The following is a 139,896-nucleotide window of genomic DNA, read 5'->3' as shown; positions in this document are numbered from 1 at the left end:
TGCCAGGGTGGAAAGGTGTCGCCCTGATTTTTTAAGATTTTCTAAGCCTTCTGATGTTGACATTCTTGTAATGAACTTTCTCACACACTTTCTGTAAATAACTCATTGGTTTGCATTCCTTTGTGGAGGAGAAGAAATTTGATGGACTGTTGGTTTGTCCAGTGTCATTGGAGAGGTGGCACTGTCACCCTCCAACCCGCTGTCACTCTTGGAAATCTATAAATGCTGCAGTCAGAAAATAAACTTCCCTTTTTTCTTCACCTTGAGAACAGCAGTGTGTGCTTGTGTTCTTTCATGTCCTAGAGCAACAGAAAGGTTATTTTAGCATCACCTCAAGTGCCCCACTCCCAGGGGGCTGCTCAGGGTGCCCCTGTGCCCTGGGAGCCCTCAGCTGCCCTTGTGGGAGCTCCCTGGGCAGCCAGGGCAGCGTGGGCAGAGAGGGTCGGGCTGGCACCTCTGTGGGTCGTTCTGCTGGGATCTGGGACAGACAGGAGGGCAGAGGCAGTGCCCAGGCTGGCACCCACCCAGGGAGGGCAGAGAGGGGCAGCTCTGCCTCCCTGTGTGCAGCTCTGGCCACCAGAGCTCTCCTCTGACACCTTTGTGGCCTCTGGGCCCTTTCCCAGCCCCAGGTGGCCCCAGCAGGCCCTGGCACAGCCCTGCCAAGCAGGAGGATGGCAGGGACAGAGCCCAGCAGGTGGGGATGGATGGGCTCTGTCCCCCTGCCAGCATCACCTGCTCAGCACGTCCAGGGAGCACTGGTGGAACGGGAGATCCAGGCCTGGACATTCTGGGTGCAGAGCCCAGCAGTGAGGGCCTGAGCTGCTGCAGGTGTTGGGACAGGAGCAGTGGCCAGGATGGGGACAGTGACAGAGGCCTGGGGGAAAACACGAGCACAGGGAGCTGTGAGCCTGCAGCCTGGGAACCCCAGAAGCCCAGAATGGCTTCTATTGAAAGAGACCTTAAAGCTCCTCCTGTTCCAGCCCTGCCCTGGGCAGGGACACCTTCCACCAGCCCAGGGTGCTCCAAATCCTCTCCAGCCTGGCCTGGGACACTCCAGGGACAGGGCAGGCACAGCTGCTCTGGCAGGAGATCTGCTGGCTCTCCCGGAGGCACCGGAGCAGCCAGGAGTGAGTTAATGCCTCAGCACTGGCCCAGCTGCCTCCCGCTCCTCAGAACGGCCCTCGTGTGACAGGAGGGACACCGAGGGACACGCGGCTCCCTCCTGCTCCCAGCAGCTCCAGGATGGCACCAGGGGCTCCCTGGTGGAGCTGGGCCTGGGCTCTGGAGCCAGAGGGGTTGGCACAGGCTGGGCATGGCTCCCTTGGATGCTGTTTCCCAGAACAGCAGCACGGTCCGTGGGGAATCCCAGCGTTCCCGAGCTGCTCTGGCTGCAGGAGCCACCCCCGGGCTGGGACAGGAGGCCGGGATGTGGAGCAGCCCCTGCGAGAGAAGGGAGGAGGGACCCCCACTGCAGGGGGGAGGGGGAACAGCTGGGCACAGCTCGGACATGGGTGTTACACACATTTTGTAAAAAATCCTTTCCTTAGGACTTTTCCTCCTGGGAAGCTGAGAGGCCTCAGGAACAAAATGTAAACAATGATTATCTGCTGCTGTGGAATGCAACAGGTGCATCTGTGATTGGTCTCATGTGGTTGTTTCTAATTAATGGCCAATCACAGTCAGCTAGCTCGGACTCTCTGTCCAAGCCACAAGCCTTTGTTATCATTCCTTCTTTTTCTATTCTTAGCTAGCCTTCTAATGAAATCCTTTCTTCTATTCTTTTAGTATAGTTTTAATATAATATATATCATAAAATAATAAATCAAGTCTTCTGAAACATGGAGTCAGATCCTCATCTCTCCCCTCATCCTCAGACCCCTGTGAGCACCGGTCACACACGGGGTTGGGAATTAGAGGGTAATAATTAGAAATAGATACTTAGATGAAATATTGTTTAATATTTGCTGCATTTTACTGTGCTAACTGCCTGTAAAGGAAGACGAGGATATGGGGGACAGGGTATACCTGCGAGAGCAACATGAACGAATGTGGGGATGTGTGATAAGGGAAGGATGATATTCATCAAACAGGACAAAATTACAAGGCTACCAAGATAACAATGCTCCTCTGGACCCCCAACTAGATCAAACCATCCTCATGGATTGGACTGTGACCAAAGAATCGGTAAGCATGTGCAAGAAGATGAGGTGAAAAGGTCAGCTCTGATGTAGAGTACTTACTTCATGCCCCTGTGACCCCCAAGGACCCCCAGATGACCACCACAGACAAGTATGCAGGCACAGGGGACTGATAAGATAATTAATTGATAAGATATTTAACATATGAAGCGGGACAAGGTGGAGCCAGGAAATGCATATGCATGGCTGTATTGCAAAACCTAATGTATATGTAACATTTTAGGAGATAAAAAAGAACACTGAGAACGGGTAGATGTGCATGTCTTTGGGGAGGTATCCCCATGAGCCCAGCCCAAAATACATTCCTACTTTATAACTCACTTTGAGTTTTAGAGTCTCTGTGTGTGTCACGGTCACGGGCTGTGCCCAGGGTGGTGCCACAGCAGAGCTGGCAGGAGGGGACAGCCCCAGCTCCCCTGGCCACCAGCCCACGGGGACAGCAATGCCCAGCCAAGGGGTGGCACCCAGCTGCACCTGGCAGGGGCTGAGCCTTGGAAACTGCATCTCATAAAAACCTGTCACCACCTGAAACCTGCAGCAATCCCAGCCGAGGGGGAAACTCTTCAATAAGAGAGCATGTCCAAAATGGATATAACTGGGAAAGCAAAAGTGCAGATTGCATTTTAAAATAAAATGCACAAATTTAGAATAAAATGCTGACTCCATCCCTTTCCCAGGAATGCAAGTGGTATTTCTTTCCATTTCTCTCACCCAGCAGTGCTGTGTAACATGGACCAGGTACATGGTGGGGCAGAGGATTCCTGCTCTTCCATTAATTTATTCCCATCGCTGTATTTGTTTTACAACATTCAGAACAGCTTTTACTCAGTGTTGATTGAAACATCTTATTTTCCAGATCAAAGTGCTGCTTTGTGCTTTAATGAAATACTTTGACACAATAGCTCTGCGTTTGTTGGAAATCATTATTGAATATATTGAGAGCTGCTGGTCCTCTCATTAACTTGCTGTGTGCTTGTCTTCCCATCTTGTTCAAAGTGTCAAAACATTTCACTACAGAACAATTCCATCAGGATTTACCAGCAGTGCTTGTACACACCGGGATGAGGCTTTGGATGGGATCTGTGTGCTGGTCCAGTATCAAAATAATAACAACAGTGAAAATTAGAGGTTTGAAATTAAAATTCATTTTGAGTGTAATTGCTGTTTCCCCAGCTAAAATTTTTTACACTTTGCCTAAATTCTGCCCTATTTCTCCCCTTTTCTGTCCCTCACCTGTCCCTTTTTCCTTTATGTTCATTTCTCTGCTTGCCTTTACACCTGTAAAAGTCCCTTTTTTCCACTTGGAGTGCCCAGTGTGCAGTGGAACAGGGAGATGCTCTTTGCCAGGCTCTTCATCCCCTGTTAGGAGCACAACAATCCAGTTTCCACAACATATTTGCAAAATCCTACAAATATTCTCACTAAAAATTGCCAATTTCTCTAATCCCTGGGAAAAGTATAGGACAGAAATGGAGAATTTAAAGCGTGAGTTAAATTGTCCTCAGCCTGAAAATATCCATTTTGTGAGAAAGGCTCAACTTTAAGAGCAGGAATCTCAGAGGTGGAGGAGCAGGGCAGAAATTGGGGCAGTGCAGAGCTGAGCTGCTGCCCCCGCTGCCCACCTGGCTCAGGGTTGGTGCTGCTGCTCTGGGGCACAAAGTGTGGCTGGGTTAATGTGGGATGTGCATCCCTGAGCTCCTGCAGACAGACACGTGCCCTCTGTCAGGCACAGGCTCGGGTTTTGCACTCCAGCTTGTTATAGATACACATGATAATATTGGCTTTTCACAAATATTAACATGGATTTTATAGGTGTGGTGTTAAAGTAACTTTGGTATAAAGATACAGTTTTTATTTCTACTGTTAATTAAGCTTAAGACATAGCAGTGCAATAGCTGATATCAGTGTGCTTGTGTTAAACTGCCTGCTTGGATGGGATAACACCCAATGCACACAGGATGAGCACACCTGGACAGATGTGCCAACCATCAGCACTCTCTGTCTGAAGGCAGTGAGGGCCAGGGCCCAAAAACTGGAAATGATAAAGAGAAGGAGCCAAAACCACAGCCAAGAAACACACATGCTCTGAAAAGGCAGAACTGAGGAGGGGCCATGTAAAATAGCTCCTGAATATGCAAACTATTTATGGATATGCATAAGTGACTATGAATATGCAGCAAGCTGATGTAATTCAAGGTATTTCAGGGGTATCCCCGAAGAGAACAGTGATGCACCCGGCTGTGACAACCTTTGCTCTGTGCTCCTGGTCTCCCATTGTCCTTTATTGAACTTCCTACATTTTCACAGGAGAGTGAATGTGTTTTCCACGGGACAGTGAATGTGTTTTGCACAAGCTGAACCATGAGAGGCTTGGAGGGTTCATCTTGTCTGCGCTCAGCCCCTGCCCCATGTTCATCCTGTCTGTGCTCCAGGTGATTCACCTTGCTGGGCACCGGGATCCTGGGCAGGACAGGGCACTGCCCTCAGCGTGAGGGTGTGCCTGGCACCATCCCTGTGCTCATTGAGACACCCAGCTCCATCCCTGTGCTCCCTGAGACACCCAGCTCCATCCCTGTGCCCACCCAGACACCCAGCTCCATCCCTGTGCCCACCCAGACACCCAGCTCCATCCCTGTGCTCACTGAGACACCCAGCTCCATCCCTGTGCTCATTGAGACACCCAGCTCCATCCCTGTGCTCACTGAGACACCCAGCTCCATCCCTGTGCTCACTGACACCCAGCTCCATCCCTGTGCTCACCCAGACACCCAGCTCCATCCCTGTGCCCACTGAGACACCCAGCTCCATCCCTGTGCCCACTGAGACACCCAGCTCCATCCCTGTGCTCACTGAGACACCCAGCTCCATCCCTGTGCTCACTGACACCCAGCTCCATCCCCGTGCCCACTGAGACACCCAGCTCCATCCCTGTGCTCACTGAGACACCCAGCTCCATCCCTGTGCCCACTGAGACACCCAGCTCCATCCCCGTGCTCCCCTGAGACACCCAGCTCCATGCCTGTGCCCACCCAGACACCCAGCTCCATCCCTGTGCCCACCCAGACACCCAGCTCCATCCCCGTGCTCACTGAGACACCCAGCTCCATCCCTGTGCTCACTGAGACACCCAGCTCCATCCATGTGCTCACTGAGACACCCAGCTCCATCCTGTGCTCACTGAGACACCCAGCTCCATCCTGTGCTCACTGAGACACCCAGCTCCATCCCTGTGCCCACCCAGACACCCAGCTCCATCCCTGTGCTCACTGAGACACCCAGCTCCATCCCTGTGCCCACTGAGACACCCAGCTCCATCCCCGTGCTCACTGAGACACCCAGCTCCATCCCTGTGCCCACCCAGACACCCAGCTCCATCCCTGTGCCCACTGAGACACCCAGCTCCATCCCTGTGCCCACCCAGACACCCAGCTCCATCCCTGTGCTCACCCAGACACCCAGCTCCATCCCTGTGCCCACCCAGACACCCAGCTCCATGCCTGTGCCCACCCAGACACCCAGCTCCATCCCTGTGCTCCCCCAGACACCCAGCTCCATCCCTGTGCTCACTGACACCCAGCTCCATCCCCGTGCTCACTGAGACACCCAGCTCCATCCCTGTGCTCACTGACACCCAGCTCCATCCCTGTGCTCCCCCAGACACCCAGCTCCATCCCTGTGCTCACTGAGACACCCAGCTCCATCCCTGTGCCCACTGAGACACCCAGCTCCATCCCTGTGCCCCCCCAGACACCCAGCTCCATCCCTGTGCTCACTGAGACACCCAGCTCCATCCCTGTGCCCACTGAGACACCCAGCTCCATGCCTGTGCTCACTGAGACACCCAGCTCCATCCCTGTGCTCACTGAGACACCCAGCTCCATCCCTGTGCCCACTGAGACACCCAGCTCCATCCCTGTGCCCACTGAGACACCCAGCTCCATCCCTGTGCCCACCCAGACACCCAGCTCCATCCATGTGCTCACTGAGACACCCAGCTCCATCCCTGTGCTCACTGAGACACCCAGCTCCATGCCTGTGCTCCCCCAGACACCCAGCTCCATCCCTGTGCTCACTGAGACACCCAGCTCCATCCCTGTGCTCACTGAGACACCCAGCTCCATGCCTGTGCTCCCCCAGACACCCAGCTCCATCCCTGTGCTCACTGAGACACCCAGCTCCATCCCTGTGCTCACCCAGACACCCAGCTCCATCCCTGTGCCCACTGAGACACCCAGCTCCATCCCTGTGCTCACTGAGACACCCAGCTCCATCCCTGTGCCCACTGAGACACCCAGCTCCATCCCTGTGCCCACTGAGACACCCAGCTCCATCCCTGTGCCCACCCAGACACCCAGCTCCATCCCTGTGCCCACTGAGACACCCAGCTCCATCCCTGTGCTCCCCCAGACACCCAGCTCCATGCCTGTGCTCCCCCAGACACCCAGCTCCATCCCTGTGCCCACCCAGACACCCAGCTCCATCCATGTGCTCACCCAGACACCCAGCTCCATCCCTGTGCCCACTGAGACACCCAGCTCCATCCCTGTGCCCACTGAGACACCCAGCTCCATCCCTGTGCCCACTGAGACACCCAGCTCCATCCCTGTGCCCACCCAGACACCCAGCTCCATCCATGTGCTCACTGAGACACCCAGCTCCATCCCTGTGCTCACTGAGACACCCAGCTCCATGCCTGTGCTCCCCCAGACACCCAGCTCCATCCCTGTGCTCACTGAGACACCCAGCTCCATCCCTGTGCTCACCCAGACACCCAGCTCCATCCCTGTGCCCACTGAGACACCCAGCTCCATCCCTGTGCTCACTGAGACACCCAGCTCCATCCCTGTGCTCCCCCAGACACCCAGCTCCATCCCTGTGCCCACTGAGACACCCAGCTCCATCCCTGTGCTCACCCAGACACCCAGCTCCATCCCTGTGCTCCCCCAGACACCCAGCTCCATCCCTGTGCCCACCCAGACACCCAGCTCCATCCCTGTGCCCACCCAGACACCCAGCTCCATCCCTGTGCCCACCCAGACACCCAGCTCCATCCCTGTGCTCACCCAGACACCCAGCTCCATTTCATCCTGGGTTTGGCCACTCTGCTGCTTCAGGTGATGGCTGGAAGCTGCTCCTCATCCCGGCCCCTGCTTCCCCACTCCCTCCAGCCCTTTCCACAGGGTTTGCCCACTCAGCTGTGGGATAATCCAGGCCCAGACCGGGGAGAAGGGGCTGGGGCATGGGGAGGAGGCCAGGGAAGGGCTGGCATGACCCTGGCACCTCCTGGGGGAGGGCATGAACCAGGCCATGGGCCCTGCTCCTGGGCATCCTCACAGAGCCAGCAATGCAAAGGCTTTGTGCTGGTGGGATAACCAATAATTGCAGGGAATTGTCCCATCAGGAAAGCCCCAGGCTGTGGTGGCTCCTGCAGGGTCCTCGGGGCACGAAGGGGAGGTGAGGGGACAGGACACAGGGCAGCACTGGCTGCTCACTGTCTCAGCACAGGAGTTAATGCAGCACAGGTGCTGCCACACACAGGGTTTGAAATGTGCAAAAAGCAGGATCTGCCCATAAACACGGGAGGGAGTTATGGAGAATGAGGGAATTTGGGATGGGGAAGTCAAACACCCAAGGTGATGGTGTGCACACAGTCCCAGCAGTCTCTGGCCCAGCAGTGGCACCTCAAGGAGGCAGCTGCAGGAGTTTGGGCTTCTCATGGTCCCAGCCCTTCTCCCTCAGCATCCTCCATGGGCCACAGACTCTCATGGCAGCAAAGCCTGGAGGTTCCTTTCCTCAGTACCTCGAACACCCTGGCATTGCCACCTCCACCCTCTGGAGCAGCTCCTTTCACAGCAAATCTGTCACAGAATCCCAGAACGGTTTGGATTGGAAAGGACCTTAAAGCTCATCTCATCCCCCCTCTGCCATGGGCAGGGCACCTCCCACTAGAGCAGGCTGCCCCATCCAAGCTGCCCTGGAGCACCTCCAGGGATGGGAAGTGGGCTCAGGGTGTGGAGCCCAGCCCACAGCCTGGGACTGCCTTGGATTTTGTGCAGGGTGTCCCCGCGCCCCTCTCTGTCTCTGATCTCTGACAGAGAGGTGCAAGGCATGGCCACGCTTGCCCAAGCGTGCCTGCCCTGGCTGCTGATCCTGAGAGCAGGAATTGTCAGCCAGGAGCACAAAGCCATGTTTCATTCACCTCAGGTACATAAAGCAGGGTTTGGCCTCACTGCTCTGCCCATTCTGCAGCACAGATCAAAGGAGAAGAGCCCTTTCAGCGTGGCACTGCCTGCTGGGGCACTGCCAGGGCAGGGGACATGGCCAGCGGGGCAAGGGCCTTGTTTGTCACCAGGGTCTGTCGCAGGGTACCCGGGCAGGGGAGCAGGGCAGGTTCAGCCCAGGGCCACCATCACCACAGCAAGAGGAAATGGCCTCAGGCTGTGCCAGGGGAGCTCTGCAGGGGACACCAGGGAGAATTTGTGCAGGGAAAGGGTGCCCAGGGCAGCGGGGGAGTCACCAGCCCTGGAGGTGTTCAAAGCATGTGTGGATGTGGCACCTGGGGACAGGGGTTAGCGCTGGCCAGGGGTTAGAGCTGACCAGGGGTTAGAGCTGACCAGGGGTTAGTGCTGAGCAGGGGTTAGTGCTGAGCACGGGTTAGTGCTGAGCAGGGGTTAGAGCTGACCATGGGTTAGAGCTGAGCACAGGTCAGTGCTGAGCACAGGTCAGTGCTGAGCAGGGGTCAGAGCTGACCATGGGTTAGTGCTGACCAGGGGTTAGAGCTGACCAGGGGTTAGAGCTGACCATGGGTTAGTGCTGAACAGGGGTCAGTGCTGACCATGGGTTAGAGCTGAGCACAGGTCAGTGCTGAGCACAGGTCAGTGCTGAGCAGGGGTCAGAGCTGACCATGGGTTAGTGCTGACCAGGGGTTAGAGCTGACCAGGGGTTAGAGCTGACCATGGGTTAGTGCTGAACAGGGGTCAGTGCTGACCATGGGTTAGAGCTGAGCACAGGTCAGTGCTGAGCACAGGTCAGTGCTGAGCAGGGGTTAGTGCTGAGCACGGGTCAGTGTTGACCATGGGTCAGTGCTGAGCATGGTGCTGCTCTGGGGTCCTGGCTGCACTCACTGATCCCAGAGGTTGTTCTGTCCCTAATGATTCCATGGGTGACTGTCCTAGGGTGATGTCATGATGCTTGTATCCCCATTTCTGTGCTCTGTTTATGCTGGATATCATGTTCTGTGCCTTCAAGTCTGGCTCTGAAGAGCGAATGGTTTGTTTTGGTTTTGCTCTCAGCCGCTCCCCCACGGCTGGCAGGACACACAGACAGGGCAGTACATGGTGCTGCTTTTGCTTTTTGCTTGGCTTTTTGCTTTGCCCTTGCTTCTGCTGTGCTCTTGCTTTTGCTTCTGCTCATTAGTTAGTTGAGCTAAGCAGTCCAAATTTTCCCTGGACTGTTTCTCCTTTCCCTTTTTTGGACCAACTCGAACCTGCTCGGACTGGGGCCTGGGAACACCGAGAGTTTGCACCTTGTGGCTGCAGCAGCTGCCCCAGCACCAGAGGGACTGATAACAGAGCAACCACCCCCAGAGAGACTTTCTGAATTTGTCATCCTTTTCAGAGCGGTGTCATCTGGTATTGTTCATTCTGTGTGCTGGGGGTGCTGTGCCTGTTAAATAAACAGGTTCTTTCCACTTCTCTCCAAGGAATCCTTCCTGACCCAGTTGTGAGGAGGGGCCGTGTGGGTTTGCTTTCTGGAGGGGCTCCCTTTTGGAAGTTTTCTCCCAAATTTGCCCTAAACCAGGACAGTGATCAGACAAGGCCCTGGTGCTGGCACAGCTCCAGGGCCAAGGTGAGCCTGGGAGCAGGGCCAGGCTGGGCTCAGCCCAGTGCCCAGAGCCAACCCAGGCAGGGCAGGGGCTCAGGAGCCAGCCAGGCCCTGGGTGCAGGGCAGGGCACGGTGCCACAGAGGGGATCAGCCCTCAGCAAAGCCCTGCAGAGCCCTGGGATTGGGACAGGGACACCCGGGAGCCTCACCAGGGGAGCCCCTGTGGGGATGCTCTGGGACCACCCTGTGGCTGCTGGGTGCCAGAACAGACTCAGCCTGGCAGGGACAGTGGCACAGGCACTGCCAGCACCCAGGGGCAAAGTCCTGCAGCTCTGGGCTCACACAGCCCCTGGCAGCCTTGGTGGGCTGGGGTGAGGCTGCCCATCAGCACAGGCACACAAACACAGCCGTGCACCTGGCTGACCCCATGAAAGGGCCTGGAAATGTCCCTGTGCTGCTGCCAGGAAACCTCCAGGGCCCAGCAGGGAACAGGAGTGTGCCAGGGGAGCTGGGGAGTGCTGATGGCAGGGGGTGCAGAGCCCCTGCCCAGCCCACCCTGCCTGTCCCAGGCCTGGGACCCTGCTGGTGTAAGTGCCCCAGAGATAAACCCTGCCCAGGGGCTGGCTGTTCACTGTGATTGTGTTTTGCAGTAGCTGCAGCCCAGGGGATGTGCTGGGGTAAAAGCAGCACTGAGGAACACCTGCAGGAGCCACCTGGGAGGCAGCTGGGGCAGGCTGGCTGCAGGGCCAGTCGTGGCCCATCCCCAAATCACAGAGCTGGGCTGGGCTTGGATGGGAACCTGAGTCCTCAAAGTGCATCCAGCACTCCCCCTTGGGTAGGGGACCCTGCTGTCACTTCCCCCCAGCTCCAAGGACTGGTATCACCCGTCTGTGGTACAGGAATGGCACTAATGAGCCTGGGGACTCCTCCAGGACAGGACTCTCAGTTTTCCTGAAAGCACAAGAAAACACAAAAATGGTGGGTTTGTCTTCCTTGGGACCTTCCAGGAAACTCCTACCAAACCCTGTTGGTTGTATTTGTGCCCCTGGGATACCAAAGTTTGGGTATAAGAGACAAAAAGCCCGGAATGTAATGAACTGCTGACCACAAACCTCCCCTGAGACATCTGAGCACTGGAGCGGTGGAGGAGGCACAGATGGGGCAGCAGGGACCTGCTGAGGGCAGCAGGGGCAGGGCTGGGGCAGGATCACAGGGCTGGGGCAGGATCCACAGGGCTGGGGCAGGATCCACAGGGATGGGGCAGGATCACAGGGCTGGGGCAGGATCCACAGGGATGGGGCAGGATCACAGTGATGGGGCAGGATCACAGGGATGGGGCAGGATCACAGGGATGGGGCAGGATCCACAGGGATGGGGCAGGATCCATCTCGGGGCCGGCTGTTTGTTCTCTGCCGTGAGGTGAGTCAGATGGTCCAGGGAATGGCCCCAGGCTCTGAAGAATGAGACTGGACTCTCTGGAGTTCGATCTTCGGATTGTTTATTGTATCTTATCTATAAAATTTTCTCCCTGCCGGACAGAGGTCTGACCAGCAAGGCAGCCACGACGCTCTCCCACCGCTCCCGAGGCTGCGTCGTCTTTTATACCACAAATTACGTATATCGTATTTACCTTTATTTTCCAATACCTATCACCGATGTTAAACAGTGCTTTTCTACTTTACACCAATCCCCAAGTGCCAACATCACAGCAGAAGATGGAGAACAAGAAGAAGAAAGAAGAAGGACGAGACACGCCCTGTTCCCTCCATCTTGTCCCCATTACCCTTATACCAAAAATCTTAAAACTTATATTTTCACCCTGTGTACACCTTGTAAAAACACCCTTTAAACCTGTGTGACCTTCCAGCCCTCATACCAAGCCGGCAATTCATTTACAGGATCGAAGTCCAGCCACCAAGTGTTCCGGGCATCATGCCAAGATCTCCGAGCCCCCCGATGGGGTCTCGGCTCTCGACGTGGCCTTGGGAGGCTCCTCACATCTGAAGTGATGTGCTGAGTTCCCACAGATCCACAGGGCTGGGGCAGGATCCAAGGGCTGAGCTGGGGCAGAGCAGGACCCTGCCCATGCCGGGAGGGGGGATTGGGGCTCCCCCAGCACGGAGCCCAGGCAGCAGCCGTGCAGTGCAGCTGGCACAGGAGGGTGTGGCACAGGCTCCTGCAGGAACCTGCACTGCCCAGGTCACCCCCAGCCCCTTCCCCTGGCCAGAGCACTTCCAGGGCACTGACATCCCCTGTGCTCACCTCTCTGGCAGCAGCAGCTCCTGGGAGCAGCAGAACCTTGGTGTGAAGCCACCCTGGTGAAGTGCCAGGGTAAGGGCAGGGGCTGCCCCCAGTGCTGGCACCCCAGAGGTGGCTCTGGGGGTGCTGCTGGCACAGGGCAGCACATTTGGAAATGCACAGAGCTCAGGGTTGGTGCCCTGGCTCTGTCCTGCCCTCTCTGACTCCACTGTTGATCCAGCTCCCAGCGAGCACCAGCCAGGAGAGGTGCAGGACACGAGGGGACAGCCCCCAGGTCCCCATCCTCACAGCCTAGGGTGAACCTGCCCGTTCTGCCAGGGCCAGATCTCCCTGTGCTGGTGTCACTGGTGTCACTGGTGTGTGTCAGTGACTGCTCAGAGCCAGGCCTGGCACCTCACTGTGCCCAGCATCCCCTCAGAGCTGTTATTCACTGGCTCCATCCTTTTCATGGCTTCACCTCCTGATGGTCCCCAAAGCTCTGTGGTGTCTCTGCTGGGTGCCTTTGGATTAAAAGGCCCCAGTGGAGCCCCTGGGCTCTGCCCTGCTCTCCTGAATGCTCCACTTCACGTGAAGCCCCTCAGGGCTCTGCCCCCTCCCAGCCAGCTCCCATCCATCACTGTGTCTGCAGCCCCACGTGCTGCTCTTTGCAAACCTCGTGTCCTTTCCTGGAACAAACAGAGCCTCTGCCAGGTCAAGAGCACCAGGGCAGCTCATGCTCCATGAGCCAGTCTTTGTGTTTACCTTTGGGGACTGAATCCTGATCGGTTTGGGTTCATTCTGTGTCCTTCAGGTGGCTGCTTGAGCTTTTCCTCATCTCTGAGCTGCTGAAAGGCCTCACTCCTCTGAGGAATCCATCAGCCCTGGCAGCGTTTCCTCTTCAGACTCACAAGAGCCACAAATTCTCTGTGCTGATTTCTGCACTCAGGCCAAGGTGCTGCTCAGCTCCTCGGGTTTTCTGAGGGGCACAGAGCTCCCCAGTTTCCCACCATTCCCCGTGATCATCATCTTCCTCTGCCTCCATTGATGGAGAGCACCACAAACATCCTGGGCTCCATGTGGGAGGCCGGGAGCTCTTCCCTCAGCCTTCCCTCACCTCCCTCACCTCCCCTCACCTTCCCTCACCTTCCCTCACCTCCTCACCTTCTCTCACCTTCCCTCACCTTCCCTCACCTTCCCTCAGCCTTCCCTCACCTCCCCTCACCTTCCCTCACCTTCCCTCACCTTTTCTCACCTTCCTCACCTTCCCTCACCTTCCCTTCCCTGACCCTTCTCACCTTCCCTCACCTCCCCTTCCCTCACCTTCCCTCACCTTCTCCAGCCTGGCCCATACCCACAGCCTCCCTCCCCAGAGCACCTTCTCTCTCCTTCGCTCACCTCCGCCCTGGGGGCACCTTCCCTCACCTTCCCTACCTGGCATCCTGCCCCTGGCACCCCTGCAGCCCTGGGGGAGCCAGCCCTGGCAGGGACTGTGCACCCCTGGGGCAGCCCGGCGGGCCTGCCGGGCACGCCCTGCCCCAGCCTGGCCCCCCTGGCGCTGGGCCGGCCCTGCGCTTGGCTCAGTCCTGGGGGACACCCCTTCGCTTAGGGGTCAGCTCCTGATCTGGGGTCAGCCCTGCTTTGGGGACAGCCCCCGATTTGGGGCTCAGCCCCCCCATTTGGGGTCCCTGCAGTGCCCTGCAGCAGCACAGCAGGGTTGGGGTGGCTGAGGGGAGGCCCCTGGGCCCTGCTGCACTGGGGGTGCCTTTGCAGAGCCCTGGAGCCCCAGAGCAGGCAGTGGATGCCCCGTGGGCAGCCAGGGTGGGGACAGGGGCCAGCCAAGCCTTTGGCACGGGGTCCCTCCCTGCAGCCTCAGCCAGGGCTGCTCTGAGCTGCTCCATCCCCATGGCCCCAGAACAGCCCCTGAGCACCAGCACAGCCCCCCTGAGCAGAGCAAGGGCACAAATGGCCCATCCCACAGGACTCACTGGGGGCTCAGGTGGCCACTTGTCTTGGTTTGGAAAGACAGGAGTCTGCTAAGGAAGGCAGGAGCCTCCCCTGAAATGGAGAATGTAAACCCTCCCCACCCCTCCCAAATTGCTATAATTTTAAATTAAGGGGCTCTCAGGCAAAGGTATGGGAGCAGGAAATAACAGTTCTTTAATAGGGAAAGAAAAAAAAAACAATAAAATAAACAATGCAGTCCACTAGAACAACACTGACAGAGTCAGAACCCAACCTGACACCCTGTGGGTCAGGGTGTTGGTGGCAGTTCCATTGAAAATGTGGCTGCAGTCCTCCTGAAGTATCAGGTGTGGTTCTGTTGGAGCAAGGGGAATCTGTAGAGAAGGATGTAGTCTTCTTCTGAAGATCCAGTGGGGAAAGAGGCAGCTGCTGTTCCTCTGGGGAATCCCGTGGAGAAAAGCCGGGCTGGTGTTCCAGAATCTCAGAGTATAACTGGGTAGCAATGCTTGGCTCCTCCCTCTGGGCGGAGCATCTCCCAATGGGATGTTACAGTTCTTATCAGTCATGCACTGATATTCAATAGTCTGTTATCAGCAGAGGTCCCCTCCCGAGGGAGGTGTGAATGTGGTCACTCAAAGAGAGAGATCAGGCAAACTGCTCACTTGACAAGGTAATCTGCCATACAGATGGTAATGGAAAACATCTTGCATGCAATCTTCAACACCACTTCCCCCCTGGGATCGATGGGGCCTGTTCCAAACCTCCCTGTCCTTCACCAGCTGGCACTGCCTGATGCCCGTGCCCCAGAGCCAGCACGGGCACAGAGTGCCCAGCAGGGTGGGGTGGGGCTGATCTGGGTGCTCTGAGGACACAGGTCACTGTCCCTGCCGTGCTGAGGGGCAGCTGATGCCAGGCTGGCCGGGGCACGTGGCAGCCATTGTGCAGGGACAGGGGAGGAGCTCTCAGAGCCATCACAGCCCCACAGTCCTGCCCAGCACTGGCTCCCCAGGGGACACAGCACCAGCTCCAGGCTGAGCCCGGGGACCCTCCTGGGTCCTCCTTCTGCAAGGTCACCCAAACCGCTGGAAATCAGCAGCTATTGGGAGGTGCTGTGATGAGTTGTCCTATCACCCTGACTTTTAAAGATTTTCTAAGCCTTATGATGTTTACATTCTTGGAACAAACTTTCTCACACACTTTCTGTAAATAACTTGTTGGTTTGCATTCTTTTATGGAGGAGGAGAAATTTGATGGCCTGTTGGTTTGTCCAGTGTCATTGGAGAGGTGGCACTGTCACCCTCCAATCTGCTGTCACTTTTGGAAATCTATAAATGTTGGAGTCAGAAATTTAAAAACTCTTTTCCCTTGAAAAGAGCAGCATGTGCACATTGTGTTATTTCGTGTCCTATAGTGACACTGTCCCACAATGCATCAAACCCCTGTCACCACCAGTGTGCCGTGAGCTCCCTTCCCTCTTGCTTCCCCCAGAACAGCCAGGGAGGGTGCCCAGCCTGGAGCAGGCCTCCTGCTGAACCCCCTGTGCCTCTTCCTGCACCCTCTGTGCCTCCTCCTGCACCTCCTGAACCTTCTGTGCCTCCTCCTGTGCCTCCTCCTCCTCGCAGCACTGCTGAGGAAGGCAGGTGAGGTCCTGCCCAGCGCAGCTCTTGCCTCATTCTGCCAGGGAGCATCACGTCAGGGCAGCGGTGCCCTGCTGCTGGCACAGGCAGCACCGAGCACACGGGCACGAGGGCGCCTCAGCCCCTGCCAGAGCTGCAAAGGTCCCAGGTGGCCCCAGGAGCCGGAGCTGAGCTCTGCCCCAGCCCTGGCTGCCTGCAGAAGAGGCTGCTGGGGCCCAGAGGTGTCAGCCGCGCTTTCAGGCTCGGCTGGACAGCAACGGGAGCAGCGCCGGCAGCAGGGACAGCAATGGTGGCTGCAGGGACAGTGGTGGCAGCAGGAGCAGCAGTGGTGGCAGCAGGGACAGCAGCAGTGCTGCAGGGGACACCAGGGGTCTCAGGGGGGAGCTGTGTCAGCTCTGAACGTCCAGAGTTGGGGAAGATGAAACAGGAAAGCCTTATAAATATGATTGCTTGACAAAAGATTTTGAGAATATAGAAACTATCAGTGAGACTGAAATGAAAGCAAGCTTTGAGATACCTCAGTTACTGAACAACTGGAAAACAATGGTGTGGCTGGCTGAAGGTGATCCCCTTTTGATCAAACAATATCCTCTGCTTGCAGACAGGCCCAAGGGTCAGAGCAGACCTTACAGCTTGGCAGAAGGGGCCCAAAGAGGAGTTTTTAGGGTGTAAAATGTAACACAGGATGGTAATGTAATGATTCTTATAGGCTGTGTGTAAATGCTATAGGATCTGTATTTTGTACTAGATTGGTTAGTGAGAATTAGAATATTCAACACAGAAGAAGATTTATTGTATTGTAACAAGAACTTTGCTCTCTTTCCCTCTTGCTTTTATTCTTCTCTCTCTCTCTCTCTTTGGGGCTCCTCTCTCAGCCTGCTCTGAGCTGTGGCTGGCAGCTCCCAGCAGGGCCCTGCCCCCAGGCCCTTTGCAATAAACCCCAAATTCCTGACCTGGCTGCAGAGATCTCTGCTCTCTGTCCATCCTGACCGTCCTACCCCCATCGCTCCCACAGCCCAGCTCAGAGCAGCAGCCCCCAGAGCAGGGCTCTGGACAGGCTCTGGTGCTGCTGGGAGAAAAGCAGAGCTGAGGTCCCTCTGCTGCAGCCCCCTGTGCTCAGCGCACCTGATGGGAACTGAGGGAGCTGGCCAGAAATGATTCCCTCCTGACCTTTCCCTTCAGAGCAAGAAAGTCTTGATCTCAATTGCAGCCTTGAGTCTCAGAGTTTGGTTGTTCATTGCTGCCCCGAGATGTGCAGGATGTCTCTGCTTCAGCCCGTGTGTCCAAAGAACGGGTCAGAGCTCTTCACTTTTCAGTCTTGAGGTTGTTTATTAATTCTTATCTATAAAATTTTCTTTCTGCCCAGCCGAGATCTGCTCAGCAGGGCAGCCACAGGCACTCTGACTGCCCTTGGGGTGGTGTTGTCCTTTTACACTACAAACTACATATAACATATTTACACTTAATTCCCAATACCTATCACCTGTGTTAGACAGTGAACTTCTACTTTAAACCAATCCCAAAGTGCCAACATCACTGCAGAAAATAGAGAACAAGAAGAAGAAGAAAGGCTGGACACGCCCAAGTTCCTCCACCGTGTCCCCACAACCCCCATACCAAAAATCCTAAAATCTACATTTTCACCCTGTGATAATTTTATTATTATACTATTTAAACTTCTGTGACTTTCAGGTCCTCATACAAAGCTGGTAACTTGCTCCAGGGGTCAAAATCAAATCCCCAGGTGCTCTGGGCTGAGTGCCAGGGTCTCTGAGCGCCCGGCGGGGTCCTCGGCAACTCAGGACACCCAGAGGGATGCACTGAGTTCTCACACTTGAGGAGCTGAGCAATCTTTAACCTGTTTCTGCAATCTTTTTCTTTTAAGACACCCAAGAAAGGGTCTGTTCCAGCAGGAACAAACCCAACTCACTTGATTCCAGTGAGCTGTGTGCTCCTGCCCAGCAAACAGCCTGGGAAATCAAGAAGCCAGCAGGGATTGCTGAGGAATGAGCCCAGGGATCAGAAGGGCCTGCAGGGGTCCCAGTGTGTCCCTGACCACGGGCACACAGCAGGGAGAACATCCCTGCCCCTGCCAGAACAGGGATGGGGTGGGATGGGACTCTGGGGCCCTCCTTCCCCATTGCCCCTGGGAAAGAGAATGCTCTGAGCTGCAGGCACTTTTCTTCCACCAGTCCTGGCTTTCTATGCAGGATGTTTTGTGTCAGTCTGGCTCTGTGACAGTGCTGCTGCTGGGCCGTGCCTGCAGCCCTGGTGGCAGGTGGCTCCGTGTCACCGTGTCCTTGCAGGGCCCTGCAGGGCCGTGGGGACAGCGCTGTGCCTCAGCTGTGCCTCTGCAGGGCCCAGCCTGGCCTCTCTGGCCCAAATGGAGCCCTTGGTCCCTGTCCTCCATCCCAGCAACCTGGGGCTGCCAGGGCAAAGGGAGGCTGGGGCAGGGCTGGGAGCATCCATGGCTGTGCTCCCTGCCAGCCCTGCCCCTCAAAGGGTGGGAGAGGCTGGAGCTTCCCACCAGGACAGGGACATCCCACCGGGACAGGGACATCCCACCAGGACATCCCACCGGGACATCCCACCGGGACAGGGACATCCCAAGGACAGATTTGTGTATTCTGCTACCCAGAGCAGTGTCCTCAGCCACCTTGCAGTGGCCCTGCTGACCCCTCCCTCTCCCCCCATCCCTCAGAGTGCCAGGGCAGAGCCCAGCTGCTCCTGCAGCATTCCCAGGCTCTGAAGGCTTGTGAGCCTGGACAGGGCTGCAGAGACAGGAATGAACCATGCAGGGGCTCGTCCTGCTGCTGCCATGGCTGTGCCAGCCCAGGGAGAAAGGGGGGAGGTGCTGTGGCTCTGCAGGGATGGGCACACACAACCATGGCCCCGTGCCCAGCAGCCCAGGACTGGCACCCACGGTGCTCCCAAAGGCCTGGCACTGGTGGTGGCATCAGGGGGCTGCAGCCAGAGGGCTCAGGGAGGGCACTGAGCCTCCAAGGCAGCAGCTGGGCAGATCTCCTGGATAAATCCAGGCCAGACTTGTAGACCAGGCAAACCCAGCCAGATCCAATTGGCAGATTGGGTTAGTGAGGAGAGATAAGCCAATCCACTTAGGGGCTTTGCTGGGCTGGATTGGCTAAACCAGATTAGGTACAGCTGCTGGGGGGTGGAGGTGGCCCAGGGCTGGGGGGGGACAGGGACACAGCACCAGGGACACAGCACCAGGGCTGAGGGGGAACCAGGACAGTACCAGGGCTTCCCTGCCAGTAATCTCTGCAGTCTCCAGGGGAAGAGCTGCCAAGTGACATTAATACAGAGGGATGGATTACATGGCAGGCTTGGAGGTAGCATTAGGCACAAATTTCTGCTTTGGCTCACTCCAGATACCTCACCCCAGCCCTTCTGCAGGGGCAGGGGATGCAGCAGTGCTCGGCTCCTCTGCCAGGAGCTGCCCCTGGCACTGCTGGGTCCCCTTGGCCAGGCTGCTCCAAGCCCTTCCAGCCTGGCCTTGGGCACTGCCAGGGATCCAGGGGCAGCCACAGCTGCTCTGGGCACCCTGTGCCAGGGCCTGCCCACCCTCACAGGGAACAATTCCCTCCCAATATCCCATCCATCCCTGCCCTCTGGCAGTGTCCCTTGTCCTGTCCCTCCATGCCTTGTCCCCAGTCCCTCTCCAGCTCTCCTGGAGCCCCTTGAGGTCCTGGGGCACCTCTCCCAACCTTGCCTCCAAGGCTCAGAGAGCTGGGCCTGGAGAGGGGAAGGCTCCAGGGATACCTCAGAGTGCTCTTGGAACCAGGGGAGCTTTAAGATCCCTTCCAACCCAAACCACTCCACAATCCATCCTCCCTCCTGTGTGTCCCTGTGTGTCCCTGCTCCTTCAGGGCCACCTCCAGCGGTGGCAGTGGCAGCTCAGCTCTCGGGTTTGGTGTTGCTGAAATGGCTCCCGAGGTACTAAAGAGTTTTTCTTCCCAGCCCCACGACCAAAGAAGTCAGGATTCCTTGGCTCTGCTTCTCAAGGTTGTTTATTTTCTGTTGTCTCTAACATTCTTTCTCTGAGCTGCTGAGGTCTGTCTGGCAGGTCGGGTTCAGGCACACTGACCGTCCTTTATACTAAAAGCTAGGTGTACTTTATTGACAATAATTTTCCAATACCTATCACCTTTGTTAGACACTCTGTCTCTACTCTAAACCAATTCAAAGTGTCACCATCACAGCAGAAGATAAGAGGACAAGAAGAAGAAGGACAGAACATGCCCAGATTCCTCCATCTTGCCTCTTGAGCCCCCATTCTAAATCCCCAAAATTCTACTTTTTCACCCTGTGACAAATTCACTATCATTCTACACAAACTCTTGTGGCTTGTACATCTTCACACAAAGTTGGGAATTGTTTCCAAGGGTTAAAATGGAAGGCCCAGGTGTTTTTGACTCCGTGCCAAGGTCTCTGAGCCCCTGGCAGGGTCTCTCATCACCCAGGGCAGCCAGAGCAATGTCCTGGGTCCGGCGCTGGGGCAGCACCTGGGGCAGCTCTGCCCGCCGTGCTGGATGAATGAGGCAGCTGATGAATATTCAGCATTGGCAAAGCAGATCGCTTTCAGCTAAATTTGATCACAATACAGGATAAATTAAGCCCCGGGATGAATGCATCTGAAATGAAGATTAAAAGAACTCACTGTACAAAGTCAGGAAAGTAGGTTTAGCCAAAATCTGACAATGTACACAAACAGATAAAAATAAAGTTCCTTTCACTGAGCAAATAATGAGGTCGGGATCAGCCTCTCTCCAAGTTCCTATGGAAACATGGCTTTTTTTCTTTTTAATTTAAAAATAAAAGGGGTGGGGGTAGAATGCCTGGGAAGCAAATGATGCTCAGAATGTCCACGGATAGAGGGAGGTGCTCAGCCCAAGAGAGATGTGGTGAGAAAACAGGCTCCCCTCAGGGGAGGGCCGGCAGGGCCCTGGCCCGCACAGCCAGGAGCTGCAGGAGCAGCACAGCAGCAGCCCCAGCACGGACGGGGCCCAGCTCAGCTCCAGCTTGCTGAGGGCCGGGATCAGGGCACTGTGCTCTTCTGGCAGCTGGGAGAAGAGTGAAGAGGAGGAGGAGGAGGAAGCTTTTGGGTTTGCCACGGGAGCACAGAACTGGAGAGCTGGCAGGAGGCTGAGGAGAGGAATGGGGGCTCGCATCACATCTGCTCCCAGGTTTGGAACATTCACATTATTGTGGGACCCTAAAGCAAAGCCAGGGATGGCACAACTGGGGAAACTGAGGCAGGGAGGCTGCCAGGGAGCTGGCAGGGTTTCCATCACCTCTCACTGGTGGTATTGGCATCGCTGTCATCTCCAAGGCACCAATTCCCTCACCTCACGTGTCCCCGGCTGTGTGTTGGGCAGGCAGGACAGGTGGCAGCCCCACTCCTGGGCGAGGAGCATCCCTTTGGGGTGGGATCCCCCTGTGCCAGGCCGGGAGCAGGAGGGCAGAGCTGCTGCAGGGGTACAGGACCTTTCTGAGCCCGCTGTCACCTGGCCCTGGTGTCCCTGCCAGCAGCGGGGACAGCCCTGCCCGTGGCTGGGCACAGCGCACAGGGCACAGGGGCTGAGTGTCCTGAATGCCTGCAGCCCAGGCACTGCCTGCTCCTGGCACAGTGCCCCCCTGGCGTGCCCCCCTGGCACAGTCAGTGTCCCCCCTGGCAGTGCCCCCCTGGCACAGTGCACCCCTGGTACAGTGCCCCCCTGGCAGGTGAGGGGAGCAGCAGCCCCCCAAGGCAGGGGAGGCAGCAGCGTCTCTGTGTCTGTGTCTGGGGCCATTGTGGCTGAGCAGGCAGGTGGAGCCGGGGGGTTCTGAACGCCCCCCCAGCCCAGCCGTGCTTCTGGGGGGGCTCCAGGGGGTGCCGGGTCCCAGGGAGGGGGACAGGGGCAGGAGGTCCCCAAGGAACGCCCTGTGCCCACCCCCACAGCGCTGGGCTGAGCCCTGTCCATCCCACTGGGGTCACTGATGGCTCCCCTGCCACCCTCCAGCCCTGGGCTCAGGACCCTGATGGATCCCCAGGGCACTGTGAGTCCCCCCTGTGTCCCTCTGAGGGGCAGTTCCTGAACCAGCTCTGCTGAGGATGTGAAAAGCCACCGGGGCTGGAGCCAGGGCACGAGGGACCCCTGGGGACAAGGGGGAGGCAGGTGGCAGCAGGAACAGGCCAGGGCCAGGATTTCCAAATGCCTGGAATGGAGGGCATTCCAGCCAGGGAAGTACAGGAGGGATGGGCCCTGGCATGGCAGCCCCCAGGAGGGCACAGGGACAGGCAGGTGCCACCCCTCCCCAGGGAGCTCTGGAGTGTCCTGGGCTGGGAGCCAACTCCAGTGGAAGTTGTGCTGAGTGCCAGAGATGGGGGCTGAGCTGTCACCTGTCAGTAATTAATGCAGCACTTCCTCTCATGAGTGCCCCTAATTGCAGAAGCTCAGCCCCCATGTGTCACTGCAGCCCTGCAGTGACCCGGGCTCCCCAGGTGGCACTGGTGACACTGCCCTGTCACACAGGGTCACACACAGGGTCCCGCACTGCTGGAGCAGCTGGTGCAGCTGGTGCAGCTGGTGCTGATCTCTGCAAGCACATTTGGCCTCTCCACGCCAGCAGCTGCCCCTTGGCAGCCCCTCTCTGAGCACAGAAACACAGCTTCCCCAGGCACCGTTCTGGGGAAGGCTGGGAGAAAATCAGAGAAAAGAATGAGACACAATTCTTATCTTCACTTGTTGCACCTGGTGTTGAGCACGTGTGGAATGTGTTATGGAGATTTGTTTACCAAAGGGTGGTTTCTTAATTAGCCAGTCGTGATGGTGCTTTAATTAAAGGAGCAATCAAGTCCACCTGTAGCAAAGCAGGCTATGAAAGCATGGGTTTCTTAATAAAGATTATTATTAGCCTTCTGAAATATATGGAGTCTGTGTTACTTGTTACTCAGCCCTGGCCCTGAGTCCTTTCTGGGGCTCTCTGGGGTCCTCCCTGTCCTGGGCCACCGGGCCAGAATCCCTGGGTGTGGCACAAATGCCCCCACAGGGGGACAGAGCGGGTTTTGGCATGTCAGGGACAGAAACAAGTTCCCCTTTAGGGCACAGGAAATAGGGGTGAGACCCTCTGAGCACAGTGGGATCACTAAAGGACCCAGAGGAACAGGGAGAAGCCTGGGAAGCAAGGGGAGAGCCTCTTGCAGATGTGCCTTCCTTTCACTCCCTCTGACCCCTATCTCCTTGCCTGTGGAAAGCTCTCCAGAAGGTAAAAATCACCAGTATTTGGTTTTTCCAGCTTGAGCTCTAAAAAATTAGTTAGATAACTATTCCTAGTGCAGCACCTGTTTCCAACAAAGGCAGCACACGGCTCCTGAGGCCCTGCCATGGGGTGGGGATGTGTGGAGGGCAGGATCCTGCACTGCCTGCAGTGTCCTTGCCCCTCTGGCTGAGCTCAGATCCCTGTTTCTTCAGGCCAAAGCTGGACATGGCTGTTAACAGCCCTTGGCCTGAGCAGGACCCTGCTGTGCCCCCCAGCCCAGGCTGCAGTGCTGCCCCAGCCCTCTGCTCCTCCCAGGCTGGCACTGAGGTGGGCAGAGCTCTGGGGCTGGGGGAGACAGGGAGGAGGAAAGCTCCAAGGAGGGGCTGAGGGCTGTGGCCCCCCAGCTCTCTGCACCCCTTGCTGTGGCCATGAGCTTCCCCCAGCCTGTCCCAGAGCAGAGGGGCTCCAGCCCTGGGAGCATGTCTTGGACTCACTCCAAGGCAAAGAGACCTGCAACAAGGAGATCTGCAACAGGAGATCAGCTGCTGCCCCCAACCCCTGCCCCAAAGTCAGGCAGATGCTGAGAGAGGAGATGGCTTTGGTTGGGCCATGGGCAGTGCACTGCAGGTCCCCTCCCACGCTGAGCTCCTCCTGCTGCATTCCAGGGGGGTCCTTCCCCAGAGCCCAGCCTGGCACAGATTTCTTCCTCGTTGTTCCCCAGATGTCGATGTTTAAAGAGCTCCACCCAGCCTTACTTAAAAGCCACATGAAATTTTCATGTTGTCAGTCTGCAGGGACAACTTTAATGCTGTTTAATAAAGGCTGATGGTGCCTGAACTTCACAGCAGAGTTCCTTGGCAGACTCCCTGGTGGAGGCAGCTCTGGTCCCCACTGCCTCTTCCATTTGATCTGTCAGCATGAGGAACAAGGCCTGGTGAGCCACGTGGCAGCTGTGCTCCTGAGACAGCAGAGGAAACCCTGGGCACTCGTGGGTATTTTGTGCAAATGAGTCAGCATGGTGAAAAGCTGTGCTCTGGGTTTTACAGTCGGGTTTTGCTCTGAACCGAGCTGCTCTGGGTTAGAGAGCCAGGGAAATGCTGTCCCTACACCCCAGGAGGAGTCTGGTGGGGAGAGCCAACAGAGCTGGACAGGAGCCCGGTGTGGTCCTGCCCAGGTGTGCCAGTGCTCCCCTGGGAGCCCAACCTGCTGCACCCAGGGCAGGGGTCAGCACCTGGCACTGCCCCAAGCACAGGGGACCCTGCCCTGAGCTGGCTCCAGGCTCAGCTGCAGACCTGCCCAGCCAGCCTGGAGCTGCAAACCTGCCCATCCAGCCTGGAGCTGCAGACCTGCCCAGCCTGGAGCCTCTGAGGGCCTCAGGAGCCCCCTCCCAGCAGCCGTGGCTCAGGCTCCAGGCCATCCATGGGCACACACCCCTGGGCTGCTCCCAGCACACCCAGAGTGGGGCTGGAGCCTGTCCCACCACGCCAGCCAGGCTGGGCTGGGGCTCTCACTGGGGCATGGCAGACTCCCAGCTGACGGGACCTGAGGAGAAGCAGCTCCCTGGGCACCTCATGGCTGAGATCTGAGAGCCCCCGGGAAGGTCTGGGAGCCAGAGGGGTCTTGGTCTGGGGTGACAAACCCCACCCAGGGCTCAGATATGGCACCAGCCTGGTCCCTTCCAAGCTGAGATGGATCCAGCCAGGTGGCAGGAGGGAGGGCAAAGGCAAGGCAATGGTTTCCCTTCCCCAGCTGGGATCCCAGCCTGAGCTGGGGGACACACCAGGAGCTTTACTGTGCAGTGCCAGGGCACAGAACTGACCCACAGTTACTCAGGGACACATTTCCCCATGGATTCATCTCCTGAGAGGAAAGGAGGAAGGCTGCAAACAGAGCATCCCACTGGAGTTACAGGTCTGGAATTCAGAGCTCTTGGCTTTGAAAGGTGTCCATGGCAAATGCCTCTGGGCTGCAGGACCAAAGGCATCCTGACAATGGCACGAGGCAAAGAACCAGGGAGACACCTCTTAAACATGGGCAGTGACCCAGGACTGTGCCAGCATCTCCCAGATGGACTGGGAGCATCTCCCAGTGCCAGCCAGAGCCAGAGGCAGGGGGTCCTTGCTAAGCAATGATCAGCCAGAGCCTCACTGGCTGCCCTGGAGGGTGCAGTCTGTGACAGGGACACCCACACAGGTGTCCCAGCACAGCTGGCACGGGCAGGAGGGAGCTGCCCACAGCTCTGCAGTGCCACCAGCACTCACAGCCTGTGGTGCCCACCTCCCCTCTCTCCCCAGGCTCTGGGATGTGAGGCCATGGATGCAGCTCCATCCCTCAGAAATCAGAGTGGAAATGATCCCAGCCCAGAGAGCAAAGCCATCCCTGCTGTGCTCTGTGCAGGAACAGCTCCTTGGTGCTGGCTGAGCTCAGCCCTGGGGCTGCACCAGTGTCCCCAGCGTGACTGTGGGTCCCTGTGCTCCCCTGGACCCTCTCTGGAGCACCAGGCCAGCTCCTGCACTTCTGTTCAGATCTCTGAGCCCTTCAGACACTGCCCAAGAGCAGAGGGAGCCACAGGTGCCCCTGTCCTACATTCAGAGGCCCAGCACCATCTGGTTATTTTGAGTTGAGCACCTGCCTCCTCTCTCCAGTGACAGCAGTGCTCTGCCAGGAGCTTGGCATGGAAGGGCTGCAGGTAGGAGGGAGCTGCCAGCCCCCTGGCAAGGGCTGCCCTTGGCCTCCTGCCCCCTCACCTCTGGCTCAGCCCCCCCTGCTCACTGGGGCACCCCTGAGAACAGGATGGTCCCCAGGCCTGGGGTGGCACTTTGTCCTCTCCTGGGGCACCAGGGGCTGCAGCCAGAGAGCAGATCCTGGCAGGACACAGCAGCCAAAGGAACAGAACAGTCATCAGCAGCTTGGACAGCCCTGGGCACTGCACAGACACAGTGCTGGCCAGGACATCAGGATTATCTTTCTCCATTAGCAAAAAGCACTATGGGAGTGCTGGCATCCACCTGGAAAGCCATCAGGGACGGTCAGGAGGACGTTTCTCATCAAGAAGGGCTGCTGCTGCTCGGCATTTGCTCCTGGGAGGCTTTGCCTTAGACCTCTGGGTCCCCTTGAAACAATAAACCTTTATATTCCATATCCTGATGCTTGGAAGGAGGGCACAGGACTCTGGAGCTTCCCCAGGAAATTCATTTGCACACTTGGCCTTGGCTGGCTCCTGGACCAGGAGGGTTTAGGTGGTCAGACCACAGCGTCTGTGGCAGGGCAAGGAGCAGGGGGGTGCAATAAAATGGACTCAGGCCACCCTGATGCAGGTGACAGCCCCCTCAAGTGCCCCTCTGGCACTGCACTGGCTCCACCAACCCCTGGTGTGTCACAGCTCACACCATAGAAGGAAAGCCTGGCAGCAGCAGGAGGAGCAGGAGGAACATCTCCTGCTCATGTGAGAACAAACTGCTCTGCAGCAGCTCAGGCTGGGCCAGGGGTGGCTGCAGAGCCACCCGCCCCAGTGCCACGGCTCTGGGGACATCCTGGGGGGAGCAGGCACCTCTGAGAGCCCCTCCCAGGGCCTAAGGGGCTTATTAAAGAGAGACACAGGGATTTTACAAGGCTAATGGCTTCAGATGGAGAGAGAGTAGGTTTAGATAAGATACTGGGAAAGATGTGAGGGTGGGCAGGCCCTGGCACAGGGTGCTCAGATCAGCTGGGGCTGCCCCTGGATCCCTGGCAGTGCCCAAGGCCAGGCTGGGTGACCTGGGATGGTCTCCGGGTCCTCTGCAGCCCAGGCCCACCTGGGCTCTGGTGCTGTGTCCGTGTGTCCGTGTGTCCGTGTGTCTGTGTGTCCGTGCCCAGCCCGGCGCCCCCGGCAGCGGCTGCAGCGCCGCCGGCTCCAGGCTCTGCGCAGGGGCTGCCGCCCGCCCGGGGAGGGGAGGATGACCTTGGCCTATATTTTAAAGGCCACTTTTCATCTCCAACAAGCAGCCAAACGAGGGCAGCAGCAGGGAGGAGAGCATGAGCGATGCAGCAGGCACGGGCGGTGCCTGCAGGGCCCCCGGGCCCTCCCCGGCACGGCAGGGCCTGGCCAGGCCTGCCCAGCCCCGCTCCCCTCGGCCCCGAGCAGAGCCCTGCGGGCAGGGGCTGCCCGGGGGGGACAGCCCTGGGTGGGTGTGACCGTGTTCACAGGGGTCCCAGGATGAGGGGAGAGATGAGGATCTGACTCCATGGTTCAGAAGGCTTGATTTATTATTTTATTATATATATTACATTAAAACTATACTAAAAGAATAGCAGAAAGGATTTCATCAGAAGGCTGGCTAAGAATAGAAAAAGAAAGAATGATAACAAAGGCTTGTGGCTTGGACAGAGAGTCCGAGCCAGCTGACTGTGATTGGCCATTAATTAGAAACAACCACATGAGACCAATCACAGATCCACCTGTTGCATTCCACAGCAGCAGATAATCATTGTTTACATTTTGTTCCTGAGGCCTCTCAGCTTCTCAAGAGGAAAAATCCTAAGGAAAGGATTTTTCAGAAAATCTCATGGCTACAGGTGGGGGTCCCTGAGCAGCTCCCACCAGGGTTGGTGCAGCCCCCCCAGCACAGCAGCCACAGCCCCTGGCCCGGCCCTGCCCTGGCTCTCAGCCCCTCAGGGAGCTCCAAACCCTGCCAGCAATGTGAGGCAGGACCCCAGCGCATCCCACAGACATCCTGCACAGTGACCATCCTTATTTCCTCAGGGAAAGGTAAGAATTCTCTGCAAGGGACCCCAGCAGCACCATCGCACTCCAGACGTGACCCCCAGCCTGGTTCAGAACCTCAGGACACCCATGGAGAAGGCTGAGTCGGCTTTGGCAGGGCAGAAGTGATGGTGGCACGCAGACACTTCCCCAGGCAGTGCCAAGGGCCCTCCAGGGACTGTCCTGTCCCTGTGAGCAGCCCTGGCCCAGGGGAAGCAGGCATTGTCCTTGTCCCTGCCTGTCCCATCTGCTGGGGACGTGAGCTCCTCCAGGCATCTTGTGCTGCAGCTGTGAGCTCTCACTCCCCCTCTGGAAAGCACCTCAGAGATATTCTTCAGCATTTTGCTGCTTCAGGGCTTCAATGACAAGTGCAGGGCTTGGCTGGCAGGAGCTGGAGCTCCCCTCCTCCCCGGGAAGCATTAGCAGGAGAAAGGAAAGCTGCATTAGGGGCTGATGGCGTCCATCCAGTCTCCCATGTCCTGGGAGGAAGGATTGCTCAAGTGCAGCCACTGGGGAGCAAAGCGGGCCCTGCCTCCCAGCCCTAAAATGGGAAGGTTTGCTCTGGTTAAAACAATTCAAGAATTCCCAGGAAAACAAGCTGAGGTGTCTGCAGAGGAAAGGACAGGGAAGGTCAGAGCAGGGGTGCCAAGGGGACACAACTGGGCACCTTGAATCCAGAGGCAAAGCCTTGCTCTGCACACAGGGCCCTGCTAAAGCCCAGCCTGGGGCTCTGCAGGGCCCTGCCTGCCCCATGTGCAGCTCTAACAAAACCTGGCAGTGCCAGCCTGGGATGGCTCCTGCCCTCCTCCCCCAGTCCCTCCCTGCCAGCCCCTCCCAGAGCCCAGGGTGCCACAATGGGTGCCACGGTGGGTGCCACCTGTCCCTGCTGGGAGCCCCTAGCCCTGGGGATGAGGACGTGTCAATCACTTGTTTTTAAAATTTTAAAAGTTTAATGATAATAAAATGGTTAAATAAATAGCAACATAAATACAGTAATAATAGTTTGGATTAGGACAATATGAGACAAAAAAAAAAAAGAGTTATGGACAGTCTGAGTACCTCTTCCTGGGCAAAATAAGCCCAAAAAAGGACCCACAGTAACAGAGGATTAACCCTTAAAAGCAACAGCCTGTTGCATATTCATACACCTCATAGATGATGCATAAATTCCACTCAAACAAAGGATTCTGTCTGGTCAGTGTCAACTTCTTCCTCTTAATCCTAGCGGCATCTTCAGGGCTGAGCGAGGCAGGAAGAAATTCATTTCTTCTGATAATGCAGCAATAAATTCTCTTTCTCTGAAAGATTCAGGTGTCCTGTGGCTGCTGTCTGGTATGAGTCCTTTCTTTAAAAAAGTATCTTACATAGCATGGTTTCTATTTTAACATTTTGTTATAACCTAAAACTATATTTAACATACTACTTAAGAAAATTAATCCAGCATAACTTTCTAACACAACACATATAATATTCATTTTAATATTTGCAAAAAGCCAATCATAAAATACCCATTTTTCACAAGGGGGATGTTTGGGAATGTTTCCCACACTCCTGGCTGCTGCTCTCAGGTGCAGCAGGGGCTCAGCCCCTGAGGCTGTGGCTGCTCAGGGTTCCAGGCTCTCTGGAGATGCTCTCAGATGCTTTCGCCTCCAACAGTGGGCACAATTTGAAGTAAAAAAGGGAAATTTTAGACAGATGGGGCTCGGGGTTCTCCCAGTAATGAGTGAGAGGACAAGAGAAACAGCCTCAAGCTGCACCAGGGGAAATCTAGGCTGGAAATTAGGGACAAGCTCTTCCCAGAAAGGGTGGTCAGGCACTGGCACAGCTGCCCAGGGCACAGTGGAGTCACCATCCCTGGGGGGGGCTGTGGCACCTGGGGACAGGGGGCAGGGGTGCCCTTGGCAGTGCTGGGGGAACAGCTGAACTCCAGTGTGGGGATGTACAAAATTAGAGGGCTTTAGGAAAGCTCCAAGATGCAGGTTTCAGAGACAGCAGAACTGTGAATAGAGCTATGCAGCAGTCATGACTTAGGGCAGCAGAAAAATTATTTAAACTGTAGAAAAAGCAAGGGTAAATAGAACAATGGTTTGTGTATTAATGCTTGTCTGGAATAACTCTCTAAGCTACAGAAAAGTTTATCATTTAAGACATTAGGAAGGTTAAAGCTTAATAATGGAGGTCTGTGCGTTGTGTTTTAAGGCTTACAAGCAGGTATTGTATTTGAAATAAGCAAGCACTGTTTAACCAAAGGTACCAGTGCTTATGGTGATTGGATAGAACTACTGTCAATGTGCTTTTGCTTTGTGTGATTGGTCAAGAAGCTTATAAAGTAAGTTGTAACATTAAGTTTTTTAGCCTGCTGCCTGGAATGTGAGCTGCTAGCATCTTCCCATTGTCATAATCATGTAATGAGACTGATGCTAAAAAATAAAACAGCTCTAGACACATTCTACAGCAACCCGTCTTGTTCGTGTCTGTAACTAGCCCCCCTTGCCGGCGTCACTGCAGGATCTAAAGGCTTTTCCAGCCAAAAGGAGGGGCACTGTGCCCTTGGTGGCACAGCTCTGGGGTCAGACCCGGGCTCCATGCCCAGGGTTCAGCTCCTCTGGGGTGAGCTCGGGGCTGCAGCCCATGGATGGTGCCAAACATGGGCACGGAGCTTCCTGCAGGAGCCACCCAGCCCCGCTGGTGCTGCTGTGCCAGCCCAGCCTGCGCAGGGACTGGGCAGGAACCACAGGGGTGCCCACACCGTGGGGAAAGGGGCACCAGGAGCAGCTGGGACCAAGAGAGAAAAGAGAAAATACAGTCCCAAAGGCAGTGCTGTGAAAATCACCCCCAGTGCCAGGAGGAGAGGCAGGGCAGGGAGTCCGGGGCCTGTGCTGAGCTCCTTCCTGCAGCCCTGGGGAGCAGCCAGGGGCGGAACAGAGGTGCCTGCATCCCTCACACAGCATGGGACCACTAATGGGGTTTTTTTTGTTTCTTTTGTTTGGTTTTTTTTTGTTGTTGTTTTTGGTTTTGGTTTTTTTTTGTTTGGTTTTTTGTTTGTTTGTTTGGGTTTTTTGTTAAGGTTGGGATTAAATTGTGAGATGGTATTTTTTGTTTGGATTTAGATGTTTATTAGTTTTTATTTATATTATATTTACAGTACAAATATTTTGTGTTGTATATAATATAATATAATATAATATAATATAATATAATATAATATAATATAATATAATATAATATAATATAATATAATATATAATGTAATTCTATTACTAATGTAGTTATATGTTATATATTATATATTACTAATGTAGTTATATGTTATATATTATATATTATTGCATTATACTATTATATTATATATTATATATTATATATTATATATTAGATATTATATATTATATATTATATGTTATATATTATATATTATATTTATATATTATATATTATATATTATTTTTATTATATAATATATATGATTCATTATATTATAATATTATATAGAGTGATATATATAATATTATACTATATTATAGTTTTATAAGTTGCAAGTTTCATGGTATTTTATTCTAATAAGGTAAAAATGGAGACATATCTTTTTTAAAAGGTTTTTTAAGGGTAAATTGTTTAATTAAGAAATGATATTTAAATTATTTTTATTTTTAACTTAATAGCTATTTGTGTTCTGCAATGTGGATTTTTTTATTTAATTATATAATACTACCTAAACTTATGAAGAAGAAGGTGAAGAAGAAGGTTAAGAAGAAGGATTAGTTTTTGTCTTAAAACTTCTATTTTATTTTATATATATTACTATATTTTAAAACTTTAAGTTTTCTATTATGTGATATTATACACTTTTAATTTTAAAAATTAATTTTTAAAATGCCCCAGTAGTGCCCGGAAGGAAACAAGGGGAGGAAAGGAGCCTGCAGCAGCCCCAGGGGCACTCCTGGGGCTCATGGTCTGCCTGGGTCAGTTCTGCACCCTGGGCATTTGTGTGGGCATCCCCAGCCCTGCTGCTCCTGCCAGCCAACATCCCCGGGCACCGGGGGCACCGGGGCACCGGGGGCACCAGTAACCTGCTGGCAGAGCCAGGGCTGCATGTCTAAGGGTTTCATTCTACTGAAAGCACAAAACTCAAAGCAAACATGGAAACAGTGCGGCCTGGGCAGCCAAGGCCTCCTGCAGTGGTGAGCAGAGTGTGCCAGGAGGGACAGCAGCACTGTCACCTCCCGGCAGTGGGACAGAGCAGCCAAAGGGAGGGGCCCTCTGCCGTGGAACACAGCATGCTCCGGGCTGGGAGACACCTCAAGGATCACTGGTTCCACCCCTGCCATGGCAGGGACACCTGGCACTGCCCCGGGCTGCTCCCAGCCCTGTCCGGCCTGGCCTTGGGCACTGCCAGGGATCCAGGGGCAGCCCCATGGGCACCTGTGCCAGGGCCCAGAGCTGGTGCAGAGCTCCAGGTGAGCCAGGGTGAGGCAGATGAAGGGAGGAGCCTCCTGCCCACCCCTCCTCTCCCAGTCCCTAGCCCTGACCCGCAGACACCAATCGCACCACAGCCAGATCCAGTCCTCCCTGTCTCCTCCCCACACCTCCCTCTCTATTTTCTCCTCATGAGATGCTCTGCTCCTCGAATGCTGCTGTGTCTGTCCCGGCTGCTAGGAGCCCAGACCGTGTCCTGCTGCCATTACCCATCCCTGTACTGCTGTCTGCCCCTCCCCGTGCTCCCAGTGCCCTGCCCTGCACAGGGCAAGGGCTGCACGCCCTGGGGCTCCCCTGCCCGGCCACATCGGGCACTTCCCTGGGCAGGGCTCTGGGCGCTGCTGCTCTGCTCCATGGCCGTGTCAGGGCTGTGCTGCCCAGCAGCAGGAGCAGCAAAGGGAATTCTGCCCCTTCCCCTTCCTGCCATCCCTGGGACTGTGTCCCTGAGGGGCACCTGGGAGATGCCACTGAATTGTTCAGGCTGGAAAAGCCCTGCAGGATCATGGAATCCAACAGTTCCAGCAGCACTGCCAGTGCCACCCCTAAGCTGTGTCCCCAGGTGTCACATCCACACCTTTCTTGCGCACTTCCAGGGATGATGACTCCACCACTGCCCTGGCCAGCCTGTTCCAATGCCTGACCACGTTTTCCACAGAGAAATTTTCCCTGCTCTCCAATCTAAACCTCCCCTGGTGTAACTCGAGGCTGCCAGAACCAGGACACGTCACCCATGGAGCAGAGCACCCCTGGGATGTCCCAGTGCCCCCCAGCCCCTGGAGCCCCTGCCCACCCTGCCAGGGCCAGGTGCCACAGCAGGCTCTGGAGCTCGCTGCTCTCCTGGCCTGGCTGAGATGGAGGCAGAGCCAGAAGGGACTGCAGGGCTGGGGAGCTGCAGGGGGACAGCCCTGAGCAGGGACAGGCTGTGGCAGGAGCCTGACCCCAGATCCCCAGGGCACCGCCAGGTGCCACATGGGGAGCACAAGCCCTTTAGCCAAGGACCAGTTCCCAGCCTGAATATCCAAGGAGGGAAGAGAAGAGCCTTGTGTGGGACAGAGAAGGCACCTTCCAGGCTGTCCTCCTGGTGCTGCAGCTGCCCGAGCACGGAGCAGGGGGCACAAGGACCCACCAGGGCCATCTCCAGAGCCACTGCCCCCGCAGCAGCAGAACAAGGCACATGTTGCTCTCTCCCCAACCACATCTGGGGGTTCCCTCAGCCACAGATGTTTGCCCAATGCTCTTTGATGTTTTCTCTCCCCTAGCTCAGGTCTGTACCCCACCCTGTGAGGAGCTGCTTCCCAGACAAACCTGGGGCTGCTCGAGGGGGCTCTGAGGCCATCAGGTGCTCCCAGCAGCTCCATGGAAGCTGTCCCAGCTCCCACCTCTCCTCACAGCTCTCTGGTTTCCATGATGTTTTTATGAAAAATCCCTTTGCCAGGATTTTTTCTCCTGAGAAGCTGGGAAGCTTCAGCTTCTCCATGTTTTGCTATTTTGGAATGTGATTTGGAGAATTGCTTACCCAGCATGTGAATTGTTTTAATTTAATGGCCAATCACAGCCGGCTGTGTCGAACCCTCTGAGTCTGTCACAGGTTTTTATCATTCATTCTTTTGTAGCCTTCTGATATCTCCTTTCTCTTTCTTTAGTATAGTTTTAGTATATCATTTTCATATGATGTAATATAATATAATATAATATAATATAATATAATATAATATAATATAATATAATATAATATAATATAATATAATATAATATAATATAATATAATATAAATATCAGTCTTCTGAGAACATGGAGTCAATTCTCATCTCTCACCTCATCCTAGGCACCCTCACAACACCACAAACTCTCTGGTTTCTCAGTCTCAGCAGTGCTTGAGGTGCCTGGGACACAGGCACACCCTCTGCATCCCCAAATCCCCCTGTCCCCCCCACAGCCCCACGGTCACTGCAGAGCAGCAGCAGGGACACTGGCACAGATGGGACACTGGCACAGGTGGGACACTGGCACACACGGGGTCCCCCAGGGGACACGGACAGACAGACTGACAGCGCTGAGGGCGCTGTCCAGTCCAGCTGGGTTACCTGGCCAGGTGTGGCCATGGCAGCTCCTGGAGGGACAGTCCCCCTGCAGGCCCCACGGGTCCCCTGCTGTCCCTGCAGCCCGGGGACACAGGCACACAGAGCCCTGGTGGCGGCCGTGCTGCCCCCACCCTGCCCACGGTGCCCACAGGAGGAGTGAGTCAGTGCTCCGAGGCCACTCGTGCACGGTGTGGGTGGAGCAGAGCTGCAATTTCTTCCCCAGGAGATGACACTCCTTGCAAAGCCTCTTTATTTCTCTCTCCTTTTGGAACACAGCAATTGCTGACTCGCCGACTCCCCCGCAGCCGGGGCTGCCACGCGTGGGCAGGGGCACTCACAGCCTGCCAGGCTGGCAGCACAGCACAGCCAGCCCAGGGTGGCAAGGGCACTCACAGCCGCCAGGCGGGCGCACGCACGCCAGGGCCGTGGGCAGGGGCACTCACAGCCTGCCAGGCTGGCAGCACAGCACAGCCAGGGCCACAGGGTGGGCAAGGGCACTCACAGCCTGCCAGGCTGGCAGCACAGCACAGCCAGGGCCGCAGGGTGGGCAGGGGCACTCACAGCCTGCCAGGCTGGCAGCACAGCATGGCACAGCACGGCACAGCCAGGGCCACAGGCTCCTCTGGGACCGTGTGACACTGAGGGGTCAGGAACTGAGGAGCAGCTTCACTGCAGGGCCCAGGACACCTGCAGCCCCACGGGCACCCCCAGGGTGTGGCAGCCAGCAGTCAGACACAGCCTGCCTGGGGCAGGGCTGGGAGAGAGGCAGGAGGAGCTGGGAGGATGCTGGAAGGAGCCTCAGGGCTCCTCCTGGCTCGGTGGCATTCTGTGCAAGCTGAGATGGTGTCACCCCATGTCCCCAGAGAAATGCAGGTGTAACTCAGTGCCAGCTGCAGACAAACAGAGCCTGTAGTGCTGGGGACACTCCTCCACACTTCCCAGGTGTAAGAGCTGGAATGAGGGATGTGGGACTCCAGGGGCTCTCCAAAATGCAGTTTATTGTATCCAAGATGTCACAGCAGTCCAGGGTCGTGGGTGACAGAGCTGTGCCCACAGCTGTCAGCTCCAGCTGCAGACAAGCCTGGAGACCCCTTGGTTTTGGTTACAGTGCATTATATACTTTTCTTTGCTGAGCATCTTAATACAGCAGAACCAATCTATACCCTAACTTTTACCTACAGCCTATCATAACTGCTGTAATTACCATATTCATGCTACTGTTCTTCAATCACTATAAGTTAGTGCATTACAGTTTAAGCTAGAAGTTGTTTTTCAGTTTTCTTGCAGTGGAAAATTCTGAGACCTTTTTTCTACTTGCCACATTTGCTGACTTGTTTGCCTGTGCTATCTTTCTGCTTGGTAAAAACATCTTCTTGTTTGAGGTGGGCTTATCCTTTGCTCTAAGCCATAAAAACCCCTTCTAACTAACACACCCTTTGCCTCCTTGGTTAGCCAGTAAGACTGGCTCAGCAATTCTTTTTTCTATTCCTTTAATAGTTTCATTGCTTTAATTTTCTTTATTACAGCTCTTAGATTAGTCCGTGGTTCATCTGGAACCTCCAGGTGATGATCCTGTATCCAGAATCTGATGCTTGTTCTCAGCAAAGGACTTGATTTATCCATGCTGATTCGTACTCCTGGTTCTTGAAGGAAGTTGCACACAGAGAGGTTAATTGTGTTAAGGTGAGGAGTGTTTGGGTGACAGAGGAGGAGCTCATCCATATCAGCAGAAGTTCAAACATGAAAGAGGCTGCTGCTGATTTCAGCTGCGAGGGCAGGAGAGAAGGGATGGAGGGGAAAAGGGTTGGGAGAGAATCTCATTGCAGCTTTCCTGAAATAGTAGAGGCATTCTCTGTCAGATACAGCAAGCCTGCTCCCACTAGCTGGGTTAATAGGAACATGATAAAAACCCTGAGATAAGTCCAAAGAAATCCTGGGCATCCCCGTGGACAATATCCCAAAGTGTGGTGAGATTTGGGACCCAATATTTTGGAAAGAGCGTAGAATTCTTTCCTCTGGAGAGCTGAGAGAAATCCAGCACAGGGCTGGGCACGAGCCGGGCTGTCCTTTGGGGAGGGGACAGGGCTGGGGACAGCACCCAGCACAGCTCACATTCAAATATGAGAGCTGCCTTCAGTCGGCATCACCAGAGCTCAGGGCTCCTCTGGCAGCAGCTTCAGGGACTGCTGGGAGAGACAGAAAATCCACCAGACATTGTCCAGGCAGGAGGGAAGGAAAGCAGAAGCACTCCAGGAAAGGTCACCTCAAGGAAAAGCTGCTCCTGTTGTCCTCTCCATGAGCTCTCCTTGCTGAAGGGCTGAAGTCTTCCCAGCACATGGATGGCACTGCCTCTGGCCTGTGCTGCCCACAGGAGGGCACAGGGAAGCAGCAGTGCCCCCAAGCCCTGCCAGGAGGTGCCCCAGGGCAGCCTGCACCCCCCAGACCCAGCCTGTGGCACTGCTGGGTGCCCCTGCTCTGCAGCCAATTCCTGCCCAGCACAGAGGCACTGCAGGGCAGCAGGAGGTGTCCCCTGGGGTTGGAGATTGCATGCAAGATGTTTTCCATTACCATCTGTATGGCAGATTACCTTTGTCAAGTGAGCAGTTTGCTTTATCTCTCTCTTTGAGTGACCACATTCACACCTCCCTTGGGAGGGGACATCTGCTGATAACAGACTATTGAATATCAGTGCATGACTGATAAGAACTATAACATCCCATTGGGAGATGCTCCGCCCAGAGGGAGGAGCCAAGCATTGCTACCCAGTTATACTCTGAGATTCTGGAACACCAGCACGGCTTTTCTCCACGGGATTCCCCAGAGGAACAGCAGCTGCCTCTTTCCCCACTGGATCTTCAGAGGAAGACTACATCCTTCTCTACAGATTCCCCTTGCTCCAACAGAACCACACCTGATACTTCAGAGGACTGCAGCCACATTTTCAATCGGACTGCCACCAACACCCTGACCCACAGGGTGTCAGGTTGGGTTCTGACTCTGTCAGTGTTGTTCTAGTGGACTGCATTGTTTATTTTATTTTTTTTTCCTTCCCTATTAAAGAACTGTTATTTCCTGCTCCCATATTTTTGCCTGAGAGCCCCTTAATTTAAAATTATAGCAATTCGGAGGGGTGGGGAGGGTTTACATTCTCCATTTCAGGGGAGGCTCCTGCCTTCCTTAGCAGACTCCTGTCCTTCCAAACCAAGACACCTGGGCAGGGTCACTCCTTACACACACGTGTCACCTCCAGCTCACAGCACACCCAGCTGGCACAGGGATGTCCCTGTGGCTCTGCCCCAGTCCTGGCATGGGCTCCCACCCCCCCCTCACCCTGTATGCTCTCCCCATCATCTCCCCACCAGCACATTTCTCATCCCAGTGTGGAACTGGGGCCTCCCCTGGCTACTGGCCCTGCTGCAGAGACCTTTCCTGGCTGCTCCCAGCCCTGGTGCTGAGCCCTGCCCCAGCACATCCCAGGAGGAAGAGCTCTGGGGTTGGAGGCAGAGATGCCCTTGTTCAGCCCTGTCAGGTTTTGCTGTCCTTCCTCATGCCAGACACCCCTGTCTGACCTCCCCCAGATCCCACTGCCCACACAGGTCCCCATCCCACCTCACCCCCTCACACATCCCCCAAAACTGCCTTCCTCGTGTCTTCTTGCTAAATCCAAGCATTTGCATTCCTCAAACCTCCTCCAACCCACTCCTGCCCCATGTCCTGGTGTCGCCATTCCCATCTGGGAAGGTCTCCAGAGACTGTTCTGCTCTCCTGGAGATCCCACTGGATGTTTCCTTGGGCTGCTGGGGCCACACAGGGCTGGGAGGGAGCAAAACACCTCCAGCAGCTCCTCAGGCAGCCCTGGTGCCTCTGGTGCTCAGCACTCCCCATACCGACCCCACAGTGAGCCAGGTCTGATGTGTGCCCCCATCCCCCATTGGCCTCCGTGGGTTCTCCAGGGCAAAGGGCCCTTCCAGGGATGCTGTGGCACCGTGCTGGTCACACATCTGTGTCCCATCTCACAGCACGGGCTCCTGGCACCAGGAGTGTGCTGGGGCCAGGTCTCTGCAGCCACCATGTCACTGTCATGTTTTCTGGAAAAATCTCCTGGCCCAGGATTCTTCTCCTGGGAAGCTGAGAAGCCTCAGAGAAAAATTCTGATCTCATTTGCTTCTCCTGTGTTTTGCTGCTTTGGAATGTGTTTGGAGATTGTTTACCCATAGGTGATTGTTCCATTGGATTCTGCTGTGAGTTGTTTTCACTCTTTGGCCAATCAGGGCCAAGCTGTGTCAGGACTCTGGAAAGAGTCACCAGTTTTCATTATTATCTTTTAGCCTTCTCTAAGTATCCTTTCTGTATTCTTTAGTATAGTTTAGTATTCTTTTATATAATATAATATAATATAATATAATATAATATAATATAATATAATATAATATAATATAATATAATATAATATAATATAATATAATATAATATAATATAATATAATATAATATAATATAATATAATATAATATAATATAATATAATATAATATAATATAATATAATATAATATAATATAATATCTTAAAATAATAAATTAACCTTCTGAGAACATGGAGTCAGAGTCATCATTCCACATTTTGTCTGGGAACCCCTCAAATCCAAGAGCACCACACCAGCAGGGCCAGAGGACGAGGGCAGGTACCTTGGACAGCCTCCACTCTCATTCCCGTTCCCTTGGGGAGGCAGCCAGGCTGGTGGGAGAAAAATGATCCTCACTTCCAAGAATTTAAAAGGTTTATTAAAACCTTATCAAAAATACAACAGCAGACTGAATAGAGACAATATTACAGTGCCAGGAGCAGAGGATCTTTCCCACCATGTGCTCACCCACACAATGGAGGTTTCACCTTTTAACCCTTTAGCTCCTCCCAAAGTTCTGTCCATCGACTCCACCTTCACTGTCCAGTGCTGGAGATCACTGCCTTAAATCCTGACTGGAGCTCAGGTGCTGCCATAGTGACAAACTGACCCTCCCAAATGTCCCAAACCCAGGGCACCCTTGATAACAACACAAGGGGGTAAAACACAACTATAAATCTATAAAACTTAACATGTATACATATTTGCCCTTCAATTGTGAGAGTCACCCATGGCATTGCTCACCTGTCACACCGGGGGCAGGAGGGCACGCAGAGCTCTCCAGCCCTGCATTTCCCATTGAGCACAGAGCAGGAGAGGCCGGGATGAGCAGCAGAGAGAGAATCCAGGGCCGTGGGGAGGAGGAGGAGCAGCTTTGGAAGCGGGGCAGCCCCAGGGATGGGGCACAGCAGTGCCCAGGCAGCCCCAGGGGATGTGGCACAGCAGTTCCCAGGCAGCAGCAGGAATGGGGCACAGCAGCCCCAGGGATGGGGCACAGCAGTGCCCAGGACATCCCGTCCCTGTTCCCTCACGCGCTCCCTGCAGCACATGCAGAGCCACTGCTGGCGTCCCTTGGGGCCACAGGGCTCTGTCCCCGTGGGCACAGGGCGCTGAGCAGGTCCTGCCCCTGCAGCCTGGCTGGGCACTGCCAGCCCAGCTCCGGGCCTGGGGCAGCGCTGGGCAGGGACAGCCGGGCACAGCACCCTGAGCACTGCACAGCTGCTTTCCTTTGGACAGGCATCCCCGGAGCCTTTCCCAGGGATTCCTCTCTCCGTCACCTCCCCTTCCGCCCTGCAGAGCAGAAACCACTCGAGCCCCCCTCGCCCGTGTGAAATACACCTTCACTCTCCTGTGAAATGTAAAAAGTTCATTAAAGGACAATGGGAGACCAGGAGCACAGAGCAAAGGTTGTCAGGGCTGGGTGCATCTTGGCACTGAGCCAGGAGCACCCTGTTACCTTCGGGGTACCCCTAAATACCTTGAATTACATCAGCCCGTTGCATATTCATAGACCTTATGCATAGCAAACTTTTCCCAAACTAGTTAACGTGTTTCAAGAATTGTTTAGCACGGCTCCTCCTTGGGTTCACCTTTTTAGGGCGTTCAGATTCCCTGGTGTGGTTTCAGTCCATTCTCATCCCCTCCAGTTCTGGGCCCAGGCCCTCACTGCCTTCAGAGGGTGAGTGCTGATGGTGGCACATCTGTCCAGGTGTGCTCACCCTGTGTGCATTGGCTGTTATCCCATCCCAGCAGGCACTGTAACACAGCACACTGAGATCAGCTATTGCACTGAGATCATCAACAAAAATAAAAACTTTATCTGTATACAAAGTTACTTTAACACTACACATATACAATCCATTTTAATATCTGCAAAAAGCCAATATTATAATGTGTATCTATAACACCCACCAGGCACAGGAGGCAGAGGGGAGGTTCTGAGGGCACTGGGCAGAACCAGGGGCAGAAGCTGAGCCCAAACCCCACTGCCTGCCCAGGCCCTCAGCTGGGAGATGCACACTCAGGAGCTGCCCTTCCTGATGAGAGGAATGGAATTTGTCTTTACAATCAATCTGTGGGACTGCTGGTAGATCAAACCAGCACTGAGAGATAAAAGAAACAATGGGAAGGATTCCACTGATTGATGAATGGAAAAAGATATTTGCTTTTACAAACAAACGGAAGGTTTGCTGCTAAATGAAATTAGATATTGAAAGATGAAAGAAACAATGGGGAAAACCACTAAAATCCATAAGAATTAAAAATTAAAAAGGAGGGGTGTACATTAGAGGAAAATCTTCGGTATGAGGTGTTCTGGGAAGTCTGTACCTCCCAAGCACCTCAGCCATAGGGGAAAGAGAGAAGGGAAATGTGGGAAATTGGGATAAAAAGGTAGGCTATGTTCTCCAAAAGTTGAGAAACCCCAGGGGAATGGCCCATGGCCTCTCCCTTTATTTGAATAAAGTAAAAAAGACTCCTCTGTCTCCGTTTTGGACATAAACCTCTGATGTTTGTGGATTAACTTTCCTGACACTGAGCACCTCAGCCTGCAGCTCTGAGGGACCCTCCTGGGTGCACACCTAAAGATGCTTTCACTGTTTTGGAAAATATACCAAGTTTAAATTGTTTTATTTTATAGCTTTAGTCAGTTTTCTTCATTCACCCTTGCCACAGGGGAAGGGAACTGAACTTTATTTTCAGAGGATTGGTCCAGCAAGGTCTGATGAGCTTAAAACTCAACAGACTGGGAGTGGCACAGAAGGTACACAAAAGATAATGACCATTAGCAGCCATTAATGACCATCACCACCAAACATCCCCCCTGGCTTGGTCAGAGATACCTGGTCTGGGAAAAGAGAGATAAAAATGAGAACTGAATTAACATTGAAAGTGAAGAGATTGATAAGAAATAGGAAGCCCAATACTGAGAACTGAGCAACGTGGGACCAATGAACATGGAGCCAATGGATTTCTATGGGTTGTGACAGTGTATGTAAAAATTCTGGTAAAGTTTATATGTGGTGGAATGATTTTCTCTGCACACTTGGGCAATGTGTGGATGCAATGATTTCTGTTGCACATCCTGACCAGAACGAAGTAATGCCTTGATTCTCTTACACTGAAAATGCTGGAGAGATTTTGTTTTTCCTGCAGCTTTGGTGACAACTGGGTGGTGACCACAGGGAAAAAAATGGTTTGCTGCTGGTGCACAACAAAACCTTCCATCTCCTTCCACCTCCTTCCATCTCCTTCCATCTCCTTCCGTCTCCTTCCATCTCCTTCCACGTCCTCCCACTCCTCAGGTGTGGGGAGGCTGATGATTGAGCCTCACTAGAGCTGGGTGAGGACCCCAGCCACAATCAGAGGAGTTGTCTCATCCTTTGAAGCAGCAATAAATGTTTTGCTACTGAAGAAGGAAAGGGAGAGGAAGGAAAAAGAATGTAAATCAAAGGTGGCTTTTCCCTTGGGAGTTTAAAAGAATCTTTGCAGGGAACAGTGGATAATAAGGAAGGTGGAACATCTTTTGCTAATGCAGGAGAGCTCTTGACCTCCCTGATTCTGCTGAGGAATGAAACGAGTGAGAGCCCCGGCAGGAACATTAGGTACACTGGTTATGGGGCTTGTTAAGAAATTCGGAGCATTAAATGAACACTCCTGGGCAGTGAGGAGTTTCAGCAGTGCTGAGCACGCAGAGCCCTCCCCAGCGAGCTGGTGCTAATGAAATAAAGCCATTAGAGCCCCCAAGTGACCAGCAGCACAGCTGGGTGACGTGTTTAGCTGCTCCCTGCTGCACTGACTGCCTGCCAAGGTCTCTCAGAAGTCTGTGGAGCTCAGCAGACTCTCAAGTGATGCTTTTTAAATCCTGAAGTGGCTGTCTGACAAACAAAACAAAAATACCCCCAGACAGGAGGCTGTGCTTCACACAAAGGGAAAAATGGAGCCCAAGGGGCTGCCCAGCAATTCTGCCTGACTCCTCTCCTCTCCTCTCCTCTCCTCTCCTCTCCTCTCCTCTCCTCTCCTCTCTCCTCCTCTCCTCTCCTCTCCTCTCCTCTCCTCTCCTCTCCTCTCCTCTCCTCTCCTCTCCTCTCCTCTCCTCTCCTCTCCTCTCCTCTCCTCTCCTCTCCTCTCCTCTCCTCTCCTCTCCTCTCCTCTCCTCTCCTCTCCTCTCCTCTCCTCTCCTCGGTTTCCCAGCTCATCCTGCTCCAGCCCTCCTGCCCAGGTGCCAGGAATTCACCCCAGGGACATCTGTGGCTCTCACAGAGCTGGTCAGGAGGTCCCTGTGGCATTGCCCTGCCCTGGAGCTGCTGGCCACAGTGGCAGAGCATCCCATCCCATCCCATCCCATCCCATCCCATCCCATCCCATCCCATCCCATCCCATCCCATCCCATCCCATCCCGTCCCGTCTCCCGCCCGTCCCGTCCCGTCCCGTCCCGTCCCATCCCATCCCATCCCATCCCATCCCATCCCACAGGATGTGTGAGCAGCTCACAGCACTCTGGAGGGCCTAAGAACCTTCCCAGGAAGGATTTCAGCACGGAGTGAATACATATTAATGTGGCCCCATAAAATCCTCCATCAAACCTTATTAAAGGATAATTCACTTCTGTCACTGGGAGCAGTCAGGCTCTGCCTGGAGGGAGCAGCTGACCCAAAATCAGGTTCTGCCAGGGCTGTGGTGCAAAGCCTGCCCTGCAGTTGGATTATACTCCTTTCTGACCCAGAGATGAGAGGTCCAAAAACTGAGAGGAGTCTAAAAACTTTTATTCTATTTTTAGTCTCATGAGAAGGGTGAGATTTCTTGTATTTTTATGTTGAAATTCCAATCCAGCATTTCGAGCTGCATTGATGATGCTGTCTTATGATCTCAGGTGTGATCCAGCACCCTGGTGCTCCATGGACCAGGCACTCCTGGGGGATTCCTTCCACACCAGCAGCAGTTGGGGCATGTGGGATGGCCAGGACAGCCCAGGATGTGTCGCAGCACTGCCAGGATAATCCTGGGATAACAATTCCTTGGAATGGCTGCAGTGAAACAGCAATCAGGCTGGGTAATAATTGATACAGACTCCATGTATTACAGAAGGCTGATCAATAATGATAACCTTTATTAAGAAACCCACACTTTTATACCTCAGTTTCCTACAGGTAGACCTAATTGGTCCTCCAATCCAAACACCATCACCACTGGCTAATTAAGAAACCACCCTTTGGTAAACACATCTCCATAACACATTCACACGTTCACAGCAGCAGGTGCAGCAGGTTAAGATAAGAATTGTTTCTCATTCTTGTCTCTGATCTTCTCCCAGCCCTTCCCTGGCACCGTTCTGGGGATGTTTTCTGTGTGTCTGTGCCAGGGAGCTGCTGCCACCCCGCACAGGGGCTGGGCTGTGTCCTGCCAGCTGTGCTGGGCAGCGCCAGGCTCCCTGCTGAACACAGGGACAGCCCAGGAGCACTGAGGCCTTCCTGGAGCGCAGATGCAGAAATGCCAACATCCACTGCCAAACCTGGGAGGATGGAGCCACCCAGAGGTCCCTCTCCTGCTCTGCCACAGCAGCTCTCCCTCTCTGCTGCCAAATTTTACCAGCCAAGCTGGATCTGAAGCCCCTGAGGATGCTGCTCATGGGAACCCTCCCAAAAAGGCAGCACAGGCAAACCCTCCTTCCCTCGCAGCACACACGGAAAGGGATTTTTGGGAAGGAACTCCCCCCACTGACAGCGCTGCTCCTGGGACATTCAAGCCTCTGGCCAGGCCAGGCAGGGGGTGGGCAAATGGCACAATAAGGGCAGAATCCCAGGGGAATTCCTGTCCTGGCTGGCCTGGGGCACCCAACACTGACTCCTGAGAAACAATCTCTGGCAATTCCCACTGTTTAGAATCCCAGAATGGTTTGGGTGGGAGGGACCTTAAAGATCAAACCTGCCATGGCAGGGACACCTCCCACTGTCCCAGGCTGCTCCATCCTCATCCAGCCTGGCCTTGGGCACTGCCAGGGATCCAGGGGCAGCCCCAGCTGCTCTGGGCACCCTGTGCCAGGGCCTGCCCACCCTCACAGGGGAGAATCCCTTCCCAATCTCCCACCTAACCCTGCTCCCTGGCAGTGGGAAGTCATTCCCCCTTGTCCTGTCACTTCATGCCTTTGTTTAAACAAAGATAATTTCATTTTAAAAAAAAAAAAAAAAAAAGAGAAAAAAAATCTTGACAGGATGAAGCAGGTCAGATTCTCAAGGAAATTCCTGTGCCCCAGAGATCCTTTCCCAACAGACATGGCCACCTTTTTGCTTGCTCAAGTGCAGAAAGAATCCCCAGTTCTGTCCAGTCAAAAGAATCAGCTCTTGCTTTGTGCATCATCTGAAACCTCCACAAATCCACATCTGCTGGGAAGGGATGTCTCTTCCAAACCCAGCTTTTTCAATAATATCCATCACATATTCTTTTCCAAACCTCTTCAGCCTCCTGTGTGCCCACAGCTACACCCAGGTTCAGCTTTCCTGGGTGCTCCAGGCTCTTCCTTGCACTTCCAGCTGCTCCCCAGCTGGGGGAGGAATCAGGGATTTTTGAATAAAAAACAAAGACAACTTCCTTTTATTTTATTTATTTCTTTAGAAGCTTGAAGCCTGCTTTTGTATTTACTGTAATGTATAAAAATCACAGCAATCTCTCTATGCTGCCCTCCCCCAAACCTGTGCAGGCACAGCCATCACAGCTGGGGGGAGAAGCAGCTTTTGTATTAAAAATCAACAATTGTGGCTAAACCTGCCCTTGGGGGGAGGGAAAATACTCAAAAATGCTAAAAATCCTTTAGCATAGGACAGAACTACACGTGTTCTGGGGAGCCCCACATGTGCCAGGGGCAACCAGTGCCCCCCAAGCCCAACCTCCAGCCCAGGGGTTTGAGGGGCTCCAACTTCCCACTCTTCACTAACCCTCCTTTACAAACACCAGCTGATTCCCTGAATTATTTCATGGAAGGAGGCATCACCTGTCCAGGCAGACACGTGAGCAAATGGCAGAGGGGCACTGGAGGGGCACTGGCACCTGGCAGGGCAGCCTTGCCTGGCCCTGCAGAGCTGCAGCTCCCTCACCAGGGGAACGTTCCAGGCTGTGCCCTCGGGGCTCTGGGGCTCGGAGGGTTCCCAGCAGTGTGTGACACATTCCCAGCGTGTGCAGGACACAGTGACACATTCCCAGCGTGTGCAGGACACAGGGATGTGCTCACCAATTGTTGTGGTGTTGATGTGAGAGTCCCCAGGGCGAGGGTGAGAGGTGAGAATTGACTCCAAGTTCTCAGAAGGCTGATTTATATTATATTATATTATATTATATTATATTATATTATATTATATTATATTATATTATATTATATTATATTATATTATATTATATTATATTATATTATATTATATTATATTATATTATATTATATTATATTATATTACATTACATTATATTACATTACATTACATTACATTACATTATATTACATTACATTATATTACATTACATTATATTACATTATATTACATTACATTATATTATATCGTATCATATCATATCGTATCATATCATATCATATCAATCATATCATATCATAATTATATTCTAAAACTATACTAAAGAAATATAAAGGAGGCATCAGAAGGCTTAACAAGAATGAATAATAAAAAACTTGTGACTGACCAGAGTCCCAACACAGCTGGACTAGGATTGGTCATTAATTAAAAACAATTCACATGGAACCAATCAAAGATGCACCTGTTGGTGAGCAATCTCCAGAGCACACTCCAAGCAATCAGATAATTATTGCTTACATTTCGTTTCTGAGGCTTCTCAGCTTCTCAGGAGGGAAATCCTGGCGAAGGGATTTTTCAGAAGACACGACAGTGACAGGGGGCACTGCCCGGGATGGAGCCAGGGAAGGGAGCCTCGCTCTGTCCCCTGTCCCCTCCTGCAGGGGCTGTGGCCCAGGGTTTGGTTCCCAGCCCATGGGAGCCGTGGAGCTGCAGTGCCCAGGGGCAGCTGGGGCTCAGCTGCAGGGAAGGTGCCAGCCCTGCAGGATGCGGGGTGTGAAAAGTGCATATCTTATGGCTCTGTGCAGGTATTTACTGGATGTATTTTGCTGTATTGATTAGTAGTGCTGTATTAACATTTTAATAGTATGGTGAATGTAGTTGAAAGGTAACTTTTGTAGTTAAAGTAGGAACTATGTATGTGGGATTTCTTTTTAAGAAAGGAATGAGGTACTTGCGCCAGACAGCAGCCACAGGACACCTGAATCTTTCAGAGAAAGAGAATTTATTGCTCCATTATCAGAAGAAATGAACTTCTTCCTGCCTTGCTCAGACATGAAAACACCGTTTAGGATTCAGAGGAAGAAGCTGATACTGACCAGACAGAATCCTGTGTTTGAATGGAACTTATGCACCATCTATGAGTGTATGAATATGCAACAGGCTGTTGCTTTTAAGTGTTATTCCTCTGTTAACGTGGGTCCTTTTTCGGGCTTATGCTGCCCAGAAAAAGGTACCCGGATTTTATTGTCTCATATTGTCCTAATCCCAATTGTCCAAAATATTTGTTACTCTAATTGTATTACTATTTTAATAACCGTTTTATAACTATTAAACTTTTAGAATTTTACAAACAAGTGCTTGGCGTTTCTCACGCAGGGCATTCCTGGCGCAGCTGCACTGGAGCCCCGGGCAGGGCACCCAGAGCAGCCGCAGGCTTTTCCCCGCCACCCATTGACCCCCATGGGCTCATTTGCATGGAGGCCGCCTCGCAGCTCATTAGCGCTGTCCTAACGAGGCCCCTGCAGTGCAGCATCCCCAGGCCCGATTTGCTGAAGCAAACAAACTCCACAGTTTGTGAAAGTTGTGAAGCTGGAGTGTTTATTACAGTGCTGGACACGTGTGGGAATCGTTCTCCTGAAATGACACGGGTACCTCTGGGAACTCCAGATCCTTTTTTAGCTCCCTCAAACACATATGCATGCAAGTGCACAATAGGTTCATACATATTCATTCTACTGACTTTGTGTGACATTTGCTGCTAATTCTTTATCAGAAAGAATTCCTGGGTCATTTTGCCCTGCTCTCCACAGCAGTCTCGTGTCTGCTCCCCCCTTATTTCTGTCCTTCGGCTGAAGCAGTTTCTCTGAGCCTGGGCTTTTTATAAGCACAGGCAGTCAGACTAAACAGCTGTCTGCAAGCTACAGACTTAGCTCAAAGATGTACATTTCACCTAAATCAAAACAGATTGTTACTCTGGATAATTTCTACTCCGTCTTGCCCAGCCCGGCCGTGCCCCCCTGTCCCCAGGGGCAGCTCGCAGAGCCAGCAGCTCCCTGAGGGCAGCAGGAGCGGCCGTGAAGAGCTGAGCAGGGCAGGAAGGCATGGCCAGAGCCAGCACCCCCTCCTGCAGGAGCAGGGCTGCCCAAGGAGCACTGAGAGTGCCTGCCAGATACCAGCAGCACCAGCAGTAAATGATTTCCCTCTCAGAGAGAGGAATCAAGGAGCTCCACTCCATCTTTTTCCATATTCCAGGAGCTCAGTGCCAGCCAGTCCATCTGCAGCAGCTGGGGCAGGCCCTGCCCAGCTGGCAAAGCACAGCAGATATAAACAGTGCTCCAAACAAAGGTGGTGTGTGTCTAAGAGACCCTGGAAAACCTCTCCCTCCTGGGAGCTGCTGGAGGCACAAATGGATTTCTATTGTGTTATTTCTGAAGAAAAATAAGGGTACAATAACAACAAACACCAGAAAAACCTAATAAAACCTGAAAAAGACTGGAACTGATGCACATTGGACAGAGGCAGGATTGCCACAGCAAAAACTGAACAAAGAACAGAAATTCGACTTACCCTTAAACAGGACAAGAGAAAGCCCCAAGGAAGAATTGCTGGTTCAAAAAAATATTTAACCCTGAGCTAACTTCAGATTCCAAACCACAGCACTGCCAAGCTTTCTGCACCCTCCCACCTGACACCCCACAAACCAGAGCTGCCACAGGGCTGCACAAACCCAGCCTGAGCTGCAGAACCACGGCAGAGATTCCCAGTGGAACCAAGGGCACCAACCCACCCCAAAAGAGACAGAGGTGCCCTGCCTGGCGCCCTGGCAGGGGGCAGGAGGGGGTGGCACCAACAGGGAAGCCACCATTGGAGTAACAATGGCCCTGCATACACAGCTCAAACATTGGCCACATTTCTGATGGACTGGGGTGTTTGCCACACTTTTGGAATTCCCTATTCCCTCACAAGTCAGGCAATTGTTGAAAGGACACGTAACACTCTGAAACACATTCTACATCAACAGAAGCGGGGAGTGACCCAAGCAACACCTCAGATGAGGTTGAGCAAAGCTTTGTAGGTCTTTAATTTTTTTAAGTTCTCCCCAATGAGAGAAATTGTAGGAGCGATGGGGGTAGCACGGTCGGGATGGATGGAGAGCAGAGATCTCTGCAGCCAGGGCTGGAACTTGGGGTTCATTGCAAAGGGCCTGGGTGCAGGGCCCTGCTGGGAGCTGCCAGCCACAGCTCAGAGCAGGCTGAGAGAAGAGAGGGGAGAAAGGATGAGAGGGTGAGAGAGTAAAAGTGTTAGACAGTAAAAGGGGTAAGCGAGCAAAGTTCTCATTACAATACCATAAATCTTCTTCTGTGTTGAATATTCTGATTCTCACTAACCAATCTAGTACAAGATACAAATCCTATAGAATTTCCATACAGCCTATAAGAATCACTACATTACCACACTGTGTTACATTTTAAACCCTAAAAACTCCTCTTTGGGCCCCTTCTGCCAAGCAGTAGGGTCTGCTCCGACCCTTGGGCCTGTCTGCAAGCAGAGGGTGTTGTTCCATCAAAAGGGGATTACCTTCAGCCAGCCACACCATTGTTTTCCAGTTGTTCAGTAACTGAGGGATCTCAAAGCTTGCTTTCATTTCAATCTCACTTATAGTTTCCACATTCTCAAAATCTTTTGCCAGGCAATCATATTTATAACGCTTTCCTGTTTCATCTTCCCCAACAAGAAATTATCCTCACTTTCAAAACATTCAAAAGGTTTATTAAAACCTTATCAAAAATACAACAGCAGACTGAATAGAGACAATATTACAGTGCCAGGAGCAGAGGATCTTTCCCACCATGTGCTCACCCACACAATGGAGGTTTCACCTTTTAACCCTTTAGCTCCTCCCAAAGTTCTGTCCATCGACTCCACCTTCGCTGTCCAGTGCTTGAGATCACTGCCTTAAATCCTGACTGGAGCTCAGGTGCTGCCATAGTGACAAACTGACCCTCTCAAATGTCCCAAACCCAGGGCACCCTTGATAACAACACAAGGGGGGGTAAAACACAACTATAAATCTATAAAACTTAACATGTATACAGGATATTTGCCCTTCAATTGTGAGAGTCACCCATGGCATTGCTCACCTGTCACACCAATAAAAAGGGAGTTGTGCCACTGTGACAGGAGGGCAGCACATTCCTCGTGCCTGGATTTGCAGGTGGGTGAGACAAGCAGCAGCAATCCATGGTGCAGGACAAGCCAGAGGCCCCACACCAGGAAACTGTCCCTGAGACTGAGAACTCTGGTCTGTCCAACACCAGGGAGCCTGTGGAGCAGGGAGAAGGAATGAAGAGCAGTTTGGGGGTTGGATGCTGTCTGGGATTGTAAGATAGGTGTGTGCTCTATTTGCCATCTGTCACTGCTGGGGCAGTTCTCTGCTGTTCATGGGGCAGTTTTCTTTATCTTTCCCACAGCCCATCCTCCCTCCAGGAGATCTCTTCTGTTCACGGGCCATTAATTATTAATTATCTTCTGTCCATGGCCAGTGAGTGTCCCTGCAGGGCAGATCCAATTCCAGCATCCCATGGGGAGGAGCCAAGCATTCCTACCTGGATCCAATCTGAGCCTGGAGCAGCACAGCAGCCTTTGCCCACTGCATTGCCAGAGGAGCAGCTTTCTGCTGCCCTGCATTGCCAGAGGGAGCCCAGGCCCATCTGCAGCAGCCCTGGAGCTGCAGAGGAAAACTCCCCCCTTGTGCAGGATCCCTGCTCCAGCAGCAGCACAGCTGGCACTGCAGGAGGGCTGAGCCCCCATGGGATGGGGCTGTGCCACCCCCTGACACACAGGGGCCAGGGCCTGCTCTCACTCTGTGTTTTGTTTTCTTTTTTTGTACTATTGCATTTGTATTTTTAGTTTTCCTACTAAAGGACTGTTATTCCTATTCCAATATCTTTGCCCTGTGACAATTCAGAGGAAGGGGGTTTATATTTTCCATTTCAGGGGAGGCTCCTGCCTTCCTCAGCAGACACCTGGCTGTTCAAACCAAGGCACACCCCTAAGGCAGAGCTGCTCCCCAAGCAGGGCATGAGCTCCAGCCCAGCAGGAGGGGAGCAGGGATGAGAGGACAGCTGAGTGCAGGAGAGTGTGGCAGTGTCAGGTTTAGGGTTGAACTCCATGATATCCAGAAGGTCTTTTGGAACTTTAATGATTCTGTGACTCTGTTTGTGGCTTGTGTTCTAGGAGGAGACACTGCAGGAGGGCTGGGAAAACCCCAGCGTGTCCAAAGCTGCACTCAAACTCCTCCAACACCTCTGGGCTCCTCACAAAGCTCGGCATCCTCCTGGGTTTCCCACACCTGCTTCTCCAGCAGAAAGAGGATCAGCTTCAGACACAGCCCTCAAGAAGCTGGCAGAGTTGGAGAAGAGAAGGAAGGGACATTTTAGAAGCTGTTTGCTTCTAAGGGGCCCTTTGGCTCAGTCCACCTGCACACCCTCAGGCAGCTCGACCACCACAGGGGCACAGTCATCAGGCTCTGCCTCAAAGTCCCATCTGAATTTCTTTGTCAGGTGAGCCTTGAACTTCTCAGCCTTGTTCCTCAGAGCCTCATCCACAGCAGAGCTGCATGTGCAGGAGAACAGCACCTGAAACAAAGAGCAGAGGTCAGGGAGAGCCTTGCAGGGACATCAGGGAGCACCAGGAGAGAGCCAGGCTGGGATCTACACCCTGGGACTACTGCAGCTTTGGGGGGACCCAGGCAAAGCCCACACCTCTCACCTCACAGCCCAAGCCCATCCTGCTTCACACCACTGAGCCAGCATCACACACATCTGCACTCGGGTGAGAGCCTGGTCTGAGGCAGGAGGGTGTTTGTAACTGAATCTGTACTGTGCAATTCTGAAACAGGCCCAAGGGTGAGCTCAGGAAAACATCCTGACAGAAGGCATTTTAAAAAATTCAAATATGACTAGGCAAACTTCCAGCAAGTGTTCAAAAGGCCAGCAAATACTTGCACCCCTCATTTCCATGGGTAGAGATCTCCCAAAGTATTTTTGTAACAAGGTATTACCAAGACTTCAGGACACAGAGGAAACTTAATGAAAATACCTTGAATGTCAGAAATGAATGGGAGCTCTCTGGAAAAAGCTTGGTTATCCCCAGCACAGCCATCCCCTTGTGCACAGGGTGCTGCAGTGTGGGGGAACCTCTGCCTTCCATCCCCAAACACAAATCTACTGACACGTCACAACCTCGGCCTCTGCTGCACCTCAGGGGGAAGCACCTGTGTGTGATGGACAGGGCACTGAGCCCAGAGCCCAGCCCAGCTCTGCTCCTCCTGAACTTCTGATCCAGAACTAATTGCCATGAAAAGAAATCTCCTCTGGGGAAAGCGCAGCCTCTTATTTACTGGAAGCTGGATAAAGCACTGACAATGAGCAGCAAAGTTCTCTGCTTTGTGGATGAACATTTGCCTTTTTCTTGCTCATTCTACTGGAAAACTGCCTCTTTCTAACAGAATTCTTACACTACATTCTTACATTCTACAACAGAAATGCTTCTGGTAGGGAAAAAATGATTAGAAGATTTTGCTTCCCACTTCTTCTCAATGAACTGCACATTAAATTAGTTATTTCACCAAGCTTTTTTTTGTTTAAGCACTGGTAGGGCTGCAGAGTCACTGGTGGCTGTGCTGTGCTCCTCTTGCCTTGGCTCAAACCCCAAAACTGAAGCTGCTGCTTTCCAGAGCTGATCAGGAGCTGCAGAGACAATGCCCTCCCCACAGCTCTGCCCAGGGCCAGCTGAGGCAGAGAATTCTGCAGTGTGAAGTGGGGTAAGGCAAGGCCCAGAGCTTCCCTGGCTCCACTTGAGGAAATCCCACAGGAGCAGAGCAGTGCAGAACTCAGTGAGGAGGGGCTCAGCTGCAAGGGGAGCGTGGTGACCCTGCCAGGGCTCAGGGGTGATCCTGACACCAGCACAGCTCCTCTGAGGGAGTGAAACACAGACTGAGGGAGCCCAGGGATGGACAAGACTCAGGCAGCCACAAGGGTTTCCCACATTGCCCTCGGCAGGACAGAATGACTGGTGCCATATTCTGGGTACTGCTGGGGACTGACAGCACTGCTCTGAGCATGCTGCAAACACAGCTGGGCTGTCCTGTCATGGGATGGAAAAAATCTACCAACAGAAATAAAATGTAAATTAAAACCTTCCTGAGATTTGTAAGAATCACAACTGAAAAATCTGAAAGCCACTTGATTAAAGCAATGCTTCCCAAAACATTTTACCCAGCAATTAAACCCAAACACCTCCACCTTCCCTAAAAGTACAGCAAGAACTTGGGGTCAACAAGAAGAGGAATGGAACTGCACCTGCAGCAGAGCTTCCTGCTGGGCTGGTTCCCATTGCTCAGCTTTGTCAGTGTGTCTGATTGGGGCTCTTTTTTGTAAATTAAGCCAGTTTGCTGCACTGCCAGCACAGTCACCAGCAGTGAGGTGATGGGGAAGATGAAACAGGAAAGCCTTATAAATATGATTGCCTGGCAAAAGATTTTGAGAATGTGGAAACCATAAGCGAGATTGAAATGAAAGCAAGTTTTGAGATCTCTTAGTTACTGAACAACTGGAAAACAATGGTGTGGCCAGCTGAAGCTAATCCCCTTTTGATGGAACAACACCCTCTGCTTGCAGACAGGCCCAAGGGTCAGAGCAGACCCTACAGCTTGGCAGAAGGGGCCCAAAGAGGAGTTTTTAGGGTGTAAAATGTAGCACAGTATGGTAATGTAATGATTCTGATAGGCTGCTGTGTAAATGCTATAGGATCTGTATTTTGTACTAGATTGGTTAGTGAGAATTAGGATATTCAACACAGAAGATTTGTTGCATTGTAACAGGAACTTCGCTCTCTTTCCCTCTCTCCCTCTCTGGGGCCTGCTCTGAGCTGTGGCTGGCAGCTCCCAGCAGGGCCCTGCCCCCAGGCCCTTTGCAATAAACCCCAAATTCCAGCCCTGGCTGCAGAGATCTCTGCTGTCCGTCTGTCCTGACCGTGCTACCCCCATCGCTCCTACAGTGGGGTAACTGCTTTCACTGGGGCTGAGGCACACACCTGCCCCACCTGTCCCAGCAGAGCCACACCTTTTGCATTTTGGAATAACCATAAATTCCCTCTGGACAAGAACTTGACTGCAGGAAATCCTCAGCTGTGCTAAGCAATGGAAAAGCTTCTTAAACACCATCACTGCCCTTGTCTCAATAAAGCTTTGCTGCAGGTTCCCTGCACACTGAGCAAACCATTCCAAAAATCAGCATCATCAGTCCTTCATGCCAAAGCTTTGTGTGTTGTTTTTTCTTTTGAAGAATGAATGGCACTTTGGAAAAATTAAACAAACAGAAACCACGCCGCAGGTGCCCAGCCTCTCTTGTATCTGCTGAGCTGAATTTCTTGCTGAATAACAGAGGGAAAAAGTCAAAGTAAAGCCTGTGTGCTCAGACAGGCTCCTATCTCCCACACAGCTTAATTCCTTTGGCAGCTCCTCCCCAGATTTGATGATGCCCTCCCTCCCTGCCACTCCATTTCCCAGGGAACAGCCCCACACACACCTGTAAGGTGCTGGTTAAAAAGTTGTCCTGGGAGACAATGTCCACAAAAAAATCTGCTGGGATCTCGTTGAGCTGGTGATAGAGCACGGAAATGAGGTTGATGTAAAGGTCCTGGTACTTCCCCATAGCCTCCTCTGAGCGGCACAGGATGTTCAGGAGCCTCTTCCAGTGCTCAAAGGCATCATACACGTTCCCAATCAGGAAACAGATGAAGGCAAACTGCAACTCAGCTGTGTGGGTTCAGAGAAGGGAAACAAAACAAAACAAAACACATAAGATTAAACAGATATCCTGGGAATGTGTCCTCCACAAAGCTCTGCAAATGGTTTCTAAACTCTGGCTTGGCTTTTGCAAGGGGCATTCACACTTCAAACACTGACCCCGTGCTGCTCTTCAGCTGGAGCAAAGCGAAGCAGGACAGGGCAGGTCACCTGTAACTGTGCTTATCAGGACTCCACGGTCAGCATACAACACCAAAGAACAAGGCAGACCCTGCTGTTATTCTGTGAGTGTTCAACCTGCCTGTGCTGAGTGTCCAGCACCACATGGGACTGCATACAGCACTGTCCTGGAATTCTGGGAGAGGCCAGCAGTGCCTCAGTGAGTGTGTTTGCCTTGTTGAATCAAGAGCCAGGGTTCATCACTCTGGATGCTTGGTATCAGCTGCTTTGCCACCATTCCCTAAGGTAATTTGTTCTCTCTACATCCTGCAGTTGTCTTCGGTCATTTTGAAAAAGAATAAGTTGTATAACGTTGATGTACAAAAAATGGGAGAAGGAACAAACAAAGGCTTATTCCAAACCTGGGTTCCAGCTGGGAGGGCTTCTCCCTCCATCCTGCAACAGAACAAAACCCTGCTCCAGGACCACCACAAAGCCAGCATTTATTTGTACCACAGGTTGCAGAACAGGCTGGGGAGCAGTGGAGCTCTGGGGGTGTGGTGTCCCCACAGCAGGGCTGGCACAGCCCAGGCACGGTCCCTGCAGCAGGAACCAGGCCCACAGCCCTGCCCAACCTGCCAGGAACGAGGGGCTGGGGGTGCCCATCCCCGCTCGGTGCTCCCAGCACTCTGTAAGGTCCTGGGAGGCTCCTCAAGAGTTTCCCTGAACAGGTAAGGTGTCAGACACCAGGGCCACCTCTGACAGCTGCTTTTGACTTCAGCTGGGGCAATGTGGGCTGTAGCACCATGTTGCCACACCAGAGTCACAGAACAGAATGACAGAACATCCTGAGTCAGGAGGGACCCAGCAAGGATCACCCAGCCCAGCCCCATCCCTGCCCAGACCCCCCACCAACCCCACCGTGTCCATCCCTGGCAGTGCTGTCCAAATCCTCCCGGAGCTCTGGCAGCCTCGGGGCCGTGCCCATTCCCTGGGGAGCCTGGGCAGTGCCAGCACCCTCTGGGGAAGAGCCTTTTCCTAATATCCAACCTAAATTTTCCCTGACAGCTCCAGCCATTCCCTCGGGTGCTCTCCCTGGTCACACAGAAGGCAGATCACAGCTGCCCCTGGGGAGGAGCCGCAGCTCCGGCCTCAGCCTCCTCCAGGCCATCGGAACAGCCCCTATGCCTGCTAAAAACTCCACGAACTCCTGTCCCGCACCGAAGAGGCGCCTCGGTGCAGCACAGGCTGCACCCCGAGCACAAAACGCCATTTCCCGGGCGGGGCTCACCGAGCAGGCCCAGGGGCTGGCCGGGGTAGCGCTGCTCCATCACCCGCTGCAGGGCGTAGCTCAGGTCCATGCTGTGCCGGGTGATCTCCTCGGGGGTGGCCCCGTCGGGGAAGGCCTGCCGGGGCAGCTCGGAGAAGCGGATCTGGGTGCCGGCCTGCGGCCGCATGCGGGGCAGCCGGGCCAGGCCCTCGGCGTAGCTGCGGCACTCGGCGCCCAGCGGCGGCCGGCACTGCCCGGCGCGGTCCCGCGTGTGCCGCCCCGCCGCCTCGGGCAGTACCTCGGCGAAGGCGCAGATCAGGCCGCTCTCGGGCTGCAGCTCCTCGGCCGCCGCCTCGCTGATGAAGTTGCTCAGCGACACCCACTTCTTCAGCGTCTCGTAGGGGTAGGGCCCCAGGAAGGGGTCCAGCTCCCGCAGGCTGTCCCGCAGCGCCTCGCCCTGCTCGGGCGGCTCGGGCCGCACGGCCTCGCCCGCGGGGTCCCAGCGCAGCACCCGCACCTCGCGGCGCCGCAGGCTGAGGAAGCGGCCGGAGCGCGGCCCCGCGTCCCGCCCGCCGCCGCCGGCCGCGCTGCAGTGCACGAAGTGCAGCCCCGGCGGCACCATCTTCACGCCGCGGAACCGCGGCCCCACGGCCCACGCGCTGTAGTCGATGCCGAACTCGGTGCCCTCGGGCACGTCCAGCACCACCACGGCCGCGCCCTCGAAGAAAAGCTGCCGGGCCAGCTCGGGGTCCGAGCGCAGGGCCGCCATGGCACCGAGCACCGAGCGGCCCGGATATCCGGGCCCGGCGGTTCCGGGCACCGCGGCGGCGGGAGGAGCCTCCGCCCGCCCGGCCCCGGCACCGCTCCCGGGCGGGGCTGGGCTGCGCTGCGGCGGTGCCCGGGGGACAGCGGGGAGTGCCCTCCGATCGCCCCGGCTCGGTCCCTGCTCCGCTCCCTGTCCCCTCCGCCCATCCCCGGCTCGGTCCCTGTCCCCACCACCCATCCCCGGCTCGGTCCCTGTCCCCACCGCCCATCCCCGGCCCCGGCCCGGCGCTGCTCCCCTCTGCCTCTCCGTGGCTGGCGGCTGCTCCCCGCTGACCCGCTGTCCCCAAAGCCGGTCCGCAGACCCCCCAGCTGCCTCCTGCCATTCCCCTGGGCCCCCGCGCTTCCAGCCCCCAGCGGGACAGACGGACAAGAGCCGTGCCTGGGACTGGTGGACCGAGAGGCCCCTCGGGACGGACACACGGGGACCCTCACTGTGACACACGGACCCTAAGAAGGACAGACACTGTCCCAGCACCACGTCCGCCCTCCCAGGACCGCAGACAGGCTCGGGGTCCCCAGAGAGGGGCAGTTCCCAGCCCTCCCCGCATCCCGAGCATTCTCACAAGCGCCTTTGCTGCCCCGCGCTGTGACCCACGCTCAGCACCCGCCACGAAGCCGCTCCCGGCTCCGGCAGCCGCAGTTCCCGACCTGGCAACGTCTTCATCTGCCCTTGGTGTGCTGAGAGCCCACCTGAGAACTGCACCAGCTCTGGGCTCTGCAGCTCTGGACGGGTGGGGAGATGTCGGAGTCCGGAGGTGGCCGTGGAGATGCTCCGAGGGCTGGAGCCCTCTGCTCTGGGACAGGCTGGGAGAACTGGGGGTGCTCACCTGGACAGGAGAAGGCTCCAGGGAGAGCTCAGAGCCCTGGCAGAGCCTAAAGGGGCTCCTGGAGAGCTGCAGAGGGACTGGGAACATGGGATGGAGGGACAGGACCCAGGGAATGGCTCCCACTGCCAGGGCAGGGATGGATGGGATATTGGGAATTGGGAATTGTTCCCTGGCAGGGTGGGCAGGCCCTGGCACAGGGTGCCCAGAGCAGCTGGGGCTGCCCCTACATCCCTGGCAGTGCCCAAGGCCAGGCTGGATGGGGCATCCTGGTCTAGCCAAAGGTGTCCCTGGTTATGGCAGGGGATGGAACAGGATGAGGTTTATATTCCCTTCCAGCCCAAGCCACTCTGGGGTTCTGTGATTTCTACGATCTTCTCTTTAGACAAAGCCTGGTATTTCCATGTGCAGTGCTCCCGTTGCAAGGTTCACCCTTCCCTTCTCCGTCCTATCAGTAGGAAAGAGTCCTCTGAGGCCCCTGGGTGATTTAGCATCAAACACATTTATTTCACTTTTATTGAATACAAGAACAGTGAGCACACACGCATACACCACCGAGCACTGAAAAGGAGTATGACCAAAGGGGGAGAGGGAGAACAAGGGAAGAGAAAAGGAGAGTTAGTGAAGGAACAACAGAGCGTTGCAGTTGGTTGGTAAGGTGCTTCTCAAATAAAAATAAATATTATTATTATTATTATTATTGTTACTGTTATTATTACTCATGCAATCGCAGGCCAGGTTCAGAATGAATTTGTGGGATTGGGTAAAAACAGGCACTCATGTCTCCCACCCCTTTCCACAGAAAAGGCCCCTGGAAGAAAACAAGCAGTGGCCAGCTATCTGAAACAGTGTGGTGATGGGCAGGCTGGGGCTGAGCAGCAGTAAGCCACACCTCGCCAGGAGAACAAGCAGTGAGCTTTTTTTCTTTCATTTTTTTCTTTTTTTTAAGAAAAAAAAAAAAAGATTTTGACAGTGCCACGCATGAACACGCTGCGGGAGCCAGGGGCTGCTCACTGCAAACAGAACTCACGGCAGCCCAAGCACAGGGAGCCTCACTTGGTAAAGCTGCTCAATCCCAGGGCAGCCTTTGCTTCCCAGGCTGGGCACCACGCTGAAAGCAACTCTGCAGGCTCACAGCAGCCTCGGGTGGGCTGTGGAGGTGCCCCAGCCAGGTGGGCTCCCCCAGCCCTGAACTGTGCCATGGCGAACACCCTCCACCACCCTGGCAGTGCCACTGCTGGGCACGGCTGGCTTGGGTGCATTGGGAAAACAAATGAGACAAAAGGAGCCTCTTTGCAGCTGCCCTAAGTGCTGTGAGGCTGGGGCTGTGCTCTCTGGAGGTGCGTGGCTGGCAGCTGGGCATGGGCACTGGCACTGGCAGCCCCTGTGCTCTTGCCTTCCACGCCTCTCTGCCAGGAGAACAGGCTCACTGGGGAGCAGCTGCCAGCGAGCAGCAGCTCCCTGCTGGGCAGTGCAGGGGGGAGCAGGGGCTGCCCACGGCATCCTCAAGGCTCAGGAGCTCCTGCTCGGGCATCCTGCAAGCCCTGGCAGGGCCTGGCAGAGCACACCCGCTCCTGGGCACAGCCTGTGTCAGGGGTGGGAGACTAAAGGCAAAATGGTGCAGAATCATGGGCCCTTCGGTTTCTGCAGGAGCTAGAGACAATTCCAAGAAGGAAACCCATTTCTTTCTTTTCCTTTCTGGTTTTGGTTGGGAGCCTACCTGAACTGCCTGGTTCACAGTGTACGGGGCCCTGGGCTTGGCCCACGGTCCCCTTCCAAAGGCAGCCCTGGAGGAGCCTCGGCTGAAGGCTGAGCTGGGAGCAGCTCCTCTGACACCTCTGGGGCTCTCCCATCCAGCCTGGGACGCTGGGGACACTGCAGGGATGGGCACAGCACGCTCCCTGCACTGCCCATCCCTAGGCAGACCGGGGAGCACTGCCACGGCCCTGCCAGTGCTGTCCCCAGCCCTTTGCCATCACACCCCTGGCCGTGGGGGAGGCAGGGCACAAACAGCCCCTCTGCCTTTGACCCTACCACAAAACTCAAGTACCTCCATTATTGGGATCCAGAAACAAAGCAAACCCACCCCACCCAGGGGCAGGCTCCTGCAGGGGAGCCCCGAGCCCTGCGGCTCCCACCTCGCTCCCAGCTGAGCCCGTGGCTCTGGGGCTGGGAGCCCATCCTGCCCGGGGCTGCTGGAGCTGGAGCCTTCCCTGCCCCTCCAGGTGACGCTGCCCCTCCAAACCTCACCACCACACACTGCACATCACCAGCAGGACACTCCTGTCCCTGTCCCTCTCCCCTTCCCCCCCAGCCAGCAGCAGCCAAAACCTTTCCCATTCCTTCCTGCAGGACTCAGAGTCCCACGGGTGATCTAAGAGTCTCCAAGTACACCAACCACAGTCAATCCAAGAGTTAACCTTTAAAAATGTTGGCATCGTCTGTACCAGCACTGTTGAATTATTTCAGCATTGTTCCCTCCCTCCCCCTCTGTTATATAGAATAATATACAGAACTGAAATGCACATCCATATGAAACCCCACAGGCTGCTCATTAGAGATGAGAAACCATGTACATATCATTTGCTTTGTTTGAAATGAAACCCATTCCTAAATACCTTCAGAGAACAAGAGGTTGGACAAGTGCACAGAGAAGATAAGGAAGGGAAGGGGAAGAGTTAACAGAAACCCCAAAAAAATGCAAAAAACCAGCATGGAATGAGGAGAAGGGCGAAACGACACTTGTGAATTGGAAAATAACTCTAAGGTCATAACTTGAATGTTTTTCTCTCTTCTTTCCAGAGGTGGGGAATGGTTTTGCTTCTGCTTGTGTTTTTTTACTTCAGTTTGCTTACTTGCTTTGTTGCAAAGCAGTTTTCCTTTCCATTCAGTGTGCAACAAATGAACTCATGATTGTGTGTCCTTTCATGTAACATGCAAGATGGTGGCTGATTGTATTGTTACCAAGATTATTGTTATTATTATGACTTTTAAAATCTGATTTGATCACCAATCCAGGAAATTCTTCAATTTATCTGCAGAGGGTTGGCTTTGTTTGTTGGTGGTGTTGTTTGCTATTCGTTTCCAGCATATAGCAGCAGTGCAAGGATGCATTTTGTTTCCTGTTATATATATATATATATATATATATATGTATGTATGTATATATATATATAATATATTTGCTATTCCTTTTTTAAAAATTTCTGTCTCTTGCCATGAACATTGCAGCCAGGATGTCTATGTCTTGCTGATAAATCCAGCATGAAGGCTCCTTCTCCCCTGTTCTCCAGGTTGGAATACAGATGTTGGCTTCCAGGAACATGTTGGTCAAGATTCCTGTGCAAGGCAGATGGAAAGGACCAAGTCATGGAGTGCCAGTCCATGGAGGCGCCTCTTTGGATGAGGGCACTGGATAGAAACCTTGCAAACACTCGGGGCCACAGTTTGCATTTAATTAGCAGGAGCTCTGGTAATTAGCAGGAATTCAGGCACTGGGCTGGTGTTGGTGCATGAAGGACATGAGGGGAGCTGTCACTCCCTCACTTTAAGCCATTCAACTAAAACTGGGTGGATCCTTTGGGATGCAGGAATGTTTGTACTGTGGGACAGGGCGAGGCAGCTCCACCAGCCTCTCATGGCCTCCCCAGCTGCAGTGCTGGTCACTTCTCCAGGCTTAAAAGCTGCCAATCAGAACCTTCATATGATAAAGAAATGGAAAATCCCAGTTCCAAGGAGCCTCTCCAAAGGCACCTGCAGCCTGGCTCGGCCAGAGCCCCCAGAACTGTTCCCTCTCCTCTCCAGCTCTGTCCCCACTGCTCCCACACAGGGCTCTGGTGGCTGTGCCAGCCCAGAGGAGCTGCATCTCCTGGCTGACAGGGGGAATGGGGTCAAAGAGGGGGTTCAGGGTGGGGCAGGACTCCCCAAGCCCTAGAGAAGTGTCTGGGACTGTGACAGCTTTGGGGTGCCTGCAGGGAGGTGCAAACCTTGTGTGCTGCTGCCTACACCTGTGTGTGTATAAAAACTAAACCTGGGCATCTGAGTGGGACTGAAAGCCTGTGCAGTTTTTGTAAAGAAAATATAATTTCTGCCAACATTGTTCTGATACTTTGGCTTTGCATAACCTGTAGCCAAGTGCCTCAGCCTACCCAAAAACCTGAGATCCCCTCATTCCCTTCCCACCCCAGGGGATGAGCAGGTCTCCTTTCCTTTTTACATCAAATGAGCCTCTTTACATCAAATACAGGCCTCTGAGCCCTGTGCTGAGCAGGACAGCAGGGTGGCATCCACAGCATTGCTTTCAGTGGCATGGTAGTGGCTTCCTGACCACAACCAGGTGGCTGAGCCCAGAGCCACCATGCCACCATCTGTGGGGACCAGAGACTGTGACCTGTGACACCACCATTACCAGCAGGTGTAAATCACACCTGGCAGCTTCTCCACCTACCTGAGGTTTCTTGTCCCTTTCCTCTGGAGAGGGCTCTGTTTCTCTGTACACCACAGCTTTGGTTACCAGCATGTCAGGGTGCTGGAGTTTTGCCTCTTTGATTGCTAAAGCCAGTGCCTGGAAAGCAGAAGGGTGAGAGAGAGCATTTATCCTCCCTCTCCTGCAATCAGGCGCCGTGACTGCAGCCAGAAAGCAGCTGAGCAGCATTCCAAGGAGCAGAGTGGGATTCCAGGAGGATAGGAATGCAGGGTTCAGAGCTGAACCCACAGCAGTCTGGCAGAAGAGGCTGAAGCCCAGCATGGGAATCCAGCATGATTGGGAATTCATCCATGACTCAGAGCCCCCACGAGCTGCCTTTCTCTGCTGTTTTTCTGTACAGATGTGCTACTGAAACCTGGGCAGAGGAAAACACTAGAAAAATCTACAGGAATTATCAAATTCATTATTATAATTCTAAAAATTATTTCAGAGCCTTTTAATTACTTTATCTCTTTATTTTTTTTCTTAAGTAACAAATCCCTGTGAGGGCACAGGAAAGTGACCTTGTGGACCTAAACACTTGTGTCAGTCTTTGTTATTTCATCCCAAAAGTGTGTCACTTTTTGTCCTCTGACACTGAGGCACCGTCACCTGGAGAGGCTCAATCTGTAGTGAGATTGTGCTGGAAGAGAGAGGTGACCTGGGTCACTTTGGAGTATTTCAACAGGGAAAGGACACCTAGAAATGTGTTTATGAGCACAAAAAAGTGATGCCATCACTCTGTTCTGCACTGGGATGTGGCCTTTGCCATGGCTTCATGGTGGGAGATGGCCTGAGGGTCACTGCACCCATGGGAACCCGCCCTGCTGGACAGGTCTGGGGCCTCGGTGGTCAGTTTTTGGCCAAAAGCAGTAAACAGGTTCAGCCAGAAGCAGAAACATGCAGTGCTGCATCCAGGGACAGCCAGAAGTGGGCAAAGGCAGAGCATCCTGCTCCTACCTGGTCCTGGTCCACATCTTCATCCCCCGTGATGATGATGCGCTTCTCTATCCGGGTCTCGGAGAACCCTCCTTTCACAGTCTGCGTGGGGACAAGGAGAGCTCTCACCCCTGCCCCAGCAGCCAGCTCCAGGCAGGGGAGGGAACTCTGCCACAGGAGCAGGAACAGCACCAGCATCCCCTCAGAACTGCCCTGTAATCCAGCAGAGCTCCCACTGCCCCTGGCTCAGGGAAAAGGGAGGCACACAGCAGCCCCAGGGGAAGGAGAAGGGCTGGGGCAGGTGCCAAGCACGCTCCTGCAGCTCAGCTCCCTCACAGAACTGCTGCTGTCTTTATAGAATCACTGAGGTTGGCACAGCTCTCTGAGATCACCAAGCCCAACTGCTCCCCCAGCACTGCCAAAGCCACCACAGGTTCCACAGCTACACATCTCTGAAACCCCTCCAGAGATGGGACTCCACCACTGTCAGACTGTTTTATGAAAAATCCTTTCCTTAGGATTTTTCCTCCTGAGAAGCTGAGAGGCCTCAGGAACAAAATGTAAACAATGGTTATCTGCTGCTGTGGAATGCAACAGGTGGATCTGTGATTGGTCTCATGTGGTTGTTTCTAATTAATGGCCAATCACAGTCAGCTGGCTTGGACTCTGTCCGAGACAGAAGCTTTTTCTATCATTCTTTGCTATTCTATTCTTAGCTAGCCTTCTGATGAAATCCTTTCTTCTATTCTTTTAGTATAGTTTTAATGTAATATATATCATAAAATAATAAATCAAGCCTTCTGAAACATGGAGTCAGATCCTCATCTCTTCCCCCAACCTGACCACTGTGAACATGGTCACATACCACTGCCCTGGGCAGCCTGTGCCAGTGCCTGGCCACCCTTTCTGTGAGGAAATTTTCCCTTTAATCCAATCTAAACCTCCCCTGGTACAACTTGAGGCCATTTCCTCCCACCCTGTCCCTTGTTCCCTGGAAGAAAAGCATGTATTTAATTTGGGGATGCAATGGCCATGGGTGAGACTCTGCTGCAGCCTCGTCTCCTTCACTTCCCACCCCTGGCCTGCCCCTGGCTGAATGCTCACCCCTGGCTGTGCCTGCCTGCTGTGGTCACACCTGGCTGGATGGCACAGGCAGCACCCAGGGCACAGAGCACTCTGTGGGATTGCCATTCCATGGGACAGCACACAGCTCTTGGCTTGTTGGAAGGAGAGGGGCCCTTTCTGCTGTACCTAGCACAACATAAATCCACCCATCTCCTAATTCCAGTGGCCTTCAGGAAGCCCTGGAGCTGCTCTCACCTTGGTGACGTGGGTGGTGGTGGAGGTGGAGAGTGTTTCTGCAGTGGCACTGAATATGCTGGTGAGCACCTCCTTGCCAGCGGAGCCGTCCGAGATCTGCGGGACACGAGCAGTGGGACACAGTGGTCAGGAGACATCCTGGAGTGTGGTCTGGGGACATCCCAGAGCCTTCTGCTCCTGGGGAGCCCCAGCCCAGCCCCCAGCCAGCCAGGACCTCCTTCTGGGGTGTACCCCCTCAGCCCAGCATGGGAGGGGAGAGCACAGCAGGGGAAAAAGGCAATGAGTTGTGCTTCCAACTGCACCAAGGGCTTGGGTGGGGCAGGGAGACGTTTCCACAGGTATCCAGTCCCACAGCAGCTGCAGTGGGCAGAGGGTCTCATGGCTGCTTTTGGCTCTTCCCTGCCCACCCTCAAGGCCACTGTAGCATGGAGTTCTCAGGCTGCCTCTGCCTCTGTCCATCCCACTTTGCATGCTAAGGGCTGGGAAGGAAGGCTGGGAAGGATGCACTGGTAGCCCAGCCCCAGGGCTGCTCTCCCTGCAGCACAAAGGGATGAGCCTGGTGCAGCACCCGGTGTTTGGCCAGGCTGGACTCCATCAAAACGAAGGGGTGCAGTAAGAAATCCCTTTCCAGAGGAAGGGCTGTGTTGGGCAGGATGGTTGGTGGTCACCACCTCCACTGGGAGTCAGGAGACTTTGTGGGGGCCCTTGGGTGACCCCGCAGGACACCCAGAGCTAAATGCATCTCAGCCCAATGCACCAGGGACTGGGGTATTTTTGGGAATTGTCCTCCTCAGGCAGATGCTCAAGGTATGGATCTGGCATAGGAAGAAGCCCACAGGTTGGGGCCTCCTGACTTCTTCCTCCCCAACCTTCAGGAGCATCCTTCTTCCCTTCCCAGTACCAACACATCAGCTGGGTGCCAGTGCTGGGAACACAGCAGGGGGCCCAGTGGGACCGATCCCACCCACTTCCAGCCCCACAGGGTTGCCTTCCCCAGCTTGGCCTTGCTGGTGGCACCAGGTCCCCCCTCACCGGTGACAGGGAGCGAAGGTCTGTGGTGGGAGCGGCCCCTTTGCCAGCCTTGGTGCCGTGGTCCTGAAAGAAGAGCAGATGGCACGTTGGCTCATGTTGGCATGGGGCAAATGTGGCAGGTGCCACCCTCCAAAGACACCCCCAGTGGGGCAGGGTCCCCCCAGCACAGGTGGCCCCGGTCACTCCCACAGGGGCAGAGGGACCGCAGGGGACAGTGGCTGCCCCTCCCTCGAGGGCCAGCCCCGCTTACTGAGGTCACCAGCGCTGTCTCTGTGGTGCCAGCCTGGGCAGTGCTGGTGGTGGTGATGTCCCTGCTGCCCGGGGTGCCTCCGTCCACCTGCCAGGGCAAAGGAAACCAGGTGAGCCTGGAGGTGCCACCAGGGAGCGGGTGACACTTGCAGGGACAATGTGGCCATATCCTGTTGCCAGAGGAAGCCAGGGAGGGCAATGAAGCTACAGCCAGTTGGTGGCTGTCACCCACTAGAGATGTTCCTGTGTGCCAGCACTGCCCAGCAGCATGGCAGGTGGGGCCAGGGACACTCAGACAATATCCCTGGCTGGGCTTTAGCTTGTGTTTTTTGAGGACTTCACCATGCCAAGGGTGAGCAGAGGCCCCCAACCACCCCACAAAGCCACTGCCCTCCCAGCGCTGCTGCCAGGGACAGGCTTGGGTGGGCTGAGGCTTTGGGGAGCCTCAGGGCTCAGGCTCTCTGGGGAGCCACCGTGTCACCTGGGCCATGGCTGTGGTGCTGACCCGATGGGGAGCGGAGCCTTCTGCTTCGGGCTTCTTCACAGTCACAGCGTCTGCTTTTGGCGCTGAGGGCTGCAGGAGGAACAGCAGAGAGTCAGCAGAGCCCGGGGCACCATGCCAACAGCCCTGAGTGCTCTGTCCATGGCATGGTGTGGAAAGAGATGGCCTTTAAGGTCCCTTCCAGCCCAGCCACTCTAACTCTGTGCTCCTTGTGCAGCAGCCCCTGGCAAAGCATCCCTGCCCCGCTCCTTTGCAGGTGCCACACACACGATGTTCTGTGAGTGTCACATTGAGTCCTACCTGGGCAAACAGCAGGGCTGGGCTGCTGCCCTGGGCAGACAGGCACCACCCACAGTGCCCTGTGACCCACACACCCCAAATCAGCCCTGCTGCTCTGTCCCTGGGATTTTTTTGGATAGATTTATATATACCATGGATAAGGACAAACTGCTCTTCAAAAGCCAAGTGAGAGCCACCAAGCCAGTTTCATGCCTGTGCTGCAGCCATTTTGTGATCTGTACCAGCTCCTGGTGGCTCTGGGTACACCCAAGGTGTCAGAGCCTCAGGGGAATGGACACAGGCTGGCAGCACTGCCCTGCTGCAGGAAACTGGAGCTGCCCAGGGCTCCTGCATGGGGGATGCTTCACCAGTGCTCAGTATTCTTGAGCCAACAGCCCTGGAGTGGATCCCCCACAGCCACACACCAGGGTTTCCAGGATGGCTCAGAGACAGCTCCCTCTAATTCTGCAGCTCCTTCCTGGCTTTAGGTCTGGACTAATCTCAGCAGCTCTGGCCAGCACTGGGGACTTACCTGCAGGGCTGGAGGCTGCCCTAGGTGGGTTGGTCAGAGATGGCCCTGCCCAGCACAGAGACAAGGCCACACGGAGCTGGGGCTGGTTCTGCTGTTCCATCCCCATGAATGCACTCAGCCCCACACACATGCACATGCAATTTTGTTAGCCCTGCTATGACCCCTCCCAGCACAGAGTGACCCTCCATGAGCTCCAGGGCGGTTCCACGAGGCCAATCCCTCCCAGCCCCAGCATGACCAGAGAGGTTAGTGGGCAGCACAGGGCTCTGCACTACACAGACTGGTCACTGAATTCATGCAGGACACGAGGACAGCTCCCATGGTTAGTGCCACGTGCCCTCCCTGCAGCGCACATGCTGCTGTGGGCTGTGCTGGGACAGCCACATGCAGGGACACAGGTGGCAGTGACTTCTCCTGGTTAGCAGATGCACCAAGCACGTGACAGAGCCATGCAACACAGACACAGCGTGCACTGGGCAGGAACGGGGGTGGCAGCCAGCATGCTCCCCAAAACCAGCCAGGAGCACAACGCGCCAGGCAACGCGGGCACGAGGGACACAGAGGCACGATGGCACCGGGCCGGTCTCAGTGAATGGTGTCCCTGTGTACCTCTGGCTGGGAGACATCTGGGCTGGGCTGGGAGACCTTATCCCTGCCTTTGACATCCTCTTCCAGTCCAGGAACTACTTTGTCAGTGTGCTGGAAGGAGACCAGGCCTTCGTCTTCTGTTTCGCTCTTGTCCTTGTCCAGCTCGGGCAGGCTGCGGGAGATGTCCTCGAAGGCTGTGCCGTGGAAGTCCCCGATGACGGTGAAGTCCACCTCCGCCTCCAGGCTGGAGGTTGAGCTGACGGTGATGCTGGAGCACTTGCGCTCGATGGCCAGGTGGTTGTCCTTCAGGAAGACCGAGTCCTTCTCCTGGTCGGGCTCCTCGTCGCCGGTGTCGCTCTCGGGGGCCCTGTGCCGGGGCGGTTTCACCCTCTCCTCGGGGCCCTCCCTCGCCCCCGCTCTCTGAAGGAGACACAATCGTGGAGAGACGGGGCCGTGAGCACCGCGGGGCAGCGCCAGCGCGGACACGGCAGCAGCACGAGGAGGAGGAGGAGGAGAGGAGGAGGAGGAGGAAGGCTGCAGCAAACATCACAGAGTAGAGTCAAACACAACTCAAGCATGGAGACCGAAACCTTTCTGACAGCAGTGGCTTTGCTGCGGGAGAGAAGGCGACTCCATTGGATTGTGCCAAAAGTTTGTTGGCAATGAATCATCTCAAAAAGGCTCGGTCAGACAAAAAAAAAGCTCGGCCAGCTTGGAGGCACTTCAGTGCACCGGTGGAAGCAGATGGATGCAAAACAATGGGTCTGACAGGAGACATTCAGAAAGAGCTCAGACGAAGGGCTATCGGATGTCAGTGACTCAAAAAAAAAACAACAAACAAGGGAAAGAAAGAGAGAAGAGTTTGAAAGGAAAGGGCCCATCAGCCAGGCACGGTGAGGGAGAAGCAAAGGAGGGTGCCAATTCCACTGAAGAGGAATGAGCCAATTCCACTGAGCATCCTGTGAAGCATCACCCTGGGGGGAGGTCCAGCCCAACAGCTGCCCCGGGGTGAGTCTGCCCCACTGACACCACCTGCCCCTCCAGAGGCCTCAGGTGAGTCTCAGGGTGACCTGGTCAGTGTAATTGACAGCACGGCCAGAGCCAAGGGATGACCTCCCGCCATCCACTCTTCTCCAGACACGGACATACCTCTCAACTCTGCCATCGGAGGGGACGTGTCCCATTGCCACACTTTGCCATGAAGCCATGGGAAATCTACACCCAGTTGTCTCTTCGGAACAGCTCTAAGCTCACCGATGCCATAGGAAACCCCACCTCCTGGCCTCTGCTCCAGGCGTTATGGCCAGGGCCATCCCCCACGGCCGGGCGTGCCGGCACACCCCTCCCTCGGCACTGTGGGAGGTTGAGAGGTATGGGCGAAACACAGGGTGTCCAGCAGCACCGGGGAACACGCTGCAGACACGTGTGGGGGGTGTGTCTGACCAATACATACAGAGAGCCCTGCAAGGGGAGCGGAGGGGCAGCACAGCCCTGGCCGCGGGGCGAGCGCTCACACTGCCGGGAGAAGCACTTAGCAAAACAGCACTGAGACCTGCGAGACCACTGGAACAGCAGCCTTTACATTCTCTTCTTTCAGGCTGGATTTTACTGATGGGTCACATAAATCCTTCTCTTCCCCACTTGGTTGCTGAGATTTGCTCTGGATTAGAGAAAAGGGTTAGTCGGAAGGAAATGAACTCTGCAGGAGCTGCTGTAGCGCTCACCAGAGCGAGGGAAGCTGCTCCCTCAGCCAGCCACCAGCTTGCTGAAGGCAGGGCAGGGTGGCAGCTAAGCAAGAAGGGGTAATCAACCAACGTAGGAAATGCAGGGGTGAAGCTGGAAGCGTGGGCACGCCGCACTGGGGCCGCGTGTCCGTGACAGTCCCAGCTCCTCCAGCCACCCCCCGGCGCCCTCTCCTGCTCCCGGCCACGGAGCTCGGGTGCCCCTCCTGGGTTCAGCATTCTCCGGGGAGCCAAAATGTTGGGGGGGCGCAAAACAAAAGCTGATGAACCGACTGGGCAGCGGCTGCGCATGCAGCCAGTGAAGCCTGACCACACACACAGACAGAGAGGACAGGGATGCAAAGCGCCTGCTGCCAGTCAATGGATGTGTGAGGAGCCACTGGACACGGGCAGAGCCACAGAACATGCGCACGAATGGCCCGTCCGGACGGCTCGGTGCAGTTACCACGGCCTCGGCCAGGGTGAGCTCACAGCCGGAGTCGGGCGAGGCCAGGTCGGCACTGTCTTCGTGCTGGGGCTCAGCAGAGACTCCTTCCTTCAGGGAGTGAGGCTGGGAGGTGCCTCCTGAGCCGGCCCCTTGCCCGAGGGCCAAGGAGCCCACACTGGACACAGGTCCCACTGCAGAGGGTGAGGCGAGGCTGGTGCTCAAAGGCAGATCCTGTGCCAGATTTGCCTTCCCCGTGGCTGTCACCAATGTCTCAGCTTCAGGCACGTGCTCCTGTCCCTCCTGGGCCGCCCTTCGCTCCGCTTCGCCTTGCTCAAACATCTTGATCTTGGAGGCCACGGAAGTTTCCCTGTAGCTCTTGCTGTCCTCATGGCTTCCTGGGGCCACGGCAGCATCCCCGTGCTCCTGGGCCACAGCTCCTGCCAGCCCAGCCACGCACACCGACACCCCAGGCTCTGCTGGATGTGTCTCACCACCTGATTGCCCTGTCCTGCCTTCATTCACCAGGACAGAGAGCTGGGATGCCTCGCTTCCTTGGCACAATCCTGCTGCAGGGGGCTGGAAGGGTGGGACATCAGCAGCTGCTCTTGGGGGAGAGTCATGGTGTGGTGACTGCCCCAGAGCCAGGTCATTGTCCCTGGTGCTTTCTGGGACTGTCCAGCTCCCACCCTGCAGATCTTGTCCAACACTGAACTCTGAGTCCTGCTGTGGCTCTTGGGCTTTGGGATCTGCAGTGTGGAGGGGCAAGTCCCTCAGGATTGTCTCAGTCTGGTACTCTGCTTCTTCTCCCTTGGGGGGCACCTCAGCCATGCCAAGGCTTTTGTCATGGGACAATTCTTCCATCCCAGAGCCTTCATCTCTGGTTGGCTTCCCTGAACCTGAGCCCTGGAAGAGCTCTTTGATCATGGGCTTCTCTTCCTGCACTGGCTCTTCAGTGGCAGACATGTTGCTCTGTGCTGTGCCCATGTCCTGGGCCACCTCCCTGGCAGCCAAGTCTCTAACCTGGATCGACTCTGCTGCAGTGTCTGTGTTTTGGGGTGGTTCTCCTGTAACAGGACTTTTCACCTCATGGGGTTTCCATGAGGCAAATCCCACATTTTGGGATTGCTCTTCAGCTTCAGGATTAGTGCCCATGGGTAGTGCCACCTCCATGGAGGGGCTCACATGCTCGGGCATGGCCACCTCTCTGGCAGGGCTGGTGCCCAGGGACAGGTCTGTGCCCTGAGGCTCCGTACCTGGAGATGGCTCCACAGGGACTGGGCTGGGTTTCTGGGGAAGGGGTGGAGGGACAGGAGCACTGGGTTTGTCCCCCTCCAGCCCTGTGGTGTGAGTGTGGCCCTGCCAAGACCCAGCTGATGATGGAGGTGACTTGGGCTCTATCTCTTCCATCTGAAGAACCACTCTGGTACTTTCCTCCCTGTCGCTGTCTGCTCCAACCCTTCCTGAGAGCCCCTCCAGTGCTGGGCACATGTCTGGGGACTGTGCTGGGCTCCCTCTGTGCTCCTCAGCCCTGGGGCCATCCCCTGCCAGGCCACATGGCTTCAAGCCTCCCACCAAGCTCTGCAGCTCCATCTCCTCTGGTCCCACCTCCTGGGAACACAGCAGGGCTTCACCTCCCATGGGTGCTCCTCCAGGCACCCCAGCACCAGCTGCTTTCTCTGGCTGCAGGGACAGCTCTTCCCACCCTGAGAGGGGATGTCCCTCCAGGCTGGTCCCATCACAGCTCATCCCAGGTGGCTCTGGTGCTCCAGTGGGTTTTTCAGACACTGTCCTGTGCTGGTGACTTGCTGAGGAGAGGGCTTGGAGCCCTTCTGCCACAGGTGCAACATGCTGGGATCCCTCCCCAGATGTGTTTACTGGGGCTTCTGGTCTCTCCTCCAAGCCAAGGCACCCACCAGTGTCCAAGACCAGGTGTGCTTTACTGTCCTTCTCCTCCCCCTCTGGATCTCCTAAGTAGATGATCCTCTGGGTTGCAGAAGTCTCTGAGCTGTCGTCACCAACCTTCACTTTAATTTTCAGGACCTCTGGGGCCGTGGCTGCCACTCTGGCCTCCTGCTTCCTGAAGGCTGCACGGTCCTTGGAGAGCACCTCACCTTCTCCCTGGGGAGGCTCTGGCTCCAAAATCTTGGTCCTTTGCCTCTCTTCAGGCTGCTGACAGGGCTTGGGCAGCCCTGGCTCCCTGGTGGCTGCGCCTTTGCCCAGCTCTTGGGGCTCCCCCTCTGCACTCTCGGCGGGTGGATGTGCCTCCCCTGGGCTGGACGCACCCCTGCTTTCCTTCTCATAGAGCTCATCCTCCCACACAGACTCAAAATCCTCGGGACTAGCAATCATTTTGGCTCTCTTCCTCGTCTCCAAGGCTGCAGCTGCCGGCTCTTCCTGGCCTGCCACGTCCTTGGCTTTCCCTACCGTCACCACCACTTTGGTCAGGCTCCCACTCGTGCTCCCCTCCGAGGTCCCTGCACGTGCTTCTTCCGTCTTGGCTCTCAGAGTTTTCCTCAGAGCTACAGCTTCCAGCCTAGGGGCTTCTCTCTCTATAAATACCCAGTGCTCCGAGCCCTGCATTGCAATTGGAGCAAGAAGAGTTAAACGCATCAGACACGCGGCCCCGAGTGCTGCTGGCACGACTGGCACAGCTGCTCAGCCTGGCACGGGGCTGGCTACATCATCATCATCATCATCACTGTCATTATTGTAGTTATGATTATGATTATTATTATTATTACTATTGTTCTTACCAAGGCCAGAGTTGAGGCTCTGTACAAAGAGGCCAGCCACTCATTGATGGGGAGAGGGGCTGGAAATAAGGGGCTGATGCCACACCGGGGACCGAGCCAGTGTCCTCCTCTCTGGGGACAGTGCTCTGCTCTGGGTGGTGGCTCACTGACACACCTGCAATACCTGGGGCTCTGCTGGAGGCACAGAGTGGGAGTGGAGCTCCCAGCAGACACAAGAACAGCCACCAGGGTCTCTCTGGAAGCAGGGGAACACAGCTGGCTGCCCCCTTGTTTTCAGCTGGCTCTGGCAACTCCCAGGGGTGAGATTTCATTGGAAGGAAGGCCCTGGGCTCTGGGTAGCTTCACTCTCAGCGTCATCCACGTGCCCTAAGAATTTGTCAGACTGCCAAGAGCACGAGCAGGGAAAGAAACCACTGCAAGTCATCAGCAAGGCCCTGTCCTTTTCCTACCAGATGCTGCAGATCAGATTCCCCAAAAGACCATCCCTCCTTTCCAGCTCACTAGGGACACCTCCTCAGAACCCAGCCATGCTGAAAACAAGTGTTCAGCAAGTGTCACCTGTGAAAGGCTCCCTGAGAAGTGTAAAAGACCACGGGCTCAGCAGCAGGACCAAGCAAAGGCCACAGAGCATCCTGCAGCACAGCCACAGGGGGAACGTCACCATGCTGCTGGCAGGGGACACCAGGTCACTGCTGCCAGGGACACCTTGTACATCCATGTGCTCATCCTGCACGTCAGCTGAAGGCCTCATGAGGGCCAAGAACAAAGCACTGTTAAAATCCAGCCACTTTTGGAACAGCAGGTAGGAAATAACTCATGGGAAGAGAGTTTCAGGAGAACATCTGCACCATGAGGCAGCTCAGCCACCCCTGGCAGCACATGAGGAGGGCAGTGCTGGGGCTCCCCGTGGGGCTGGCACTGCCCATGGCACAGCTGCCTGGGCACAGCCTGCAGCAGGGGCAGGGATGGCCCTCGAGGGCACCAGGATGCACTCCAGGCCCAGGGAGGGGCTGTCTGTCCATGCCCCCTCCAGCCAGGAACAGTTGGAAACGTGAGCCTCACCCCATGCAGGGCACTGGGGGAATGTCTGGAGCAGTTGCAAACCCAAAATGCAAACCTAGTGACTGATACTGGAGAAGGGGAAACAGGGGCAGGGGGGAGCAGAGCTAGAGAGAGGGAAGATAATATTAGAGGAGAGAAAGAAAGGAGGAAAACCAGCTACTAGTGGAAGAGCTCCCACAAGGAAATGAGAAGTCAGTGAAAGCCCCCAGCAGAAGAATGCCATTCCCAGCTGCTGCCTTCTCTGCCAGGTGTCAAAGGAAGCAGAGCTCCCTTGGCACAGTGCTGCAGGCCCTGCCCCTGCCCTCACTGCAGCCCCCCTGCCCCTGCCCCAGGCTCTGCCAAGATTCCCTCTGCCCCCAAAACCCCCAGGAGCCTGCAGGGAAGCACCTGGGGGCTGTGCTGTGGTACAGCCCATGGGCCCCACAAGAGAGCACCCCACCCCTGAGGGCAGGAAAGTACCAGCTCCTCTCAGTGCCAGGACACCCACAGGGATGGGCAGCAAGGGCACCCTCCTCCTCTGGTGCCAGAGGGATCCTTGGCAGGGACTCTGCCCTGGCCAGGCAGCCCCAGTGAGCAGCAGGGGCTGCAGGAGACCTGACCCCCAGCCCCCTCCAGCAGGAGCCTCTCCCATAGCCCCTTACCCTGCACCAGCTGCTCTCCAGCTCCCTTCCTCCACTCCTGCCTCCAGTGCAGCTTTTGTTCCTTCCCAGTCCATGGCACTGGGAACAGAGCCCACCAGTGCCTGCCAGGAGCAGAGGCTGCCCCGGGGCTGTGCCCAGGTGGATGTGACCCGTGGCAGCAGCATCCCCCCTGACAGGAGGCTCCCTGGGCAGCCCTGCTGCTGCGTGGCCCTCAGTCCCTCTGCACTCCCTCCTGTCCAGCAGCCACACTCAGCCAGGACACTGCTCACTTTCCTGAGGGTGCAGCAGCTGCTCTCCTGCTCCTGCCCTGCTGTCCCACTGCTGACACCATTCTCAGCCAGGACAAGGATGGACAGCTTGTGGGCACAAATCTCCTCAGCAAAGCCCTCTCATCCCTCTTCTCTGGCTGCAAACCAGAGTCCTTCAGAGGAGATCTTCCCTGGGCAAAGGGGAAGATTTTCTTCAGGCTCCTCTTCTGAGTTAAGGCCCAAGATAAATGTAGATCAAAAAGTCTGACCCCTGGAACATCTTCATCCATGACAGGACCTCTTCACCAGTCAGGAAAACCCCAAAGTTTCAGATTTATTCCCAAACCAGCTTCTTCCTTCTCCTCAGATTCTTGAGATGAGCACAGCCCAGCCCAAGGGACATCCAGCTCCTCCTTGTGTGATGTGAACTCTGCTCTGGAGGGCTCTGGCCACAGCTCACAGCTCAGGGCAGCCCTTTTGTCTCCAGAGCCTGAGGGCTCTGGGGGATGCTTGGAGCAAATCTCTGGATCCTGGGGCACATCCCCCAGGGAAGCAGGGAGCTCATGAGCTTTGGAGGTCAGTGGGCTGGAGGATGGAGCCACAGCAAAGCTGCCTCTGAAGGGATGATGCTGGGAAGGCTCTGTCCAGAGACCAGCCTTGACCCCCAAGGGATAAGTGACTTTCACACTTCCTGCCCTCCCTCCCTCCCCATGCACCTGCTCTAGGGACAGGAGCAACTGGGAAGGCCATTCCCACGGTGGCCTTCAGCACAAGAGACAGAAAGGAAAGAGGAGAGCAGGGAGCAGAGACAGCCTCTGCTCCTGCCAGCGGGGGCCACAGCCTTGGAGAGCCCCAGGCACGTGGGGGGCTTCTCCCCTGGCATCCTTCAGTGCCCCTGCTGCCCTTCTCTGCTCTGAGGGAGACCCAGCTCACCCAGCCTCAGGCAAGGATAATGAGGGAATCAGATGCTGGGACAAAACAGGGGGCTGGAGAGGCTCCTGGCACTGCCCAGTCCAGTGTTCCTGTCCTCCAGCAGGAGTGGGGCCAGAGGGCTGGAAGTGACAGACCACCCAACCCCATGGGCACCAGGGGACCTTCTGGCAGTGATGAGAGCTGCAGGCTCTGCAGATGTGCTGTCCTTGTGCCATCACCCCCTCGGGGCCATGGATCTCTCAGGGACACCCCAGGCTCTGGCCTGTGGGGATACATGGGGACATGTCAGGGCTGTCTCAGTCACAGATGCCGGGAGAGAAACCACTGGTGAGGCACCTTAGCACCTGCACCCCAGCTCAGGCTGGGCACACCGAGGGCAAGACTGACTCAGGAGATGTGTGTGCACCTCACACCTGCTGTTTCTGTCCTCCAGCACCCAAATTCTGGAATGGGGAGGGCGCCAACATGGACCAGGAGATGCTGCTGCTCTGTTGAAGGTGCCATATCCTTGCTGAAGCCCAGGCTGTGCCCAAGCCCTCCCTGACCCCCATGCTGCCTCCTGGGGATTGCTTCAGCCAGCCCAGGTTCAGGCTCCCGCCCATGCTGGTGACTTCTGCACGGTCTAAGGGACATGCACACGGAGCAAGAGTGTGCCCAGCCTGTCCCCCACCCCTCTGCCCTGCCTGGGGTGCTCAGGCAGGACAAGTGTCCCAGCACCGCATGTCCCTGGGGCCGACCATGCCAGAACCAAGGCTCAAACCCCAGCCTGCTTTTGCTCAGTGAAGGCACCACTCCTGGCTGTCCCCTCCCTTGAGCTAAACCCACACACAGGGGGTGCTGGGAGCTCACAGCCTCACACTGATGGAGCATGATGTGCACAGGCATGGCTCCAAGGATGCCCTTTGTCAGGGTGCCTGGGCCTAGGGAACTCCAGCTGCAGCCAGGACAGCCTGAGGCTGCTGGAGCAGCCACCCAGGTGTCCAGGCCATCGGGTCACCCCTGCCTTGGGATCCTCAGCACTGGGCTCCAGCACCGCCCCACACCAGCACTGGGAACTCTCCCCAGGAACACAGAGTCCAGCAGGAACAGCCAGGGGAGAGGTTTCACCAACAGCCCTGTCCTAGGAGGGGTCCTGCCTATCACCAGAAAGGGCACCCACCCATGGGCAGCTCTGCTCAGAGGGCACAAGACCCCTCGGCAGGCTGGGGACCCCCATGGTGGGAGTGAAAGGTGGGGGAGGAAGGGGATGGTGACAACCTCAGGAGAGGAGACAAGGCTTTTCTGTGTGAAAGACTCCATGCTTAGGGAAGCTCCATGCTCAGATGCAAAATCCTCTAAGGTGTCCTCTTCCATCGTCTGTGCCAGCACGGAAACCCCAGCACCCACGGGGAGAGAGAGAGGGAGACAGAGACAGAGAGACAGAGACAAAGAGAGAGAGAGAGAGAGAGAGAGAGAGAGAGAAAGGGAGAATTTGAGAAGGAATGAAGGAACAAAGGGTGAGCAGGTGGGTGAGCAGATGGATGAATGGATGGAAGGATGGATAGATAGATGGACAGAGGTCACAGCTGTGCCAGCTCTAAATGCTCCATTCACATCTCTGCACCTGATATATTCCATGGTAAAAGCAATGTGGGGGAAAGCCCCTGTTCCTCTTCCCAGCCGAGTGCTGTGAGGGGCCACAGCCCCCCTGCAGCCCCCATCTCTGGGCAGTGCTGGGGCCCACTGGGAACACGGGCACATCCCAAACTCCCCACAGAGCCCGTGCCCTCTCCATGACAGGGGGCAGCCAGGGCAGAGCAGCCCCACGTGTGGCACCCACCCTCCTGGAGCCGCTGCAGGCACTCCCCTGCTGCAGGCACAGCACTGGCTCAGAGCCCCACCGAGGGACAGCAGGCAGGGAGGGTCCCTGGCAGGGACAGGGCATCCAGGCTGGCAGGGGACACTCCTGTCACATGCTGCCTGCACTGAGCCCAGCAGGGACCCAGGCCACAGAGCCCAGCTGTGCCACATCCACCCCCCTCCAGCACAGGGGGCCCTGTCCTGGCACCCCAGCTCCAGTGCTCTCCTGTTGTGCCCGTGGTCCCAGGGCAAAGCCAGTGTGCAGAATGCCCAGAAGGGAGGATGTGGCTGTGGGATCCAGCATGGCACCACTCATCTTCCGCCTCCTCCCACCACCCAGGTTCCACTGCTGAGAGCACCAAGGGGCCTGGTCCTGCTGTGCTGGGGACACCCCCATGCAGGAGCTGCACTGGCCCTGCCCCACAGGCTGCTCCTGAGAAGAGTGAGCAAAACCCCACCCCATGGCCCACCAGAGCCACAGCCCATCTCTCTGGTAGCCCCCAAACCCCTCCAGACAAGGGCTGCTAAGTCTCCTGCAGTGCTCAGGGAGATCCCCCCCACCAGCAGTAAAAATGGTTCAAAAACACAGAAACAACACCCCTGTCCCCAGCATGTCACTCCCACTGAGCTCCCTCAGGGCAGCACAGGAGCTGAAGGACTCCTCCCCAACAGATCCTGATCCTCTCTGGAAGAGAAGCAGCAGAACAAACCTCAGTGGCCTTTTCAGGGGTTCCCTTTGGTGTTTCATCCTCGTGCTTGGGTGAGGAAGAGGCTGGTGAGGAAGGCAGCCTCCTGTCCCGGTCCCTGTGAACCAGTTTGCTGTTGGGCTCCTTCAGGGTCCGCTTCAGCTCATTGATGCTGGCCTGATGCTTCAGCAAAACATCCTCTGGCTTGTCTAAAAACTTGGGAAGGAGAGAGGAAGAGAGCGACGGTTAAAGCAGCAGCCCAGTGCAAAGGGATGAGCAGGGGCACCGGGAGGGCTGGTGTCACACTGGGCTGGAATTGAGGTGCTCAGGAGCCAAATGAGGAGCGTCATGGAGCACCAGGGTCTGCAGGTCTTACTGCAGGACAGGGAGCAGCTCTTTCACTGCAGGCAGCAGCAGAACGTGGGTAGCAGGTGAAGGGCACGGCATGGCCTGGTGGCATCTCCAGGACTCTGTGTCCTCCTGGCTGGAGACACGCTAAAGCTTCCTGGAGGGGAGAGCCGGCTCTCCCTTGGGACCAGCAGGGAATGGGGCCCTGCTGGAAACAGCAGCAGCCTCTGCTGTTGGCTGGTGCCAGGCACAAGGGAGCCCAGGCTCTGTCTCAGAAAGGCATTTCCAGCAGAGCTCCCCCAGAGCAGGCTCTGACAGAGGGGTGGAGGTCCAGGGCCGGGCAGGGATGTCCAGCATGGATCCAAGACTGGATCATTGTGGATCAGCCCAGGGTGGGGTGGGTCTGATCAGCTGTGGAGAGAGGACAGCTCAGAGTGCTCAGGGAGAGGGGTCAGTGTCAGAGCGTGGCTCGGTGAGGGCACAGTGCCGGGGTGCCCCCTCGTCCTGCCGCAGAGGTGGGCAAACCAGGAGGAACCCGGCTTCTGCCTCCAACCCAAACCCAAACCAAAAGCTCTCCTGAGCTTCAAAAGGAGGGCCCCAAACACCTCCCCAGCATCTCCTCGGCAACAGAGCAGAGACCCGTGAGAGTCCCAGGAAAAGCCCCACCAAATTTTCCAGACCAGAGGGCTCAGCAGCGCTCAGGAGTCCCGCCCTGGCCCCGCGTGCCCGAGCTGAGGGGGGCTCAGGTGTGCCCACCTCTGGGCTGGGCGCAGCACATGCACATGCAGGGGGCAAGCGATGAGGCGGGCGGGGTCGGGGCGGTGCCCACCCCCGCTGGGGCTGCACAGGGAGCCTGGGCGGGGCCGGCGTGGCCAGCCCCATCCCCTGGCAGTGCTTGCTCCCATTGGCAGCTCCAGCTGGGATCTCTGCTCATAGAGGGGATCCCCCGGGAGCACCCCTGGATTTGAGGCCAAGATTAATTGTTCCTGATGGGGCCATCACAGGCACAATTTGTGCAGGGAGAGTTCAGCCTCCCTCTCTGCTCAGCCCCCCTCAGGGTGGGCAGGCACAGGGCTGGTGTGAGTGCTGGCCCCCCCAGGCAGCTCAGAGCCTCTTGGGCCCTGTGGGGTGGGATGGCAGCCACAGTGCTTGGGGAGCCCCAGCCCAGCTCTCCGGGGGCTGCAGGAGAGCTGGGCAGGGGGGATGAGGCAGTTTGGGTCAGGCAGGAGCAGAGCGTGGGTTTGGGTGCCAGCAGGAGGATGGGACCAGCTCCACAGGAGAGGAGACACAAGGTGAGGACATGGCGGGGTCAGGAACACGAGCAGAAGCCAAGTCATCCCAATGGGCCAGGGGCTCTCCTGCCCTTGGGAGGGCTCTTGCTCACAGGCACGATCAGGACCACCTTACTTAGTGGGATAGAAGATGCCACAGCTGATCCCCAGCTGTCTGTTCCTCGGGCTCCTCCAGCACCCAACCCCCGGCCCGGTGCATCTTGTATTCCAGTAAATAGGGGGACAGACGGACTTGTTTTGGGAAGGATGGACAATATGATGCACCAATGAGGACTAAGATACTCCAGAGAGAATACCTCCTGCTTGTGCCTGGGGGTTGTTTCGTGCTCCGGCTGGCAGCAAAGAGAGGGTTAAAAGTAACCAGCAGGGTCAGTTGAGGGCACTTGTCACAAATACCACAGTTAAGTTGATAGGCTGATAGGGACCCCCCCTCCCCTCCCAGCATGGGGCTGAAATGGGCTGGGACAGCCCAGGGACCAGGACAGGAGGGGGTGGGCTGTGCCCAGGCAGTGGTGGGCACTGATGTGCTCAGCCTGTCCCCAACCCTGTCCCAGAACCTGGCTGCTCCCAGGTCCAGCCCTGCCTGGAGATGAGCCTTGAGACCACCTGGAGGGCTCTGGGGAATCCAAGTGAATCTTAACCCCTGTGACAGCTCCATTTCCACTGGTGGGGCCAAGAGCCACATCCCCAGGGCCCCACCAGCCTGGGGCACAGCTGACACCCACAGGGCTGCAGGGACCCTGCCCTAAGGTGACCCTTCCTGCCTGCAGCCCAGCCTGCTGCCTGTGCCCAGGCCCTGCCTGCCCCTCCACCCCCACCCTCTTCTGCCCACCTCGGCTGTACCTTCAGCTCCTTGATCTTCGTCGGGGTGGTCACCTCCTCATCCTCCGTCTCAGAGCGTCTCCTGCTGCCAAACTCACCGTCCTCATCCTGCTTCTCCCCCTCAGGCCCGGCGTCGTGGTTCTCGCTGACAGAGGCTGGGCGCGAGAACTCTGCCCACGGGGGACAGACGGGTCACTGCAGCCCTAGCACCCTGCTCCTGCCCCAGCCCTGCCACCCTGCCCCTGCCAGCTCTGACAGCTGGGTCACTGCAGCCCTGCCACCCTGCTCCTGCCCCAGCCCCCTGCCCTGCCAGCTCATACCTGGGGCAGGTGATTCCAGGGGGTCCCAGGGCACAGGGGAGGGAGTGATGTGTCCCTGAGCTGCCCGACCCCAGCCCTGCCATGTCCCTCTGTTCATGCACAGTCTGAGCTACCCCTAGGGGTGGGGACAGCCCCTGTGCCACGGGGATGAGGCTGGGGACAGCCTCCAGAAGGAAGCCTGATGCTGCTGCGAGCCAGCCCAGCGAGGCCGGGCAGCGTCCCCTGTTGGTGCCAGAGGAGCAGTGTCCCCGTGTCCCCTGTACCTCCGTCCAGGCTGCGGGACATGGTGTAGCGTTTGCTGGACGAGCGCTCGAAGAAGGGCGCGGGGCGGTCGATGAGGGCGCTGGCCTGGCGCGTCTGCGCCTGCGTGCGCCCGCTGTACCGAAACTTGGAGCCCATCACCAGGAAACCCTTGGGGGGAGGCTCTGGGGACACCAGCCTGGGGGTCACAGGGGTGGGACGGTGTCAGCGAGCCCCAGTCAGGCCCCCTGGCACCGCTCCCCACGTGCACCCACTGCAGCAGAAGCAGGAATGTGTCTGCCTCCGGGAAAACAGGCCTGGAGAAGGCCTAGGGAAGGTGCCTCACCTGAAGAAGGTGTGATGCTCTATGCAGACCTTCCAGAGCCTCTTGGCTGAGCGGTGGTTGGGCAGCTTGAAGCCAATGGTGCTCTCAAACTGTTCGTACTTGGGGGAGACAGAGACAGGCTGTTACAGACACATCCTGCCCCAAGAGACATGCCAGGACCTTGCCATGGTCCTCAGGCTCCTCTGGCAGGAGCTGTGACCATGCAAAAGACCCTCAAAAATCTTATTCAAATTCATGCTGCGATGATCCATGCCCAGCAGAGTGATACACCCCACAGCTCTGCCCTAAGCACCTTCCTCAGCTGTAAATGGCTTTTCAGTGCAAGAGAAATTCCTTCAAGAAACAAAAAGCTTTTACAGCTGTTTTGGTCTGAGGGCATCACTCCCAGTATGGTGTCCTTGCCCTCCAGCCTGCTGGAACACGTGGGTAGAAATGCATTTTCCCACCATAAATGAATGGAAATAAAGTCTGAAAATGAATGAAAAAACCTTGTGAAGATGTGACAAAAATGGCCCTTAACCCTCATTCCTGGACAAGCTCCCTATACCAGCAGGGTCATGATGTCTGTCAGGAATGGCATCCTGGGGTCCCTCAGCTGTTGAAGTCATGAGAGAACATGAAAGAAAATCCATGCCACAGGAAATGTGCTCTCTTGGCCAGTGTGGTCATAAATATGGGATCCTCGGAGCAGAGGCCAGAGCCAGGTGAGGAAATCCTCACCATCAGCTCCAATCCCTCAGGACAGGTCCCCAGGGGCTGCACCAGCACCTGGCACCCACCTCCCCTGGGCGGATCTTGATGTAAAAGTTACTCCTCTTGTAAGAAATCTTGAGGATCTTGGGCCAGGCAAAGCGGTTGATGCGCAGCCGATCCCTGTAGATGAGGAGGCCGTTGGCACAGACGCCCAGCATGATGTCGATGCCCTCTGAGTCCTGGAGGAGACAAGGGGACAGGGACAGGTCAGCAAGAGCCAGCCTGGCCAGCAGTGCCACATCCCTCCTGCAGAGTGCTGCGGGGGCCTGGCTAGCAGAGGGAACAGTGAACCCCAGGCTGGTGGAGTCTGATCTCTGGGGCTTCTCTGGTGCCACCCAAAGCCATGCCAGGCGCCTTCCCTGCAGGAGGAAGGTGGGCAGGAGCAGGCTGGGAAGGGGCAGCACTCTGGCAGCCCCCAGCCCCGTACCTTGGCGTGGTGCAGGTCCACCCCGTACATGGAGAGCTTCTTGGCGTTCTCCAGGAAATGGATCTCTGCTTCCCCGGGGGTCATTCCCCTGCAGGGAGACACAGAGGGGGACACGTGGCTGGGCAGCCCAGGGCCGTGGGGCAGCTGTCCTGCCCGTGCTGTCCCCTCCCGGGGCTCACCGGTAGGTCTTGTGCAGCTCCATGATGCGCTCCTCCAGCTCCCGCGTCTGGTTGGGGGCGAAGCGCAGCTCGCTGACGTAGTTGCCCACATGCTCCTCGGTGTCGTGGTCACCCAGCTCGGCCTGCACGGCGTAGGAGCCCAGCAGGGCGTGGGTGACAAAGGAGCAGGGCAGGCGGCCCGTGATGATGTCAGCACGGAGCTGCAGGCACAGGTAGTATCTGCAGGAGGGGCAGGCGGTCAGAGCGGGGCAGGGCACCCAGGAACCAATCTGGTGCACCCAGGGCAGGCTGGAGCTCTGCAGGAAGGAGACTTCGTGCACCCCACAGCAGGCTGGGGCTCCCTGGGGAGGAATCTGGTGCCCTCTGGAGCAGGCTGGGACTCCCTGGGAAGGAGGCCCATTGTCCTCACCTGGTGATGTCCTCTGTGAGCTGGGCAGGGTCTGGAGGGTAGAACTTCACAGTGAAGGCAAAGTTCCAGGGCCCACCTGGGGAGGGGAGACAGCAGTTCAGGACAGCACCCAGGGGGCTGCACACAGGGCACAGAAGCATCTGTATGTCCACTGAGGATCCTGCTGCTCCCTCCAAGTCTTGCACAGGGCAGGGACAAGGGGGCTCTAGAGGCTGCCAGGGACACAGCCCTTGGGAATCCAGCACAGCTTTTGGGGAATCCTCCCCAGAGAGCCGGGGACAGCAAAGCATCACAACTGCAGGAGCAACAAGCTCAGTGTTCCTGCAAAAGCCTCCTGTGTCCCAGAAGGTGACACCTTGGGCAACAGCTCTTCTGCTATCCCAGCAAGGCAATACCATGGCAAATGCACCCCAGGAGCTGTCCCAGCATGGATCCCTACTCTTCCCACCATCCCTGTCCCCCCTGCACAGGGCAGGTGGTGCCCAGGGCAGCACCAAGTGTCAGACAGCTCTCCATGGCACAGAGTCCTTTGTCCCCTCACGTCTCATGAGGAAGAGAAGAGGTGGGTAACAAACAGCTGAATGAGCAACAGTGTCCCTGTCCCCAGGCCAGCTGCCAAAGGTCCCCTCCAGGGCAGGAGGGGAGGTGACCTGCCACAGGACAGCCACACTGAGCCATCCAGGAGCCCCATGGGACACCCCAGGGCTCAGGAGGATGGACCCTCCCCAGGCACTTACTGCGGATCTGCTTCTTGATCTCCTTGGAGGGGTCCAGCCAGTTCTGCAATGAGGACACAGCAGGTCAGGGGGGCCCCCACCTTGGAGGGGTGGCTGCACAGGGACCCCCCATGCTCACCTTCTGGCTGTCTGAATCGCAGAAGGTGAGGCCAAAGTAGTCCTTCTCCAGGAGGTTGAGGTGCTCGCACACCATGTCAAAGAGCACCTGGCCTCGGGCGTGTTTCTGTCAGAGACATGGACAGGCTGATGTCAGCTGGTCCCTTGGGCTCCAGGACACCCTCCAGGTGACCATCAGAACATCCTCTCACCCAGCATGGGCTTCAGCACATCCCAGCCTTGCAGCCCCAGGATCACCTGTGTGTCCCTAAAGCAGTGCCAAAGCGTGTCCCAGGGCTGCAGAGATGGGGCACCACTGTGAGGACACCCAGGTCCTAGGGCAGCAGGGATGGGCTCCTGGTGGCAGTGGTGGCTGGCTCCCCAAGCACAGCATAACAAGAGCCACCAGGAGCCAGCAGCATGTGGAGTGATGGAGAGAACCCTTGGTGCAGCCACTGCCAGGTGTGTGTCCACTCTGTCCCATCCTGCAGCCACTGCCAGGTGCCCAAACTGCCAGGCAGAGCTCTATCCCCAGCCATTAAGCTTCTGATTAAGACACTGTTTTCTCTTATGAGCAGCTGCCAAATTTGGTTTCACTGGGCTGATATCCCCTGCAAGAGTCTTTCTTTCTAGACTTTTAACTAATTTTGAAATTTCAATTTAAATGGCTACTTCTCTGTGTGTTTTTCCCTAGGACAGAGGTACTACAAAGCTGTCCTAGGAAGAGTCCTGTCCTTCAGGACTCTCTGGACTGGGCAGGGTCTCAGCAGTGTCCCCTCCTTGGTGCCAGCACAGGCCCCCCAATCTGGGGCTCACCTCCACCTCGCATTCATATTCGGACGCATCGAGCAGGGTCACCCTGCACAGGGCACTCTTCACTTTCTTGGTGGTTTTCTGGGGTGACTTCTGGGTCTTGCTGGGAGTTGTTTTGTCAGAGAGCCCGTCGGTCTCGCTGTAGTCCTTGTCCTCCATGTCTGTGCCCTGGAGCAGGGATACACCGAGGGTTACCTTACCTGGCACCACTGCCGAGGGACACGGGCACAGGGGAAGGCTCTGCACAGCAGAGCAGGGCAGCTGTTGAGGGACAGTGCCCAGCCAAGGCCAGTTCCACCAACCCACACTGCCAGCACAGCCCAGCTCCCTGGTAAACGGACACTGGGGGTCAGTTCAGCACCCAAATCTCCCTGCCCGACCACCAGGGCAGCAGCTCAGCTCCCCACAGCCCCACAGCCAACAGCGGCTGCAGCCGGGGCTCCCAGCCGGGCCCGTGGAGCTCAGTGGGGACACGGCAGCACTGCCCACAGCCATGGCGGGCCAGCAGGGCCATTCCCAGCGCTGGCACACCACCAACCTCACCACCATCGGTGCCCGGGCTGCCGCGGCCCGTCCTGCCCGCAGGAGCCGCGTGGGCAGCGGGGGCAGCGGCAGAGCCCGGCCGGCCCCGCCTCAGGGGCTCCCCTGGGGCTGCCCCCGAGGGCCGGGCCCGCCTCACGGCCCCACGGCCAGCAGCGAGCGGTGCCACGGCCCCTCCCGGGCTGCTCCTGCCCGTCCCCTCCCGCGTTCCCCGGCCGACACCCACTCACCGGCTCCATGTTTCGGGTGTCCGGCTGTGCTCCGAGCTTCTCATTGGGGTCAGTGTCGCGGCCGGCGGGGCTGGGCGCGGCCGTGGGGCCCTGGGCGGCCGCCTCCAGCTGCTGCTGCGGTGCGTCCTCCTGCGCGTTCCTCACCTCAGAGCCGGGGCCTGTCTCCGTTGTCATGACCGCCGGTCACCGCGCTGTCACCGCCACCGGAGAGAGACAGCAGGTGTCACCCGGGGCTGGGGGATGCTGCCCGGGCAGCCGGCTGGAATGCTCTGGCTGCTCGGGGGAGGCTGGGACAGGCTTGGGATGTGCCCATCTCTGCCTCACACGGATCCGCTGCCAGATCCCAGATCGCTGCCCATGCACAGATTCCCTGCCAGAGCCCCATCCCTGTCCATGCACAGATCCACTGCCAGAGCCTAGATCCCTCTCCACTCCCAGATCCACTGCCAGATCCCAGATCCCTGTCCATGCACAGATCCACTGCCAGAGCCCCATCCCTGTCTGAGCCAAGAGCTGGCTTTGCAAAGGGCTGGTGGCAGCAGCACAGGGCACCAGGATTTCATACTCGGAGCTAGAGGACAAGAGCAGCAGTGGGGAGGGACACTGGTGACAGGGACCCGCCATGGACAGGGATGCACCTGATTGTGCAGAGCAGGCAGGGGAGCTGCTCTGACCCCCTGCTCCCACACCCCTGCACCAGCTAGAACCTTCCCGCGCTGTTTTCTAGGAGTGGGAGGAAGAGGCAGGCTGTGAGTCAGGGAAGGCTGCAGTGACACAGGAAATGGCAGACACGGACAGTGCACAGCTCGCATCCGGGCTGGCTGCTTTGCTCCCCTCTGGCCACCCCAGCAGCAGCAGCAGCACGCTGGGTTCCCACGGCCAGCCTGGGACCCTATGGATTCCTGCCTCCAACCCCAGCTGCCTGAAAAACAAACCCAGGGCCAGGAACAGGGAGGGGAAGGCACTTTCCACGCCAGGATGCTCAGCAGTGTGTTTTTGGAACCTTTATGGTTTTGGAACATTTTATGCCAACACAGCATGGCCTAGTAAGGTGTCCTGGGAGGGTCCACACTCCACAGGTCATGAAGCACCCTTTGGACCATCACCCACTCTCCACTCAGGCTGCTCAGGCCTGCCAGCTCCCCACGAGGCCATGTCCTGCTGTGCAGCACCTGCTGGGATCATCCCCACCTGAGTCTGAGGGCTGTGGCTGCACAAGGTGGCTCAGTTGGAGCATCTGTGACCCTGTGGTCACATCACCCACCCTGCCCACAGAGCAGCCACACCAGCAGCCCTGAGTAATGCCTTCAGATCCTGTTCCAGTTCCAAACCCTGCTGTGGCAGGGACACCTTCCACTATCCCAGGGTGCTCCAAGCCCTGCCCAACCTGGCCTTGGACACTTCCAGAGATCCAGGGGCAGTCCCAGCTTCTCTGGGCACCCTGTACCAGGGCCTCAGCAGCCTCACAGGGAAAAACTTCTCCCCAGTATCCCATCTAACCCTGCCCTCTGGCAGTGGGAAGCCATTCCCCCTTGTCCTGTCCCTCCATCCTGTGTCCCAAGTCCCTTTCCAGCTCTCCTGGAGCCCCTTTAGACACTGGAAGGAGCTCCAAGGTCTCCCTGGAGCTTCCTCTTCTCCGAGTGAATGCTCCCAGCTCTCCCAGCCTGTCCCAGAGCAGAGGGCTCCAGCCCTTGGAGCATCTCCTGGACTCACTGCAGCAGCTCCACATCCTGCTGATGTTGTGTCCCCGGGGCTGGGGCAGCTCTGCAGGTGGGGTCTCACCTGGGTGGGCAGAGGGGCAGAATCCCCCCTCACCTCTGCCCACGCTGTGGGATCAGCCCAGGGCAGGGTTGGTTTCTGGGCTGCCAGTGCCCATGGCCAGGTCACATCCAGTTTGTCACCAGCAGCACCCCCAAGTCCTTCTCCCAGGGCTGCTCCCCCCCAGCCAGCCCCAGCCTGTGCTGGTGCTGGGGCTGCCCCAGGTGCAGGACCTTGCCCTTGGCCTGGCTGAGCTCCATCAGGTTCACGTGAGCTCCTCCAGCCTGCCCAGGACCCTCTGGGTGCCCCATCCCTGGTGGATCTGGATCCACTGCACAGCTCAGGCTCAGCTCAGTGTCACTGAGACTCACAAAGAAACCCATCCCACACCACAGCTCCTGTCCCACTGCTGCCCTTCAGGTGTCCTCAGCCGTGGGAAGATGTGAAACCTTCCCAGGAAAATGACTAAAACTGGCTCTGGGGGTGGAGGGAATGGAGAGGAGGTGATGGAGAAGACAGGGAGTCAAGCCTACGCCTTCCGCCGGATTCGCAGCCAGGAGATCCCGGGAACGTTCCCCTCCCGGGCCTGCGCTGCCTGGGTGCTCACCAAGGGGCCTCAGCTCACAGCCAGAGGCCCAGGATGTCACCCCCTTGTGCCACAGCCGTGTTCTCCCTGCCATGACAGGCCAGACAACCCACCCTGAGCAGCATCAGCTCCTCCTGGCAGACCCCACTGCTCGCCCAAGGCCACCAGGAGCTTCCAGAGTCACCGCTGGTTTGTTTTTTCCACAGAGGAAACAGAGCTGCTTTTTTCCACTGCAAATTCAAGCAGTTGCTTGCTCCAAGCCCTGGTCCCTGTGTGGATCATTCCCAAGCACTTCTGCTTGGATCTCAGTGTGTGAATTTTTAATCAACGTGAAATCTCTAAAATGACAACGCATCACTTTGGGCCAAAAACATGCTGAGTTGTTCACTTGACATTTCTAAACTTTCTTCCAAACTACTTTTCCCCTGCAGTGATCCCTGAGGAAATGAGGGGTTTTTCAAGCGTAGTAGGCTGGGAATTCATCCCATCTCACTTCTGCATCTTGAGTTCCATTTCCAACCTTCTGATGGTGCGCCAGGAACCTGATCCCAGGGACTGCCTTCCAGCTGAAGCCAGTGAGAGCATGGCACAGCAGTGCCAGGGTGGCAGAGCTCTGCTAAGGGAGCCTGGCAAACCCCCAGGGACCATGTCCCTGCTCCCAGGGAATCCCTCAGTCTCTGGCCTTGCAGCCGTGCTGGGGAGGCTCTGCTCCCTACACAGGGTCATTGCTGGGGGCCAGGAGCTGTTGGAGGGAGCCAGGGCTGGCAGGGGCAGTGGCTGCAGGCACGGCCCCGCTGCAGCTGAGCCCTGCAGCTGCACAGCCCTGACGGAGGGACCACGCTGGCACTGCCACGCTCCCGGGCACAGCCACAAGGGCCGCATTCAGGAGCTGTTCCTGGCCAGCCCTGGGGCTGAGTGGGAAGGCCAGGGCTCCTCCAGCACTGCCACTCACCCCAGTGCTGCTGCAGCCCAGGGTCAGCACCAAGCCCCTGGGGACAGTGGCACCTGCTGTGGGACACTGCCACCCTCCGTGGCAGCCTGGTCACCTGCACTCACCTGCACCCGGGGCTGTGGGAGAGGGACACAAGGCCCACGTGAGCACCAGCACCCTCTGTGCCCATCTGGGGGTGCTCAGCACACTGGGGGCACCTGCAGGCTCTGCAGGGACCTGAGCACACTCATGGTGAAACCTGTCCCAGGCCCCTGTCCCTCTTTTATTCCATGGCCCCCCCATGGCCCTCGAGAGCTGCAGAAGGAGATGTTGCCCTGGGAGCAGCTCTGTGCCGTGGGGATGAGCTGTCCCTGGTGGGAGGGGGCAGCACAGCACAGACAGGGAGCAGCAGCCATGGAGCCCTGCCCATCCCACAGCACCTTCCCTGTGCAAACTCAGCTCCTGCTGTCCCAGCAGAGACCCCAGAGTGGAAGCCATGGGTTCAGAAAGGACACAGGTCCCAGAGTGGTGCCAAAGGGACAATTCCACTGAAATATGTGCTGTAACAAACCTGTAAAAGAGGTTTACACAACTGCAGTGAACTCGATGGAGTTCTAAAGTTATTTCTTTCTAAATACTTCCTACAGCAGGAGCAGGACGCCACCCCTGTGGGCGCCAGCCCTCCCAGCACCCAGCCTTGCTCATGCCTGTCCCACTGGAGCAAATCCCACGCTGAGGCTGTTGGAGGCAGTGGGCACAAAGAGCCTGCCCTGTGCAGGCAGTGGCCAAAGGGCTCCTCCTGGCACCCACAGGCCCTGGTGCCCCATGCCTGGTTTTCAGCAAGGGCGAGTTTTCAGCACAAGCCCAGTTTCCATCAAGGGCTGGCTCGATGCAGCTGCAGCTGGAGCCCAGGGCCGGGGGATGCTCCCTCCGGGGACAGGGCTGGAGCCGGATGGAGCTCCAGGCTACCGGAACAGGCACGTGGGAACGGTGACTGCAAAGGAAGCCTCAGCAGGATCACAGGCAGACCTGCTTGTCATGCCTGGAATCTCCTCCCATCATCTCCCTGCCTGCTCCTCCTCCCCTTGGTGTTTTCCTCCTCCTTCCCCTTCAAGCTGGAGTGTGGATTTCCCAGCTGCTTTGCCCCAGCACTTTTCCAGCATCTCCCAGCTCCAGCCGCTGCAGCGCTCCTCTGGCAGAGCCTTCCCTTCCCCTCCCTGCAGGCTGCTCGCCCTCCGTGCCCAGTCACTCCCAGCTGCAGGGCTGCTCTCCGAGGCTGAGCATCCCCCTTTTCTCCCGGGCTGCCCCTAACGCCCCTCGCTCCCTGCGGAGGCTCTGCCCATCCACGAGGCTTCACCTCCGGAGCCCCTCGGTCCCAGGCAGGCAGCAGCCCCTGCTGAGCACCCAAAGGGGGCTCCAGCTCGGGTGGGGAGCACAGGGGTGGGTGACAACCCAGTGACCTCCTCCCCCACCCCTGCCGAGGGGGGCTGATGGTGGCAGCAAAGCCCCATCACATTGTGGGGTCACACTGGGGACAGATGCTGCCACAGAGACACACGGACACGGGGGGCACCCTGCGGGGGTGGCAGTGGCTGCAGGGCACGGGGCAGGGGCCAGGAACCTGCCAGCCCCAGGCAGAACGGAGATGCTCCCCGGGGCTGTGGCACCCAGCACCCCGACCGGGCAGGGCTGAGCTGGGCACAGGGGCACAGGCAGTGCCTTGCAGCCATCCTGCAAACCTGAGAGAGCCTGGCAGGGAGTCCTGGGAATCCTCCATAGAAACAGCAAACAAGGAAAGCAGCCCCAAAGCCCCGACAGCACACAGCACCCTGAGCCCCAGTGCCACCCCTGGGACTCACCCCCCTGGCACGGGACATGCAAATCCCCAAACAACTCCGCAGTGCAGCCTGAGAGTTCTCCTGTGCTGCTCTGCAGCAGGGCCAGAGGATCATATGAGCTGTTTGTGGTGAAGGGGGGGGGATCAGAAACACTGGAGATCCCTGCTCCTGGAGACTGAACCCTGATCTCCTCACGGGGGACTGGCAGGGGCAGAGATTGCAGTGTCCCGAGCTGTAAAAGTGCCCTGTCATAGAATCCTAGAACCAAGTTTGGGAAAGACCTCTAAGATCAAGTCCAAGCGCCCCCATCGCCCCCGGGCTCCAGAAGCCGCATCCTCCCCATCCTCCCCATCCTCCCCAGCGCTCCCCAGGCAGCCGCCGCTGGCTGAACCGGGGCAGCAGCAGCGGCAGCGGGGCCGAGCACCGCGCAGTGCCCCGGGGGCCCTACCTGGGTGCCAGCTGCCCATGGCTCCGGCGCGGCTCAGCCCGGCTCGGCTCGGCCCGGCTCGGCTCATCCCGCCGGGCGGGCGCTGCGGCCGAGGCAGCGCCTTCTGCAGAGCCGCCTCTTCCCACGCCCCGCGCGGTGACGGATGGAAGGATGGATGGAAGGAAGGATGGATGTGCACTGCTGCCGCAGCCGGCACGGGCTGGGCCGGGAGCTGGGAGCGGGGCTGCCCTCCCGGGCGTGTCCCCCGCGTGCCGGCGCCGCCCCCATCGCCCCCGGCCCGCAAACGCCTGACTCATCCCGGGCCGGGCACTCCCGCCGGGATCCTTCCCTGCGCACGCCCGGCAGGGCAGGAGAGCTCGGCTGCTCATCTCTATGCCAAGGTAACCTGGCACGGTCCTGCCCTCCCCAGCCCTGCCGTGGGGCCCGGGGCAGCAAACCCTGCGCTGCCATCCACACCCAGGCTGGGCCGAGCCGTCCCAGCAGCTGAACAGAGGCTCTTTCACCGGCCCTGCGCACGGTGAAGGGCCGAGCGTGACACCCGGCACATCCCTGTCCCCAGGGCACACATCCCCTGCCCGTCCCTGGCAGGGACAGCCCCGCGGAGCGAACACGGCAGGGACCCTCTGCAGGGGCTTCCCGCAGCCCTGCACTGACCCCGCCGGGCACAGGGACAGCTCCTGCCGGCAGCGGGGACAGCCAGAGCACAGGCAGGGACACGGCGGGGCCGGGGCCAGGCACGGACTGGGGGCCCCTGGCCAGGTGTGGGCAGGACCTGCCAGCTCGGACACACGCTGATAGGAGTCCCGGGCATGCCGAGCCAGCAGGAACACAAGGGGACAAAGCACACGTCTGGGGGACCCCGTCAGGCTCTGGCTGTGGGGGTACAGGCACTCACTGTGGGGGTGACCACACTGGGTGCAGAAGGAGAACCCCAGAGCGCCCAGCTGCTCACCAGGATCAGCTCCCCAAGTGGTACCCGTGGGTTGGGATGCTCATGGACTGTTCTCCCAGTCAAGAACATCAGCCCTGGGGGAAGCAGACGGGCAGGGAAGGGGTCCCAGCCCCCACAGCCCTCCCTGAGGCTGGGCACCTTCACAGGGACTCCTGAGCTGGGACAGCCCAGGGGTCCCATTCTGAAACACAGCAGCCTGCAGCCAGGGAGAGCCAGGAATCCCACAGTACCCAGCAAACTCATACTCCAGAATCCTTGCCTGGTCTGCACTCTAATCCAAACCTCAGCAGTTCAATCCCCACAATTCAGGCAGGCCTGCAGTGGGGCCTGCAGCTCCCTCAGACCCTGCAGCCCCCCTGGGAGCACCCACCGTGCCAAGGCAGCCTCAGCACCCCCGATGGCACTGCCAGCCCTGAACCTGCCCTTCCCAACTCTCCAGGAGGGTGCAGCCACTGGGGCTTGGGGCTGGGGGTGACCAGTTCTTGGCTGCTCAGCACTGGTCAGGGCTGGGGTCACCCACAGCTGAACTGAGTCCCTGGTGGCTCCATCAGGTATCCTGGGGAAAACAGGGACAGGAAGGACCTTCCCTCCGTCCCTGGCAGGAAGCAGTGATGGACCCAGAGAAATGGGCTCAGGCTCTGGCCAGGCTGGAAGGGACCCACTGCTTCCACTATCCACTAACTGCAGAGGGGCCTGTGGGAACTCCTCTGGGCCCCAAAAATCTTGGAAAGGGTGGTCTGGCACTGGCACAGGCCTCCCAGGGCAGTGGTGGAGTCACCATCCCTGGGGGAATTTAAAGGACATTCAGATTTGGGGACATGCCTGAGGGGTGGCCTGGACAGTGCAGGGATGAGGGTTGGACTTGACACAGAGAATCCCTTTCCAGCCTCAGTGGTTCCATGACTGGTGAGACCCCCAGGGTGCACAAGGACTGGGGGGACCTGAACACCTACAGGTTCCAAAGGGGTCCTGCTGGCACTTGGACCTTGTGGCATCAGCACCTTCACCGTGCCCAGGGAGGAGCAATGTGCCACTGTGCCCTGCTGAACCCCTGCACACTGCCAGAGGTCCCTGCACGGTGCTCGAGAAGCGGATCTGGGGCTGGGGGAGGCTGGAGGCACCTCTGGAGGTCACCTTGCCCAGCCCCTGCTCCATCAGGGCCACCCAGAGCCGGCTGCCCAGGATGTGTCCAGGTGGCTTTTGAGTCTCTGCAGGGATGGAGACTCCCCCAGCTCCCCGGGCACCTGCGGCAGTGCTCGGCCACCCTCCCAGTGCAGAAGTGTCTCCTGAGCTCGGAGGGCCCCTCCTGTGGGTCACTTTGTGCCCGAGGCCCCGGGGCTGTCCCTGGGCACCGCTGAGCAGAGCCTGGCCCCAAGAAGGTGCTAAGAGGGCATTGCCTGCATCCCCTCTCAGCACCCCATGGACAAGCTCCCACATTTCCACTCTAAGGAGAGGCAAGTGAACCTCTTGGGCTGGCACAGGCCAACTCAGGCAGCACTTTGGAGGGGGAGACCTTCATCCATGTTTCAGCGCAGGGATGAGGCCAGCAGAAGGACATCAGCCACGGTGCCACCCCCACAAGAGCCCCCCAAACTGCCATGGTGACAACAGGCTCAGCAAGGACCCAACTAATTCCTGAGTCATCCCATGGAGATGGGCCTGGGCCTGATCCTGCACCTCCTCACCTACCAGAAACTACACCAAGGCGCCTCCTGGGGGAAGGAGCAGTTTGGGGGCCCCAGAGGGGCTCCCCCTGCCCCAGAAGTGCCCCCCAAGCAAGCACTGAGCTGAGCTCTTCCACAGGCAGTGCTGCTGGAGTCCTCCCTTGCCCCTCTGACCCCATGGCACCTTTTCCTCACATCCCTGTGATCCCACATGGCACAGCAGGGCATTGCTGCATCCCCCACTGCCACCTGGAGCACAGTTTGGTGGCTCAGGCAGAAGCAGAGCCAGCTCCCTCAGACCACAGTGGGACACAGCTCAAGCCCTGGAAGAGATCAAGGCTGAGCTGGGCTTTGCTTTCAGTTCAGAGGCACAGCAAGGCCTTAGATCCCAGCAGAGGATGCTGTGGGGGCAGAGGGCAATGGTGCCAGCCCTGCACCCTCACCCTGGCAGAGCTGCCAGCCCTGCACCCTCACCCTGGCAGAGCTGCCAGCCATCCTTTGGAGGCATTTGGGAAGCTGGGGGAAGGCAGAGAGCTGCTGATAGAGCCTCTGACTTCAAGCACCAACATGTTCCTCATTAATTTGGTAGCAATAAAGCTGGGATGGAAGAAGGGGAGGGATGGCCAAGCTGTGCTGGAAAGGCTGAAAAATCGACTGAAAAACCTGCCCTGAACCAGCCCTGGGCACATCCCTCCCTGGACACTCTCATGGGATGCCCTCAGGGAAGGAGGGAGGTGTGAGGGCGCTGTGCAAGGGGCTGCCCCACTGCCCTGCACCCAGCAGAGCAGGGCTGGCACAGCTTGGGCAGGGAAAGGGGGCCTGGAGCAGGGGGAACATGGGCTGGGCCTTGGGCTGCACCAGCCCTGCTCAGAGCTGGCCCTTGGGGGCACCGTGGCTCTCCCTGTGGGGACCAGACTGGCCAAGAGCTGCTGCACTGGCCTCGAGCAGGGGGAAAGGACTGTCCTGCCTGTGTCCCCTCCCTGAGCTCACCCAGTCCTGACAGGAAACTGAGGCACGTGGGGCTCAGTCACAGCAAGGCAACCCCTGCCCCTCACCCAGCACGGGATGGGCATTTGGGGCCAGCCTCATCCCATACCCAGCTGGGGATGGGCATTTGGGAGCAGCCTCATCCCATACCCAGCTGGGGATGGGCATTTGGGGCCAGCCTCATCCCATACCCAGTTGGGGATGGGCATTTGGGAGCAGCCTCATCCCATACCCAGCTGCCATCTCAGGCCCCATCAGCCCTTGAGGGCTTAAATCCAGGTGAGGGCTCCTCATTCCCTGTAACCTCCAGCCAGCAGAGGCACCCTCAGGCACCCCAGTCCCAGCCAGCCACAGGCAGCCACTGTCCCCACACTGTCCCCACACTGTCCCCACACGTGTCCTGCTGCCCTCCAGCAGGACAAGGAGGAGAAGGGAGGGTTAAAAGGAGAAGGGAGGTTTGGGAGGCCAGGAGCTCTGGCATGGCACAGCTGACCCACACCCACAGCAGTCTTTTCCCCAAACACCCCACTTGGACCCTTGTCCCTGTCAGTGTCTGCTCAGCTCTGTCCTCAGCACCTCCCTCAGAGCACTCACTGGAGGAGCTGCTCTTTGAATATTTGTGGGGTTCAGCCCAGTTCCCCATTGTTGGGATGCCTGACTCACACTTTCTGAGCATCTGCAGCCACCAGGGCAGGCTTCCCTCTGCTTCCTCCCCTCCTGCCCCTCTCCCAGCCAGGTTTGTCACAGAGAGGGCTGTGGCTGCTCAGCCACGAGCCCCATTGCCACCACTGACAGACTGGAACAGGACCAGGACCCTGAAAAACCCCAGTGTCCCCAAATGAGACTAAATAACACAAGCATGTGCAACACAGGCCCCCTGTCCATGGCAGGATTCCACACCACACTGAGGAACAGGGGCCACTGACTGGGATGCAGCAGGACAGGAACAGCAGGGAGCAGCCTGTCCTTGGGCAGCACCCACAGCTCCAAGGAGAATCTGTAGGGCAGATGAGGAACCTCTGCTGTGCATGGAACCATCCCCTGGTGCCTTGGCACAGGGAGCCCAGGAGCTGCAGGGAAGGACACAGCCCCTCTGGGGGAGCCCAGGCATGGGAAGAAAGAGGATTTTCAGCTTTTGCCAAGGCAAGGGCAGCTCAGAGGCCTCGGGGGTGCTCAGGCCTCACAGGCAATTATCAAAGATAAGAGAGAAATGTTTTTAAGGGAAGGGATGCAAGAGGGATCAGAGTGGGGAGAAGGGAGAGCGAGTGAGCTCAGGGCTGCAGCAGGGTGGGAAGCAGCACATGGGCTCCTTCAGCAGCTCTGACCTTCCTTCCAGGGGACACCCTGGGACAGAGGGACGCAGAGGGGACGTGGGTGCAGAGGAGGAGGTACCTCAGTCCTGCCCCAGGACAGGAACTGCCCTGCAGGGAACCCCCCCAGTGCTGCCCACCCCGGGCTCCTGTCACCTCCCCCTGCCCCAGAGGCAGTGCCATGCCCCAGGTCCCCTGGGACAGGGGTGTCCCACTGCTCCAGGGAGCCTCCAGGGCCTCCCACACAGCCAGGCTTGCTGACACCCACCCTTGTGTTTCCCAGTTTCTCTTGGCCAGTGCTCCAGTGCCTGGGGTCCCCATGAGCCCCTGGGCTCTCACTGAAGCAAAGCTCCCAGGAGCTGAAACAGGACCAGCATCCAGGGAAGGACCATGGCCAGACATCCCCACAGCAGCCTTGGCAGAGATGGATGGCAAAAGGTCCAGCCTGGAACAACCTTCCTTACCTGCCTTGGGCTCTATTCTGCTAAGGAAACATTTCCCCAGTCCCACTTCTGTACAAAGGCACAGCAACACCATTTGTGTCCCCACAAAGCTGAGGAGAATCCTTTGGTATCCAAGCGCTCAGACAGCACAAACAGCCAGACTGAGAACCCCTCAGTGACTTGCAAAATGCAACCAAAACAGCAAAGCTCCCCCAGCAGCTGGGCTGGACCCAGGACCCTGGCAGGTCCCTGTTCGGGGCAGAACCCCCTTCCCCAGCAGCTCCTTGTGGAGGGTAAACCTCGAGGGCCCAGAGGAGAGGTGCCCAGCCCTGCCCACCGTCCATGGAGGGGACAGGGAGGGCACAGGCCATGCCACCAAGCCTGGAGGAGCAGGAATGGAGCTGCCCCGTGCCCACCTCCATGAGCCCCCATGCTCCCAGCCCTCCACCAGCCCCCAGGAGCTGGGACCCCTCAGCCCCGGTGCTGCTGCAGGTGAGAAGTGCCCACAGCCCACGGCTTTCCTGCCATTCCCTCCTCCTTAACACCCTCTAACACCCTCCTGGCTGTCTCTGAGCAGTGACCAGCCCTGCCCAGGCTGCTTTCCCTGTCTGTTTGCAGGTCAGGGTGTATTTATAATCCATGGTTTATCCACATGAATGCAGTGTCACCACCACACTGTGACCCCTCCTGCACAAACCCCAAAGCACCAAAGTCCCCAGACCTGCCCAGAGCACCCACCCTAAACCTGGTGGTTTGAAACTCTGAGTCCTGCAGCACATGTGTGGCTTAGCTGCTTCCAGCTGCTGCAGGGAAACTGGAACTTGGAAATTTCCATCCTCTGAAGCATCTCACAGATACACAAAAGGACTAAAAGGGTGTCAAAGGAGATTGAAGAAGAGCCAGGAATAGCAACCAGGGAAGGACCATGTCCAGACATCTCCCTTGAGCTGCCTCACAGCAGCCTTGGCAGAGATGGATGGCAAAAGGTCCAGCCTGGAACAACCTTTCTTACCTGGCTTGGGCTCTATTCTGCTAAGGAAACATTTCCCCAGTCCCACTTCTGTACAAAGGCACAGCAACACCATTTGTGTTCCCACAAAGCTGAGGAGAATCCTTTGGCATGCAAACACTCAGCACAAACAGCCAGACTGAGAACCCCTCAGTGACTTGCAAAATGCAACCAACACCCCCCCCCAGGATTCAGCTTGGCACAGGGCACCTGCTCTGCAGAATCCTTCAGAAGGAAAGCAGAGGCTGGAAGCACCAGCCTGGCCATGCACTGGGGGTGCAGAACAGCCTCTGAGCCCACTGTGAGCCGCAGCACCGAGCTGGGGCCAAGCCCGAGAGGATTGTACCTGTGGGCAGTTCTTGTGGCTCCAGGTGAGGGCAGCTGAGCCCAGAAAGGACATGGAAAGATGCCCAAGTAAGATTTCTGAAATAAGTGCTTGGGTTGGTTCAGAACAGCTGAATGGATTTCAGCCTGGAAAAAAGAAGGTTCTGGGCAGAGCATGGAGCCCTTTCCAGTGCCTGAAGGGGCTCCAGGAGAGCTGGAGCGGGATGGGGACAATGGTCTGGAGTGAGAGGACAAGAGGGACTGGCTTCCCACTGTCACAGACATATTTTATGACAAATTTTGTCCTTAGGATTTTTTCTCCTGAGAAGCTGAGAGGCCTCAGAAACCAAATGTAAACAATAATTATCTGCTGCTCTAGAATGCAACAGGTGCATCTGTGATTGGTCTTATGTGGTTGGTTTTAATTAATGGCCAACCACAGCACAGCTGTTTCAGATTCTCTGGTCAGTCAGAAGAATTTATTATCATTGCATTCCTTTCTATTCCTTGCTAGCCTTCTGATGAAATCATCTCTTCTATTCTTTAGTGTAGTTTTATTATATCATTTTCTTTTAATATAATATATATCATAAAATAATAAATCAGCCTTCTGATACATGGAGTCAAGATTCTCATCTCTTCTCTTATCCTGGGACCCCTGTGAACACCACCACAGAGTTAGATGGGGTACTGGGAAGAAATTCCTCCCTGGAGGGTGGGCAGCCTGGCACAGGTGCCCAGAGCAGCTGGGCTGCCCCTGGATCCCTGGCAGTGCCCAAGGCCAGGCTGGGCAGGGCTGGGAGCACCTGGGACAGTGGAAGGTGTCTCTGCCCATGGCAGGGGTGTGGAACAGGATGGGCTTTGAGGTCCCTCCAACCCAAACCAGTCTGGGATTTACAGCTGTGCCAGATGTGCTGGAGCTCCCTTGGCAGGCAGAGCACACCTCCCAGCTCAGAGCTGCTGTACCTCAGCCAGGCCCAGGAACCGCTGCTAAGATGAGCGAGGGAAAACATCTCCGGTGACTCCTCCCGCTGCAGCAGGGGGGCTGTCCCGAGCTGAATCACCGAGCGCTGACTCACCGAGGGCACAACGGGGCTCACAGCCTGCCCGGGCTCACAGCCTGCCCGGGGCTCACAGCCTGCCCTGGGCCCCTGCAGCCCCACTGCAGCCCCACACAGTGCCCCCAGAGCTACTTTAACCCAGCCAGCTCACCACAGGGAGCACTTCCATCATCCATCCATCCATCCATCCATGGGTCCATCATCCATGGATCCATCATCCATCCATCCATCCATCCATGGATCCATCCATCCATCCATCATGCATCCATTAATCCATCCATCATCCATCCATCCATCCATCCATGGATCCATCATCCATCCATCCATCCATGGGTCCATCCATCCATCCATGGGTCCATCATCCATGGATCCATCATCCATCCATCCATCCATGGATCCATCCATCCATCCATCATGCATCCATCATCCATCCATCCATGGATGCATCCATCCATTAATCCATCCATCCATCCATCCATCCATCCATCCATCCATCCATCCATCCATCCATCAGTCATCCATCCATCCATCCATCCATCCCACCAAGCCCTAAGCACTCTGTGCTGGAGAGGACAGTGGGACAAGGCTCCTTGCCCAGGGCCACAGGGCTGGAGCCCTCTGCTCTGCAGCCAGGCTGGGAGAGCTGGGGGTGCTCACCTGGACAGAAGAAGGCTCCAGGGAGAGCTCAGAGCCCCTTCCAGGGCCTAAAGGCACTGGAAATAGAGAGACTTTTTACATGGAGAGAGAATGACAGGACAAGAGGGAACCATTCCAATCTAAACCAAGAGAGATTTAGATCAGATGTTGGGAAGAAATTCTTCCCTGTGAGGGTGGGCAGCCCTGGCACAGGGTGCCCAGAGCATCTGGGGCTGCCCCTGCATCCCTGGCAGTGCCCAAGGCCAGGCTGGACGGGGCTTGGAGCAGCCTGGGTAAGTGGAAGGTGTCCCTGCCATGGCAGGGGGTGGGACAAGAGGAGCTTTAGGGTCCCTTCCAACCCAAACCACTCTGGGATTCCATAACTCCTCTCCTGCGCCACCACCTGCACCAGGGCTTTATCCTCCTCAGCTTAAAGAGTTGTTCTCCATCTCAGCAAATCTCCCTCCCTTGTAGAGAAAGACAGTTGGCCATTTTGTACCTTGTTAGTGAAATACTGCAGAACCCATGCCTTGTAAGTCTGTGATACAGATAAGAAATAATAAACACCTGAGTCTGAACACGAAATACCATCCTGAGTGCTTCAGTCCCGACCTTGACAGAGGCAAAACCAGGTACTCCCCCTCCAGCCTGCTGGCCCCAGCCTTGGCCAGGAGCCTTTGGAAGGAGGTCAGAGAGGAGAGCACCTTGTTCTCCTGCCCAGCAGGGTGGGGCTGAGCTCAGAAACGTCACACTGGGAACATGAAGGGCAGCATGAAAGGCAGGAATTGAGCATTCCCTCTTCACCTCAGCCTGTGACAGGTTTCACAGCAGCCCAGGTGAGCTCTGTCACTTTGTCCTGCCAGCCTGACCTGAGCTGTCCCACCTCACAGCAGCACTGCACCAGGAAGCAGCAGCTCCTCATCTCCAGGGCTGTGTCCAGTTCTGAGCCCCTCACAAGAGAGACCTTGAGGGGCTGGAGCATGTCCAGAGAAAGCACAGAGCTGGGAAAGGGGCTGGAGCAGCTGAGGGAGCTGGGGGTGCTCAGGCTGGAGAAAAGGAGCTCAGAGGGCACCTTCTGGTTCTGCACAGCTCCTGACAGGAGGGACAGCCAGGGGGGTTCAGGCTGTGCTCCAGGGAACAGGGACAGGATGAGAGGGAATGGCCTCAAGTTGAACCAGCAGAGTTTTAGATTGGATATTTGGGAAAATCTCTTCACTGAAGGGTTGCCAGGCATTGGAAGGGCTGCCCAGGCAGGGGGTGGAGTCCCCACCCCTAAAGGTGGTCAGGAAATGACTGGATGTGGCACTCAGTTTAGTTGATAAGGTGATGATCAGTCACAGGTTGGAGTCAATAACCTTGGAGGTCTTTTCCAGCCTGAATGGTTCTGCAGCTCAGGAAGGGAAGAGCTGAGAGGTCTGAACCTGCTGGGGGAGGAAATCACCATGGACTGGCCATGGGAGGCTGCTGCCATGGAAACCACTGGGACATGTCCACTCCCGTCCCTGTGGCACCAAGGACAGGTCCAGCCCAGAGCCTGCCTGACCAGGGGGGCAGCAAGGGCCCCTCCAGGCTGGCTGCACTGCTCCCTTGCTGGGGACAGGCCCTGGAGGGCTCTGCTGGCCACTTCAGCCACCTTTGCCCAGCCAGGAGCTGCTGTCCTGCCCCAGGTGGTGCTGTCCTGCCCCAGGTGGTGCTGTCCTGCCCCAGGAGCTGCTGTCCTGCCCCGGGTGGTGCTGTCCTGCCCCGGGTGGTGCTGTCCTGCCCCAGGAGCTGCTGTCCTGCCCCAGGAGCTGCTGTCCTGCCCCGGGTGGTGCTGTCCTGCCCCAGGAGCTGCTGTCCTGCCCCAGGTGGTGCTGTCCTGCCCCAGGTGGTGCTGTCCTGCCCCAGGTGGTGCTGTCCTGCCCCAGGAGCTGCTGTCCTGCCCCAGGTGGTGCTGTCCTGCCCCAGGAGCTGCTGTCCTGCCCCGGGTGGTGCTGTCCTGCCCCGGGTGGTGCTGTCCTGCTCCAGGCGGTGCTGTCCTGCCCTGGGCGGTGCTGTCCTGCCCCAGGCAGGCTGGGACTGTGGAACTGCTGTGCCCAGCCCCGCTGAGCTGAGCTGCAGCTGCCCAGGGATGCTGAGCCAGGGATGCTGAGGCACCAGTGGAGCAGACAGAGCAGACAGCAGCTCCTCATCACAGAGTGTGACAGCCAGGCTGGAGCTGCCAAGTGAAGAACTGGGTCAAGTCGGGGAAAACCAGGCGAGCAGAGGCACAAGGGTGGGATGATCTCATGGGAACACACAGTGATCCTGGGGGACACCTCCACAAGCTTTGGGATCCACCACCCAAAAGGAGCCCGTGGTGGGGGCTCTCCCAGCTCCCCGCTCGCCTGCAGCCAGCCCAGCCCTCACTGACACGTGCTGAGTGTGTGTTTGGGCAATTATGGATTTACATGATGTCAGCAGCTGCCAGGAGCCCAGACATCTGCTCGCTCATCATGCCCGAGCCAGGCAGCGCAGACATCTGACCCTGCTGACAGGCAGCAAAGGCCTCCCTCACACCCTCCCCTGGCACCAGGGCCTGCAGGGCACGGGCAGTGCCCTCCTGCCCCGGGGCCAGCCCCTGAGCTGGGGTTAATGGAGCAGCCTGAGCTTATTGCACAAAAGGACACCCTGCGAGTGGAGATCAGCATCCCTGCGGCTCCAGAGCTTGTGCCACATGTCAAAAATGAATCATGAGAAACTTAGTGGGGGGGAAAAGAAGCCACCAAACTGACAGGGAGTCATCCCCTGAGCCAGGCTGGAGCCAGGCAGCCATGGCAGCTCACCCTGACAGCTGCCAGAGAGAGAGCAGCCAGGGCAGAGCCCATCCCGAGACACCAACCCTCCTTCAGCCTGCTCTGGCCACAGCAACCACCAGGGAAGGGGAGCACAGCCTCTGCTGCATCCTGAGGGACGGGGCTGAGGCGCCTCCTCCTCCTCTGAGCCCAGCAGGATGCAAAGGCAGCTCCTCCCTGCTCCCCTCACACAGCTCGGTCCTTCTGCCAGCCGTGGGGCACTTTGGGCAAGGTTCCACTCCCACCCTGCTCAGTGACACCTCCCAGCTGAGCAAACAAGTCCAGGAATGAGTTGCTGTGTCCCCCCAGAAGCCAAGAAACTCCTTCCACAGGCTCATTAACAGCCAAATGAGGATGTCCCAGCTGGAGGGGGACAGCCCAGAGTCAGCCCCTGCGAGCACCCAGTGCCTCTCCGGATGGAAGCACAGCCCAGACCCCACGGAGCAAGGACAGGGAAGAGCCAGCAGCCCCCAGTCCCCCCTGGTTCCTCCCCCTGCTCCCACCAGAGCAGGATGGGAGCAGCAGCACCACCACAGCCATCATGTGCCACCACTGAGCCCTGGTGTCCTGCCTGCTCACAGCTCTGGGCACTTGCCTGCTTTCCTTGGCACCACGGGCCCCTCCCATCTCACCAAGCTCCACTGATGCCCCCAGCCATGCCAGGGCCTTGGCTGCCCCTGCCCAGCAGCTCCACAGTGCCACAGCCCGTGGGGGTGACACAGGGATGCTGCTATTGCAGAGCTCCCCAGTTCCAGTTCCCTCACTCCCTCCCTGGCACAGCCACCCAGCAGCACAAGGAGAGTTTTCTCTGTCAGCAGTGATGAAAAACCATCCTCTGCTCCCCGAGAGCCATCCCTGCTGCTCAGGGCCTGGGGACAGCTGTCACACAGCACAGCCACACCCCTGCAGCTCACAGGAACCCCAAACCTCAGCCCAGAGCATCCCAGGAATGGGCACTTGGGAACAGATCCTCGGGGCAGGATCCACAGCAACCCCAGCCCACTGCCCCAGGGAAGGGCCCAGGGCTCTGGCAGTCCCCTGGGGCTTCCTGCACAGCCAAAGGCTGCCCAGCTTGTCCCTTCCATCGCTGCAGGCAGCCCCATAAAGGCAGGAATGTGCCTCTTCCAGGGCAACACTGACCTTTCAAAAGGCATGGCTTGCACAGTCAGCAGAGTGGGGAACGCACCAGGAGTGGACAGAGGGGAAATTCATGATCTGATGGCACAGCTGAGGCTTCCAGCTCCCCCAGCAAAGTCCAGCAAGGGGCACTGGCTGGAGAGAAGGTTGGGGATAAAGCAGGTGCTCCACACTCAGCACACAACATCCACCAGTGCCATGGCACATGATGCACCAGCCCTGGGGAGGCACTGAAGGGCTCAAGCCACCCCCAGAACATCCTCCCCATCCTCCAGGCACTCAGGGAAGGCTCCTTCCACCTGCAGGATGTCACCTGAGCCAAACACCCTCCCAGGGCCTTACCAGCAGCCAGCCTTGGCAAGGGCACAAAGGAACAGGAGCCAAGGGCACAGCGTGCCCAGGCAGGGCTGGGGTCACCCTGAGGGACCTCCTGGGCCAGCCTGGCTGTCCCTGTCACAAACAGCCACAGCCTGAGAGGACCCAAGGCACCCAGGCTCCCTGGGCACGCCTGTCCCAGAGGGGAGAGCTGCTCCTGCAGCATCCCACAGCCAGGGCTGCAGGGAGTCTCAGGCTGCAGGGGCCTTGGGGCTCCCCTCTTTGGGCCCTGCTTCCCAGAGCCGGGCAGGGCAGTGCTGGGGTGGGAATCCCAAGCAAAAGGGCCAACAGAGCTTCAAGACATCTTCCTTCCCCAGGGAAAGGTTTGGGTGATCTTGGGCAGAGAAACCCCAAATCAGGGTGTGGTGATGCTCTCGTGCCCCAGGACAGGGGGGTGTGGGCAGCAGGAGCTGCCACTGAGCTGCCTGGGAGGATGTGGGGGTGCCAGAGCAGGCAGGGGATGCAGGGATGCAGGCAGGGATGCAGGCAGGGCTCAGGCAGGGATGCAGGAATGCAGGAAGCAGCCCTGGTGCCTGGCAGCCCCCTGCTCATCCCATCAGGATGGCTCCACTGGGATGTGCTGCTCTGCACCGAGCTGCAGCCACAGCTCAGCCCCACCCAAAGGGCTCCAGGAAAGGGAGCAGCACTTCCAGATGGGACCTTCCCAGCCCAGGTGCAGCTGCTGCCTCCAGAAACTGATAAATGCCATGCAGGGAAGGGAAAGGACACATGGAAACACCTCCATGACATCTGAGCCCATCTCAAGAGCCACTCCAGCTGACTGGGATCCCAGAATGGGTTGGGTTGGAAGGGACATTAAAGCCCATCCAGTGCCACCCCTGCCATGGCAGGGACACCTCCCACTGTCCCAGGCTGCTCCAAGCCCTGTCCAGCCTGGCCTTGGGCCCCAGCTGCTCTGGGCACCCTGTGCCAGGGCCTGCCCAACCTCACAGGGAACAATTCCTGCCCAATATCCCATCCATCCCTGCCCTCTGGCAGTGGGAGCCATTCCCTGTGTCCTGTCCTTCCATCCCTTGTCCCCAGTCCCTCTGCAGCTCTCCTGGAGCCCCTTTGCCCTGGCAGGGGCTCTGAGTCCTCTCTGGAAGTTTCTCTTCTCCAGCTGAACACCCTCAGCCAACAGAGGCCAACATCCCTCCAAACACCTCAAAATTCATTTGTATGGAAGAAAATGCTACAGCTTCACAGGGGAAGAGCAGCAAATCTGTAAGTGAAACAGGCAGGAGCTCAAGGAAGAGAATTGCTCTTGCAAATGTCTTTTTGGGCCCTGCCTGCAATTTATGCTGCTGTTCATCTCCCTTCTGAGGGAAAACAGATTACCTGGCTGGAAAGAGGAGCAGGAAACTGCTGTATCAACCCTGGAAAACCACAGCTGGAAGATGGACCTTTGGGGGCTTCCTTAAACTATCCCCAGCACTGGTGGTTTGTAGCAGAGCTCTGACCTCCCACAGGTCAGAGGCAGGGGGTAAACCCAAGCTTTCCCTTTGACTTGGCACCTGCAAATCTGACTGATCACTGTGCTGCAGGAAATCAATGCACCCACAAGCACAAAGAGGCTTCCATGGGCTTCCCAGCCTGGCACTGCCCCCTGGGCCTGCAGGAGCCCCAGAGAGCTGCAGCTGGCTGCTCCCCAAAGTGCCCAGCTCCCCTCAGCCCCAGCCAGGGCATCCATCCCTGCTGGCATATGGATGTGCTGGGCCACAGCATCCCACACTCCCTCACCCACCAGCAGCATCAATCCATGAGGTTTTTCAGGGAAGTGGAGGAGAACATCTTAGGTGGGTTATTTTGGGGTTTTTTTAAAAGATATGTTAAGGAGATATTTTCTGCAACAAAATGCCTGTTGCCATAAGGGTTTTAAACCAAAAGAAACATCCCCAAAAATCCATTTTTCCCTGAGTGCAGGTTCACCAAGGCTCAGGGGCTGGTCACAGGCCCCACTAGGGCCAGGGCAGCCCCAGGAGCCCAAAGGCTGCTCTGCCAAGGCCTGGGAGGTGCAGCTGGCACTGCTTTCTGCCAGAGCCCGAGGTGCTGACACCTCTGCAAGCACTGCCTCCATCCAGCCCTGACACCACAAACTGCCACTGCTTGGGATTGATCCCATTTGCTTTGTATCACTCCCAAGGACAAAGCTGAAAACTCCTTTTCTGCCCCTCTGAGCTGCAGCTGGAGTCTGGCTCAGCCCAGTGCAGGCAGCAGCTCCACTGCCAGGCTGGGCCCCCCTGTGCCCTGGAGCCCGTGGGACCCCAGGGGTGGCACCAGCTCTGCCACCCTGGGGAGCTGGCACTGCTCCCTGCCTGCTCCTGCATCCAGCCAGCACAGGGAGCTGAGTCACTGAGCAGGGCCAGCCCCAGCCATCCCAGCCACAGCTGCACAAACCCATCCCAGGGCTCTGGGATCCATCCCAGGGGCTCTGGGATCCATCCCAGCCCACAAACCCATCCCCGGGGCTCTGGGATCCATCCCAGCCCACAAACCCACCCCAGGGCTCTGGGATCCATCCCAGCCCATAAACCCATCCCCGGGGCTCTGGGATCCATCCCAGCCCATAGAACTATCCCTGGGGCTCTGGGATCCATCCCAGGGGCTCTGGGATCCACCCCAGCCCACAGAGCCACCCCCGGGGCTCTGGGATCCATCCCAGGGCTCTGGGATCCATCCAGCCCACAAACCCCCAGCTCCTGGAGCACCCAGCCATAGCTCCCTGCCCTGGAACCCTCCCACCCACAAGCCCCCCCCCCCCCCAAGGCCTCAGCACACAGAGGGACCCCCAGGCCAGCCCTGCCAGGCACAGGGCAGACATTTTCTGCAAGCCAATATTGCTGCTTCCCCAGCCCTTCCATTTTACCTCCTGGCCAAACCTGAGCACAGCAGCTGGTTGGATTTTTTTTTTCCCTTGCTGTTTAATCTCTCCCCAGCTCCCAGACGATGTTCTCAGCTACCTTTGATGTGTCTCAAATTCTACCCCCAGGCAGGTGACAAGTATTCAGGGAACTTGGACAATTAAATGACAAGAGAAGGAAGGGCTGCAGGAAAAGCTTAAAAACATAATAATAAATAAATAAAGGGGAAACAAAAAGCAAAGCTGAGCAAAGCCTCCCCACCACACCCAAGGGCACAGCCCAAGGGAGGCAGAGCCTGAGAGGATCACCAGAACCTGCTGCTCTGAGAGGAGGGTCCCAGCCCTGAGCCTACCCTGGGAGCAGGGACCCCAGTGTCACAGCTGCTCTGGACCCACCACAGCAAATCCCAGCACAGCAATTTGTGTCCTGAGGTCCTGGACCATGCACCAGCCCTGGGCAGAGGCTGGCACAGCCCCTGCCCTCCCAGCTAAACTGGGAAAACTTCAGGCAGGACCAGCACCACAAAGCCAGAGGTGGCTCCAGCTCAGCCAGGTCCAGTCCAGCCTGAGCCTGGGCTGGCACAGCACTGTGAGCTTCTGCTCACCAGCCCCTGGTCACCTCCTGGGGACCTGAAGGGGATCTGGGACCCTTCTAGAAGAGGAGAGAAGCCTGGGCTATCCAAGAGTTGGGGCTGCCCATCTTGGCCAGCAGGGAATGAGATGAGTGCTGGCAAGGCCACCTGCCCCCCAAACAGCATCACCCTGCTTGGGCTGGCACAGGGGACACAGGGACACACCTGGAGATGCCTCTGGGCCCTGCTCCATGCCAGGAGCACCCAGAGCCACCCAACCTCCCAGCCTGCCCTGACCCCAGGGCACCACCCAGGGCAGCCACAGCCACCAGGAGCCAGCGGGGAGGGAGCTCAGAGCACCAGGGCCCCACAGGGCTCAGCACTGTGTGCCCTGCAGCAGCCTCAGGGACTGGCACCGGGGCTGGCCCTGGTGGCAGCACAGGGGGACAATGCAGTCAGGGACTGTCACTGGCCCTGGTGGCAGCACAAGGGTGACAATGCAGTCAGGGACTTTCACTGGCCCTGGTGGCAGCACAAGGGTGACACAATCTCCACATCCTCCACATCCCTGGCTCTGTCTCCCTGGCAACCCGGGCACCTTCTCCCTGGCAGCTGAGAGCCTTGTGCACAAAGCCCAGCTGAATGCAGAGCAGGATTAGGGCAGCCTCTCCTTCCCTCACCCTCCCAAACCCATCCAGCCCCAATTTCCACCCAAAGCCCATCACAAAGCACCAGCTCACAGTGAGGCACAGGAGGTGCAGCTCCACCTGCCCCACAGCAGGGGCTCTGCTGCCACGCTGGGATTTTGGCTGCAGCAAGGTGGGGCTGGGGCAGGTGCAGTGACAGCACTGTCCCTTCAATGGCAGCATGCACATGGGAGCTGCACAGGTGACACCAGTGGCCACGAGCCCCAGCCTCCCACTGCATCCAGCAAGCCCAGGGGCCCTGACAGCTCCTCCACAGTGCAGAGCTCCCTGCAGTGCCCCACCAAGTGTCCTGCCTGCTGCACAGGGGGCCACAATAAAGGAGAGAACAGCAAGGGCTCTGGGAAATGGGCTGGAGGTGCTGTTGGAAGATGATGCCCCAGAGCACACCTGGCCTCTGCTGCTCCCCTGGCAGCAGGTCCTGCACATCCCCAGCCCACACTGGGCCTGCTCGGATGCTGCCCACAGCTCCACATCCCCTGGGCCCTGCTGTGCCAGAAAAGCTGTTGAAACACCAGCCCCAGGTGGCAAATCCTCCTCTGCAGGGATGTGAGAGCAGACAGCTCCTCCCCTGCAGCCAGCCCCACAGGGATCCCAGTGCAGCAGGGCTGAGGCCAGCCCAGCCCAGCCCAGCCCAGTCCGGCCCAGCCCAGTTCAGCCCGGCCCAGCCCGGCCCGGCCCAGCCCAGCCCGGCCCGGCCCAGCCCGCCCGCCCAGCCCAGTTCCGCCCAGCCCGGCCCAGCCCGGCCCAGCCCAGTTCAGCCCAGCCCGCCCAGCCCAGCCCGGCCCAGCCCAGTCGCCCAGCCCGGCCCAGCCCGCCTCAGCCCAGCCCAGTTCAGCCCAGCCCGCCCAGCCCAGCCCGGCCCAGCCCAGCCCGCCCAGCCCAGTTCAGCCCAGCCCGGCCCAGCCCAGCCCGGCCCCGCCCAGCCCGGCCCAGCCCAGTTCAGCCCAGCCCGGCCCAGCCCAGCCCGGCCCGGCCGCCCGGCCCAGCCCAGCCCAGCCCAGCCCAGCCCGGTCCAGTCCGGTCCAGTCCAGCCCAGCCCAGCCCAGCCCAGCCCAGCCCAGCCCAGCCCGGCCCAGCCCGGCCCAAACCCCTGGCCAGGAGGGGTGGGGAGGGTGGGACCAGAGCTCTCCATCCCCTGCGGGGCCGTGGCTGAGCACGGGGCCGCTGCCTCCTCGCAGAGGAGGGGACTCAGACAGGGGTGGGCACCCCAGGCTGCCCGGCCATGACCCAGCTCCTGAGCGCTGTGAGGCACAAGAGGTGAAGGGATCAGCCAAGGCAAGCAGGGGTCTGGCCCTCAGCCAGCCTTTCCCAAGAGTTTGAGGGAGCTGGCAGCTCCCCCAGCCTCCAGGGCCCACATTGCCACATCCCACAAACCTGTTTGCTCAGCCCCAGCAGCTGGGCTGGCACAGAGCAGGGCTCCTGACCAAGGCATGTCTTGCAGCCAGGATGGGCCCCAAATCAAGAGGAAAGCGCAGGAGCAGCCCTGGGGCAGGGCAGGGCTCTGCCCTGGTGCCCACAGGCGGCACTGCCAGCTCCAGTGCCTGTGCCAGGGCTGCCAGCACGGGGTGCAAGGCAGGGAGCACAGAGCAGCCTCACCCCCAGCTGCTCCATAAAACACCCAACAGCTCTTCTCAGGCCAGAGGGATCTGTGCAGTGCCCTGGGCCAACTCCTCTTACAGGGACCTGATCCTGCCCAGGGTGTTGAGGGGGCACCTGGGCAGGTGCTCCGTGCTCACCTGAGCTCTGCAGGCACTAAAACCTGTGAGCAGAGCTGTGGGACTGAACCCCAGTGACAATCCCAGAGCTCTGGGCTCTGCCTGGCGGTGGTGCTGGGACCTGGCCCTGCCCTGCCCAGAGCTGGCCTGCCCTCCTCCTCCCCGCCTCACCCAGGGATGGCACCAGAGCACAGCCCTGCAATGTTGTGGTGCAGCAGGGCAGGGAGGCCGAGCCCAAGGCTGTGATGGCAGAGCCAGCCCTGGGAGCGCAGTTCAGACCCCACTGCCCACTGTGGGGCACCTGGGCTGCACTCCAGGGTGACCCTGCAGGGGCTGGCACAGAGCTGCTCCCATCCTCGCTGCCCGCAGAGGAGGCACAGAGCAGGGGTTCAGCTGCCTGGTGCTGGGATGGGGCAGCCAGGGCAGAGCAGCTGCTCCCTGGGCAAGAACACAGGGCCAGACAGCCTGGGAAGCAGTGGGCTGGAGGAGGAGCGGAGCTCGAGGAGGGGAACTGTGCCCAGAGCAAGGGAAGGCACCAAAAGGAGCCCAGTCCTGGCACAGGCTCAGCCCTGCCTTCCCCATCTTCTCCCGTCCAAAGGAAGGGCCAAGCACTCTCCCCACCATCATCATCCTCTGCTCTGCGCCCGACAAGGCCCTGTCAGGGTCTGAAGTGGTGACAAAGTGTCATTTTCCCCGAGGTAAGGTGACACCTTGTGCACCATTGGAGGAGCTCAGTTGGAAGGACCTGCAGTGACCATCAGGCAAGCTGGTGATGTCCATGTGCTGTGAGCAAGCTCCCCCAGGATCAGCCCCCAGCCAGCCCCAGCAGGCAGGACGAGCCCCAGGGCGAGGGAGCTGCTGGAACCCAGAGACAGGAGGAGCTCATTGCCAGCACAATCCCTGTGCCATGACCAAAGTGTCACCAACCCTCCTAAAGCAGGGGGCACCCCCTGGGCACAGAGCTGCAGCTCCCCAAAGCCCAGCACCCGGGAGATAAAGAGGCAACTGTGAAACCAAAGACACCCAGACCTGGGCCAGGGCCCCAGCTGCACCTGGGCCACCAAAGCCACCAGCAGGAGCCAGGGGCTGGCTGGCACCAGGGTCACCATGGGGATGGCACATGTCCTCCTTCCTGCTCCTCATGCCACCCCAGCATAGGGGACCCCAACAGGGATTTCTACCCATGCAGGGGCAGAGCTTCCTGGCGGCCTTGCCGAGGAGCAGAACACTCCCCATGGGTACCCAGCCCTGTCCCACCCCTGGGGGACACTGTGGCATGCAGGAGCACCTGGAACCCACCTGGAACCCATCTGGAACCCACCATTGACATTGGGCCTGCAGCTCTGTCTTGACCAGTTCCAGACTGCTCACCCCACTCCCAAAGCCCTGCACACGGGGGCAGGACAAGGATCCCTGCCCCTCTCCCGGCTCTCCCTGCACCCCAGGGCATGGGTGGAGCTGGCATCTTGCAAAATGCCTGGAGGAGGAGAGCTGGTGAGAAACTGCTCATAAAACACAGCAGAGACCTGCCCTGCTGTGAGCCAGAGGCAGCTCCAGCCCTGGGAGCCCAGCCCAGCCCTCAGCAGGGACCCAGATCCCACACCCACAGACCATGGAGCATCCTGAGCTGGAAGGGACCCACAAGGACCATCCAGGCAACCCCAGCCCTGCACAGACACCCCAACAATCCCACCCTGTGCCTGGGAGCGTTTCCAAACCCTCCTGGAGCTCTGGCAGCCTCGGGGCTGTGCCCATTCCCTGGGCAGCCTGGGCAGTGCCAGCACCCTCTGGGTGTGGAACCTCAGCTAAAGAGCCTGCAGCCATTGCCCCGTGGGGCAGGAGCCCCGTGGGCAGCAGGGTCTGAGCCCTGTGCTGCCCATTGTCACACACTGCTGTCACCTGGGGCAGAGCCAGGACAGGGGGTGCAGCTCTGGGGCTCCTCACCCCAATTTTCAGGTAAGGACATGAGGGCTGTGCTGCAGCTCTGCCCAGGCTCACCTCACTGTGCAGCTCCGAGAGCCCCAGCAGGAGCAGGACCTTGTCCCCCCAGGCCTCGCCAGCCCCCAGGGCTGCTGGAAGCTGCTCACATCTGTTTCCATGGCTGTCGCTGTGCTGGGCAGCGGGGCAGAGCAGACAATGGAGAAGTCCAGCAGCTGGAGGGACCCTGGTGTCCCTGAAGAGGCTGGGCCACAGGCCCTGGACTCTTCCAAGCATCACAGCAATTGAATTCTGCAGCTCAGCCCTCCCAGGCTGCACCTGAGGCCAGCTGTGAGCCCAGGGATCCACAGCCAGCAAAACCCCAGAGCTGCTTTGCAAACACACTGGTTTGCCTTCCTCAGACCCTCCTCACAGCAGAGAGCACAGAAACCCAGAGTGGGCAAACCCAACAGTGAGACCCCAAACCCTTCTGGCAGTGGTCAGGGACGAGGCAGCTGGAGGATCTCTGTGGGCACAGGGGCTGCTGCCCCAGCCCCAGCTAAAGCAGGAAGCAATCCCAACACAAAGAGAGCCACAACAAGCCCAAGCCCAGCAGTATTTGGTGTTTTGGTGGGAGCAGGCCAGATTCCCAGGGGTTCCTGGCAGACAAGCCTCTCCCTGCAGCACCTCTCCGTGCTGAGCAACCTTTTCTGTGCTGTAAAACCCACTCAATCTCATGTGGGATGTGGAAAGGAGAACAAAAGCTTTCAGGATAAACTCACGCTGCTTCCAGGGGCTGCTCTCAGCACTCAGCTCGGGCACGATTTACAACCTGCAAAGAAGAAAGCAGATTTGGTTAAAAGGAAGGGGAAAGTCCTGCCCAGAGATGATGGCAAGCACTCAGAAGGACAGCTCCAGCTGTCACCAGAGGGTGCCTGCCCAGCTCCAGCGCTGTGTTTGGATTCCATACCAATCTCCCTGCTGGAAATGGGAGCTGTGCATTGCTTCAGACTCCTCCTGCTCTCCTGATGTGCAGCCAGCCCTGCTCCCTCCTGGAGAACGGCAAATATTTACTACAGCAGAGCCCACACACCTCTGAGTGCCACCAGATCCCCTGGGCATGGCCCAGGCTCTCCTTTCAGGCCATCTGTGCCACCTCCTTGTCCCCATGGCCCCAGGGCAGCAGGGCTTTGCCTGGGGCAGGAGCCTGAGCCAGCCCCACTCTCGGCCATGGCAGCTCCAGCAGGGCCAGCCCAGCCTGCAGCAGCCTTGCAGAGCCTCTTTTACAGGACAACTGCACCCAGCCAGGGAGAAGGATCTGCCCAGCAGCACCACAGGGCCACAGGAGGAGGAAGCAGGGTCTGGCACAGCAGGGACAGCTCCCACTCCTCCAAGGGTTAATTTTCAAACATCCTTGGACAGGCAAGGCCCAGCCTCCCCCCAGGCAGAAGCAAAGCAGGCCTATGCAAAGCTCCCTCCTCTCCCATGGATTCAGCAAAATCCTTTCACTCTCCACAAGCAAACATCAGCTGTGTGCAGCCCAGAGCCCGCCCTGAGCAGCACAAAGGCTGCTCCCAGCCAGAAATCCTGCTGTAGTAAAGCTGTGAGCTCCAGCTCCTCCGAGGAGACAAACCCACCTTTGAGCAGGTGAGCTGCAGGAGAGGCAAGGTGAGAGGAGGGGCTGGCAGCTGCCCTGTGCCTGTCACCCCGGGGAGGCACAGGCAGGATGTCACCACGGGCTGGCTCTGGGCACAGATCCCTGCCCAGCCTGGCTGAGCTGTCCTGGCTGTGGCAGCAGGGCTGGTGCCCATGCAGGGCAGGCCTGTGCCCAGCTCCAGCGCTGGTGGCCCCCAGAGCCCCACAGGCAGCATTGCCATGGAGCTGGGGGTGTGTCCCAGTGTCACTCAGGGATGCCACTGGTGTCTGGGGGCTGCTGGGCCATGCCTGTACCCTCATGCCCACAGTGCTCCATCCCAGAGCCCAGACAAACCTCCCTCCTTCACCTGCCTGCTCTGCTCACGAGCTGCTCCTGCCCAGAGGCTCAGGAGCAGAGCACACCAAGCCCCTGTGGGAAGGGCTCTGTCTCTCCATGGGTGCCACCAGGCTGAGCTGATCCACGGGCTGGGCTCCAGCAGCAGACACAGGCACACAGGGATCTGTGGGATTCCCTCCCTGCTCCAGCACAGCTTCCCTGGCCCTGCTCCTTCTCTGTGGGGCCCAATGACTTCTGTGGATTCTCCACGCTGCTGCCAGGTTTGTGTGCTTGGATTTCTCTCATCCCAGCTCAAGGGGGTCCATAGATGCCCAGCAGAGATGGGCAGGCAGGTGTAAGAGCTTTCCACAGACCCCAAGGAGGAGGATGGCACCAGGGCTCCCAGGGCTGCTCCCTGCTCCGGAGGCAGGATGGAGGATGCAGCCACCAGGGCAGGGCAGTGGCACTCAGCCTATGCTGACACTGCCACACAAAGCCCCTGCCCTCCCCATCCCCTCTGCCCATCCCTCCTGCCCTGTGAGAGGCCACCGTGGCTGCTGTGCCCATGGCCCTGTTGGGGTGGGAGGCACTGCACCAATCAGGATCACATTAATGAAGTGTTTGGGAACCCTGGCGGCAGCAGCGAGGCCTCCCCCAGCCCTGCTCACTTCTGCCCACGAGCAGCAGCTCCCAGAGCAGAAATCCACACCAGCCTGAGCCCGGAGCTCCTGCCACACAGCCCTGCCGGTGCCACAGCCACTGCCCCGGGCTCACAAACATCCACAGTGACCCACATTGTCACCACACTGTCACCAGCTCTTCAGCACAGCCAGCCAGCCCGGCCCTGACAGGTCAGGGTGACGCTGTGTGGGGACAGGCGGGGACAGACACAGGGACAGACACAGGGACAGGCACAGGGACAGGCACAGGGACAGGCACAGGGACACGGATGGAGGCACCCAGGGACACGGTGGCACATGGATGGAGGCACTGCTGGCCAGGCTTAGGAAGGAGCCCTGCACCGCCCCAGCTCACCCAGATTTAAAGCAGCACCTGGCACAGCTGCTGATGGGTCACACCGAGGGACAGGGACTCACAGGGAGCATCTCAGGGCAGGGGCACACACAGGGCAGGGAGTGCAGCTGGAGAGGAGCTCAGGAGACACAGGGGAGCCCATGGACCACCCCAGGGACCATGGACCACACCACCATGGCCTTCCCAGGCCTGCCTGAGCTGAGACTGATCTCCAAAGCTCTGTCAGCAGCGTGGAGGTGCCCAGGAGGGCTGAGAGTGCCCCCCACAGCACAGGCAGCTGCACCTTCTCTACATCCTGTGGCCCTTCCCTTGGTCACCCCAAGTCAGACAGGTCTTACACCAGACCAAGGTGATGAGCAGGAATTTACTCATCCCATGGAATCCCAGAATGGTTTGGGCTGGAAGAGACCCCCAAAGCCCATCTCATTCCATCCCCTGCCATGGGCAGGGACACCTTCCACTAGACCAGCATGCTCCAAGTCCCATCTAGGCTGGCCTTGGGCACTGCCAGGCATGCTGTGCTACCATGGCCACCATGCCCTACCAGCAGGAAGCATTCCTTGGTTCCCTGAAGAACAGCCCCAGGGAATCTGCAGAGGTAACAGCCCCTGCCCCACGAAGGGATGTGCAGACCCAGGCCAGACCAGCCCTCCCAGGAGGCTTCTCTTGTTCTGGCCACTCCACAGAACCTTCATCTATCAGGACTTGAGTAAATCTGCTAAAGGGAAATACTGCTGAGAATCTGGGCTGGAATTTTCCCCTGCCAAAGTTCACCATCACCACGTAACATCAGTCTGTATCCTTGTCAAAACCTTCCTGCAGTGGGCAGCAGCCCCACTGCCCAACCACCCCCCTCCCACCTTTGACACATCCCTCTCAGCATCCCCAAAGCCATGCCAGTACCCTGATCCCCCGTGCTCCTGCCAGCACAGCCACTGCCAGATCCAGAGTGCACCTCATTACAACATCCAGCTGCTCCCCAGGGGAGAAAACCCACAGGACCCCCGGCCCCTTCCTGTGTGGCCATTGGGGATGGGCCGGTGGAGATGCTCCAGGAGGATGGAGGGGCTGGGCTGGTGGAGATGCTCAGGAAGGATGGAGGGGATGGTGGAGATGCCCCAGGAGGATGGAGAGGATGATCCAGTGGAGATGCTCCAGGAGGATGGAGGGATGATCCAGTGGAGATGCTCCAGGAGGATGGAGGGGATGATCCAGTGGAGATGCCCCACGAGGATGGAGGGGATGGGCCAGGGGAGATGCTCTGGGAGGATGGAGGGGATGGGCTGGTGGAGATGCCCCAGGAGGATGGAGGGGATGGGCTGGTGGAGATGCTCAGGGGAGGATGGAGGGGATGGCGCCAGAGGATGGAGGGATGGGCTGGTGGAGATGCCCCAGGAGGATGGAGGGGATGGGCTGGTGGAGATGCCCCAGGAGGATGGAGGGGATGGGCTGGGGAGATGCCCCAGGAGGATGGAGGGGATGGGCCAGGGGAGATGCCCCAGGAGGATGGAGGGGATGGGCCAGGGGAGATGCTCCAGGAGGATGGAGGGGATGGGCCGGTGGAGATGCGCCGGGAGGATGGAGGGGATCGGGAGGATGGAGGGGCCGGGCCGGGCCATCCCCGCCCCCGGCCGGCCGGGGCGGCTCGCTCGATGCTGGCACGGCCCCAGCCAGGCCGATGAGCTGATTACAAAGGGGAATGTGTCATTTCAAACACACAATCAGATTTCCCGGTCCTTCTGCCCATAACAAAATGTCTCGTGAAATGGCTCGTTCTGTTCTCCCATAGAAACGTGTTTCCCTTCCAAAGCCTGATACGAGGAGCGGAGGGGGAAAAAAAAAAAGGAAAAGGCAAAGCTAAAAATATCATCCGAAAGATACCATGACAGCAACAGATTCACAGGAAAATGAGGTGGGAAGGGGGCTGTGAATGTGTTAAGATCCTGTTTAATCTCTCCCCAGCCACCTAAAAAACGCACCGAAGGCAGAAACGATACCTCAACATTTCCTTTGTGCGGAGCTGACTCCACCCTGTGTTTTCCTCTCCATCTGATGCTCGGGAAGGATAGCAGCAGACATCTCTGCTGCCAGGCAGCGAGGGGCCCGGCAGTGGGTTAGTAGGAGCAGAGGGAGGAAGGAGCCGGTGGGAGGAACCTGGCAGCAGGGCTGGGCTGTGAATCCCCATTCAGCATCGCCTCAGCCGCAGGATGCGCTTTACACTGGCACAGCACCGGCTCCTGCTCCCCCCAGCGCCTCCCCAGGGCTCCAGGGGGCTCGGGGACAGCCCGGCCCAGCCAGGTGCTCCCAGGGTCCATCACAGCCTGGGGGAGCAGGCTGGGCACTGAGAGGGATGGAGCAGATCCTGACCTGCGGCCACATTTCACTGCCACAAAGGGGCCAAGTGGCCGAGGGAAACTGCTGACCTGCTGGCAGGCACAGATCTGCAGCTTCAGCCTCATTTGTCCCGTGTTCTGAGCACAATGGGGTCAGCCCAGCATCCCCTGGCTGTGATCCTGCAGCCCGGGCTCTGGAGCAGCTCCTGCAGGAGGATCCCAGCCCGGGCACTGCTGAGCCCCCAGGAGTGCCCTGCAGAGGGCACGACACAGACCACCAGCAGGAGATGGAAAGAAAATCCTCTTCCAGAGAGTTATCGTCCAGATTTAAGGCTCTGTCTGCTGCTTCCATTCCATTCCATTCCATTCCATTCCATTCCATTCCATTCCATTCCATTCCATTCCATTCCATTCCATTCCAGGACACTGACAACTCTGAGCTGCATCCAGAGCCCCTCAGCTGTGTACTGGGACAAGCAGACAAGAATTTGTATCAAGTGACCCATCCAGGGCTCTGGGATGTCTGTCCCATTCCACACAGTCCCATCACTCCCTGCCCAGTGCAAAGAGAGCAAACCTTGACTCCTGTCCCAGTTGTACCAAACTTCAGCCCAACAGCTCTCCTTAGATTGGATATCAGGGAGAAATCCTTCCCTGTGAGGGTGGGGAGGCCCTGGCACAGGCTGCCCAGAGAAGCTGTGGCTAGACATGTCCAAGGCCAGGTTGGACAGGGCTTGGAGCAACCTGGGATAGCCAAAGGTGTCCCTGCCCATGGCAGCAGGGTTGGACTGAGATGAACTTTAAGGTCCTTTTCTACCCAAACCCATGACTCTATGGCTCCAACATCCCCTTGGAGCAAGGCAGGACAGGGGGAGCAGCTGCCATCCAAGACAAGGGACATCCATGGGGCCTGGGCCCAGCACCCTGCTTTGCACCAGGGACACACTGTGTGGACAGGAGAGCTGCTGCAGGAAGCAGCCACAGCTTCCACACTGGAAAACGTGGCTGCCCAGACTTCCTCCTCTTCATCTGAAGACACACTTAGGTCCTGGACAACCCACGAGGTTCCCCTCAAGGGCTGGAAGGAGAGGAAGGCTGGATCTGCAGCCACAGGGAGCCTTGCAGCGTGTCCCCATCAGGGACAGTCTCCTCCCACCACGCCTTCCCCCTCCTGTAATCCAGACAAGAGCACCATGAAGGACCAGCCTGGCCAGCAGCAGTGATGCTCAGCACGGGGCAGGGGCTGGAAGGGGTTCCCAAGGGAGGCTGGAGCTTCCTGCAGCTCGCACAGATCCAGCTCCTTCCAGGCTCAAGGGACAGCACGAGCTCCCAGTGCCTCTGAGTCCAGGCTGAGAGCCCACATCCCCCTGCAGCAGGTCAGTGCTCAGCACCACGGACCTGCACAGGCTGTGACAAACCCAAAGCTGCTGACTCAGAGGCACTGAGTGCTCTGAGGAGAACAATGAGCCCCACAGCCATGTCACAGCCCCAGCACGCTTTTAGGGGCTGCCAGAGGGTCAGGTGTTCATGGATGCACAAGTTTCCCTGTGCAGGAGCTCCCAGCACCCAGGGACTGCCACTGTTTTGTGTTTCTCCTTTGGCAGAGGGAGCTTCAGGCTCAGCTCAGACCTCCAAGTGACAGGCACCGCATGCAAGTCTACTACAGGCAGGCCTGGCAGCCGCCCACGCCGCTCCGGCGGAGCTCAGCCCTTCTCCTCCCAGCTGCCGCTCAGCACCAGAGCTCCGTGCCCAGGCAGCAGGGAAAGAGCCCAAGTGCACAGCCAAAGAGAATTGAGGCAAAGGACACTCCAGTGGTGTCTGTGAGCCTGAGCAGGAAGCTCGGAGCAAGGCCGGGAAGAGCCAAGCCCAACCCCTGCCCTTTAACCGACAGGTCATTGTCAGCAGCTTCCTAATTTAGAAACCCTAATTAGTTATGGGAAAGATTTCTTCCGTTAGGGACAGAATTAGTCAGACACCTGAGTGGTCTAGAAGGTTCCTGTAGGAAAGCAGAAGTCCCCAGCAGCGCTGGAGCGAGGGGAAGGCAGGCAGGACCCGGAGTGACGGCAGAACCCCCGCGGGACGAGGGCTCAGTGCTGCCAGCAGAAATCCTTCATGTGATTCCAGAAACCAGGGAGGGATCCAGCTCCTCACCAGGACCAAGGTCATCACCCAGAGCTTAACAGGGAGCTCAGCTGCCTGGGGGAAGAAAAAGACTTTCCCCATTCTATGCTGCAGTGACTTCTTCAGCCGAGCCAGCCACCCCTCCTGGGCACAAAGACATCACACATCACCCTGGAAGGTTGTGGTGGGGGTGGCAGCCCGGGGAAGGGGGCTCAGCACGCTCTGTGTCTGCACAGGGAAGGCACCAAAACCTTCCCCTTCTGCACACCAGGAACACTCATACCTCCAGCTCAGAAATCCCATTCTGGACTCCAAAAACCTTTTCTAGATGCTTCCTCCTGACCAAAACATCTCCCCTAAGAGTTCTGGAGAATGCTCATATCTCAAAAATTGGTAAAAATAAAAAATTCTAGGCAGTCCTAGGCATGACATCTACAAGCAGCCAAAGCAGCAGGGGAAGAACCCATCTCCTGCCAAAGGCAGCCAAACACAGGCTCTGCACCCCACAGCCCTGCCCAGGGCTCTGCTGGGACCGGCTGCATGGAGGAGAGCAATCCCCATGGCACAGGGATGGTGGGAAGAGGAGAGGAGATGGAATCCTCCCCTCCCAGAGGGGCTCACAGCCCACAGGAGACAGCTGCACCCTGCTCCTGGACTCCAAACACAGAGGCCACCCTGGGTAAGGAGGGGAACTCTGGACCTGCCACAGCTTCCAGAAGATGCCCTGTGTCCCTGCAGGCAGCAGACAGGTCCTGATGGAGAGACCAGCACCCCGGGGAGCCCCGCAGACGGGCGCCGTGCCTGCGAGCCAGACTCTGAACCAACATCATTAAAGAGTCGTTAATTAATTCCCTTCCTGCAAGGACCATCACCCAAAGCCAGGCAGCCTCCCCTCAGCTCCAAACTCGCCCCATGGCAACAAGGACACGCAGCTGAAGCCACCAGAGCTGCTCCCCAGCCGTGTCCGAGGGGCCTGGCACAGTCAGAGGATGTGGAGACCCCCAAAAAGCAGAGCAGAGGAACAACGTGCCTCCCCACACCCCGAGTTTTCTGGAGTAAAAATCCCTTTGGGCAAGTGTAGCAGGAGAAAGCTGGAGAGAAAGTGCCAGCTAAGTGCAGGAAGGAGATGGAGGCATGGGCTGGTCTCGCTGGGGATGCTGGAGAAGCCACACCTCATGCACAGCAATGGAGAAGGGGCTGATCAGGAGTCACCTCACAGCATCCACAGCTGAATGAAGCACAGCTTTGCCATCGCCTGCAGCACACTGAGCCTGCCCAGCCGCACACCCAGACCATTGTTTGCCCACAGGAGGGTCCCCACCGAGACGGGCTGAGGGCCGGGCAGCCGCAGGGAACAATACGGAGAAACAGCCAGAGAAACAGCGATGGGAAATACAGAAACCACTGATGGGGAAAGGGCCACGCAGGTCCTCTAGTACAATCTCCCGGGTAACCAGCCTATGGAGAAAATGCTGAGCTCAAGGATACCTCCAGAGCCCACCTCCTGCCATATGACGGTACTCCAAAAATAACCACAGAAATATGCGAGGACCCATTCCAAGTTGTTCCTGGCTCTCTCCACATTCTCCCTCTAATGTAAATCGTCTCCCTCAAATCACAGCCCGGCGGTTCAATGCGCTGCCGCAGCTCGGGGCTCAGAATCCCCGGGGCTTGGGATGCCGGGGGCGGCCGGGTCCCTGCCTCAGGACGGGGCTGGCGCTGCCGCCTGCCCGCGCTGCCTGCCCGGAGCCCCGCGGGACCGGCCGGCCCCGCCCGCAGCATCCCGGCGCTTCGCGGAGCGGGATGCGCCGCCGCCGCCGAGGGCAGGCCCGGCTCGGGGCAGCTCTCCCGGCCCGGGGCTGAGCCCTGCCCGCCTCCCCTCCTCACAGGCACCGCGCAGCACCTGGGGCTGCCCGGCCCCGCACCCCCGGCCGCTCACCTCGGCTCTGCCCGCTCGGCTCGGCTCCGTTCCGCCGCCGTGTGCGGGGCGCGGCCGCCGCCGCTGCCCGTCCGTGCCCGCTCCTGCCCCGCCGTGCGGCGGGCGCGGCGCAGCGCGGGCGGGCCGGGCGCGGTGCGCTGCGGAGGGGCGGGCCCGGGGCTCCCGCACCGCCCGCACGGCCCCGCACCGCCCCCGCCCGGGCCCGGGGCTCCCGCACCGCCCCCGCCCAGAGCCGCTCCCGGCCCGCGGGGCTGCGGGGGCTGCGGGGCTCCCTCCCCCCCGGGACACCGAGGGCCCCGCGGGTCCCCACGCACGTCCCGCGGGACGCGCCCCCGGCCACGGGCGGGGTCCGGTACCTTCAGTCTCCTCCCCCGGGCCCCGTCCCTGCTGAGCCTCCTCTGCCGTCCCGTGCGGGACACGCGGCGGCTCCTTCGTGGAGCACCCCGGGCTGCCCAGCAGCGGCGTTTGGGGGCACACCCGTGAGCCGGCCCCGGGACATCTCCACATCAGCAGCTGGCCAGACTTGTGCATTTTGGGGTGTCAGGGCAAGCAGCCCCGCCAGGAGATGCAAACGGAAAGGGGAGACTGTTGCTCTTCAAAATCTGCTGCACCCACAGCACGGACACGTGGGAAGCATGGGCACATGTGGATGCACAGCAGGGATGCACTGGGGGCACAGGGATGCACTCGATGCACAGCAGGGATGCACTGGAGGCACAGGGATGCACTGGGGGCACAGGAATGCACAGGATGCACAGCAGGGATGCACTGGACGCAGAGGGGTTTCCTGGATGCACAGCAGGGATGCAGTGGCCACTCTGCTCCCAGTGTAAGCCCTGAGTATGGGGCTGGCTCTCAGTCAGGGACGTGCACACTCGGCCCTCTCTGCCCCCCTGTGTGGCAGACCCTGGGCAGTGGAGGCTGCAGGGAGGTGCCAGCCCAGCACCAGGCTCTGGGTTCCCCATTCTCAGAGCTGTGGCAGCTCCCAGCTCAGTTCCTGGTGCCCTCTGCTCACCTGCACTGAGCAGGACTCCCAACAGCACCCTGAGTGCCCTTCAGGGCCTGCCTCTGCTCCCTTAGTGGGTGCCACAGCTGCCCTCGGTGTCTCTCCTGGTGTGAGGGACAGAAAAGGCCTCCAGTGGTGTGAGGGAGGCCAGGGGACCCTTCCCAGCAGGGAAGCTCCAGCCTGGAGCCTGCGCCCGTCCTGTGCAGCCAGGCAGTGACAGGGTGTCAGCACATGGTCACCTGCTGGCAGCCCTGGGTGCCAGGGCTCTGTGCCAGCTGCCTCTGGGTGCTGCTCCTCAGCTTCCTCCCCCCCGCCCCAGGGAATCCTGCAGTTCCCAGTCCCACAGGGAGCCTGACCCCCAGCACCAGGGCTGGGCTGGGGCACTGGGATGAGGCAGGCTTTGTGTGAATGCTTTAGAAAGTGCCTCCTTTATGAGCCACGCTGAGGCTTTTTCCCTGACAAACCACATACCAGCAGAGAGTACCAGGAACAAAATGAGGCTGCATGGTCCAGTGGTTCGAGCCAAGGCAGCGATGCCAGCGGGATTGTGGGCTCTAATCCCCTGCTGAGCTGTTGACTCACTGTACAAACTCAGGCAGGTCCTGCCCTTTGTGCAGTGGAGAAGCCCAGCTGGAAAGTTGGGTAAATAGCAGGAACCTCTTGGAAAAAAAAGAAACACCCCCTGCATCAGAGCCAACTTGAGGGAGGGCATTCATTTACAAATAAATATTCCAGCTGGCTGCTGAGATCCCCTGTGCAGGCACAGCTTTCCCTTCCAACCTTCCACTGCTGCACATCCTCAAGGGACAGTGCTTAAGAGGTGCTCTGCCTGCTGCTGGGTGGCTGCCCTGCAAGGCACAGCATTTGCTGCAAGGGACGCAGCTGGTGTGAATTTGTAGGGAATTTATACAGGAGAAAAGCTGCACTGTGTTGTTGAAAAAAAAAATAATTGCAGTTGTGTGCAAGCTGCTGTGACTGTCTGCATTCATCTTGCAGGCCTTCAAAGGGAAAACAGTGATGGCTGCTCAGGGGGTTCTGTCACACTCCAAAGGAAAGTCTGGGAAATGTAAATGTTAATTCACCCTTTGGAGTGAATTTGGGTCAGATAAGTCAGTGGGTGACTGCACTGGCAGCACTCTGAGCACACATATCCTTAATGTCACTGTCCCCTTGGGATGCAGCATCCCCTTTGGGAGCCAAGGAGCTGGAAGAAGAACTTACAGAACAGATTTCCCCAGTGAATCCTTCACTCCTCATCTCACACTGCTGCAAACAACCCAGCCTGTCTTCCCCTGACCACCAAGCTCAAGCCTGAATCTCTCCCACAGCCCTGAAGGCATGGAAAATGCACCTGCTGAGGAGAGGGAAGGAGCTTCCCTGGCAAAATAATCCTCTGGGAGCTCTCAGTGGTCACAGCTGTGCTGGCTCTCCTGGCTGTTCAATAACTGATAAATGAGCTTTCCTGCATCCCTGCCCAATTCCTGCTGCAATGATGGGAGCAAATGGAAACACCACACCTGGCAGATGGGTGGGCAGGGAGGGGACAGCAAGACTCCTCTTTTCCCCCAGAAAACACTAAGGAAGTGTAAATTTTACAAGGTTTTCAGGAACTTAACTGAAAATTAAAAGGTATTTCAAGAAATATGAAGACATTTAAGGGAGCTGCCATTTGTTCAGGTATTTTTTTTTTCAGATGAATTGAACACATTTCCAGAAAACACAGCTATTTTAAACCCCAAATTCAGGCACCACTCAGCTGGTGGAGCTGCCCTTCTGCCTGTCCATTGTCCAGTGTCCAGCCTGGTTTTCCATGGGTGCACAAGGGAAACCTTGGAGCTTCCTGCAACCTCAGTGTGAACAGAGGGACCTGTGAGCCCTGGGAGCTCCATGGGAAAATCCCCCTTTTTTGAGAGTGAGGTAATCCCAGGTGAGGATGTCCTGACCAGATTCCCACTGTCCAGCAGAATCAGCACAAAAACCCCACAAATAAACGAGAACTGGCACAAATTGCAAAGGGCTGGCAGATGTTTCACAGTTCAGTGTTAGGACAGATTTGGGCACCAGGCTTTTTCCAGATTTTTAGGGGAGTGGGCAGAGGTGAGGGGGGATTCTGCCCCTCTGCCCACCCAGGTGAGACCCCACCTGCAGAGCTGCCCCAGCCCCGGGGACACAACATCAGCAGGATGTGGAGCTGCTGCAGTGAGTCCAGGAGATGCTCCAAGGGCTGGAGCCCTCTGCTCTGGGACAGGCTGGGAGAGCTGAGGGTGCTCACCTGGAGAAGAAAAGGCTTCAGGGAGAGCTCAGAGCCCCTTGCAGTGTTTTAGGTCTATAAAAATGAGGGAGAGCAGCTTTTTACACAGGCAGATGGTGACATGACAAGGGGAAATGGTTTTAAACTAAGAGACCAGATATTTAGATTGGTTGTTAGGAAGAAAATGTTCTCTATGAGGGTGCTGAGGCCCTGGCACAGGGTGCCCAGAGCAGCTGTGGCTGCCCCTGGATCCCTGGCAGTGCCCAAGGCCAGGCTGGACAGGGCTGGAGCAGCCTGGGACAGTGGGAGGTGTCCCTGCCATGGAGGGGATGGAACTGAACGGTCTTCAAGGTCCTTCCAACCCAAGCCAGGCTGGGTCTATGGCTCTATCTCCTTGAGTGCCTCCAAGCTCTTCCATTCCAGCAAATTTTCACCTCTCAATTTACCTCTGCAGTCACTCTGGCCTGGCTTTATGGAAAGGAAAGCCAAGAGGACCAGCAAATCCTCCAGCAGTGCCTCTGGAACGCATTTCTGCATGGAAACCTGCTCTTCTCTGCAGGAGATAGATCAGAGGGGTGCAGCTTGGGGCCCAGCTCCAGGGTGCAGCCGTGGAAACAAAGCTCCTGCAAGGAAGAGCACCTTGGAGCCCTTGGAGCTCCACCTTTCAGGCCCAGAGCAAACCTTCAGCCAGCCCTCACAGCCCTGGGGTTGGGAAGGGCCACGTGCAGCCATCACCAGCCCTGCTGAGGATGCTCCAGGGATGCTCCAGGTGTCTCAGGTCAGAAGATGTGGCTGGGGCTGTTTATTCTATCCCCATCTGTCACTGCCTGGGGCAGTTATCTTCTGTTCTTTGGGCAGTTTTCTTTATCTCTACCACACCAAATCCTCCCTTCAGGAGATCTCTTCTGTTCATGGGCCATTAATTATTAATTATCTTCTGTCCATGGCCAGTGAGTGTCCCTGCAGGGCTGATCCAATTCCAGCATCCCATGGGGAGATGCTGCGCCCAGGGGAGGAGCCAAGCATTCCTACCTGGATCCAATCTGAGCCTGGAGCAGCACAGCAGCCTTTGCCCACTGCATTGCCAGAGGAGCAGCTTTCTGCTGCCCTGCATTGCCAGAGGGAGCCCAGGCCCATCTGCAGCAGCCCTGGAGCTGCAGAGGAAAACTCCCCCCTTGTGCAGGATCCCTGCTCCAGCAGCAGCACAGCTGGCACTGCAGGAGGGCTGAGCCCCCATGGGATGGGGCTGTGCCACCCCTGACACACAGGGGGCAGGGACTGCTCTGACTCTGTGTTTTCTTTTTTTTTTGTACTATTGCCTTTGTATTTTTAGTTTTCCTACTAAAGGACTGTTATTCCTATTCCAATATCTTTGCCTGAGAGCCCCTTAATTTCAAAATTATAATAATTCAGAGGGAGGGGGTTTACATTTTCCATTTCAAGGGAGGCTCCTGCCTTCCTTAGCAGACACCTGGCTGTTCAAACCAACTCACAGTGGCACAGGGATGCAGCAGGAGCTGGAGCAGGGCTGTGTTGAGCTGAAGGAGACCCTGCCTGGCACAGGGGACAGAGCTGGGGCTGCAGGCTCTGCAGAGGGGCTGAGGGCGCCCAAAGCCCTCATTCCCCAAATCCCAGCAGCAGGGAAAAGGGGGTGTGTGTGTGTCTGTGCCTTTTGGGAGCAGGTTATTTTGGGAATCCCTGCCTGAGCTGCTGCTGGTGCTGATGCTCTGCGATAACAACCTTTCATGGCTCTCGCTTGTTTATGCAGGGCATGAAAAGGCCCTTTGTGAGCCTGGGGAGCTGCCTGCCAGCTGGGATCAGTGAGACACTCCCTGTGTGCTCCTCTGCTCCAGCAAAACCCCCCACAGGAGGCTTGGGGTGCCCACGGGCAGGGGGTGGCACCCACAGGAGAGGGGCCACGGCTGCTGCAGCTCCTGGGCACCTCCTGCCCTTCATCCTTTGGGTGGTGGGAATGCTGGGGAGCTCAGGCAAATGTTTCCAGCCAAAGAAAACATTTCCAGCTCTTGATACCATCTTCCTCTGGGCTGTTTGAGTAGGATCCCAAGCTCAAAGAAGTCCCTGGGACAGATGTCATCAGGGACTGTCACCAGATCTGGCAATCCAGCCCTTATTATCCCGGCACGTCTGCAGCCCTGGAGTCTCAGGGGATGAGCAGACATCCCACTGCCTTCATCCTTTGCTTCCCAAGGGCTCCCAAGGACCTTCTCCCCAAATGCTCTCAGTGCCTGCCCTTCAGACAGTTGGGATACTGTAGGTATTTATGCACATGGTGGAAAAATAGGAATAAAAGGGCAGGAAATGCATTTTTAAATAAATCAAAGATATTAATGACCTGTGTCAGAGTTAGGACACATCCCACCCGCTGCCTTGCAGGTAGGAAGCCTGCAGTGGAAGCATTGCAGCACCCCTGGGACATGGCAGGAAGGAATATTTGGCCCCAAGACTCAGGGCAGGGTGTGGGGTCCCTGGTGCCACCCAGCACAGTTGGAAGCAGGTGCAAAGAGAGCATTGGTGCTGCAGCAGAGCTGGAGAGAGTGACAGTGTTGGCAAGGGGTTCCTGCTGTGCTGTGGGGTGTGAGGAGCAGGGGGAAGGGCTGGGCAGGTCCCGCTCCGGCCCCAGCTGTGGCTCCTGAGCCCCTGGATCTGCTCCCTCCTTAGCCAGGCTCCCTGCAGGGACCAGCTGGATGCAATCCTGCACTACCCCTGCAGGGTGGCACTGCCATCCTCTGTGGGGATGCCCAGGCTCTGCCCCAGACTGTGCTAGGCAGAGCAGTGGATGTCCTGTGTCTGCCCATCCCGAGGCTGCCAGGAAGGTGCAGTTCTCCTGAGGGAGCCCCTGGCACAGGTCTGCCATGCTCTGCTTCAAGGAAGGCTCTAACAGCTCAATTAGCTGCCAGCGTGGAGGTGGCAGGGTCAGAGCAAAGATGAGGGACAGCAGCCTGTCCCCCTGGGAGCAGCTGAGCCCCAGAGGGAGGGCAGGGATGGGTGGAGAGCAAGGTGTGAAGAGAAGAGTGGATGTGGAGACGTGTGCTGCTTTAACCCACCCTGCCCACGTCACCCCTCTGGGTGACCTCTCATCCTCCTGCCCTGGTGAGGAGGATGGAGGCTCCCTAACCCAGCCTGTCCTGCCTCCCTCAGCTGCAGGGAGCCCTGTGGAACTCACACACTCTGTGAACAGTGAGAGACATCATTCTCTCTCCCAGGATTTTTCCTGGGAGAAAGCTCAGAGAGAGAAGAGAAAACAATTCTTATCTCTACTTGCTGCTCCTGTTGTTTGGCACATGTGGAATGTGTTATGGAGATTGTTTAATGAGAGTGATTTGTTAATTGGACACTGGTGATGGTTGTTTGGATGGATTGGCCAATCGGGTCAAAGATGTGTCCTGACTGTCTGAAAGGGTCACAGGTTTTTCTTTATGTTCCAGATTGCAATGCAAGATGTTTTCCATTACCATCTGTATGGCAGGTTATCTTTGTCAAGTGAGCAGTTTGCCTGATCTCTCTCTTTGAGTGACCACATTCACACCTCCCTCGGGAGGGGACATCTGCTGATAACAGACTATTGAATATCAGTGCATGACTGATAAGAACTGTAACATCCCATTGGGAGATGCTCCGCCCAGAGGGAGGAGCCAAGCATTGCTACCCAGTTATACTCTGAGATTCTGGAACACCAGCGTGGCTTTTCTCCACGGGATTCCCCAGAGGAACAGCAGCTGCCTCTTTCCCCACTGGATCTTCAGAGGAAGACTACATCCTTCTCTACAGATTCCCCTTGCTCCAACAGAACCACACCTGATACTTCAGAGGACTGCAGCCACATTTTCAATGGAACTGCCACCAACACCCTGGCCGACAGGGTGTCAGGTTGGGTTCTGACTCTGTCAGTGTTGTTCTAGTGGACTGCATTGTTTATTTTATCTTTTTATTTTTTCTTCCCTATTAAAGAACTGTTATTTCCTGCTCCCATATCTTTGCCTGAGAGCCCCTTAATTTAAAATTCATGGCAATTGGGAGGGGTGGGGAGGGTTTACATTCTCCATTTCAGGGGAGGCTCCTGCCTTCCTTAGCAGACTCCTGTCTTTCCAAACCAAGACACTTTAGTGTGATATAGTTTTAGTATAGTGTAAATAATGTAGTATAGCTTAATAAAGCAATTGTTCAGCCTTCTGAATCAGGGAGTCATTGCTGTTATTCCCTAGCTTGGGGATGCCCTGCATGGATGGAGCCCCAGAGGAGGCTGCAGTGCCAATCCCAGCAGGAACCCCAGGCCCTCCCTGACCAGCACAAAGTGGCAGTTCTGCCCAAGAGCCTGACTTTGTCCTGTATAATCTTTTCTGCTGCCCAGGCTCTTCCTTCTCACTGCAAACATCCTGAGACTGTATGGATTTTTCTATTAAGAGTCACAGGCATGAAGAGAATGCCTTAAAAAAAAGAAAGAAAGAAGCCATCTGTTGTGGGTTTGAGATATCTGAGATGAGCAGCCCCTGGTGTCCCAGCACATGGAGCAGGTGACCATGTGTAAATCTTGGCTTCTAACACTGCTGGGCACAGCACCAGAGGTGCCCTCCCTGCAAGGGTTCAGAACGTGTGGGAATGTGGCACCTGGGGACATGGCTTAGTGCTGACCACAGCGGTGCTGCTCAGTGGTTGGACTTGATGATTTTGGAGTCTTTTCCAACCTCAGTGGTTCAATGCAAGGCAGGAAAATTGGAAAGCTAAAAGCTGGAATGGCAGAACATAAATCAAGAGAGGGTCAATGTTGCTTTGATTCTTTAAGATTTTTTAAGCCTTCTGATGTTTACATTTTTGTAATTAACTTTTTTACATACTTTTTGTAAATAACTTATTGTTTTACATTCTTTTATAAAAGAAAAGAAATTTGATGGACTGATAATTTGTCCATTGCAGAGGTGGTACTTTCACCCTTCAATCCAGTGTCACTTTTGGAAATCTATAAATGTTAAAGTCAGAAAATAAACTTCCCCTTTTACCTTGAGAATAGCAGTGTGTGCACGTTGTGTTATTTCGTGTCCTATAATAACAGGTCAGGAATGATCTAAGCATCTGCTTATGTGGAAAGTCACCAAGCCATGTGGAACTCTGCATCCTGCACAGCCCAGCCTGGAGAAACGTCCCCCAGAGTCCCAGGGGGCTGAGCTGGCCGTGGGGGACACTCAGCTGAGCAGTGGTGGTCACCTGGCCACAGCCTAGGGAAGTTAATGACCTCCACTCCAGGAGCAGCATCCCAGCCATCATTTAGCTCTAATTAGCAGCCTAATTAGCAGCTGTGGCTGCAGGTGTCAGGTTACAGAGCGCTCACAGCAGCCTCTTCCCACACCTCTGTGCGCTCTCCTGGGGACAGCCAGGGTGCTGGGGTTCACTCAGCTGCTGCCAGGCGGGTTCCCCTGCCCCAGGCTGGGCTGGCGGCTCTCAAGGACCTCTCAGCTTCATACCTGATGAATTAAATGTCTGTGGCTTTAAGACACGCTTGAGACTCAGTTTCATACAGGGAGGATTTGGGATCACTGTAGGAAGAACAATACTTTCTTTCCCAAGGGTCTCCAGCAGTTTGTGCTTCCTAGCTGGGTTCCACACCTGGGGAGGAGGTGGGGACCGCTCCCTTCTCTGCTGATGCAGTAGGGATGTGGGTCCCCAAAAGCAGGGGCTCCCTCCAGCATCTTCAGAGCAATCAGTGGATATTGTGGTTACAGTGTGGTTCAATGTGGTTACAATCCTTCCTGGGGTGCCTGCTGAATGAAGGGAACCCAGGAAAAGCTTCCCCCTGGATACAACAACAAAACCACCAGGGCTGAGCGAGGCTGCAAGGCTTTGCCAGGTACAAGAAAGGAGACTCTGGTGTGGGATCAGCAAATGGGGAGGGCTCAATAGCCTACAAAAACCTCTGCTAAAGCCACATTCAGTGCTAAACACTCTGGACTGCGGTCTGGATGTTGCCATGGTGCTCCTGGGTTTGGATGCAGGATTCACATGGTTCTCATCTCTCACCAAGCATCCCAGAGAACAGCAGAAACTCACCCAGAGATTGGGCACAAACAGATCAGTGTCCCAAGTGCAGCTATAGGGTGGGCCAGCCTTCCCTGAAGGCAAAACCCTGGTCTTGGAGAAGGTGTCCTGTGTGCTCCCAAGAGCCACAGTGCCACTGCTGGCAGGGAGGGCAGGCAGGGATGGGCAGGCAGGGCAGTCTCCCTCCTCGATGGGCACGCAACTCACTCCCCTCCCAGTGCCAGGTACTCTCCAGATGCTCCCTCCTGCTCTGTGCCAGCCTTGGCCCCTGTCTGATGGGAACTGGAGCTCTGCAGCCCCCAGGACAGCAGAGCCTGTCCCAGACCAACCCAGCAGGGGAGCCCTGGGTCAGCCAGAGCCAAACCCAGCTGGGTCGGTGCTGTCCCTGTCCCTGCCAGGGACCTGCTGGTGCCAGAGCAGGAGCAGCTCCTGCTCCCTCCATCCCTGCTCCTCCAGGGCAGGCAGGGTGGATGCTGAGGGCTGGCAGCACCGCCCAGCCCTGCCCTCCCGCCAGTCCCTCCCCAGCTGCCTCCAGCCCTGGGAGCAGCCTGGCCCTGCCCTCTCCAAGGCACTTGTGTCCCCCAGGCTGATGGATACTCATCCTGCCCTGGGACATGGGGCTCCTTCCCAAATGCCATGGCCCTGATGGGATGGGGGCCCTTGGAGCTGAGCCCTGGGCAGTTCATCCCACCTGCTGCTCCCAGTGCCTGGGAGGGGTGCAGGACAGTCCCTCACTGCTGCCCATCAGCACCAGGCAGCCTGGGGAGGTCAGCAGGAAAAGCCTGAGCCAGTGTTGCTAGATTCCCATCCCTCCCAGAGGATCTGCAGGCAAACTCCCAGGGACAGGCTCAGGCTGGGCTCATTCCTGGCTCTGCCCCACTGCTGGCTGTGCCCATGGGCAGGGGGGCAGCAGGGGATGGGGCACCAGGACCATGGGATCAGTGGGATCCATGGGCAGGATGCAGCAGGGAGCTCTGCACCCTCAGGGGTCCCTGGGCCTCGGGGTCCCTGCACCTGGGGCTGCCACAGTGCTGTGCCATCACCTCCCCACTGCTGTCTCCATGCCAGACACCCCTGAGCCCGGCCTGGAGGTGGCTCCTCAGTGTGCTGGACCTGGACAAGCTCTGCTCCCCCTGTTCCTGAGCCCAGCTTGCCCAGCCAGGCTGCTCCTGGAGCTCCAGGGCTGTGCTGAGCCTCCCTGTCCTGCAGCCTTGGCCCGTGCTGTGTCTGCCTGTGGGGCCCACCCCACCAGCAGCCCCAGAGCGGGGGGGTCAGGTCCTCAGCGAGGTTACAGTGAGGACACAGGACCCCACAGCTGCCACGGGACAGGAGGAGCATCCGCCCAGGGCTGCACCCCACTGAGACAGGGAACACAAGCCCAGGGCTGAGCTGAGGAGAGAAGTCAGGCCTGGGGAAACAAACCCTGTTTGTCCCAGACTCCTGCTGCCCTGGACTCCGAGCAACATCCACTGCAGGCTCTGGCATGAGCCAGCCCCGAGCCCGTGGCCGAGGGCAGGGAAGGCACTGAGGGCACCGAGGGCACCAAGGGCAGAGTCCCTGGGGCTGCCAGGCTCAGCCCCTGTGCTGTCAGAGCACTTCCAATGCTCCACAGCCAATTTCCCTGGCCCAGGCACCCTGGCAGCAGCACTCAGAGAGATCCCAGCCTTGTTACTGCTCATCATACACAGGGTCATGAATAATGTTTGGAAAATAAAGATCTGTGCAGAGCCAGCCCCTGCCAGGCATGTCCAACACCCAGCTGGAGCCTCTCCCAGCAGCACAGCACCAGCCTTGGCAGTGGGGGCCTCTTTTCAGGGTGTTTATTTGTGGTGCTGAGACCTCCAGCCCCCTGCCAGCTTTGGCTGATGCTGGTGGATGAGTCCAGAAGTGAGGAGAGGGAAGGGGCAGTGCAGCAGTGCAGGCTCTGCTCCCTGGCCAGGCTCCTGTGGTCACTGTGCTCTCATGGGAGCCCTTGCAGGCAGGGCAGGGCTCACCAAAGCTCCCCCAGCCCCAGGGGATGGCAGCTGAGCCCAGGACAGCAGACACAGGACACAGGACCTGGGGGAGCCACGGAGCCCCCAGTGCTGGCAGAAGCCAAGGGGTCACTGGCCTTGGCTCCGGGGACACTGGGCAGGGCACAGAGCCTCTGCTGAGCCCAGGTGTTGAAGATTGCATGCAAGATGTTTTCCATTACCATCTGTATGGCAGATTACCTTTGTCAAGTGAGCAGTTTGCCTGATCTCTCTCTTTGAGTGACCACATTCACACCTCCCTTGGGAGGGGACCTCTGCTGATAACAGACTCTTGAATATCAGTGCATGACTGATAAGAACTATAACATCCCATTGGGAGATGCTCCGCCCAGAGGGAGGAGCCAAGCACTGCTGCCCAGTTATACTCTGAGATTCTGGAACATCAGCACAGCTTTCTCCACGGGATTCCCCAGAGGAACAGCAGCTGCCTCTTTCCCCCACTGGATCTTCAGAGGAAGAATACATCCTTCTCTACAGATTCCCCTTGCTCCAACAGAACCACACCTGATACTTCAGAGGACTGCAGCCACATTTTCAATGGGACTGCCACCAACACCCTGACCCACAGGGTGTCAGGTTGGGTTCTGACTCTGTCAGTGTTGTTCTAGTGGACTGCATTGTTTATTTTATTCTTTTTATTTCTTCCCTATTAAAGAACTGTTATTTCCTGCTCCCATATCTTTGCCTGAGAGCCCCTTAATTTAAAATTCATGGCAATTCAGAGGGGTGGGGAGGGTTTACATTTTCATTTCAGGGGAGGCTCCTGCCTTCCTTAGCAGACTCCTGTCTTTCCAAACCAAGACACGGGGTCTGCCCCAGTGCCCTGGGGTGGGTAAGGCTGGCCAAGGGAACTTTGTAAAATAGGTTGGCATGTGTCGGGTGTTTTGGTGGTGATACTGGTAGTGACACTTTGCGTACTTTGGTGTGTGCAGCAAATGTTGGACAAAATGATTCGTTTTTATTGTACAAGAGAGAGATGCAGGAAATGGAATGACAGAAATTTCTCAAATTCTCACAGAGATAGTGCATGAAGGTATAGGCATGGAGGAAGGCTTTGAATTAAGACCTTGGAATGGATGAGACTTATTGGAACAGTAAACAGTAACCACCACTAGATCTGGCTTTTATCCTTTGGACAGAGCAGATCTTTTACAGCATTAAAATTGCTGTGGTGTAAAATAGCAATGCTTAAAGAGGTGCCTCAAACAAGCAAAGAGAAACACCAATCATAGCAGAGCTGTGCAGTGCAGGGCAGTCAGTAAGTGACAAGGTTAAGGGAGTTTCTCTGTGGTGGCACCGAGGGGGTGGCCGCAGAACCCCGGGCTCAGGGACACTGCAGGCAGTGACACTCAGAGTCACTCTGGGGTGGGATGTGGGTCAGGCCCTCTCTGCTGACAGCTCTGGAGAGGAGCCCTGAGGGCTCTGCTGCACTGGGGGCACAGGGACCAGCAGCCAGTGCTGAGGGCAGCTGGGTGCTTTGGGGACATCTCCTGTCTGCCACAGTGGCACAGTGGAGATCCCCAGTGCCAGTGGCCAGCTGGGTCAGGGGAAACTCTCCATTCTGTGCATAACCCCCAGCAAAGGCAGTGTTTGAGGGATGTCCATCCCCACCTCGTCCCCTGGGATGTCCCCCGTGGGTGACTCAGCCTAGAGGGGCCCTGGCTCAGCCTCAGCAGCCTCAGCACATGGGCTTGGCCTGTCCTGGAGGGAGCCAGGGCCTGTCCCAGGCCTGGCATCAGGGAGCTGGTGGCCAAGGCTCAGCAGGAGTGGGTAGCACAGACTGGCTGTTGGATTATGCCCTTTTCTGACCCAGAGATGGGGCAACTGAGAGGCATTTTAAAAACTTTTATTCTGTTTTCAGTCTCATGAGGAGGGTGAGACAATGCAGATGTTATAATTCACACCATCACAATCAGAAGCCATCTATTTCCTAACACACTATTAGGAAATATTTCCATCTATTTCCAATACACTATTAAGTGTTTCTTGGCCTATCAGCTTTAGCCACACCATGCTGTAAATGTCTTAAAGCCAGTCATCTAAATTTACCTCTTGTGGGTCCCACTACAATGCATCTTTCACAGTTCTATTTCTCCAAATTATCCAGTCTTACTTGCAAAGCCATACTTTGGTCCTTGTTTCTAGCTCCATTTCTCTCTCAGTAATGTCTGTCCCGTTCCATGGCATTTCTAAGTCAGCATTTCCTATCTCAAGGTTTACATACAGATGCACACACTGTGTGAGCCTTCTGTCAGGCCTGGAGAATTCCCTACAAATCCATTTCCCACACTGGCACTGGAGGTGCTCACATGGGCAGCTCCAGATGAGTCCTGGAGCAGCATAAGCACCAGCACAGCTCCCCCAAGGCTTCCCCTGGCACAGAGTGTTGTAAATCAAAGGTCACTCCAACCAGGGCAGAGAGAGTGATGCATCTGACTCCATGGATATCAGAAGGCCGATTAATTACTGTATTATACTACATTATTTTATACATCTAAAACTGAATCTGCCAAGCACTCAACCCTGCACACACTGCTCTGAATCTTGTGACTGTCACCCAACAGTCCCAACACACACACCTGGCCCTGACAGGCCAAGGACACAAAACATCCTCACTGTGGGTAAACAATCTCCACATTGCATTCTGCTGTGGCACAACACAGGCACAGCAAGTGATAAGAATTGTGTTTTCCCTTTCTCTGAGGTACAGAGAATGTGAATCTCAGAAATCCTTGGTGTTGGGAAGAATCGTGCCTTGCTTTTCTCTGTGAACAGAAATGTGGCAACAACAGAGCCCTTGGCCTGCCTGGTGGGAGCCCTGGGTTTCTCATCCTGCCCCTCAGCTCTGCTGCTTTGCCAAGAGGCACATTGGCAGCCCCTGCCCCCCTGCCAGGCTGTGCTGTGTGACCGTGTTCACAGGGGTTTTCAGATTGGGGAAGAGACGAGGATCTGACTCCATGTTTCAGAAGGCTTGATTTATTATTTTATGATATATATTACATTAAAACTATACTAAAAGAATAGAAGAAAATGTTTCATCAGAAGGCTAGCTAAGAATAGAAAAAGAAAGAATGATAACAAAGGTTTGTGGCTTGGACAGAGAGTCCAAGCCAGCTGACTGTGATTGGCCATTAATTAGAAACAACCGCATGAGACCAATCACAGATGCACCTGTTGCATTCCGCAGCAGCAGATAATCATTGTTTACATTTTGTTCCTGAGGCCTCTCAGCTTCTCAGGAGGAAAAATCCTAAGGAAAGGATTTTTTATGAAAGATGTCTGTGACAGCACAGGCCCCAGGGGTCACCCAGAGAGAGCAGCCCGGGCTGTGCCCCCCTGCAGCCCCATCTGCTCCCGTGGCCATGGCTGGCAGCGCTCCCACCCACAGGCCCTGCAGGCCTGGCATGGTTTGGGCACAGCAGGAAGGGCAGTGCAGGCTGAGGGGAAAGCAGCTGTGCTGGGGCAATGGCTGTGCTGTGCTGCAGGCTGGAAATGCTCCTTCCTGCTGGGAAATGTGTCTGCAAGCACTGGGCACACCCTGGGACAGCACGGGGACACCCAGAAGGTCACACTGCCCTCAGCTGCACCAGGACCCAGGGATGCAGGGCCCACCTGCACTGACACCCCAAAAGGGACATTTTCTGGCAAAAGGTCTTTGCAGGCATCCTTAAAAATACCCCAGGGAATGCCAGACCTTGGACACCAGCCCCAGCTGGCACTAGAGCAGAGCCAGGTCCTGCCACCTGCCCCTGCTGGAACGAAAGGCAGAGGGGTCAGAGGGACTGGTGAGACACCCAGCCCTGAGGCAAATGTGGGCCAGGCTGTCCTGGCATCCCTCAGAGCCCTCCCAGTGCCTGGAGGGAGCTGGAGAGGGACTGGGGACAAGGGATGGAGGGACAGGACACAGGGAATGGCTTCCCACTGCCAGGGCAGGGATGGATGGGATACTGGGAGGGAATTGTTCCCTGTGAGGGTGGGCAGGCCCTGGCACAGGATGCCCAGAGCAGCTGGGGCTGCCCCTGGATCCCTGGCAGTGCCCAAGGCCAGGCTGGAGCAGCCTGGGACAGTGGGAGGTGTCCCTGGTTATGGCACTGGATGGGCTTCAAGGTCCCTTCCAACCCAAACCATTCCATGACTGTGATTCCAGGGGAGAGCAGGGCCCAATGTCTGACAGCTGATGAATTTCTGATTTCTCCTCCAAAGGCAGAATTTCCTCCACAAAGCTCTGTCAGGATTAGCAGCCATGATCCAAGGAGCCTGTGCTGCCTCTCAGCTCAGAAGTGCATGTTCCCTGATGTTCCCTGACTGTGTGAGCCCTTTGTGGCTGTAATTGCTGGGATCAATACAAGCACCTCATTTCTATTACAGAAAGATTTTAGGACCAAAATTAGCATTATCATCTCTTATCAAACGCTGCTAGCACCCTTTCCCAGGCCAGCCTTTTTCCTTGACAAGGCTCTGAGCAGCACAGCAGCAGCTCCCTGCTGTCACATTTGCAGCCCAGGCCCTGCAGCCCAGGAGCAGCTCAAAGGAACTGAAATCAGCTGGAAAATGACTCTCAACCAGCCTTGCTAAATCGCCATGAAAATTTAACAACCCGAGCGAGAACTCCTTTGCCTGTTTGCTTTCCCCATCATGGCAGAGAGGATGGGAATCAAGGGCTGTTGTACAGCCCAGCCCGAGAGGACACAGCTCTGGGCCCTGCTGCTGTCCCCAAGGGCAGCTCCAGCCCCTCTGCTCGTGGTCCCAGGGTCACCACGTGTCCGTGGCTTGGCACAGGGAAGGGTCCTTGAAGAGCCTCTGGTTCCAGCCCCACAACAGGGGCCACCAGTGGCCAGCACTGAAACACTCCCAAGGCCACAGAGTGTCCTTCCCCTTGGCTCTGTTACAGCAGAACCTGAGCTCCAGGGCAGCAGCTCTGCCTCTGGAGACACCAAGTGCAGACCTGTGCCCCCCCCAGCCCAGCTGCCTGCACACTGAGAGTGAGTTTGATCCATAGAAAAGGGCTTGAGGCTCCCTGAGTACACCAGAGTGGCAGCCCTGCTCCCACTCCCTCTGCCCCTGGAGAAGGACACAGCTGGAATTCTGCTTCCCAGCCCAATGGGGTCCCTGTCCCCAGCAAGGTCCCTGCAGGACCCCCATGCTCAGCTGAACTCCATCCAGCCCAGCTTCTCCATCTGGGTTGCTGCAGCTTGAGAGGCTTCATTTAAAGTCCAGTGTTTTGGAAATGCACTCCCAGAGATCCTAAAAGAAACATTTTCCAAAGGAGTCGTGGATGTTCTGTTTGATTGGATCGCACTGAAAATTCATTTGTGGGTTTGAGCTGCTGTGTGAGGGATGGGCAGCCTGGGCCCAAAGATGTCCTTGCCCATGGCAGGGGTGGAATGAGATGGTCTTTAAGGTCCTTTCCAACCCAAATCACTCTGTTATTCCAGGATTCTGTCCTCTAAGTGAACCTGGCCCCTCTTCTGCCCTGTGCCACAGCTGTGGCTGGAGCTGCTCTGGCTGGGCACCTGCAAAGTGGGCACTGCTTCCACCTGGTACAGAGAGAAGGTCCCCAGATACCAACTGGCCCTCTTGGTTTTTCTTTAACCAGGAGGTGAAGGAGAATGTTGAAGGGCTCCCTGTTTGCCAGGAGGAAAGCTCCTGGGGGTTAACCATTAACTGGGACCTGCAGAGGGGGAGAGGAGCAGCCTGGGAGGGTGGAAGCTCTTGGCCTGTGTGTAAATCCCACTGAGCCTGGTCAGGCTGTAGCACTGGGAGGGAGACAGGCAGATGTGGTGGGGCTGAGCCTCAGGGCAGGCAGGAGGAGCTGGGGAGGGGGGCAGCCCCTGCTCACACCCCAGCTCTGCCTTCCAAGGCAGGGAGTGCACAAGGGAATGGTTCTGCTCTTGGGCACTTGCACTGCAGGGCCTCCCCTACCCATGGGTATCACAGGGTGGGATTTCCCAGCTCTCCACTCTCCTGTGATGCAGCTGAGGAGCCCCTGCTGCAGCCCCAGGAGGGCCAGGGCAGCAGTGGAGCTGGAGCAGGTCCCAGGCCAGCTCAGTGGTCTCTGATGGATGTTCACATGTGGCTGCTGTGCAAGAAGGGGATTCAGGGATGTGGGAGAGGCCATTTGGGCTACACACAAGCTCTCAGGCCAAGAGCCTGGCCCTGGGAGGGCTGGGGCCAGGACATGGCTGGTCTCTGCTTGGGCAGGGTCCTGGTGAAACTGGGCACACTGGTGGAGAGGAAGAGCAAACCCAACCCATGTGGTTGCCTGTGTGTTATGAAAATGGGTAAAGATGGCAGAATCTGGCCAAAAGATTGTCCAGTGCAAAGTTCAAATATTCAGGTTGAAACAGGGAAAATTTCCTGAAAGGTCATGGCCAGCAGGGATGGTGCCACCACAGCCTTGGTGCCCAGCTGGTGCCTCTGGTGGAAAAGCTGTGGCTGTGATGGTGCCTGCAGGGCAGAGAGGACATGCTGGGAGAGCAGGACATGCCCAGGTGCCCTGGGGGCACACAGCAGCCTGGGCAGGCCAGCAGAGATGCTGATGCTTTGCACAGACCAGGGCATCATGCTCACAGGGCCTTGTGAAACTGCAGGAAAGAGGCAGCCCCAAAACTGCAGCCCCCCAAAACAGCCAGATGAGCAGGAGGATGTGGAGATGGCCCTTGGGAAGGAGCAGACTCTGCCAGACCCTGTGGCTGCCCTGAGGGTGTGTGCAGAGCTGGGCAGGTCCCTGCTCTGGGAGAGCCTCAGAGCCCAGGGGTGCCCCGGGTGTGCAGAGCCCTGAGGAGAGAGCAGAGCCCTGAGGAGAGAGCGGAGCCCTGAGGAGAGAACAGCCCTGAGAGAGCAGAGCCCTGAGGAGAGAGCAGAGCCCTGAGGAGAGCAGAGCCCTGAGGAGAGAGCAGAGCCCTGAGGAGAGAGCAGGGCCCTGAGGAGAGAGCAGAGCCCTGAGGAAAGAGCAAGGCCCTGAGGAGAGCACAGCCCTGAGCAGAGAGCAGGGCCCTGAGGAGAGCACAGCCCTGAGGAGAGAGCAGAGTCCTGAGGAGAGCAGGGCCCTGAGGAGAGCACAGCCCTGAGGAGAGCAGAGTCCTGAGGAGAGCAGGGCCCTGAGGAGAGAGCAGAGCCCTGAGGAGAGCAGAGCCCTGAGGAGAGAGCAGAGCCCTGAGGAGAGCACAGCCCTGGTGAGAGCACAGCCCTGAGGAGAGAGCAGGGCCCTGAGGAGGGCACAGCCCTGAGGAGAGCAGGGCCCTGAGGAGAGCAGAGCCCTGAGGAGAGAGCAGGGCCCTGAGGAGAGAGCAGAGCCCTGAGGAGGGCACAGCCCTGAGGAG

General features: G+C 57.0%; 2 protein-coding genes across 10 annotated transcripts; both read right to left on the bottom strand.

Moving 5' to 3' along the window:
* Window positions 1-51,007: 51,007 nt before the first annotated feature.
* On the bottom strand, window positions 51,008-57,149 carry AAR2 (AAR2 splicing factor). The gene is made up of 3 exons (XM_030963293.1): window positions 56,377-57,149; window positions 54,706-54,935; window positions 51,008-51,753 (listed from the first exon to the last, which is right to left on the bottom strand). Exons 1-3 carry the CDS (start codon window positions 57,122-57,124, stop codon window positions 51,586-51,588), a joined length of 1,146 nt encoding a protein of 381 aa, XP_030819153.1. The 5' UTR covers window positions 57,125-57,149; the 3' UTR covers window positions 51,008-51,585.
* A 1,338-nt stretch (window positions 57,150-58,487) lies between these two features.
* On the bottom strand, window positions 58,488-121,369 carry EPB41L1 (erythrocyte membrane protein band 4.1 like 1). 9 transcript variants are annotated; one of them, XM_030963232.1, is made up of 23 exons: window positions 121,237-121,369; window positions 112,619-112,668; window positions 85,794-85,984; window positions 85,027-85,191; window positions 84,233-84,337; window positions 84,115-84,157; window positions 83,378-83,453; window positions 82,969-83,187; window positions 82,790-82,877; window positions 82,389-82,541; window positions 81,610-81,707; window positions 81,287-81,462; window positions 80,725-80,873; window positions 80,178-80,213; window positions 78,266-78,457; window positions 67,932-68,330; window positions 66,491-66,583; window positions 66,011-66,097; window positions 65,761-65,823; window positions 64,729-64,824; window positions 63,430-63,510; window positions 62,452-62,568; window positions 58,488-61,343 (listed from the first exon to the last, which is right to left on the bottom strand). In XM_030963232.1, exons 3-23 carry the CDS (start codon window positions 85,965-85,967, stop codon window positions 61,335-61,337), a joined length of 2,619 nt encoding a protein of 872 aa, XP_030819092.1. In that variant the 5' UTR covers window positions 85,968-85,984; window positions 112,619-112,668; window positions 121,237-121,369; the 3' UTR covers window positions 58,488-61,334. The 9 variants fall into 9 exon arrangements, with proteins under 9 accessions (XP_030819092.1, XP_030819095.1, XP_030819093.1 ...); XM_030963235.1 differs by having other exon boundaries at window positions 66,515-66,583; XM_030963233.1 differs by lacking the exon at window positions 121,237-121,369 and adding an exon at window positions 116,841-116,959.
* Between the last annotated feature and the right edge of the window lie 18,527 nt (window positions 121,370-139,896).

The sequence above is a fragment of the Camarhynchus parvulus genome, chromosome 20, assembly GCF_901933205.1.
Source record: "Camarhynchus parvulus chromosome 20, STF_HiC, whole genome shotgun sequence".
NCBI lineage: Eukaryota > Metazoa > Chordata > Aves > Passeriformes > Thraupidae > Camarhynchus > Camarhynchus parvulus.
This window is presented reverse-complemented; position numbering and strand designations above follow the sequence as displayed.

What these genes read in the sequence shown, in the direction of transcription:
- EPB41L1 (XM_030963232.1), bottom strand. Translation starts at nt 85,967, where the DNA reads ATGACAACGGAGACAGGCCCCGGCTCTGAGGTGAGGAACGCGCAGGAG. An exon ending in GCGATTCAGACAGCCAGAAG is followed by an intron (nt 84,158 to 84,232) that starts GTGAGCATGGGG and finishes TCCTCATTGCAG; the next exon opens with AACTGGCTGGACCCCTCCAA. An exon ending in CAGATGTCTCCCAGCCAGAG is followed by an intron (nt 66,584 to 67,931) that starts GTACACAGGGAC and finishes TTCCTCCTGCAG; the next exon opens with CCCTCAGCGCCAAAAGCAGA.
- AAR2 (XM_030963293.1), bottom strand. Translation starts at nt 57,124, where the DNA reads ATGGCGGCCCTGCGCTCGGACCCCGAGCTGGCCCGGCAGCTTTTCTTC. An exon ending in CCAGCCCCTGGGCCTGCTCG is followed by an intron (nt 54,936 to 56,376) that starts GTGAGCCCCGCC and finishes GAACCCACACAG; the next exon opens with CTGAGTTGCAGTTTGCCTTC. An exon ending in TTTTAACCAGCACCTTACAG is followed by an intron (nt 51,754 to 54,705) that starts GTGTGTGTGGGG and finishes TCTTTGTTTCAG; the next exon opens with GTGCTGTTCTCCTGCACATG.